Raw genomic sequence first — 121,051 nt, forward strand, 5'->3', positions numbered from 1 at the left:
CTGGGCTGGGCTGAGCTGCACTCCAGATGGGTGGTGGAAGGTGCTGGGAGTGGGAGCTTTGCCCTGCCACTGCTTGTCCAGCTGGGGTGGGAGGGGCGTGGGATGCGGGTGCAGCAATGCTGGGAGCGGGGGCTATGCCCTGCTGCTGCTTGCCCAGCCAGGTTGGCGGGGGGTGTGATGCAGGTGCCACTGGCTCCGGGCAGAAGTTGCTAGGAGTGGGGGCTATGTCCTCCCACCACTCGCCCATCCTCCCCACACCTCCCAGACAAGTCACAGCTTCACCCTGGCTGAGCAAACAGTGGCAGGGCATGGGGGCGGTGCGTGCACCCAGATCAGGGCAGGATGGCGGCAGGGGCTATGGGAAATTTTAGTGTGGCTGCAGCCCCTCCTCATTGCCCATGCTCCACTGTGCTTTGCAGGGTGGGTGGAGCCAGGAGTCCAGCCCAGCCCAGCCCACCCCATGCAGATCTGGGGGCATACACCCACTCCCATGCCCTCCTGGACTGGCAACAAGAGCCACTGGAGGAGCAACCGGAATAGCAGCTCCTGGACCGGTGGTGCATGGTGGCACACAGTGGCAGAAGCCCCTCTCCCCAAGTCCTGCAACCCCCCGCCCTGGCTAGGCAGCTTGTCGCAGCCCCAATACGTCCGTCGCTGTGGGGTCGTTGATCTGCCCCACCCCCCATGCCCCTTCCCTTCCCCCTCCACCCACCACAACAGACTTACCAGCTGGAGGCAGCCGTGTTCAGCATGGTCGAGGACTGCTGCCTATCTAGTCTATGGCCAAATCTTTGAATTCAGAGGCTTCCGATTTGATTCAGACTTTTTAATGGGTCTCCCGATTTGATTCAGATTTAGAGATTCAGCTGCTGAATCGAGCCAAATCTCCTCCGAATCGGATTGGCTATGAAAGCTTTGCACAGACCTAGTATTTACTCTCCTCACAAGACATAGCAATGGAATAGAGGTTACAGGATCTATCCTGCTGCCCCAGGGCAATATGGCTCATGTCAGTCTCAATACCCCATATGCGACACTGCTGCTTCTTAAAGGAGAATCATGTGCCCTTCCCCAGCACTGGCTGTTGACAGCAAAGTGTGTGTGTGTGTGTGTGTGTGTGTGTGTGTGTGTGTGTGTGGACATGCAAGCTATCTATCTCCTTTAGTTAGAATGTCTCATGTGTCTTGAGTGCAAATCTACCCTGCCTTCTACTTGACTTCGTTCTAACATGGCTAACTATGTCTCTCTGTTGACATCACCCACGTAAGAGGGCTGGTCAACTGGTTGCACTAGCTGACTAAACCTTGAGGCAACAGGTAATTCTGAGGTATATTAGTCAAGCCCTCTCTTGTGCAGGAGCTCCTTGCACTCATATCTTGACCTGTTTCTGTACCTTCTCCCCCTTTGGATCATCTGTGCAGAACAGGCCAGGATTTTCTGCTGTATTTCAGTGAAAGCTTAACTGCTCATTTGCAAAGATACAGAATGGATGAACTTCCTATCCAAGTGGCAAAATCCAATCTATATGCAACCAGCAGGGCCATTGTTAGAATGCTAAGAAGAAAGACGCAAAGAGATAAGGCACAATTGGAAAAACATCCCTCTGTTCTGTGCACACGAGGTGACCAGCTTCAAAGAAAATCTGCAGAACAATAGGTATGAAGCAGTGAGGAAAGGGGAGCCCAGGGTTAGAGAGAGGAACATTCTGTCTCTGACTCAGAGACAGACAGCAAAGGAGCCTACATTTTCTTCAGTAGCTGGAAACAGAGGATTTAACTTGTCTCTGTAGCTTCTTCAGGTTTTATGTCTTTAGGGGGTATGAGATGAATCAAATGTAATAAAATTTCCATCAGCAATTCTTATTTTCTCTCTCCTCAGCTATCTTTCATCTCTCTATATGTGAAGTCAGATCTGCAACTTCCTTGACTAGAAGAGCTCTGTGGAGCAGGGATTGTCATTTACTATATATTAGTACAGCCTCTAGCACAACGGGGCCATGACTATATACCACAAGGCAATATAAATGTATAGTAGGGACATCTTGCCACATTTTACTCCCGTTACATCCTTTAGAGCTGATACAGCTCTAGGACAGTGATCTTGAATCTGATCTAGTTCTTGAATCAACACAGCTGTTGATCACAACAAGTTCCACTGTAGAATCTTCATTATTTGGAATTGAGTTCTGGAAAAGTACCCAGCTCAATTGACAGATTCACCAGGGGGGTGAGAAGGGGGATTTGCAGGATGGGCAGTTAGAAGTGCCATCTTTTTACTTGGAAAGTAAGCAAATTTGATTCAAAGTCACTGAAACTAAGTGCCATTTTTACAGTCATTTTTCAGAGTAGTAATGCACATTAAATCACAATAACAAAGTCTCCTAACAAGTCCCTGGACTAGTAATAATTGTTAATAATAATCTATAAACATTACACAGAAATCAATTGTTTGGAACTTCTAGTATGCAAAGTGCACAGCCAAAATATATTTCTTCCTATTCCCTTCAGGAATGACTTAGATACCAGGGTGCCAGGGGCATTACAAAAGCCAAAAATAGATAGCTGTACATAAAAATTTACAAAAAGTGCCATATTATCTATAGACCAACTCAGCAAAAGCCCAGGGCAATAATAAACAAAGAGCAATAGTCAAAAGGAAGAAAAATAATTTCAATGTTATTGGTTTATGTTTTCTGTCAAATTTGATCAGATCTGCGTTTTGTTGTGTACGTCCTGCTGGAAGGACTTTTGGTCTATTGGACTGAGTCACTGTATTTATACACGTGCTCCAGGAGTGTGGGGAAGGGGGTGCTTTAATTAGAGCGGTTCCAAGAGCCACTCTGATTAAAATGCCTGGAGCATCTCATGTATCAGTGTCCCCACATTTCAAAATGGCAATGGGGGTGTTTTAACTAAAGCTCATTTGACAAGTTTTAAATAAAGTGCCCCTGCTGCCATTTTGAAGTGTAGGGACCCTGAAACATGAGATGCTGTAGGATGCTGGAGTGCGGTAATTACTGTGCTTCCGCAGACTCAATTAACTGTTTGATCTGACACGCTGTAATTACAGCACATCGGAGGAGCTCCCTGCTCATGTATAGGTGCCCTGTGAATTAGGGAATAATGCATAGGGAGAAAGTCAGTGTTCTGCAATGAAGTGATTTGCAGCTGGTAATACATTCAATACAGGCTAGGACAACAGAAAGTGTCAATTCATTTATGTTTGTGAACCTGAAGGAACATGTTAATAGTAGTTAATAGTTATATCACATAGTTATTGTTATTTAAACTTCATAGAAAATAGAACTCATTTAGAAGCATGCCAAACTCAGTTTAAAAAAAAGAGGAAAAATTTTAAAACATTTTTCAGTAAAAACATAAAATGGCAGACTACCTTGGCATTTGACACAAGAAGCTCAGGAGACCCAAAAGCCACCAATGCCTTAGGCCACCATGCTGTGGCAGGAAGTTGAATGTATAGGAACTGGCCACATGAGGCCAGCAGATGTTCCTTACACAGTACTCTCTCCAGGGAAAGGCAACAAAACTTCATGGTCTCTGCCTGTCTTCCTTGGGGATAATTCCTTCCTGTCCCTAAGCAACAGGCCCACAACAAGTCAAGCAAATGTGTTTTGGGGTGTGGTGCTTGTAGTGTGTATGTGTGTTGGGCTGGGCTGGGCCACATCTGTGCTGTCCCCATCCCATTACAAGAAATGCCACCTAGAGCCTTGCCCAACCTGGAGACTCTGCACTTCCTCACAAACAAATACAAAAGGGGATGTCTGGGGTCTCTGCTCTGTCACATCTTAGGATATTTTAAGATATTTCAGAAGGGAGATTTCATATAAAATAGTCATCACAGCTGTAATTTGCCAGCAACAAGTTTGTTCTGTTAAGCAACAGCCAGCAGCTAGGCCGCAGCACCACCAGGCTCCAAACTCCCTCTTCCTCCTCAGACACCTGCACATGCAAACCTGACCCGTGTGCTCATTCCCTCCTGCAGCCAGGTCCCTTTAGCCCTGGCTTCCTGCACACACATTCCTGACCCCCAAGTTAAGCACTGGGCAGATGCTCATGGTATCACTCTGTGGCAGCTCCAGGGAGAGCAGTAGAGCTTTGTTGCCCAGCCCACTTGAGCCTGTCTCTGGGCATCCCACAAGACAGGTTTTATACTTGGCAACACCCCACATTCTTCCTCACCATGCCTCCCAGGTTGCCTGTCAGTCAGTCCATTTCCCACCATCTCTGTCTCTTTCCCTCCGCTGTTCAGGCTTCCATGCAATTAACAAAACTTTTCCCTTCTTCCATTAAATTACTTTCTTCCCCATTCTACCCATCCATCATCCTCCCTCCTGGATCCCAAGTAATCTCAGTACTCTGATGACCTCTCTGTCACTCAACTATACTGATGGTTTTCTTCATTTCCCATCTTAACCATTCACCCTCTGTCCCCTTCTGGCTCTCTAATTCCCAGACATGCAAATCAAACTGCTTCCAGTCTGCAACCCTTCCTCCACATAGAGGCATATCACCAAAAAACATTCACCTCACGACGTAAATGGTAGAAGAGAAGAGACTAACTCATTCTATCTATATGAGCTGTTATAGTTCCCTTGACTAAATAGAACAGCAGTGCCTCATCTGCACAAGCTGTCATGTCTTCTTTTCTTTACACAGTAAATTAAGGTATTACATAGGCCCACTGGAATCCAAATTCCGTGCATGCTAACTATACAAGCCCTAGCTACATATACACACTGCGGCTCTGACAGATTTTTCAGCACCAAACACAGTATAAGCACCACTAGCAAGTAACTATTTAAAGGAATACCTACCAATTCCTATACACATTACACAAATGAAAATGTCTGTGCCCATCTTACGTGCAATGCAGCTGCCTCTTATGGTTTTTTTGGCATATCACAGCATTGCAGATAGGATTGGATCCAGTCTGGCCATGACAGAAGAGACTCTAGGCTCTTCATAAAAGTCAGCTCTGCCTGGAATCACACCTTCTCTGATAGCCTCTCTGCCCCATTTACTGCCTGCAGTACACTGCAAGAGGCTGGCAGAGCTCTCAACACACATTCACACAGGAGCAGAGAAGGGAAGCAGAAAGCACATCAGCTCCACTCCTTTCTTTTCCCTTCCCAGCATGGTTCTTTTACTTTTCCTCCCTACCTGCAACATTAGTCATGGAAAGGGAATGAAGAACACCTGGAGCTGCAAAAGGAGCAGATACGAACAATGAAGGTGGACATAGTTTTGATGGGGTCCAGAGCTGGCAAGAGATTTGGAAGTTGAGCAGAACTGATACAGAAACTGAGAACTGAAATAACAGGACAGTCTGTCCAGTTAAGGGAGGAACAGTCAGCCCTGTTAAGAAAGTACAGTTGTGGGGCATTTGGGTAAGCAAGGAGTGTCCCACTGGGAGCTTTAAAAGGTCTCAGAAGAGAAAATAAGCAAGCATAGCCTGGGTGCACCAGGATAAGTAAGGATAAGTTCTTGAATGGAAGGGAAATGTTGGCTAGGCAGGAGTACTGTAAGAGGGATTTGTGAGTACTGGCCAGTTTCCTCTTTTCCCTTTAGAGTCAGGTCAGGACAAGGGATGACTTAACTATGTGCAAATTTATTATATACAAGATTTAAATAAAAGCAATACCAATAAATATATTTCCAATATACAATAGTGATAGACAGACAGATAGATAGATAGATAGATAGATAGATAGATAGATAGATAGATAGATATTAAATAAAGGCTAGAAGATTATGCACCCTCAGAGGCTTCACACCTGGTACTGGTAAGTGGATAAATTGAAATAGGTAAACAACAGGTTAAAACAAGCAAACAACAGGTAAGTACAGATGAACTACTGGTGAGATTATCGACAAGGATTTCTATAGGGCATTTATGTATATGAATCAAATAACCAACCAATCACAGTGGGGTTAACAAAATGTAAGGTGCTGGTTTACAAAATTTGAGGCACACAGCAACAGTTGTAAAACTGAACTTCTTAAGGGTCCCCAAAGTCCTGCCAGGCTCCAGGGAATAGTGTGGAAAAACCAAATACCCCTTTTGGCCTCTCACACCTTCAGACAGCCTCTAAGCATCAGGGGGATGCTCTCCTATGGCTCCTGCCCCTGCTAAATATGGAGTTTGCCCCTCCCTCTTTTCCCCAGCAACTCACAACTCCGGGGCCTTGATGGTCCTTGTCTTTCAGCTGCGGGTGCCACCACATGCAAGGTCCCGGGACCCCTGAATCCTCCTTGGATCACTGGCTACTGGAGGCCTTGTGCACCATCCCCATGCACTGTGGGCTCAGCCTTCTGCTAGGGGGTTGGAGGCCCAGGCCGCCTCGTATGGCACCAGGGCTCAGCCCAATCCCAGGCCCTCCATGCAGCATTGCCTGCACCATGTCTGGGCCCTTGTGGCCCTGTGTACTGCCACGTGCACCGGGGTTTCCCAGCCTCGTGCTGGGGTTGCAAACCGTAGCTGTCTTGAGCAACTCCTAGGGTGTTGGCCCACGTGCCATGCTGTGCACCAACTGGAGCCGAACCCAGAGCCAAGTGTTGCTCTGGTCGGATCGAGAGGCGTCTTCAGGGTTTCTTCAGGGCATCTGCTCCACCCTGCTGGGCAGCTCTCCCAGCTGTTCTTAGCCTCACTCTTCTTTCCATCCCCTGATGCATCTGCCACATATTGGGCACACTGCTCCTTTTATTCACTCTGGAAGCTCCACCCCCAGAGTGCTGTTGGACCTGAAAGGTGCAGGCTTCAATCAGGTCCAGACCCCCCAACCCCTACCACAGGGGGCAGAGTAAGCCCCTCCCAGCAGTCATCTGATTGGTGGATATGCTCCAACAATCACCTGATTGGTGGATATGCTCCACCAACCACAACAAAGATTATCCAAGACCAGGTGGGCCAGGCTGCATTGGTAAGTCCACCACACTAGCAATAAAGGAAACTGTTTCCTGCAGGTTGGTGTGCTGGGGCAAAAGCAAAAAAGATCTCCCCTTGCTGTACAAGAGAGGACAGGGATTTTGTTTTGTTTGCTTTCTTAAAGACTGAACTTTGCTTTGAAGACCTGGCTGAGGAGCCCAAAAGGGAGCAAGTTCCCCTGCAAAAGCCAGCAGGCTAAGGGGCCTGCTTATACCTGTATAGTACCTACATGGGGGTAAGGTTGATGAGGGCAAGGAAGCAAAATGTTGTGAGGGTGAGACCTTCTGCAAATCACTTTGCTCAGTACCTCTGGGAGAGTTGGCACCATTAGTTCACATGCACACCCTGGGGAATTCAAAAATCAAAAGGCAAAACAGAATCAAAACAATATAATTTTTTTTCAAAGCTCATAATTTTGGAGCTTAACTCATGATTTGGGCTTGACAAGACTGTACTTACAGCAGACACCCTTAAGAATTTATATGTGGTCACACTTCCTCATACCCTGGAATTCTTCTGCTTGCACCCTGTCCCATCCATGTTGCATCTCATACACCCCAGATGATCTGTTTTCTAGGGGTCTGCCAAGACCAGGGAACAGCAGAGTTGGTACTGTATCTAGTTGGGAAAACATGTTCTATTGCAGCTGCTTTTTAGCTCCCTTCCAGTGCTAGAGTCATGTAAAAGAGTCATAATACAGCAAAGACTTCAGCCCTAACTGACCAGTAGTGACCAAACTGCTTTTATATTAACACCCTCAAGCCCAAGGAATCAATAATGCTCAAAGCCCCTGCTCACAGCTAGATTCTGCATTATGTCAGTCCTTGGCAATGGCAACCTCAAAATGGCAGTTTCCTACCTTATCAGTCTTGCTTGGGAATGTTAATGCAGTAATCCTATTTTTAAAAATATACATTTGTTCACAATTGGATATTGTCTTTCAAACTGGAGGGATGGTCTAAATCCTCAGATCTTTTTATTATGTAAAACACTTTTCTATCTAAATGGAAATTCTCACAAGAAAAAAAAATATTGGCTGGCCTTTCTTTCAAAATCCCAGAATGTGTCAACCATATTTTTTTGTCAGTTTTTAACAACCAACCAAAACCTAAAAGATTTTGGGCTTGGGAGTTGGGAGGACAGGGACTAATGAAAAAAATCCACAAAAAATTGATAAACATATTTTCATTTGCTTTGAAATGTTTTCACTGCAGATAAAGCCCTGAGCAGCTCCATATCATGCCTTCTATTTTTCATTTAACTTTTCTTGTAAAGATTGACAGGAGCCATGTGCCTGTTCTCCACTGTACTCACCACACAGGTGAGCCTGAGGCCTATTAGATGCAAAGGGTAAGTAGCTGTGTGCCCCAGCCAGGGTGTTTCCAAACACACGATTCACTTGTTCCTACTTGCATGCTCTAAACCTGGAAGTACACTGCTGAGGCCACTCCAGGGTGCCCTTCTGCAGCCACAGTCAAGACCTCTGTCTCTGGCGTGCCTGACTGCCTGCTGGGGCCAAACCCCAGGGTTGACTCATTGGTGTATTTCTAGGTCTGGACAGGAATGGGTGGGCAGGGTAGACTCAGGAACATCCTGGCCAGGGCACACTGCCACTATGGTGGAGGCATGTTGAGTGTGACAAACATGTCAATGTAAAGTGTTGGCTTACCTGAAAAGGTAACAGATAAAAGCAACAAGTGGGAGACTTGTCTTTTAGCCCAGCTACATGAAATCTGTGTTTTGGAAACATAAGGGCATAAATTCTATCTGCAAAAATACAAACTTCCCATCTGCAGCAGCATGGCAGAAAAGTGAGCATAAACCTCCTAGCTCATTCCTGGAGAAGTGTTAGAGACTGCAGAGCTCAGTGTTCAAATGGTTCCAGGCAGGCTTTGACATAAACCAGGAGCCAAGAAATGATTAAACCCAGAGGGCTTTTCACAACAGAAAACATCAGGAACTTTCTAAATGGAAACCCAGGCTGTGCAGAGAACAGTAAGACTCCTGGATAGGCTCTAAATCTCCTGAATCATCTTCTCTTCTGCCCCAAGACCCGAGCCTTCTTCGGAATTCAGGATGATGTGGGTAGTTGCTTGAATGCCCAGCCAAATGCCAGGTAATGCATATGTTGCTCAACCATTCTACCCAGTAAATAAAAGACCTCTAGTTCATTCTCCCAGTCTATCCATCTTTACTGCAGAGATGGGCTCTCATAAATGTCTCTGCTCTAGCCATGAAAGTCCCAATAAATCTTTCTTGCTACACATCCCAGCCAAGTGGGTACCTATAAATTTCCTATAACTGGCTGAGAAAAGTAGAATGGAGAAAGGCATAGGATACTTACACATATAATTACTTCTGGTTGTGTGAGAAAAACTGAACCCCATCTACAGTGCTATAACAGAACAGCCAGAACATCTCCCTGACCTCAGAATACACTGGTTAAGAGTGTACGGTTCTGGAGTGGCAACTGGCCCTTGCTGTGCAACACACTGGTCTTCAGTCTCTGAGCAGTTTCTGCCCTAGTAACATTGCTGACTTTCCTGTTTCCTGGCCTCTGCCTTTGGCTTGCTCCTAGATTTTGGCCTCTAGATCCGTGCCTCCCAAACTTTTCTTCAGCATGACCCCATTTATGGCCCCATTTCCTCAGCACAACTCCATTTCCTCGGCATGGCCCCTCACTCCCAACCCACAGCCCCCCATCCCCACGACCCCATCTGCTGATGTTGTAACCTCATTTGGGGTCGTGATCCACAGTTTGGGAACTGCTGCTCTAGATTCTCCTGGCAGATCTGTTTTCTGGCTCCTGACCTGGGTTGGCTTATTCTTTGACCTTGCCCTTGCCCTTTGGATTTTCTTTCAGACCTGGTAACTCGGTTTCTGATTTCTGGTTCCTGACTCGAGGCCCTTAAGAAGACCCTTACCCCTGCAACTCCCAGCTCTAGCCCAGTCCTACCAACTAGGCTGGCTGGCCTGGTGGATTATGACAAAGATAAATCAGTTTAGCTGACAAACCTGGAGACAGGAGTAGAAATTTTATTATTAAAAACACAGCAAGAGGGCTGAAGTTGGTGGTGATGGACAAATGAGTATAGGCTTCAGTCCATATGGGTGTAGATACACTGCTTCTCAGCAGAGCTAATGAGTTCAGGCAGAGTCTTATGTTAATATAATTATACTCCTTACTCCTTTCTAGGACCTGAGCTGACTTTTTAGAGCTACCTTAGGTATCTCTGTATGGTACTGCATTGTGCCCTGGAAACAGACTCTAAACTTTTGGCTGATGTGACCTGGACAGGTATTCCTTCAAAAGACACCATTGTTCTTGCCTTTCTCAACTGCAGAGACCATCATTAATATGCAGTTAGTAGCTGAGGGCACTGTTTCTATGGCACTTCCCATACAATTGCTATTTCCCCACTTTGGAGCAGAGATGTTGGTTATATATATGTATGATGTATGTGTGTGTTTGTGTGTGTGTGCGTGCATGTGCACGTGCGTGTGTGCATGCGTGCGTGTGTACAAAGAGAGTAAAACAACAATACAACTCTTCCTTCCAGATTCTTCACCCACCTTTTGTCTTGTCTCTTTCAGTGATAAGCCTCTACAAGCCTACAACTGCCCCTCTCTATGTCTATGCAATGCTTGGCACAGTGGGGTCCTGATCTCAGTTGGGGTCTGCAGGCATTACTGTCACACAGTTCGATAACTATATAGTTAAATAAATCTGATCATATTAAAATCTCAAGCTTTCTGTTCCAGCTGAGGTATAAGAAAGACAGTCTTAGAGAGAGTCAAGCTTAAAGCTAATCAGTTCCAAGCAATGAGTTCAAAGTTATTTCAGGTCTCATGCTGGGTTTGGAGTCCCCCTGCCAACAGTCATAGTTTCCAATCACAAGCTCCTACTTGTCAATGCTGCTTTCTCCCCATCTCATTGCAAAAGGCTGGCATGAATAACAGGTGAAAGAGACTGATTATACACAGGAAAAAATGAAATGGATGATGCACAAAGGCTGGTGTTTCAACAGGGCCTAAGTGAATGAGGCACTGAACATCCAGTGACTTTCACTGGGATTTGGAAAACTCACTTCCCTAGGCTACTTTGAAAGTTTCAGGCAAATGTGAAATGCGGAAAGTGAACAAACTAGGGACAAATGGAGGCAAACCATTTTTGAAACCCTGTCAGCAATGGTGATCTTAAGTGTGACCTGAAACAGCCAAGGTACAGTGCTGGCTGAAATGAGAGTGTTTTTTTAGCTTGATGATGTCCCCATTTTTAAAATATATGAACACCATAAACTAACCCACGCCCTCTTTTCAGTTCCCTTGGGAAAGTGCCCATGCTATAGCTGACACTCCCTAGCAGCCTTGAGGGTTCTCTGCTTAGGAGACAGGCCAAGGATGGTGGAGGCTTGAACAGACACTCACTAGGTACCTCAGCTATGGAAGGGCATTTCCCAGTTCCACTGTTCTGGCCTCCCTGACCACAAACATCAAACCTGAAGCAGAGGAATGAGTGGGCACGTTCCTTCAGGAGAAGTTTGAGACAGAGTCCTGACATATTCAGAATCTCTATTTCTTCATATGGATACAGCTGAATTTGGGTGTTGTTTTGTACAGCATGTTTGTAGCAGGGCAGCAGGGTGCACCTGCTCTTTTAAGGGAGCAAGCAGAGTGAGAGGCTACCTGCAGGTGGAGCGGGGGACTAATGAGAGACTCACCTGACCGAAAGAGAGCTAGGGCCCAGTAAGGGGTTGATGAGTCTAGGCAAAGCCTGAGACCTGGACCAAAGGGACCATGTGCCCAGGGGAGGGCTGAGCCAGGCCAGAGAGTCCACAAGTCCAGAGGAGGGGCTGCATGTGGGACCAGAGGGTCTGAGAGTTTCAATAGACAACATCAATAGGAAAGAATTCCTGTGAGGCTTGTAGTGTGGTGTAGGGGAGGAACAGAGCCACACAATGAGCCTTTAAGGCTTCAGGTACCCAGCAGAGGTACAGGCAGGCAGAAAGGGCCTACTAGCCTGGGGGTGCAGGACTGTGACTGAGGGGACCCAGGAGGGGTCCAGTGATGATTGACACAGCCTCAGGCTCACTCAGAGCCCATAGGCAGCCTCCCTTCCACAACCTTCAATAAGACAAGGCATGGTGGGCGAGTGGTTGAAGCTGGGCTACAGCCAAACCTGAGCCAGGCAGGGTCCACAAGGCCACCCCCCTCCCTCCACTGTTGCATTGCTCCTGACATGAAAGAGACTGGGATTTGCAATATGCTGCTGGAGCATGCTCTCTTTGGATCAGGGTTGAAGCGTATTGGGAGGCTCAGTATTCAGGACCTAATCCTGCCAGGCACTTTACAGGTGCTTAACTTTCAAACCTGTGCTTATCTATAACAACAAGAACAATAATAATGGTCATGATAATGATACCATTCATTCATTTTCCTGTGGCACGTAGGAGCCCAAGTCATTGACCATGACTCCACTGTGCTCTACAACAGCAGAACCAAACAATAATCCCTGTCTCAAAGCTTTCACCCTAAATATGAGATAACAACATACAAGTGAATGTAGACAGAGGAGGGAAATAAAAAGAAACAAGTTAAGGTTGGCCAGCATGTGGATGACTGGCAGTGGGCTCAGCACATCAGCAGTTGAACCATGATAATGTTTTTTGTTGGCATTGGGGTGTCACAGGGAGAAGCAAGGAGGGGACACCATAAAACAAAAGAAGGAAATAAACGGAAAACACTTACCTGCAGCGGGATCAGCAGCAGAGCGGGAGCAAGACGGGGAACCCGCGCGGCTCGTCAGCCGCATCTTTATTCAATTAAGACCAGCTGATGATGTCAGCAACAAATGCCGGCCAGTGAAGATAAAGATGGCGACCAACAGCGAGGAGGAGAGGGGAGAGAGAGAGAGAAGCGTGTGGGAAGTAAACAATCCTGCAGAGAAGCCCAGGGAGCATGGGGCTTCAAAGAGGGAGCCAGAAGAGGCCCCTGAAGAGGAGTGTGCCGACAACAGGGAAGCAGGGACAGAAGAAAATTAGAACAGCCTCTGGAGATGGCAGAGGCATTATAAACAAGGGAAAAAGGAGCAAGCCCGCAGCGACACACAGGATACCAGGTGGGAGCTGGGGAGGAACGACAGGGAGGAGGAAGAGCCGGCCCTGTGGAGAAGACTTCGAGGGGAACAACAGGGAAAATCTGGGTAGAAGGGGGAAGGGGCCCTGAAGTTAGAAGAGGAATAAAAAGCGGTGGGGAATACCCGAGGCAATCAGCTTAGGACAACCCAGAGAGAGGAGATGGCAGGGAACGACGGTAGAGTCGTGTTTAAAGGAAGGAGCCTCAAGGGCATGAGAGTCCCAGAAATATAGATAGGGGACTACTAGGGATCCCCAAGTGGGCCTACAAGATAATTATCTTTTTCTTTGATAGTTTAGTTTTGATTTTCCCCGAATGAAGGGATGGAGAGTGGGAGAAGAAGTATAAGGAAGGGAGGAGCTTGAGGCCTCAGGATAGTAGTGTGGTGGTGGTGGTTTCATTATTTTTCCCCAAAGGAAGGGGTTGGGGAAGTTAAGGAGAGGGCATTAATCACTCAGGATATTCGGGCAGGTGTAAAGAATAGATCCTGACCAGGGATTGTATTGGTATCTTCGACATCACCAAGGAGGAGCAGCATGGTCCATCCAGCCAGAAGGGAGGAGTAGGGACGGGGTGTAGGGGTGGCAGAGCCCCATAAGTGTCCATCAAGTAGACCGCACCGGACCGAGTGACCCCGAGGAGGCAGCCCCCACTGGGAATATTCAAAGTCGTGGCAGGCGAGATACGGGCAGTCCGCCTCGGGAGAGAACAGCTACTCGAGCAGCAACCAGAGCAGGCAAGGAGAACATCACCCACCATACAGGGTAAAGCCACTTGAGACCGGGTGTTCGAGTCCCAATGGTCACATGGGGCAAGACAGTTTTAAGCAGGGACTGAAGGAGGACAAGGAAGTGGCTTTACAGATGCATGTGGGGAACATCTCAGAAGCATTAGAGGTGGCAGTAGAGAAAGCACAAAGAGGGCCTGCTTGAAACTCTAACACAGCGGTTCCCAGTCTGTGGAATGGGTACCACCGGCGGTATGCAGACAACCTATCTGTGGTACACATTAACAGGTTTATTATGTTTACTTTATATGACAAAAAATTGCTGGTGGTACTTAGGTTGAACTGAAAAATTTGCTGGTGGTACTTATGATTGTATCGTTTTAAATTGGTGGTGCATAATCTGTCAGAGTTTGGGAACCACTGCTCTAACACATCATTGATTGAGTGTAATCTCTCATGCCGCTCACTAGTGAACCGCTCACAGAACCGCTCAGTAATGCATCTTACTCTTATGGGTTTTTTGGACGCTGCCATCCCCTTAGTGGTTGACAGCCTGCTGTTAGGTTAGATGTCTTGGATTGCCACGTCTTGTTGGACTGAGCTTGTTATTGGGAGGATGGTTGTACATCCTGCCTTTTCTGGTTTCCTCCTTTAATATTCCCGTCCAGTTTCCCATTTCGGGGCTACACTTCCCCTATACCCTGCCTTATGCCAACCATAGATGTTAATTTCTGACTGCCATTAGGGCTGGTCATGGTACAGACTTTGTTTTGCCCTTTAAAGTTAGAAAAGTCTAGTTCAGACTGTGTGTCATCTGGATGTAGCCCATATTGTAACTGGCCTGCAATTTTTTTGCCAGCCCCGGGTTACCTTGCTTCCCAGCATGCTCTTCTCTCTCTCTGGCTTGCATCCATCATACTCCATGGATCTTTCTCTCTTTCTCTCCTCAGGTTCACTGTTGTCCCAGTCCTGTCCAGCTATGTCTGGGATCCACAGCTCAGTTTCAGGTAAGTAACTAGGCCCTCCTGGGCTTAGCTTATTTTTTGTCTCCCCACTCCTGGGGCTGCCACCACCTTCCCTCGGTGGGGCAGTGATCAGCTCTGGGCCGCTCTGGGCCCACTGGTGGACTCACTTCCAGTCCCCGCTGTTCTTGGTCCGCCGGGGTTTTTATGCCCCCTTCAGGGGGCCGGCTGGCAAATAGGCACCAGCACACTGCCATAAAGTGGGTTCGTGCCAGTGCTGGAGCTGGCCCCAGCTCTCCCTGGACCCGTTGTAACTTTTTTTCTTCTATCTTTGGCGCAAAGATTTTTTTCGCCGTGGCCCCATTCTCTCCCCATTTCCAGTCTCCAGCAGCATCCTGTTAGCTCCGCTCCTCTCCATCTTCAGGTAAGTCTCTCTTTGTGGCATTGTCCCTGCCACATTGAGGTTGGAACAATGACTGGAAATGACAGTTGACATCTCACTATGGAACAAGGGCTGGGTAGAGGCAGAGGATGGAGAAAGTATCTTGAAAAAGAAGATAAGCCATTTATGTCTGATGTGATACAGTAGGTTGAGCTAGTCAAAGGATGTTTATAGAGGTACAACATAGTCAGAGCTAGGAAAGCTATGTTTGTACTGCTATTCAGGGTCAAGGTTAATGCTGTCTTGAATATTGTATCTGCTGACCTTCTGCCCTGTATTCTCCTAACTTCAATCCTTGGTGGCTGTCCCAGCCAGCCCTGGGAGCTCTGCTGAACTCTCAGGTGGGAAGCCAACCCACCCCTGCTCCCCTCCTTGCCTACCCCATCTTTAAAAGTGTTTCTAACTCACTGGAGTCAGCGCAGAAAATCTGCCAGTAGCAATACCACTGTTTCCTGTTCCTGACTTCCTCTTTACTGCCTGTGAGAACAGAGAGTAAGGTTGCAGCAGGAGAAATAAGTACCACAGACCAATTCTTGGAGGACTTTACTTGAGAAACAAGCAGCACAGTGTAGGCAGCTTTGGTTCAGGCCACATAAACAGGAAAGAGCAGCACACACATTTCAGTGCTGCTATGGGTGACCTTCAAAATAGATCCTATGCAGCAACACAGATTTATGTAAGCAGATGTTTGCAGTGACAGTCAGCTTACATTTCCATAAATGGAAATGGGGAGTGGGGGTAACAATGCATTTGTCAAGGACAGTGACATGGGTGTTGCACCAGTCAAGACATAAGATGGCCATTAGCTTGGGCTAGAACATTACCTGTGAAGATGGACAGGAAAGGCGGTTTCTTATTAGGGCCTTCTTGCATGGTAATTTTGGGTGGCTCCCAGATAGGGTGATCGTATGTGCCAGTTTGGCCAGGACAATCCTGGATTTCATAGGCCATCCCAGTGTCCTGGCTCATTAGTGTGAACTGAAGAAAAAGTCCTGGATTAGGACCACCCTAACCATAGGTGCCTGGCCTGGCTCCTGCTGAGCAAGCTAGAGGTGGGAGGTGAGCTGGGCTGAACCTGGCTCCTCTTGCCTGCAGCAAGGATCGACTGGAGTGGGGCAGGCCAGGGGAGGGGGCCATGGCTGGGACTTGGGCACTTGTACAGCATGAGATGTGATGGCGGGGCAGGACAGGACAGCATGGAGGCCCGTAGCCAGGCTCCATCCCCCACGTGCAGAGACTGGACCCAGCTGGGAGTGGCTCTGTGCTGTCTCACCTGGCTCCACTCCACCATCAGGGCTCCTGGGAGTGACAGGGTCAGGGCTGTGTGTGTGTACATCTGTGTGGAGAGGGGTGTGCAGAGACACTGTGTGTGCATGTGCATATGCACTCCCCATCCCAGATTTCCTTACCCTGTCCTGGATTTCCCTAAAATGTTTATCCCCTGCTCCACTGGGCTTTAAATTAAGCCCACCAGGGGATGGGGGGACTCCTGCCCCTGCTGGCCTGCTGAGCAACCTTTGCAAAGCCAGCAGGCCTAGGCACTTAAGGGAGCCCACCCCTGCCACAACACTGGAATGATCTGTAGACAAGGCAAGGGCCCTGAAAGGGACACTTGCCTGCCTGTACACAAATGCCAGGAGCTTGGGGAATAAACAGGAGGAACTTGTCCTCCTGCTTAACACAAATAATTATGATGTCATAGGAATAACAGAGACCTGGTGGAACTCCACCCATGACTGGGCCACAGGTATAGACGGCTATACCCTGTACAGGAGAGATCGAGTGGACAAAATGGAGGAGGGTGGTATATCTCTCTATGTCAAGGAAAGCTATGCGTCCCTGCAAGCTGACATTGGTGCCCAGAGTGGATGACTGGAGACCCTCTGGGTGAAAATCCGTGGGGAACATGGCACAGGGGACACAATGGTGGGAGTCTACTACAGACCTCCTACCCAGGATCAAGAGCTTGACCAGGAGTTTGCCAGGGAATTGGCTGAAGCTGCACACTCCTGGTGCATGGTTGTCATGGGAGACTTCAGCCACCCAGACATCTCATGAGAAAAGCACTCAGCCAAATCCAAATGGTTGCAGAGCTTTCTCACATGCGTGGATGAGCTGTTATCTGACACAAGAAGTCTATGGGCTAACAAGAGGTAAAGCGCTGCTCGACCTGGTACTGGCAACAGGGGACAACCTAATCAGTGGCCTAATGATTGAAGGAAAGCTGGGTGACAGTGACCACGAGATGATCACCTTCACCATCTGCCATAAAGCTGGCAAGTCAGCCAGCAATACAGAAGGCCTCAACTTCAGGAAAGCTGACTTTGACAAGCTCAAGACATCTTCAAACAAACCTTTAATGTAGGTCGCTACTTCACCCCATCCCTTTAGCTGGGGCAAGTCTACATCTTTAACCCAGGATTTTGGAAGACTTAGGTTAAGGGTGACACTTTCTAATTGGGTTTTTGGCCACATTAAGGTGGTTTCCTGGTCATGGACATATAGGGTAGCTGATGCCCCTTGGAAATGTTGAGCTTCTGCACAACAGCTGGTGCAGGAGGTCCAAAATTTGCTGTTAGGATGACATAAGTGGCCAGGACCTTCCCAGCAAACTCGTTGGGCTAGGGTAATATAAGGAGTTGCTGGTAGGGGTGTTACAAAAACCATGTTGTGGGGACTATTAGGCCACCCTCTCCATAAAGTTCCCAAGCCTATTAGAATGCCATTTACAGTGTAGACCAGGGATTGGGCCAAATACTTGGGACCTTCGGGGGTTACAATTTCCCAAATGGGATAATGTAAGTTCCAGTCCCACATGCACCCACCTCCTAGTCCTGTTGTTAAGAGATGGGCAGTGGACCATGTGCCATTTGCTACCCTGCGTACAACGAAAAAGCATTTTGTCTTGCTACACCCCTCCCAGCATGTGCTCCACGTGTCTTGGTAAACTAACCGTTGAGCTACCGTTGAGGGTAGTACATGGTACTGTAAGCCAGCAGGCCATTCTTTGTGTCTGAGATTACTCATTACCTGGGAAAAATGAAGGTTAAGTGAAATCTGCACTTGGGCACAAGCAGTGCTCCAGGTTTGATTAGCATCGGCTTGGAAGGCTGCATGCATCAAAAAGTGACTTATTTGTGCTGTTTTTCGGCCAATGGTTGCCACTAACTCATCAGTGTATTCTAAGGCCATGTTATTAATCATACCTCCCTTAGTGAGAAAACCTATGGCTTGCCGTATATCCACGATTCCTTGGGTGTTTTTCTGGGATTTATCTATGTTCCAAACTCCCATGGCTGAATTGAGCCCATTCCATACATGGTCTAGGGTATCCCTCTTTTTCTGGGCAATTGGAGGCTGGGCTGCGGGTTGGAAAACAGTTGGCCAGGCCCAGCGCAGCATATTTTCTGCCAACTGAGCGCCAGCAGAGCAGTTAGGAAATGCTGTTCTGATAAACCATTGTTTGGGGTTAAATGTGATACAGGCATTGAACAAGGAGGCATTAAGGAGGACTGGAGCCCTGGTTTGGGACCTCCACCAGGGAGTGATGTTAGATAAGCGAGGTAGCGGATACACCTGTGGTGGCTCCTTTTGGATTAACAAGGTACATCCCTGCTTAATTAAAAAAACAGCTAGGGGTTCTCCTGTTCAGGTGTTCAACCATCTTTCTTCTACCCTTTGGGATTGGTAAATCTCCCAATCAGGTTGGTTGAAGGAGTGCATTCGCTTGGATGTGTCCCCATCTGTATACTTAAATGCACAATGCCCAGGTACGACTATGGCTTTGGTATCTTGCAGAAAAGATTCTGTCATGGTGCTCCCCATGGGCTTGGCCAGGTGTTCTGGGTTGACCAGGGCTGTGCCCTGGAGATTTTCCCAGACTGATTGGCAATATGCAGCTATTGTGTATTCAATTCCCTGAGCGAGCCCCACTTCATCCATATGGTGAAACCACAAAATACCCAGAACTTGGGACGTGTTGGCCTCCCATTCCGTGGACCACCTCTTGATAGCATAAGAGCCATTTTTAAACCACCACAGTGCCTTGCTGTACCTGGAGGACCGGTGTATTTGGTGAGCTGTACACCATTGTGCTGAAGTGTTATCTGGCAGGGGAGCCGCTGGAGCTATCGTCTCCCATGGAGGTGGGGTTGGAGGTTTTGGTCACCTCCTTGGGCTCCGGGTGGTTGTAGAATTTTGAGCTGCAGGTGGGCTTGCAGCAGTGGTCACGTCGGGACCCAGGGTGGGCAGCACACCTGCAGGCAGAATATAACAGCACCAGGGCCATTGGAAGAAACCACAACAATCTCCCCCTGTTCCACACTCGTTTTTCCTGATCCTGGCATATGGGAGGAAACTGAGCAACCACCCTGTCCCACAGTGACATTGACAGATTCCTCCTTGCCAGTTCACAATCCACCGTCGGTGACTGAAAGGCCAGTTTTGCACTTCTTCGATTGTGGCTGGGCATTCCCAGCATCCCAGTATGTCTGAGGTTTTGGCAGTGGGTGCGATCTGGGGCACAGGAGCATGTGAATGCCCCACAGTAATCAAACAGTAGCAAACGACCAGCAGTCCCGTCATAATGGCATTCCACCCCTTCGTTGTTAGGTGAGGGTGGTGGCGTCCCTCTGGAATAGGGTGATGATTCCAGGCCACCTCAGGGCCGCTTTGGCTATGCCCGCAGATGGACCCAATCTGCAGGAACAAGAAAAAATGGAGTCTGTCTCTCGTTAGATGAATCCAACCTTGACACCCACCATGAGTTATGTATGTCCCTTGCCATTAGCACCCCTTCCCATTTGTCCCCCTGTGGATGCTTAACTACTACCTGGTCCCCCGCCTGGAGTTTCCCCCAACCACCCCTTGGCTGTTCCACTGCCGGCTCTTGGGGTTCTCCCTGACCGAAGGCTTGCTGCATGGGGCTTCCTCCGGGGAGGGGCCGATTGTTGGCCCAGTTGACTGAGCGACTCAGGTGCAAGTCCCAGTCCTTGAGGGCCAGGCCAGTGGCCATTGGCAGGTTGCACTTTAGGATACCATTCTACTAGCCCATTAGATTGCGGGTGATAGGGAATGTGATAGGTCCACAGCACATGATGCCTTGCGGCCCATTCATAGACAAGATGATTACGAAAAAGCAAACCATTGTCACTTTGCAGCTCTACGGGAGGTGGGTAGATGGCTAGCAGTTCTCCTAGTGCTGCACAGGTGTCCTGCACAGTGGCCTTGGAGGAGGCCTGGGTGAATATCATTCCAGTGACCATTTCTACGGCTACAAACACATACTGTCACTTTCTGGGAGTGCAGGGAAGCGGGCCTATAAAGTCACATTGCCAAGCTTGCCATATTACCTTTCCATCATGCAGCAACAAAGGGGTGGTTGAGGCAGGGGTTAGTCGAGCTTTGACCTCCTGGCAGGTGATGCAGGAGTTGACTTCCCTTCTAATTCCTGTGCTTCCCTTTTAGTTAGGTGAATGCCCCAGGTGGTCGCTAGGTGGGCAGTACCATTGCGACCAGGGTGCCCATGCTGCTGATGCAGTCATTCTGTGGCTAGCACTCCAGGGGTCTGCCAGAGGGAGGGGCTGGGCAGCTTCTCTGGGGGTGACTGAGCCTCTGCTTCAGCAACAAGGGCTTCTGTGTTGCCTCTGGCTAGCTCATCCACTTGCCTGTTCCACTTTGCCTCAGGCCCCTCAGCCTTTCTGCTCCCATGCACTGCACTGACATGACGTATGTATAAGGGAAGGCCTCCCTGTGCTATTTCCCACAAAGTTTCCCACTTTTCATGGCTCCAGATGTCTCTTCCCCGCCTTTTGAAGTTTTCCCTCTTCCACAGGGGTAGCCACTTGGTGCAACCCTCCACTACCATTCATGAATTGCAGTAAATATAAATGGGCCTTGTAGGGTGGCCTGGTCCCTCTACCAGTTCATATTCAGCCACATTGACTACAGCAGCTAGCGCAGCATATTGTGCACTCTGACCATCTCCCCCCAGGGTGAGTTGCTTACCATCTCGGATTCGTATGGCGGCCCCCCTCCAGGTACGACCTTTGGCTGAGCTGTCGGTAAACCAGACCTCTATGTCCTCTGACGTTTCCATGTCGAGTGAAAAGGGCGGTGCTTCCTTGATGGGAGACAGCTCGTCCGGGCTGGCTGTGTCTGGGTATACGTTAATTGTACTCTCTGTGACCTTTTCTACTAATGCTGGATGTCCCTTTGGGGTCACCTGCTGAGCTTGACTTAAGATATTCATAGATTCATAGATGTTAGGGTCAGAAGGGACCTCAATAGATCATCGAGTCCGACCCCCTGCATAAGCAGGAAAGAGTGCTGGGTCTAGATGACCCCAGCTAGATACTCATCTAACCTCCTCTTGAAGACCCCCAGGGTAGGGGAGAGCACCACCTCCCTTGGGAGTCCGTTCCAGACCTTGGCCACTTGAACTGTGAAGAAGTTCTTCCTAATGACCAGTCTAAATCTGCTCTCTGCTAGCTTGTGGCCATTGTTTCTTGTAACCCCCGGGGGCGCCTTGGTGAATAAATCCTCACCAATTCCCTTCTGTGCCCCCGTGATGAACTTATAGGCAGCCACAAGGTCGCCTCTCAACCTTCTCTTGCGGAGGCTGAAAAGGTCCAGTTTCTCTAGTCTCTCCTCGTAGGGCTTGGTCTGCAGGCCCTTGACCATACGAGTTGCCCTTCTCTGGACCCTCTCCAGGTTATCCGCATCCTTCTTGAAGTGAGGCGCCCAGAATTGCACGCAGTACTCCAACTGCGGTCTGACCAACGCCCTATAGAGGGGAAGTATCACCTCCCTGGACCTATTTGTCATGCATCTGCTGATGCACGATAAAGTGCCATTGGCTTTTCTGATGGCTTCGTCACACTGCCGGCTCATGTTCATCTTGGAGTCCACTAGGACTCCAAGATCCCTTTCCACTTCTGTGCCACCCAGCAGGTCATCCCCTAGGCTGTAGGTGTGCTGGACATTTTTCCTCCCTAGGTGCAGCACTTTGCATTTCTCCTTGTTGAACTGCATCCTGTTGTTTTCTGCCCACTTGTCCAACCTATCCAGGTCTGCCTCCAGCTGTTCCCTGCCCTCCGGCGTGTCCACTTCTCCCCATAGCTTTGTGTCATCTGCAAACTTGGACAGAGTACATTTCACTCCCACGTCCAAGTCGCTGATGAAGACATTAAAGAGTATTGGTCCAAGGACCGAACCCTGCGGGACCCCACTGCCCACACCCTTCCAGGTCAAGACCGACCCATCTACCACGACTCTTTGGGTGCGACCCTCTAGCCAATTCGCCACCCACCGGACTGTGTAGTCATCCACATCACAGCCTCTTAACTTGTTCACCAGTATGGGGTGGGATACCGTATCGAAGGCCTTCCTGAAGTCTAAGTATACGACATCCACCCCTCCTCCTGTGTCCAGGCGTTTCGTAACCTGGTCATAGAAAGAGACTAGGTTGGTCAGGCACGATCTACCCGCCACAAACCCGTGCTGGTTTCCCCTCAGCATAATTTGTCCTGCCGGGCTCTCACAAATGTGAGCCTTGATAATTTTTTCAAAGACTTTTCCAAGGATGGAGGTGAGACTGACCGGCCTATAGTTGCCCGGGTCCTCCTTCCTCCCCTTTTTGAAAATGGGGACCACGTTAGCCCTTTTCCAGTCTTCTGGGACTTGGCCCGTGCGCCATGAGCGTTCGAATATTCCCACCAGTGGCTCTGCAATGATGTTGGCCAGTGCCTTCAGCACCCTCGGATGGAGCCCATCCGGGCCTGCCGACTTAAAGGCATCCAGTTCTTCCAAGTGACTCTGCACCACCTCAGGATCTACGCATGGCAGTCTTGCTGCTGCCTCTCTACAACCCCAGTGAGAGACTTGTCATGCCCCTCACTTAGGAACACTGAGGCAAAGAACTCGTTGAGGAGTTCAGCCTTGTCCCCCCTATCTGTCACCAATTGTTTCTGCCCATTTAGCAGCGGTCCTATTCCTCCCTGGGCCTTCCTTTTACTCCCAATATATCTAAAAAACAATTTCTTGTTGTCTTTTACTTGGGTTGCCATCCTCAGCTCCATGGTAGCTTTGGCCCGCCTAACTGCCTCCCTACAAGCATGAGCAGAGGAGGTATATTCATCTTTAGTGATCTCACCCTGTTTCCACTTTTTATGTGCTCCCCTTTTGGCCCTTAGGCTGCCCTGGATTTCTCTGGTCAGCCATGGAAGCCTCCTGGCCCCTTTCCCTCTTTTGCCTCGCTCGGGGATCGTCTCCCTTTGTGCCCGAAGGATCGTTCCCTTTAGGCACAGCCACCCTTCTTGGGCTCCCATCCCTTCAAAACTCCTACTCTGCAGTGCTTCCTTGACTAATCGCCTGAGTGCATTGAGATCAGCTTTCCTAAAGTCTAGCACTTTCACCCTACTAGTTACCTTACCCACTCGCCGTTTTATGTTGAATTCTATTATAAGGTGATCACTGTCTCCCAAATGGCTACCGATCTGGAGGTCCCCTATCATGTCATCTCCCATTGCCAATACCAGATCCAGTATGGCATTCCCCCTAGTGGGACCATGCACCTCCTGTGTCAGGTGGAGGTCCTGTACACAGGTTAGAAACCTGCGTGAACGATGGGACCTTGCTGTCTGCATCTCCCAGCAGATGTCCGGGTAGTTTAGGTCCCCCATGACTACCGCCTCTTTAGCTTTTATGGTCTCGGAGAGTTGCCTCAGGAGCCCCGCATCTATTTCTTCCCCTTGGTGTGGGGGTCTGTAGCAGACCCCTACCACCAAATCCCTTTCTCCTTGCCCCCCATGTAGCCTAACCCACAATCCTTCTACTTCCTCAACCTCGTATTCTGTCTTGATGAGGGTTGATGTATATGGCTCACTGACATAAAGTGCAACCCCCCCCCCCTCCTTTCTTCCCCGACCTGTCCTTTCTATACAATCTATAGCCCTCAATATGTACCACCCAGTCATGGGATGAATCCCACCAGGTCTCTGTTAGCCCCACTAAGTCATAGGTGTTTAGTGCAAGCAGGAGCGCGAATTCATCCTGCTTGTTCCCCATGCTCCTAGCATTAGTATATAGGCACTTGAGCCCTGCGACTGGTGCCTTTGCTGCCCCCCCCGCTCCGAGTCCCATGGGGCCCATTGTTACTTACCTTCTCGTTTCTTACCTGTTCTGTAGTGCTGGTCTCCCCATGGCTTGCAGGTTCCCAATGTTCTCCTTCTTCAGGCTGGGCTGTCCTTGTGGGTGCCACATGGTTTGGTGGTCCACAGCTTCCCCTGCCCTCGTACTCCCCTCCCCCCGACGAGCCTAGTTTAAAGCCCGCCGGAGGAGATCCGCCAACCTAGTAGAAAACACACGCTTACCTTTGGGGGACAGGTGAAGCCCATCCCAGCTGAGCATGTCCCTCATCGTGATGTGCGGGTCATTGTCCAGGAAGCCGAAGCCTGCCTCGAGACACCACTGCTGAAGCCGCCAGTTGGTCTCTCTGATGCAGTTCTCCTGCCGTCTTCCTCGTCCGGTCACTGGTAGGATGGAAGAGAAAACCACCTGGGCACCGAACTCCTTCAGCACGCCACCCAGAGCACAGTAGTCCGCCATCAGGTGATCGGGGGTTCTCCTGGCCGCATCATTAGTACCCACATGGACTAGGACCATGGGGTAATAATCGGTGGGCTTGATCCTGGGCTGGATTACCTCTGTCACATCCCGAATCTTTGCTCCAGGGAGGCAGCATACCTCTCGTGCCGAGGGGTCCTGGCGACAGATGGGTCCTTCCGTACCTCTCAGGATGGAGTCTCCTATGACGAGCGCTCGTCGCCTCCTCCTCTGGGTCATCGTGGATCTCTTGATCTGTTTGGAGTGTGAAGAACGTGGTGTTTCTTCTTGCTCAAGGGTTTCCTCCTCCCCTTCCATCTCCTGCAGGGTCGCCAGGGCCTTGTACCTGTTCACCAGTCAGACTGGAGAAGCTGGTACCGGTTTGCTGCGTGCTGCTCCGGTCCTGGCTGTGACTGTCTGCCACTCTGCTGTGGAGGGTATTCCCGGGGGTGCTTCTTCCTTCGGTGCCTGGGCCTGCAGGGAAAGGAAATAACTATCAATTTCATCCTCCGCCTCCCTGATCCCCCTCAGCCTGCTAACCTCCTCCCGGAGCTCCCTCACCTGCGCCTCCAGAGCCCTAAGACGGGCACCTGCTGGACAGGTGTGGGGGCCCCCAATCTCTGCCCCCCCCGGCCCTGCTGGGGATACCCCACAGGCCAGGAGGTAGGGGGACACCAGCTCCCCCATGGGCTCAGTCTGGGTGGAGGCCTCAGACCTGCCCCGGGTAGCCTTGTCCCCCTGGGCAGAGGCCCTAGCAGCACTCCTCGTAGACACCATTCTACAAGCTACTGTTTGTAGACCTGTGCGGTGTCTACGCCCTACCCCTACAGGAGTCCCACTCCTGGCCCTCCTGGCCCGCCCTCCGGCACGAACACCCGCGCAAACGCCGGCGTGCTCCCACAGAGCGCGCCTGTTTGCGCGCTCTGTTCGCGCCGCGCGGCTCAGGAGCGCGGCTCCCTACCAGCTTAGCTATATGGGACCTGGGGGGCTTCCCCTCCGGATCCGGCTCAGCTGTGCCGGGTCCCTCCGCCCCACTTACCTTTGGGGGATCAGCTGCTGCTGCCCCCGCTGCCGATTCCTCTGTTGCTGCTGCCGCCGCCGCCTCCGGTCAGTTGGTTGGTAAAAAGGGCACACGTGCGTGCGGGACACACGTGTGCTGCCTCCTCTCCTTCCCGCTGCTGGTTCCCGAGTGCTGGGAACTACGTCACTCCGTGGCTTTAAAGCCCGCGGTTTGAATTACCCGCCCCGCTCCAACAGCCAATCAGGCGCCCCGGTCTACCCGGAAGTGCCTGCCGGCAGTTCTGCCCCTACACTCCCCTGCTGGGGGGATCCGCTGCCACAGGAGCCTGCTCCCCCAAGGGTTAGCCCCGGGGGTGCCCCCTGGCCTGGGGCGACAGTCCCCTTCCTAGCCCTCCCTGTTTGCGCGCTCTGTTCACACCGCGCGGCTCGGGAGCGCAGCTCCCTACCGGCTCAGCTATATGGGACCCGGGGGGCTTTCCCTCCGGATCCGGCTCAGCTGTGCCGGGTCCCTCCACCCCACTTACCTTCGGGGGATCAGCTGCTGCTGCCCCCGCTGCCGATTCCTCTGTTGCTGCTGCCACCGCCGCCTCTGGTCAGTTGGTTGGTAAAAAGGGCACACGTGCGTTTTCTGCCCACTTGTCCAACCTATCCAGGTCTGCCTGCAGCTGTTCCCTGCCCTCCGGCGTGTCCACTTCTCCCCATAGCTTTGTGTCATCTGCAAACTTGGACAGAGAACATTTGACTCCCTCGTCCAAGTCACTGATGAAGACATTAAAGAGTATCGGTCCAAGGACCGAGCCCTGCGGGACCCCACTGCCCACACCCTTCCAGGTCGAGACCGACCCATCCACCATGACTCTTTGGGTGCGACCCTCTAGCCAATTCGCCACCCACCGGACTGTGTAGTCATCCACATCACAGCCTCTTAACTTATATAATAGACCCATTTTTGCACTGTGGTTTCTTGGGCTCGCCCCCCTGGCAGGAGGTGTCTATCGGACAATGCCATTCCTAGGATGGGCACCAGAGTGGTTATGACAGTGGGAAGGTCCCCTCTCAGGGCCTCTGTGGCTGCTAAAGCTCCAGCTGCTGCACACAGCATTTGTTCTAGCAGTGTGTATCAGGCTTCAGCCCCTTTTCAGCCTTGACTCCAGAACCCAAGGGGTTTTCCCTCTGCCTCAGGTGTATCCCTTTGCCACAAGTTCCAATGGGGTCCCCCTTTGGACACGTTTACATGGAGCCAGAGCTCCCCTTCTGGGCGCCATGCTGCTAGGTAGGCGTGGGTGATCACTGCCTCCTTGAGGGCCCGCATAGCGTGTTGGTGCTCGGGACCCCATTCCCACTGTGTTTTTTTCTTGCATAGATTATACAGAGGCCGGGCCAACACACTAAACTCAGGGACATGCAGGCACCAGAAGTTAAGCACACCCAGCTGGGCTTGCAGCTCTTTTACATTGTTGGGGGCAGGGGTATCTACCAGGCTCTGCAGCTCTTTGACCGGTATGGTGGGTCCACCTTGCTGCCATTGGATTCCCAGGAATTCACACTGGGGCCCGACTTCTTGGATCTTTTTGCTGGACAGCATGAACCCAAATGCTTGCACCTTCTCCTTTAGGGACTCAAAAGCAGAAATGGTTAATTCCCGGCCTTGGCCTCCCACCATGACATCATTGACGTATTGCCAGACATGTACCTCTGGATGACTCAACTGGACTTTATGGATTACTGCAGCTAACACTCCATGGGCCAGGGTGGGTCTGTGCACCCAGCCCTGGGGTAGGACTGTGTAGGTGTACTGCTGTCCCAGCCATGTGAAGGCAAACAAAGGCCAGTGATTTTCATGGATGGGGCTAGCAAAGAACATGTCTTTAATGTCTACAGATCCCATCCACTGGGGGCCATAGCACCTAATGCTTTCTGTCAGTGCAGGCATGGATGGGACCATGGCCGTCAGATGGTCCGTGTTGGCATTCAAAGCCCTAAAATCAACAGTCAGTCGCAAATCCCCACTTGGTTTATATAACGGCCACACCGGGTTGTAGTACGGGGAATGAGTTCGAATGATGGTTCCATCCTCCAGCTGCCGGTTGATAATATCTTGAATGGGTTGTGTTGCTTCGGGAGGTGTGCGGTATTGAGGTCGGAGTACCCCTTCATGGCCAGCAGGTTGAGTGGGGTCATGGAATATCGGGCTACTGCTGTCATCACGTCCTTCTGCTCACCTTCCTTAACCGTGGCACATCCAAACTGCCAGGTTTCCTGCTTAGGGATAAACGGCTGCCCCTGCAACATGTTTAGTCCCAGTAGGTTTGGCCCTCCCCAGAGCATGACAGTGGCTGCTGTTACTATGGAGCCGTTAGGCAAAGGTGAAAGTGGGCTGAACCAAATGTGCTGGTCGTCTGGTACCTCCAACTCCTACTACCTGGTAGGGAGTTCCCCGTGCCCCTTTCCATTCTGCACAGTCCAAAACATATAGTTGGGTACCAGTGTCTAGTAGCACATTAATTTACTTTTTCCTTCCATTTAGACAAATCTTTATAAGTACTTGAATTAAAGGGCCAATATTATTCTGTGTTACTGGTCCCCAATCCTCTACTGCCCCCACGATGGCCCCTTGCTCGGGGGGTTGGGTCAGCTGGGTCTCCTACTGCTGAAGGTCAGGGGGTCCTGAGGGCTCTATCTTCTTCCCTTTCCCATCCTCACAGTGTTTGGCCCATAACCCTAGCAGGACTGGGGTGGGCAGCCTGTCAATTTGCTCTTTATTGAACCCTGCTGCCAGTAACTTCCTCCACATCTGTGCCCACAGGAGTTTAGATTTTCCATTCCCCACTTTCCCGGAGTTGCGGGGCCCTGCTGGGTCATCTTTCTCGGGGGCCACTGCCATGGCCTTGGCAGTTTTTATTAGTTTGGGAAGCCCCAGCTTCTGCAAGATGGGCAGAAGCTGTACCAACCGCCAGATCGCATTTGTTACCAGGTGAGTTACTAACTCTTGTTGTAATGCCAGCAGAGCTGAAGTACATTCCGTCGGTGCTCGCCGGCAGAACTTCTTCCACATGGCTTCTGTTGCTAGTTCTTCATCTAGCGTGTGCCTCCAGTTCCCTGCTCGAGTGATTTCAATTAACACTAGTTGATACAGTGGATAGATTCCTCTAAGTTAGCCCATGCCCGTGGGGTAGGATTAAGCTCTTCTTCCATGTTACCGTAACCCACGGCAACCGCCTGCATTGCAGCAGAAGAGTAATGTTTTGGTCCTGCCCGACCCACTGACCCACCTGGATTTTGGGGCGGAGAACCAATTGTGCTGCCTCAGTGCAACTCATAGATACTGCCAAGGCCCCTTCACCATACATTCAAACTAACCAGTCTATTATTGGCTCCCCCTGTTTGGCCTTATGTTGTTTTTGTAATTCTTGGATTCCTGTGTGAGTAAAGGAACATGTCTCTGTCTGGAGATTGCCCCCTTGTGGCCCTGCACGGGTCACTGCTACTGGGAAGGTTTGGGCTAACTTTCCTCCTAAATTTTCTTGGGCCAGTGGGGCATCAGGGGGTGGGATCTCGCAGGCTTCTTCTGTAAGCCTCACATACTTATAATCTCCTGGCTTAGTTACTGCAATTTCACCATACAGATCCTTGGTTTCTGGGTCACCCCACAGCCCAGTTTTTGGAATTCTGCCATAAAGACACTGCCGGACCTTTTCAGGGGAAGGTTCGACTGATCGTGCCACTTGCACCTTCCGCTCAAGGGAGGTGATAGCCCATGTGACTAGTATCTTTCCCTCCCTACGCTCTAGTATCTCTAGTCAGTCTTGAGCTGCTCTGGCTGCTGCACATGCCACGCTACTAGAATCCTTTTCTTCCCTTAACTCCCCCTCAAGCTAGGTCACTTGGTCTTTTAAGGATTGGTTCTCTTGACGGAGCTGAGTGCCTTCCTCTGCTCCCAGTCTTAGGCAGGTTGCCCCTCTGACAGGGAACGCAGCCCACTGACAGGGTACTGTGGTGGGATTGCTCCAGGCAGATCTTACCGTCTCTTTATCCCACCCCGGATTCTTAATACCCATAACCTCCTCTATTAAAGCAATCAGAGGGGTCCACCCCTCTGCCCCCTCTGCACCATTCTTCCCCTCTGAACTCTCCATATTCGATCCTGTTCATGATGCCAATTTTGTCACAGGCCAGCTGGGCTGTTTGATTCAGTTTCAATCGAGGAGGCAAAGTTAGGAGTAAAGTAAAGGCAAATTTATTATAGCTTACACACGCACAACAGTTAACAGAAAGATAAATGCACTAAGCAGATAATGCAGTATTAAAGAGCTAATAGTAAATAATAATAACAGGTAATAACAACAGATAGATCAATTCTGTCGCAGGCCAACTGGGCACTGCGAAGGTATTAGCCACTGAGCTGTTCAAAACAACAGATAGATAGACATGGGTTGGCAACTTATCGATAGCCCCTCGATGACAGGTACGCGTCAAGTGATTCCAGTGAAGTCAGGTGTCCCCGATCGATGCTATCAGAGGGGTTACCGGAGAAAATCCCTTGATCAGGATCCGATCCTCACTCACACCAGAAGTCCGGGGTCCGGGTGTGGAACAGCAGTGACCGTTCTGTTCCCTCCTTCCTGCTGATCTTGGAGCAGCAGGAGTGATGCACGCACTTTTTATACCTAGTTTTATGCTAATATGTTGGCTTTAGAGCCACTCACAATGTTACCCTATAGCTGTTACCCTATGGGATTGAAAGGTGTTAAAAATTATCATAAAAGGTTACTACCCAAACTCGGGTTTATCCAATAAGCAAATTATAATGCAGCACCTTTAGGTTTGAAATTGACATTGCTTCGCCTAAGCTCCAACCCATTTTAGGTTTCATTTGAATATGCTTTCTTGGGACATGCTTTCCTGGAATGTGTTGGGTGTGCCAGGCAGCTAGATCCAGTTTTATCATCAAGGCTGAACCCTGAGCAAAAAAAGTTAGGTCTCCTAATCTTACAGCTACAGCTTTGCCTATGGGGCCCAGTCAGTTCCATGAACAGTTAATTTATCATTTTGGTTAAACTTATGACAGACAAGTTACATTTGCAGTTTACAAATTTACAAGCTTATATTAACTAATATTACCTGTTTAGGCAAAATACCAAATGCCTCCAAGAAGCACATATTTATTGCTTATTAATCCCTCTCCCTCTGGTTCTGGATGTTACACCAAAAGCATACAGAAAAGTCTCCTAGCTAAAAAGGAGGTGTACACCCAATGGAAGGGAGGGGCTATCACCAGGGAGGACTATACATTGGTTGTTCGGGGCTGCAGGGGTGCGGTCAGGAAGGCCAAGGTGGAGATGGAACTGGGACTAGTTACCCGGATCAAGGACAAGAAGAAGCCCTTCTTTAAATACATAGGGGGTAAAAAGAAGGTACCAGGTAACGTGGGGCCTCTGCAAGGCACACTAGGAAATCTGGTCATCGTTCCAGATGACGAAGCTAACCTATTTAACAATTTCTTTGCCTCCATTTTTCTGAGCAGGGACAGAGTCACCTCGCCAACCGGGACCACCGTAGGCCCCAGGGGAGGCGCACCCAGGCCTAGGGTCAATGAGGATCTAGTCAGGGAACTTCTGGAGAGATTGGATGTATTTAAATCAGCTGGTCCTGACGATCTCCACCCCAGAGTGCTGAGGGAATTAGCAGAGGTCATTGAGGGACCCCTGGCACGGCTTTACGAGCACTCATGATGCTCTGGTGTGGTGCCAGAGGACTGGAAAAGGGCCAATGTGGTTCCCATTTTCAAAAAAGGGAGGAAGGAGGACCCAGGAAACTATAGGCCAATTAGTCTTACCTCGACCCTGGGTAAGCTTTTTGAGAAAATTATCCTGACACATGTCCGCGAGGGGCCAGCAGGGGAGGTTATGCTTAGGGGCAACCAACATGGGTTCATTAGAGGCAGGTCCTGTCAGACCAACCTGGTGGCTTTCTATGACCAGGTCACAAAATCCTTAGATGCAGGTATAGCAGTGGACATAGTCTTTCTGGACTTCAGGAAGGCCTTCGACACTGTCTCTCGCCCCATTATCATTAAAAAACTAGAGGACTGTGGCGTTGACACCTACACAGTCAATTGGGTCACTAACTGGCTGGAGGATCGCACCCAGAGAGTAGTGGTGGATGGGTCTTATTCGAACTGGAGGGATGTGGGCAGTGGGATTCCACAGGGCTCGGTCTTCAGGCCTGCACTGTTCAACATCTTCATCAGCGACTTGGACGAGGGGATGAAAAGCACCCTGTTCAAATTCGCAGATGACACTAAGATGTAGGGGGAAGTGGGCATGCTACAAGGGAGGAATAGGCTGCAATTGGACCTAGACAGGTTACAGGGGTGAGTGGAAGAGAACAGGATGGGTTTCAACACTGACAAGTGCAAGGTACTGCACCTGGGGAGGAAGAACCAGCAGCATACCTATAGGCTGGGGAACTCCCTTCTCGTCAGTGCAGAGGCAGAAAAGGATCTTTATTGATCATTACTGATGCCAAAATGAACATGGGTTGACAGTGTGGAGACGCGGTCAGGAAGGCCAACCACACCTTGTCATGTATCCAAAGATGCATCTCAAGCAGGTCCAAGGAGGTGATCCTCCCCCTCTATGTGACACTGGTCAGGCCACAGTTCGAGTACTGCATCCAGTTCTGGGCGCTGCACTTCAGGAGGGATTCGGACAATATGGAGAGGGTCCAGAGGAGGGCCACCCGCATGATTGGGGCAGCAGGGCATGCCCTATGAGGAGAGGCTAAGAGATCGGAACCTGTTCAGCCTCCACAAGAGAAGGCTGAGGAGGGATCTAGTGGCCGTTTACAAACTAGTCAGAGGGGACCAGCAGGCATTGGGGAGTCCCTGTTTCCCCAAGCACTGCCAGGAGTGACTAGAAATAACGGTCACAAGCTGGCAGAGGGTAGATTCAGACTAGACATCAGGAGGCGCTACTTCACTGTCAGGGCGACTAGGGTCTGGAACCAACTTCCAAATGAAGTGGTGCTGGTTCCTACCCCGGGGGTCTTTAAGTGGAGGTTAGATGAACACCTTGCTGGAGTCGTTTGACCCCAGTACTCTTTCCTGCCATGGCAGGGGGTTGGACTTGATGATCTACTCAGGTCCCTTCTGACCCTAGAAACTATGAAACTATGAAACTATCAAACATCTCAGAGGAAAGGCAGCAAAATGGCACAGCAGCCTCCTTGGCTCTGCAGGGAACTAGTGGACCTCCTGCATCTAAAAGGAAAGACCTACAAAGGATGGAGGACCGGATCTACCTCCAAGGAGGAATATTCTGCACTGGTCCGGACCTACAGGGAACAAACCAGGAAAGCCAAGGCTGTGACTGAACTCCAACTAGCTATAAGTATCAAGGAAAATAAGAAGTCCTTTTTTAGATACGTGGGGAGCCGGAGGAAAAGCAAGGGTAACATTGGACCCCTGCTAAACCAGATGGGACAACTGACAACTGACACTCAAGAAAAAGCCAACTTGCTAAATGGGTACTTTGCTTCAGTTTTTCACCAGTCCCAAGGGACGCCCCTGCCCATTACAGGACGGGAAGGCCTGGGTGAGGGAGATTCCTTACCCTCCATCAATGCTGACCTTGTGAAGGAACACCTTGAGAGGCTGGATACCTTCAAGTCATCTGGCCCTGACAGTTTACACCCCAGAGTATTCAAGGAGCTGGCTAGCATCATAGCTCAGCCCCTGGCACAGATCTTTGAGAACTCCTGGTGCTCTGGTGAAGTGCCTGAAGACTGGAAGAAGGCCAATGTGGTGCCTATCTTCAAGAAAAAGAGGAAAGTGACTGACTATGCTTATTAATTGCTTATTAATCCCTCTCCCTTTGGTTCTGGATGTTACACCAAAAGCATACAGAAACGTCTCCTAGCTAAAAAGGAGGTGTACACCCAATGGAAGGGAGGGGCTATCACCAGGGAGGACTACACCTCGGTAGCTCAGGGCTGCAGGGGGGCGGTCAAGAAGGCCAAGGTGGAGATGGAACTGGGACTAGCTACCCGGATCAAGGACAAGAAGTCCTTGGGCAAACTACAGGCCCATCAGCCTGACCTCTATCCCGGGGGAGGTATTAGAAAAGACTATCAAAGAGACCATTCTTGACAGGCTGGCCGATGGCAACATCCTGGGGGATAGCCAGCACGGGTTTGTTGCAAGTAGGTCTTGCTTCACCAATCTTATTTCCTTTTATGACCAGGTGATCTATCACCTGGACAAGGGAGAGGATATTGATGTTGTATATCTTGACTTCAAAAAAGACTTCAATCTGGTATCCTATGATCACCTCTAGGAAAAACTGGCCAACTGCAGCCTCGTGACCACCACAATCTGCTGGCTGGGGAATTGGCTCTGTGGTTGGACCCAGAGGGTGGTGGTTGATGGAAGTCAATCGTTGTGGCGCCTTGTGACCAGTGGGGGCCCTCAAGACTCTTTCCTTGGACTTATATTGTTCAACATCTTCATTAATGATGTGGACATTGGAGTCAGAAGCAGACTGGCCAACTTTGCCGATGATACCAAACTTTGGGGTAAAGCATCCACACCTGAGGACAGGAGGGCAATCCAGGCTGACCTTGACAGGCTCAGGAAATGGGCGGATGAGAACCTGACGGTGTTTAACACCGAAAAAGGCAAGGTTCTCCACCTTGGGAGGAAAAACCTGCAGCATGCTTATAGGCTCGGCAGTGCTACACTGCTTAGTACTACGGATGAAAGGGACTTAGGGGTCATGACTAACCACAAGATGCACATGAGCCTTCAATGTGATACTGCAGCTTGTACAGCGAGCAAAAGGCTGGCTTGCATCCATAGATGCTTCTCAAGCAAATCCTAGGATGTCATTCTCCCATTGTACCCGGCCTTGGTGAGGAGTACTCAGCTGGAGTACTGCATCCAGTTTTGGGCCCCAGAATTCACGAAGGATGTGGAGAAGCTTGAGAGAGTCCAGAGAAGAGCCATGTGCATGATCAGAGGTCAGGAAGACAGACCTTAAGATGACAGGCTGAGAGCTATAGGACTGTTTAGCTTGGAAAAGCACAGGCTCAGGGGAGATCTGATGGCCACTTATAAGGTTTTAAGGGGTGTTCACCAGTATCTGAGGGAATGTTTGTTCACCAGAGTGCCCCAAGGGATGACAAGGTCGAATGGTTATAAACTCCTGCAAGACCATTTCAGGCTGGACATAAGGAAGAATTTCTTTAGTGTCTGAGCCCCCAAGGTCTGGAATAGCCTGCCATCAGAGGGGGTTCAAGCACCTACTTTGAATGCCTTCAAGAGAAATGTTGGGTGTTTATCTTGCTGGGATCCTATGACCCCAGCTGACTTCCTGCCCCTGGGGCAGGGGACTGGACTCGATGATCTTCTGAGGTCCCTTCCAGCCCTAATGGCTATGAAATCTATGAAATTTTCTGGGGATGACTTGAACTTATCAAAGGGTGGCTTGAATCTAAAAAGGTTGAGAACCACTACTCTACAGTAATCTTGGAGTGGACAGGACCTAGTTAGTTTTAGGGTTGCTAAGACAGAGAACTGACAGCAGCTGAAATGGAATACAATAAGAATAGACTACCCACCCCATGTGTGGCAATTTTCTGATTGCCAAATAAATTTGATGCATGTTGCTTAGACCAGAGGTACTTAGACCCTGGACCACAGGCCAGATCCAGCCCTTTGCACCATGTCATTTGGCCTGCTGGGCTTCTCATGGGTCTGAAAATTTGGTGGCAGGGGAGTGGTGCTACTGTCCCCCTGCTGCCAAATTTCTGGACCTATGAGGAGCCCTGCGCTCTGGGCACTAGGTCTGCAGACCAATGAGGGGCTTAATCCCTGATTGTGGGGGCAAGTGAGGTCCCCAGGGCCTGATCCCAGTGCATGGGGCCCGATCCTGGCACGTGGGGTTGGGCTGGGGTGGTGGAGGCTTGATCTTGGCATGTGGTTCAGATGGGTGGGACTGTGGCACCAGGTCCCAGGACCTGATCCTGGTGTGTGGATGCAGTGTATGGCCTGATCCCAGAGTGCAGGGGCAGCCAAGGCTGTGCAAGGCCAAACGAAAGCAGCATGAGGCCTGATCATTTGGCTTACGGGGCAAAAGCTTGAGCACCACTGGCTTTGACTATAATAGCATGTTTACCTCTAGCAATCGGCTACTCCAAGATGGAAGCAGACAGAAACCACCTACACTGGTGTCATCTACAGTGAAGGAGTTTTACCCGTAATTCCACACTACATAAGGCAAAGAAGCCTCGATTCATGGGTTTCTTTTGTCTGTCCACTACTTTTTTACACTAGTGTAAATGCGGTATTTGTCAGGGTCCTGGGAAGCTCCTGGACTGTGAGAGCCAGACTGCACAACTCTTGTTCATGTTGGCAAATACTGAGAACCAGCAAAAAAGGCAGGATATTGTGCGTTGAGCACTTGTCAGTCTGCCCCTTACTTATACGGGATTATAGGAAAGTAGGGCTGCTCAGAGCAGGATCATCCCTTACTAAACCACGTCTGTCCAGCCTGTTCTTGAAAATGTCCAGTGTGGAGATTCTACAACTTCTCTAGGTATCCTGTTCCAAAGCTTGGCCATCCTCATAGTCAAAAATTTCCTCTTAATCTCCAACCTAAATTTCCTCTACTGCGGTTTGAGTCCATTACTCCTAGTCCTGTCCCATATAGCCACAGAGAAAAGCCCATCTCCATCTTCTCCGTAATTGCCCTTCAGGTATTTGAAGACTATTGTCAAATCCCCCCTCATTTTTCTCTTCTCCAGACTAAATAACAGTATCACTTTCAGCCTTCCTCATATGGCATGCTTTCCAGGACTCTAATCATTTTGTCTCTGTGCACTGGATTTCCCAATCTGTCCACATCCTTCCTGAAGTGTGGGGCTTGAAATTGGACACAGTACTCAGGTAAGTACATGGTCTTCCTGACTTTGCTGAGATCACTTGTGAAGGGAAACCTCACTACTAGAAGCAGGAATAACACAATCTGTCTCTGCAGGCACAAGAGACTAGTGAGGTGTGCACAGCTGTGGTGGACACTTACTTGCTGCAGCTGATGTTAGTGTTGTTTTCAACTGTTCCACTAATGTGGCAGAAGCTGTAGTCAGCAGAGACTTGTTTACTGGGGGACTCAATGCTGCTGAAGCTTGCGTCGTTGCTGCTGGTGTTGATCCCCGTGAAGATGCTGTGGAATAAATGTAGGGTTATTTTTATTAGCTCCTGCCCTTTCACTGATGTTCTTAGGCCTTTTGAGAATTATGGATAACTTGCTAGACAGAGCATTTAGTTAAACAGCCAAGAAAACCATTTGTGGTCCTGCTAGAGGGAACAGAGGCCTACGGATCTACCTTAGCAGTCACTTCTAGGGAAGGCCAGCAATATTATGTGCTGAAGGTAGCATAGTGCTAAGCTGGCTGGCAAGAGTTCAGTGTATTAGTTCAACATGCTCGTTCTTACTTTCTCTCTCAATTTCTTTCTTGGCTAGTGATTCATTGGGGTGCACTGGTCCCTAACAGTATTTAGAAACCCTGCAGGCACTTGCCTGGAGGGTCTTGCTCATACACTCAGGTTGAGTCAGATTGGCACAGACTGTAGGGTAGGGCTTGGTCCCGCCCCCCCCCACCCCCCCTCTGCCCCCCCTTTCTTATGTTGCATGGGAAGTGTCCACTTCTATATTAATCTGGGTCTCTTTTACATGACAAATCCCCTGCCCTTGCAGGAGGGGGCCAGGGCAGTGTTGGCAGTCTTGTCTATCCTGAGCCCATCCATCAATGCTGACCTTGTGAAGGAACACCTTGAGAGGCTGGACACCTTCAAGTCATCCGGACCTGACAGTTTACACCCCAGGGTATTCAAGGAGCTGGCTAGCATCATAGCTCAGCCCCTGGCACAGATCTTTGAGAACTCCTGGCGCTCTGGTGAAGTGCCTGAAGACTGGAAGAAGGCCAATGTGGTGCCTATCTTCAAGAAAGGGAGGAAAGTGGATCTGGCAAACTACAGGCCCATCAGCCTGACCTCTATCCTGGGGGAGGTATTAGAAAAGACTATCAAAGAGACCATTCTTGACAGGCTGGCCGATGGCAACATCCTGGGGGATAGCCAGCATGGGTTTGTTGCGGGTACGTCTTGCTTCACCAATCTTATTTCCTTTTATGACCAGGTGACCTATCACCTGGACAAGGGGGAAGAGATTGATGTCATATATCTTGACTTTAAAAAAGCGTTCCATCTGGTATCCCACGTTCACCTCTTAGCAAAATTGGCCAACTGTGGCCTTGGCTTCACCATGATCCACTGGCTGGGGAACTGGCTGTATGGTAGAACCCAGAGGGTGGTGGTTGATGGAAGTCAATCGTCATGGTGTGCTGTGACCAGTGGGGTTCCTCATGGCTCTGTCTTTGGGCTTATAGTATTCAACATCTTCATTAATGATATGGACATTGGTGTTAAAAGTGGACTGGCCAAGTTCGCCGACAATACCAAACTCTGGGGTAAAGCGTCCACACCTGAGGACAGGAGGGTGATCCAGGCTGACCTTGACAGGCTCAGGAAATAAGCAGAGGAGAAACTAATGGTGTTTAACACCGAAAAATGCAAGGTTCTCCACCTTGGGAAGAAAAACCTGCAGCATGCTTATAGGCTCGGCAGTGCTATGCTGGCTAGCACTATGGACGAAAGGGACTTGGGGGTCATGATTGACCACAATATGAACATGAGCCTTCAATGTGATGCTGCAGCTAGTAAAGCAAGCAAAATGCTGGCTTGCATCCATAGATGCTTCTCAAGCAAATCCCAAGATATCATTCTCCCCCCGTACTTGGCCTTGGTGAGGCTGCAGCTTGAGTACTGCGTCCAGTTTTGGCTCCACAATTCAAAAAGGATGTCAAGAAGCTTGACAGAGTCCAGAGGAGAGCCACGCACATGATCAGAGGTCAGGAAAACAGACCTTATGATGAGAAGCTGAGAGCTATAGGACTCTTCAGCCTGGAAAAGCGCAGGCTCTGGGGTGATCTGGTGGCTGCCTATAAGTTTATCAGGGGTGTTCACCAGGATCTGGGGGAACGTCTGTTCACCAGAGCGCCCCAAGGGATTACAAGGTTGAACGGTCACAAACTCCTCCATGACCGTTTCAGGCTGGACATAAGGAAGAACTTCTTTACTGTCCAAGCCCCCAGGGTCTGGAACAGCCTGCCATCAGAGGTGGTTCAAGCACCTACATTAAACACCTTCAAGAAAAAATTGGATGCTTATCTTGCTGGGATCCTACGACCCCTGCTGACTTCCTGCCCTGGGGCAGAGGGCTGAACCCAAAGATCTTCCAAGGTCCCTTCCAGCCCTAATGTCTATGAAATCTATGAAAATATGGTCACCCTGCTCCTGGAGCTCTTAATCCCTGGACTGTTGGCATATTAACATCTGAAACTGGTTTTAAGCACTCATTATGTGGCTCAAAATTATGCCACTCCAGACCAGGATTATCTCTGATCTTTGCTGCCCAGCTCATGTTATACTAACGTGTAGCCACTCTAGGCTATACCTTAGTGTAAACACCCTGCCCTCCTTCCCTGCTGCCCTGGATCTGGCCCACTCCCAGAGGCAGATTGAGGTGTACTGGGGCCCTGAGAAAACATAAAATTGGAGGCCCCCTCCCCACATGGGAGCTAGGCTGTGCTTTCTGCACAAGTACACAGACACAAACACACTCTCCCAGCCATGAACACAGCCACACACAGACGCATACACATGCGTGTGCACACACACACAGATACAGAGATGGACAGAGAGACAGAAATTTCCTCTCAGAGGACTTCCCCCTTCCCCCACTCTCAATCACAGAGGCAGCACCCCACCCCAGCACCAAGCCGCTTGCAGCTCAGTCAGCTCCCTGTCCAGCCCCTATTACTCTTACCTCCAGGGAACTGCTGCCTGGCTCTGCGCCCTGCAGCTGCACAGATGCACAAGGCAGGGCTGGGAGTGCTGCACCACACAGTGTCTCTGCAGGTGGCAGTGGCCCGCACCCTCCTGCCCCCCCTGGCCCAGGTCTCCAGGCCTGGCCTGGCCCCAGCCCTGCCCCACTGCCATTGGTGGAGGGGCCCCACTTCCAGCTCCTGGGGAAGACATGCCAAAGCCATGGCTTTAAACTTGGTTCCATTTTTATCTCCCTGCTGGGAAACAGAAATGCATCAAGTTTAAGACTGCAGCCTGGGCTCAGGCCCAGCTGACTTATCTATTAATCCACCTATGTCCATTGCCCCCCAGCACCCCAGATCCCTGCTCACTGCTTCCCCCCCACTTCCTTGTGGCTTCCTGTGCTGTCCGTTCTGGGACTGCTGGCAGGGAAGGGTTTACCTCCCTGGCCGCCTGCTGCCCCTGTTGCTTTCTGGGCTGGCTCAGCCCTGAGAAGGGCAGCAGTCCAGCAACAGCAGCAGGGCAGGCAGGTTAACCCTTCCCTGCCTGCTCCCCTGGAACAGACAGCATGGGCAGCTACAAGTGTGGGGAGGCAGATGGGGGGGAGCCCCAAGGGAAAATGGGGGAGACAAGGGAGAAGCTGAAATGGGAAGAGGGGGATTCTTACCTTTCAGTCCACTGCTGGCCTGAAGTGTGACTGCTCCAAACTTGAGCTAGCACTAACACCAATCAACATTTGTGCGGCTCACAGTGTAAAGTGTAACAAGGCCCTTTGAGATATTATCCAGAAAGAATTTGCAAGACTTTGGATATATGAAACCAATGAGAGATATCAGAATCAAAGCTGATGCTGAAGTTACAAGCATGAGCAACCCATAGGATGGTGGAGGTGTCCATAGTGATAGTAAAAAAAACGGGTAAAAGGATGGCAAGACAAGGGCTCTTTTTTAGCAGGATTCACTTTAAGCAGATGGCCAGACATCAATAAGCATTTGTTAGAGAGACTGAGATTCTGGTTTGGCAAAAAAAGACAGGTTTAGAAGTCTGATGTGCTTAAATGTTTCCTGGTTACTGGGACTAGGGTTGGAAAGTTCAGAGCCTTGCAGGACTTAATGTACATAGAATCATAGAAAAGTGAGGCTGGAAGGGACCTCAAGAGATCATCTAGTCCAGTGGTTTTCAACTTGTGGTCTGAAGACCCCTGGAGGTCTGAAAGAAGGCTATGTCCAATCAAAAGTATGTGAATACCCACAATTAAATTCAAAGGGGTCTGCACCTCTGTTTGAAAATTTTTAGGAGTCTGCACATTAAAAAAGGTTGGAAACCACTAATTTAGTTCAAGTGGAGCTCAAACCTGCAATGCTGGTTTTATTAGCACCATGCTCTAACCAATTGAGCTGAATGTCACTACATCTGCCAACAGCACTCAGCAATCCAGAAACAGTGAGAATACATCACTGGAATGTCAACATTTTAACTTACTATTGCTGAGTGTGTCAAGGGCTCTATGCAGCATGATACAAACGATCCTCCAGGGCAGTAGCAGTTCAGGTAACAGTGTCACTTTTCAAAGGAATTCCTGAGCAGGGAATGAAAAACTTAAAGCACTTGTAAATTTTAGGAACAGGGGCTGACGGATCTAGTAAACTGCAGGGTCACTTTTGTCTCTTTGTTGCTATAGAACTCCTGCCAATAAAAAGTGCACTGTGATGAGATTTTCTGCACAAAACAGTCTGCAGGAAAAGCAAGTAATATTGCACCCACCTTACTGCTGGACTGGGCAAGCGGCAGCATGGCATAGCCCCCGCTCCCAGCGCCTTCCACCGCACCTGCATCCCACTCCCACCCCTCCCCTGTCCCAGCTGGGCAAGTGGCGGCAGGGCAGAGCCCCCGCTTCCAGCGCTGATGAGGGCGCAGTAGCGCTGGGAGTGGGGGCTATGCCCTGCTGCCGCTTGCCCAGCCAGGGCGGGGTGGGGATGAGATGCAGGCAACTTTGCCAAAGAAAGGATGTTTTGATTGAAATGTCACTGCTGCTACTAGAGGTAAGAAAAGGAAAAGAAGCAGCAGCATCTCCATGCTGCTATTTTGAGTAGAAAAATCAGCTTTCTTGCTTAAGATACCCAAATTTTGGAATGCTAATTTTGGAGAAAGGGTGCACATGCTATGTATATAATATGGTATTTGTTATCCAAGCCACATTTTTTGGTCTTTTTGTCCCTTCAGTAAGATATTGTCTGGTCAGAGACTCATTCTCCATATATTTTAGAGATTTGGCCAATTTATAGTCAACACAATATATTTATTTTATAAAATGACCTATTTTTGCAGGGACAAATCCTCTCTATAACCTCCCTTCAGGTATATGAAGGCTGTAATCAGACCTCCCTTAGCCTTCTCTTCTCAACACTAAATAATCCCCACTCTTCCAACTGTAAACCATGCCAGCACACTAAGGCTGAGTGATGCACTGGATTTTGGGTCGTCAGAGTGGTAGTAGCCAGACTACTAACTACTGACTACTGCCAGACTACTGACTGAGGTGTCTTGTGGAGAGGTGTCTCTCACCCTCATTGCCCTGGAATTTGCTCTGAACCTGATGAACGCATTATTCTTTATTATATATAACCAATTTATATACAGAAAAAATAAAAACCAAAAATAATATAATAACAATAATTAATAATAAAACTAAGAGTTTAGATAAAATTTACAACTACAACATTAGGTGGATAATTCCAGCATACTGGGTGGTCTCACTTGTGTTAAACAATCACAATAATTCAATTCACCTTGTTATAACCCTTTAAAACAGTTTTCTCCCCATAACCCAATTGATTTCTTTCTGGTCACAATCCACTTCCCATTACAATAAATGGCAACACAACTATAACTATGATCCACCACTAGGTGACAGAGGCGAGGCTTCTGCTGCTCCTGTGAAAATGGACTCCTTTAATCCTTCCTGGTAACACAGCAAAACAGGCTCTGAATGGCTGCTGCAGGCAATAGGCTCTATTTGTTTCCTTCTGGAAATATACTTCCTGAAAACACTAGTGATGGTGTCCCCACACACACCCGTGCTGGTTTGTTTTCTCTCAGCCCATTCCCTCTCAGAGCTGTCTTCCCCCTCCTAGGACATCCACCCACAGACAGGGGTTTCCCTCTGCAGGTCTCTGACCCTGCAGCTCAAGCCTTCCCAGGTTGGACAGGGGTTTCCATCTGCACATTTCTGACCCTGCTGCTTCTCTCAGCTCTGGCAAGCCTACCAGTTTTGCTTACCAACCTTTTGCCACTCTTTCTCTGTCACCACCCCCACCCCCCACCAACAGTACCGCCACCACCTGTGGGAATTCACCGTGCCCCCACAGCTTCCAGGGGCACGCAGCGTTCATGACACAGGCTCTCCCCCATCCTGATGCCTGCTCTCTAGGCAAGTTTCAGATCGGTCTCCCCTGGCTAGGGCTGGATTTGGCTCCTCCCAGCTTTCCTTCTTTGCTTCCCTCCCTCAGATTTTATGGCTCAGTAGTAGCCAATCAGAGCCCCTGGGTTACAATGAGGGCTCTGGTCACAATTTAAACATTCCAATAAGAAGTGTGCAATGATCACTGCATCACCTCTTGTCTGGTAAAGCTATGCACCCTCTGCAAAGTTTTACCACCCTTTTCTTGCAGAGATCTTAAGTGCAGCTCACCCACTCAGCTTATAGCCAGGCAAGCTTTACAGCTGTTATACAACCTTTTCTCATAAGTCATGTTTTGTACACTTCTAATCATTTTTCTTCCCCCCTGCTGGACTTTTTCCAATTTGTCTGTGTCTTTTTTTGTTTTTTTGTTTGGTACCCAAACCTGGACACAGTACTTTGGATAAGGCCTCACCAGTGCTGAACAGAACAAAAGAATCATTTCCCTGGAGCTCATATTAATACAGCCTATATGTTGTTGGCCTCTGCTCAGTCTACATGTTACTATAACCCCCAGCTCCTTTTCTGAACTACTAGCCTGTGGAGCTTGCGACCCCCTCGCTGCCCAGTCTATCAGGGTGTTGCCCCTCCCCTCAACTTGCCTGCCACGACTTGGATGTTAAACGCACTTTAAGAGGGGTCTACAGTGGAGATCTTAGCTCGGATGGGCCTCCCGATGGACGGTGGTACTCACAGTCGTCCGACGCGATGTCCCACGGGGCTCCGCCTCCCCTACACCCCGTCCACGCGCCAGCCGCTGGGTGATGCTTTACAGATGTCTCCTGGCCTCGTATGACAGCCTCAGACCGGTTCTCCAGGTTCCAGTCGCTCTCCCTTCCTTCTTCGGCAGATTTCTTTTTTTTCTATAGAAAATATTCCTCTGAGTCAGGAGGAGCTGCAGGATTATCCCCCTTATTCCAGCTCCCTCTCAGATCCTCAGCTGTTTCCTCTCCCCTACCACAAGCAGGGAGCTCCCTTGCCTCCTGAGTGTAAGCCGCTTCAGGTGGCTGAGAGAGTGCCCCTGCTTGCACTCCTTGTCTGCCTCCTGCTCTGCCTCCCGCAGAAGGCTTAAAGCCCTTCCCTGGGCTGCCTGCTGGAGCCTCGCAGGCTGGGTCCTCTCCTTCCCATGCCAGAGCTCGCCTCACAAGCTGCCAGCCCGTGCTCTCTCTCTCCGGCTCTCTCTCTCTCCCCACTCCGCCAGCGTTTTTGAATCTTCCCGCAGCGGCCGACGCGGCCACTGGGATTGGCTCAGCTGTTCCCCTTGCTGGGAACAGCTGATGCCACAGCTGGCATAATGCCGGTTCACGCGGCTGTGGCCGCAAACGCGGCTCCTGCTCCCGCTGCTCTCCGGGAGGTACGTACGCCCCTCTGGGGGCTTGCTCTCGGGGTCTGGGGTCCACGGGCTCTCTTCTCTCTCCCTCAAGAGCCTGTGGGGGCACCTCGCCGCCACAGACCTCCCCGCTTAAGTTGCCTCGTGGCATCTGGTTTTCTCGTGTGACGGCATGTACCACCTGCTGCTCCTCCCCATGGATGTGACCCGAACCTTCCTCTGCGTTGTCCGCGCCTCCCCATCTGGACAAAAAGTCAGCCACAAAGTTATCTTTGCCCGGACTGTGTACCACCATGAACTTGAATGGCTGCAATGCCAAAGCCCAGCGGGTGATCCTGGCGTTCATGCTCTGTTTCTGTGTCAACCACTGTAGTGGGGCGTGGTCTGTCACCACCACAAATTCCCTCCCCATTAGGTAGTACTTAAAATATTCTATTGCCCAGCGTATTGCCAGACACTCCCTCTCGATGGTGGCATACCTGGTTTCCACACAGCTGAGTTTTCTGCTGGCAAACGTGATTGGGCATTCTTCTTGCCCGTGTTTTTGGAGTAATACTGGTCCCTGAGCCCGTCCTGATGCATCCATCTGTAAAACGAAAGGGGCATTAAAGTTAGGTGTATGCACAATAACGTCATGGTGCATTGCCTCTTTCAAGTCTTGGAAGCTCTTCCGCATCTCTGTTGTCCATTTCAATGGAGCTACAGACCCCACAGCTAATGTGTCTGTAAGTGGTGTGGAGAGAGTTGCAAAGCAGGGTATAAATCGCTGATAATAGTTAATGAGTCCCAAGAAGGAACGCAGTTGTTTGCAGGTTTGTGGTTCCTGGAATTGCCTTATAGCTTCAATCTTGTCTGTGAGGGGCCGAATTGTCCCTCGGCCTACTCGAAATCCCAGGTATGCTGTTTCTTTTCCCGCTAGCTTACATTTCTTTGGGTTGGTGGTCAGCCCCGCCGCTCGGAGTTCTCCCAGGACAGCTCTGAGGGCTTTAAGGTGTTGTTGCCAGCTGGTGGAAAATATAATGACATCATCAATGTACACCGCCGTGTATGCTGCATGTGGTGCCAATAAGTTGTCCATCAACCTTTGGAAGGTTGCGGCCGCGCTGTTGAGGCCAAAGGGCATCTGCGTGAACTCGAATAAGCCCCACGGGGTCCCGAAGGCTGTTTTGGCACAATCCGTGGAGCGCATTGGGATTTGCCAATACCCCTTTGCCAAATCAAGCGTAGTTATATACTGTGCTTCGCCGATTTTCTCAACGAGGTGATTGACATGGGGCATTGGATAGGCATCAAACGTAGTCAGGGCATTAAGCTTTCTATAGTGTATACATATGCGCAGTGACCCATCCGGCTTGACCACAGGAACTATGGGACTCCGCCAAGGACTGCGGGATGGTCGTATAATCCCCTGTTCTTGCATTTTCATGATCTCCTGTTTTATTTCCTGTTGCCACCGTTGAGGTATCGGCCTCCATCTCTCCCTAACCAGGGCCCCCTGAGGTGTCCTGATCTCATGTTCTACTCCCGTTACCCATCCCAGGACCTCTTGGAACACCGCCCTAAACTCTTCTATTAAGGCTAATAATTCTTGCTGTTGTTGGTTGTCCAGCTCCTTGCCCATTTGTACTGACCCCTCCTCCAGGGATCCCCCTAACCCGGGGCAAGGTGGTCCCAGGTCTTCCCTTGTATCATCTTCTAGTGCCATCTAGCCCTGAGGAGTCTTCCACTCCTTGAGCAGATTCACCTGGTAAATCTGACGTTCCCGGCGGTGACCCGGTTTAAGTAATTCATAATCCACCGGCCCTATTTGTCTCACAACGGTAAATGGGCCCTGCCACATTGCCAGCTGTTTGCTTGAGGAGGTTGGCAGCGATACCAGAACTCTGTCTCCCGGCTGGAACGTCCGTGTTCTTGTCTTTTCATTGTAGCGCCTCTTCTGTATCCCTTGGGCGCTCCTCAGGTTTCGACTGGCGATCCGTTGGGCCCTGGAGATTCGGTCTTGCAACTCTTTTCGGTACCTTTCCACCGATACCCCGAATCCCATTGGCCTCTCCCATTCTTCCTTTATGATTTGTAGCAGTCCCCGGGGACTATGGCTATACACCAACTGAAATGGAGGGTACTGGGTTGACTCTTGAGGTGTGTCCCTCAGGGCGAACAACAAGGGGGTCAAGATGGTATCCCACTTCCGGGGGTCTTCCTGGGAGCACCGTCTTAGCAGCCGCTTGATGGTCCCATTTAATCTTTCCACAAAACCATTAGTTTGGGGATGATAGACCGAGGTCTTTAGCTGGGTGATGCCAAGGTTTTTACATAAGGCTTTCATCACCCCAGACATAAAGTTCGTCCCCTGGTCTGTGAGTATTTCCCGCAGTATGCCCACCCGTGCTATCTATTTGAGTAGCTCTTCCACCACCCGAGTGGCTGTTATAGATCTCAGAGGCATGGCTTCCGGGAACCGGGTGGCATAATCTACCATCACCAGGATATATTGATATCCGTTATGGGACCTTGGGAGGGGTCCTACTATATCCAGGGCGACCCGTAAGAATGGTGTCTCTATTATTGGCATGGGATTCAGTGGTGCCCTTGGGGGTTTCCATTCTTGTGCCCTCTGACACTCCAGGCACGCGGCCCCCCACCTTTCCACGTCCTCTTGGAGACGAGGACAAAAGAATTCTTGGGCCAGCCTAGCTCGGGTCTTGTTACGTCCCAAATGGCCGCCCATGGGCGAGTCACGGGCCAATCTCCACACCGCCTGGTGAAGTGAGGACAGGACCACTAACTGCCTCCCTTGCATGGTACCCTCCTCACTCCATTGTACCCGATATAATAACCCCCCTATTACCTCAAAGCCAGGACGACTCCGTGAGGATCCTTCCCCGGGGTCTGTGTCCCACAGCCGCTGGAGTTCTGGGTCTTCATTTCAAGCTCTACGGAATTGGGCTGCGCTCACGAGCAGTTCTAGATCGATGCTGCCTGACGTTATTTTATCCTGACGGGCCCGGCCCTCGCCGGCCCATCCCTCTCCCCTCCTGATCCAGTTCCTTTCTTCTTCCATTGCCCTCACTCACTCGAGGACTGTGTAGAATGGCCCCCATTCTCAGCCTAGGATCATCTCACAAGCCAGGGTTGGAGCTATTCCAACTCGTAACTCTCCGCTAAACTCCATCACCCGGAACGGCACATAACAAGTCTGGAACCACATCTCTCCCCCTAATATACAGGTCATCGTCAGGGGTCCCGCACTCTTCCATCCTGTCTGCAGAGCGAGGTCTGCCCGAAGTAGGGACTGGGAACACCCCGTGTCCAATGTGGCCTTGACCTCCCTGTCTCTGATCCATGCGGTTACTACTGGTTGGTTCCATCCTCCGTCTTGGGTTGCGGACCCAAAACTTCAATCCATAAGCTCCCCTCTCTCCACCTTTTTGCCTCTATCCTGGGAGGGAGGATATCCTGTTGGTGCGCGACTCAACTCGCTCAGGCCCATCCCACATTTGCGGGAGATGTGTCCTGTCTGCCCACAGCGATAGCACACCACCCCTTTTGGTGGTCCTCGTCTCGGGCCCGTCCGCCTCGCCCCTTCACTTGGCTGTCCCTCTTTTGGGCCTTGGGAGCCTCACCCATATCCTCTCTCCCTTTTCGAATTTGTAAAGGCCTCAGCCAAGCGGAGCACCTCTTCACTAGTTTGTGGCTGGTGTCTCCGTACCCATCTCTGGGTGTCTTCCTCCAAATCCCATATGAACCGTTCTAGTAGGATCTGGTCCATCACGCCCTCCTGGTTGAACTTGCCGGCTGGCAACCATTTATTAAGTGAATCCCTTAAAGCTTGCAACAAAACCCTGGGTCGCTTAGCCTCCTTGATCTTTTGGGCTCTGAAGGCCTGCCGGTGACTTTCTGGTGAAATCTCAAGCCTGTAGAGGATCGCTGCCTTGACTGTCTCGTAATCTCGGCTTCCTCCCTTGACAGAGCTCGGTAGGCGGCTTGAGCCTGATCTATCACCAGCACCCCTAGCTGATGGCCCCACTGACCACGGTCAAACCCTGTCTGGATACCTATCCTCTCAAATGCTTCAATATAAGCTTCGGGATCATCCTCCTTAGTCATCCGGGGCATTTTAAATAGAGCAGCATTTTGCTGCATCCACTCTTGCTGGTGTGCGCCCTGTAGTTGCTGCACTTCCAACGCTTGCCCTGTGGCCTGGATCACCTGCGTAGGCATCTTTGCGTGCACTAGTACTGGCTGCTGCATCCCTGTTTAATCCCGGGTCGGGAACACTGTACCGTTAATGCTGTATAAGAATATTCCCAGCCAATGCACCACTGTGGAGCTTGTGCCCCTCTCGCCACCCAGTCTATCAGGGTGTTGCCCCTCCCCTCAACTTGCCTGCCACGACTTAGATGTTAAACGTACTTTAAGAGGGGTCTACAGTGGAGATCTTAGCTCAGATGGGCCTCCCGATAGACGGTGGTACTCACGGTCGTCCGACGCGGTGTTCCACGGGGCTCCACCTCCCCTACACCCCGTCCACGCGCCAGCCACTGGGTGATGCGTTACAAATGTCTCCTGGCCTCATATGACGGCCTCAGACCGGTTCTCCGGGTTCCGGTTGCTCTCCTTCCCTTCTTGGGGAGATTTCTTTTTTTTTTTTATAGAAAATATTCCTCCGAGGCAGGAGGAGCTGCAGGGTTATCCCCCTTATTCCAGCTCCCTCTCGGATCCTCAGCTGTTTCCTCTCCCCTACCACAAGCAGGGAGCTCCCTTGCCTCCTGAGTGTAAGCCGCTTCAGGTGGCTGAGAGAGTGCCCCTGCTTGCACTCCTTGTCTGCCTCCTGCTCTGCCTCCTGCAGAAGGCTTAAAGCCCTTCCCTGGGCTGCCTGCTGGAGCCTCGCAGGCTGGGTCCTCTCTTTCCCGTACCAGAGCTCGCCTCACGAGCTGCCAGCCCATGCTCTCTCTCTCCGGCTCTCCCTCTCTCCCCGCTCTGCCAGCATTTTTAAATCTTCCCGCAGCGGCCAATACGGCTGCTGGGATTGGCTCAGCTGTTCCCCTCGCTGGGAACAGCTGATGCCACAGCCAGCGTAATGCTGGTTCGCGTGGCTGCGGCCGCAAACGCGGTTCCTGCTTCTGCTGCTCTCCGGGAGGTATGTATGCCCCTCTGGGGGCTTGCTCTCGGGGTCTGGGGTCTGCGGGCTCTCTTCTCTCTCCCTCGAGAGCCCAGGGTACTTCACCCTACTGGCTCAGGCACCAACCCTACATTCTGACGGTGGAAGGACATCTGCAGCTATGTTTGGGACTTGGGAAGTGTCCCTCTAGTGGTGCCCTTTGTGATGGCATGCAATGGGGCTCCTGCCCCATTACTGAAGGAAAGAGAGAGCCAAGGATCAGTTAACCAGCTCCAGCCTCCTGGACAAACTGATAGTGGCAAAGGGTCCTTGAATAAAATGGCTGCCTGCCCCAGATGCGGCCAGTAATTTACAGGCCTGGGATGGAAGTAGTGAGTCAGGTGACCCAGCAAGAGATTCATAGATTCATAGATGTTAGGGTCGGAAGGGACCTCAATAGATAATCGAGTCCGACCTCCTGCATAGGCAGGAAAGAGTGCTGGGTTTAGATGACCCCAGCTAGATGCCTATCTAACCTCCTCTTGAAGACCCCCAGGGTAGGGGAGAACACCACCCCCTTTGGGAGCCCATTCCAGACTTTGGCCACTCTAACTGGGAAGAAGTTCTTCCTAATGTCTAGTCTAAATCTGCTCTCTGCTAGCTTATGGCCATTATTTCTTGTAACCCCCAGGGGCGCCTTGGTGAGTAAAACCTCACCAATTCCCTTCTGTGCCCCCCGTGATGAACTGATAGGCAGCCACAAGGTCGCCTCTCAACCTTCTCTTGCGGAGGCTGAAGAGGTCCAGGTGCCCTAGTCTCTCCTCATAGGGCTTGGCCTGCAAGCCCTTAACCATACGAGTGGCCCTTCTCTGGACCCTCTCCAGGTTATCCACATCCCTCTTGAAGTGCGGCGCCCAAAATTGCACACAGTATTCCAACTATGGTCTGACCAGCACCCGATAGAGGGGAAGTATCACCTCCTTGGTTCTGTTCATCATGCATCTGCTGATGCACGATAAAGTGCCATTAGCTTTTCTGATGGCTTTGTCACACTGCCGACTCATGTTCATCTTGGAGTCCACTAGAACTCCAAGATCCCTTTCCGCTTCCGTGCCACCAAGCAGGTCATTTCCTAGGCAGTAGGTATGCTGGACATTTTTCCTCCCTAGTGCAGCACTTTGCATTTCTCCTTGTTGAATTGCATTCTGTTGTTTTCTGCCCATATGTCCAACCTGTCCAGGTCTGCTTGTAGTTGTTCCCTACCCCCCAGCGTGTCCACTTCTCCCCACAGTTTTGTGTCATCCACAAACTTGGATAGAGTACACTTCACTCCTTCGTCCAAGTTGCTGATGAAGACATTGAAGAGTATCAGTCCAAGGACCAAATGGGCCAAGGCCAAGGGGCCTCAGCCCAAACAAGGGCCTAACACCACAAGCCTCCCTGCCCTCTAGGGGAAGGCTCCTTGTCCACTCATAACATCAAGGCATGGCAGAAAAAAAACAGGGTGGGACCCTCAGAGAGTAGAGGGGGCAAGCAAGGTGGGGTCCAGGTGGACACCAAGGGGGTGGAGTGGGAGACTTTGCCACCCCAACACCAGACCCACTACACAGCAGCATGCATACATTGCAGGACCCTTAGTATGGTTAACCCCAGAGCTTAAAACTTAAAATGAGTTCCAAAATCAGGAGATCTCTTAAGACTATCACACCGTCCAGGCATTTGTATGTGGCACACATCTCACATTGTCTGCTCTCCCAAGCTTCCAGTCAGGTGACTGAGATTCCACTTGCAAGAGCCCCCAGCATCTTGTTATACAACTATGCATTCCCTCCTAGTCTCACCTGTTTTTCACCCTCTCCTGTATCTCTCAGGCCTAGTGAAGGTTGCAGCAAGGTTCTCCCCTCCCAGGGCTGGTGTTACAGCCAAATAGAGGACAAAGACTGTGAGGTAAAGCCTGATCCATTGTTCACAGGAGGGGTGGGAGAGACAGAGCCACAGCATGTTCCTGCTCCCCTTCCCCATTTGTCCAGTGAAAATGGTAATAGCCCCTTCTGCATAGTCCTCTGACTTGGTAATTCTGACTCCTTACCAGCTCCCAGGCCTGGATGCCCATTAGGGCTGTGAGAAATGTCACCGCTAGTTTTGTTTCAACCCATTTCAAGGTTAAAACAGCAAAATCAAAACAGAACAGATATAGTTGAAACAGCCTTGAAACAAAATGAGGTAAATCGAAAATATTTCCTGTTTCAATGCTGTTTTGATGTTTTGCCTATAAGCTATAATGGGGAAGGACAAAACAGCCTATAACTTTGTCATTTCTGGCCTGATTTGGATGAAACTTGCAGGAATTGTAGCCCCTTCTGAGGGCAGGAAACCTGCCACAGTTCAAGGAGCTAAGTGCACGGGGGTTGGGGAAACTGCACCCCAAATTTTTGAAAGCAAAGCTTGTGTCACGTGTACGTGCTAAGCCACAGTGGAGTCAAAACTGCAGGCATGCTAGCCCCTGCTGAGGCCACAAAGCCTGCCAAGTTTCAAGGAGATAGGTGTAGGGGTTTGGGGAAAACTGCACCTCAAGCTGCAGACAAGCAAAACTCATGACATGGGTGACACCGTGTGTGTTAGGGTGCAGCAGGGTGAAAGCTGCAGGCCTGATAGGCCCTGCTGAGGCCATGAAGCCTGACAGCTGTTAAGGAGATAGGTGCAGGGGCTTCTGGGTTCTGGGACCCTGCACCTCTAGCTGCTGACAGGCAAAACTCGTGTCATGGGTGCTTGTGCAACTGTGTTTGTCTTGGGACACTGTGGGGCAGGAGAGGAAGCTCCTGCAGGCCTGGCTGCTAGGCCCTGCTGTGGCCACAAAGCCTGCCAGCTGTTAAGGAGATAGGTATAGGGGGGTTCTGGGGCCCTGAATCCCTAGCTGCTAACACGCAAAACTTGTAACATGGGTACTTGTGCAACTGACTATCTCTGTCTTAGGGCAGAAGTAGTTCTTGGCTCTGTATTTATTCTTTCCTCTCCTTAGTCTGTGGTTTTGTAAATGTTAATCCTTGCTTATTAACTACTGTGTATTGAGCTGGTCCCTGAGTGAATCATGATTGATTGTGTAACACAGTAGCCAGCTAGAATAATGAGTTAATGAGCAAGGATTAACACCTACTAAGGAGAGGAAAAAATCAAGACAGAGCTGGAAACTGTTTCTGCCTCAAAACAGAAACAGTCAGTTGCACAAACACCCATGTCACGAGTTTTGTATGTCATCAGCTAGGGGTGCAGGGCCCCAGAACCCCACTGCACCTATCTCCTTAACAGCTGGCAGGCTTTGTGGCCACAGCAGGGCCTAGCAGCCAGGCCTGCAGTAGTTTCCCCCCTCTCCCTCCCATGCCCCAAGACAGACACAGTTGCATAAGCATGCATGACACAAGTTTTGTCTGTCATCAGCTAGAGGTGCAGGGCCCCAGAAGCCCCTGCACCTATCTCCTTGAAAGCTGGCAGGCTTTGTGGCCTCTGCAGGGGCTAGCATGCCTGCATTTTTGACCCTGCTGTGACTTAACACATATACGTGACGTGAGTTTTGCTTTCAAGAATTTGGGATGCAGTTTCCCCCAAACCCCTGCACCTATCTCCTTGAACCTTGGCAGGCTTTGTGGCAGGGGCAGGCAATTATTTTGGACGGAGGGCCACTTACCCAATTTTGGCAAGCTGTTGAGGGCCGCATGGGTAGCCCTGCCCCTTGACAGGTACCAGCCTCCTGGTCACCATCTTGGGACCAATGTCCTAATGTCTTGGGACAAATGTCTCAGGGACAGCGCCGGTGGGGCCCAGAGTGGGGCACAAGCTGGCAGGGGTCTGTGGAGCTGGGTTGGGCTGCACCAGCAGGGAGAGGGGGGAGCTGGCCCGGCTCTATAGAGCTCCTGCCACACAGGACCCTTGAACTCCTGCCGCCTTGCTCTGGGCCCCACCAGCACTGGCCCTGGGACATGGGTGTGGGCCTCATGCACCCACTCACTCCCAGTGGCCCTCCAGTCCCGCTGTACAGGTGGTAGGCAGCGTGCAGCCCTGACCCCCTGATCCTTGCAGGGAATGAGCTGGTGCTGAGTGTGGGGAAAAGTGGCCCCTCCCCCTCCCCATGGCCCGTGCTGCCTGCTGCAGCTGCTCACAGCCTGCCTGCCTCCTGACCAGGCACAGGCAGCCCCGCATGGGCTACAAGCGGCTGCAGTGCAGGGTGGGCGGGCAAGGGGCCACTTTTCCTGCGCTCAGCCCCAGTTTATAACCTGCCCCCACTGCCAGCCTGGGCCCTGCACTGGCTCCAGGCTCTGGTTGAAAACACTGGTTGAAATGGAATGCTTCCGTTTCACATAGCCCTACTGCCCATGTCCTGGTGCCTGACAGGTAGGCCAGTGGAGCACACAACTAACTAGAGAGGAACTTCCCCTGGGTATGACTGCAATTCACAAGATTGCTGGAGCATGATGAGGAGACCCACTCCAGCAGGAAAAGAATTGTGCAACTGGGCCTTGCACATTGTGTGTAATTAATAAACTGTGCCCCTCTTAGGCTGATGTGTTTCCTTCACAGTATGTTTGCTTTGCAAAGAACTGAAGACACAGCCCCAGCCTTCTACCTCCTCTTTGCTGACCAGACTGTGCAGAGCAATGATGGGTGGGGAAGCTTGCTTGGTATGTCAGTGGTGGAGAAGGGCAGAATTTGGCGGAAGTCTGGCATTTGTTGAGTCATGGTTAAGGCTGTGGTGCATCCTCTGTCCTGCTTGGTGGCTGCTGCAGGCAGTGAGGGACATGGCCCGGAAGGTGTGTACTGATGCAAGACTTGTCCTTTTCTTTCCTTGCTTCATAGTTCATTTTGTTGGGAACAATGGGTGAAACACGGGTCCCTCTGAGGTGGTAGAAGTATTGTCACTGACCAAATGGGGCTAGGATTTTACCATAAGGCATTCCTAACTGACATTTCATATAGGGCTGTGTGAAATTTTGCCGGCTGTTTTGTTTTGACACTGTTTCAACCAACTTTGAGGTTGAAACAGCAAAATCAAAACAAAACAAAAGCCCTCGAAATAGCCTCAAAACAAAATGAGGCTGGTCGAAACGTTTCAAAAGTCGCAATGTTTCGACCATAAGCTGGGAATGGGAAGTCAGTCCAGCTGGGCTGACTTCCCATCCCCAGCGCAAGATGTGGTAGGAGGTGGCCACGCAGCCCAGCTGGGCTGCTTTCCCAACTCCCACGCTACATTGAGCTGGGGGGGGGAGGCAACCCAGCTGGACTGCTTCCCAATCCCCCATGCTAGATCACACCAGGGGCAGGAGGCAGCCCATCTGGTCTGACTTCCCATCCCCAGCGAAACTCGAAACAGCCTTGAAACAGCCTTTCTGTTTTGACAAAACAGAATGGAACAGCTGTTTCGACTCGAAATGAAATTTGAGACTGTGCCCACCTGGCTTTGAATATTTGATCACGTGCAGCCTTGGTCCAGACCTACTGTCTCCTGTAAGCCAGTTGGTAGATGGCTATCACCTGGGTGGCCTCCCCCAATCTCGCCTGCCACAACTTTGAATGTTATTCCAGTGGGGGGGCCAACCACCCAGGGCTCCTCTGGGGCGGGGAGTCCGCCAGGCGGTCATCCGTGGGGCTCCACCTTCCCTACACCCCAACCTCACGCCAACCTTTTTCGGGTCACTAGATCTTCTTGGTCGTACCTCTGATGATGTTGCACTTCTTGAGCTCGGCGGTCTTCATAGCCCTATCACGTCCTAGGGCCTACCTCCCAGGATAACTCACTCAGCTAGCTGTAGGGCTTCAGAAATAACCCCCTCCTGCCCCAAGGCAGTCTCTGCCTGGGACTCTAAATTTAACCAGTACTTCAAAACAACAAAGAAGGGGACAACGAAAATACGGTGCAGAGCTGTCTTGCCTGTGTCACCTCACTCTCAGCCCCTCCAAAAGGGGGAAAAGAAAAGAAACCAACACAAACTATAAGTTGGGAAAGACATATCTGGTTTCTTCCCCTGCCCTACTGCTAGGGTAACAGAGCGACTTGCCCCTATGACCCCACTGGGGCTTGACCCATCATCTGGCCTGGGTAGACCGTAGCCCCTTGCCCCGGGTCATTTCTCCTCTCACTCCGCCAAGTGTGGTATGTGGTGCTGCTCTCCTTATCCACTGTCAGAAGCGTTCCACTTCTGGTGTCCTGCGGTATCTTCACAAATGGCTGGCCGCTTCTTATCCTATGTGTCAGTACCCAGCCTTCTACCATCCTACTCTGCAACTCCTCTTGCTGCTCACAGCTGTTTCTGCTCGGCGGAGGGAGCCTCCTCTGACACCCGTGTCTCCCCAACACTCCCACCTCTGTTGGTGTAGAAAGCCTCTTCTGGTTCTCCCATCCCTCTGATGCTTCTGCCTTTGTTGGTGCAGAGAGCCTTCTCTGTCTCCTCTGCTTCCTCGGCACGCTGTTCGCTGCTGGCGCAGAGAGCCCCTGCCGGCTCTTTCTCCCCCGGAGTATCCCGGATGGCGTCCGGCTTAAGAGTCTTCCCCAACTCTTCTCTCCTCCCTCCTCTGTCTTCCCTGGTGGTCCTTCTTATCCCCACTGGCCAGTGATTGCCTCTGACATCACCAGCCAGCTTCAGCTGAATAAAAGCGTGGCTTACAACCCGTGCGGATTTCCCTCCTCGCTCCAGCTGCACCACGGGTCCTGCTGCCGGTAAGTATTTTTCTTGGGTTATTCTTGTGTCTTTTCCTTCTTTTATACATGATCCCCACCCTAGGGGATCCCCATTTATCATTTGGGGTGCTTTCCACTGCTCTCCCCCAGGACAGAGACAAAACACTGTTCTGTCAAACTGTCGAAACTCAAGGCAAAATGGAACAGTGCCATTTCGCACAGCCCTAATTACATAGTCCTTGTGTGGGAATTCTCTGTCACCTAATGAAAGCACCACCCTCTCACAGAGCAGGATCTTAAAAGTGGACACATTTGACACTGCACCAAATTCTTCTCTTGGATGCACCTACCCATTTCCCAGAGAAACTCATGGAGTTATGTATGGTATCGGAGGAGAACCAGGCTCCTACCACCTGCCCTGAGAGAACTGAAGCCTTGGCCCATTAAATATAAGTATAAAATCTTGCACATTGGGATTTCCCATCTTGAGGGTTTCCTGAGTAATAAACAGCTTGGCTGAATTGACTTGCTCAGCTGCTCCACATTAGTGCTACATGAGAGGCCTGCCAGTGGCAGGCAGAGATCTTCACCTTGGGTAGCAACAGCAGCTGAGGCAGTGGCCACAGCCAGGCTGGCAGCATTGGTGGCTGCCATTCTGTACTCGCTCTGAGTGGGTATCTGGAGTCCTTCTTGTCCACTCCTTGTTACACTAGTGATGGGTGATTTGCAGACTTGTTTCCAAGCCACTGGCACTGTGGGCGTGCTATTCCAATCTACAAAAGCTTGAGTTTGCCCTTTGAAGAGGAGTTTGGTATGGTCCAGTAATACCATTAAGAGAGTGAAACTGAGTAAAAAGAAGTTGTGGATGAAAAGCTAGTACAAGTTTCTATGAGAGTACCTCCAAAGGGAACAGTCTGGTCATTGCAAAGTAGGCTGGCTAAGGCACTGGTGATGAAGCCAATCTGCTCCCATGCTTCTGTGATCCAATTTGTAAGCATCTGGCAATTATATATAAGTTGAATGCTCAACTGTATGCAACTAGGGATGCTAATTTGTTGTCAGAGATGACTAACAGTTTTGAATGATCCATAAATAAGAGATCTTTACATTTTGTCTTTGCCTCCCCCCGACCCCCCATTTCTTTGTCCTGTGTGGTCATTCTCCTACCCCTAAGTGATCTTCCCAAAACCCTCCAGGGAGAGGACAGATACCAGGACTTGACATGTCTAGCAAGAGGCAGAGCAAAGACTTTTGAGACCACTGTGTCAGGGGGAAGAGCCATGAACAAATTCACAGCAAGCAGAGGATCACATTCACTGCTGTCTCCCCTGTCTGTTTGCATGGACATTTTGGGAAAGGACCATGACAGTGGGTTCTTGGGAGACAGTATGTAGAAAATAGGCCTAATTCTGTGCCAAGTTTCTCAGGTCCTTTAGGTCCCCTTCCATGCCACCCAGACTGAAGGCTGTACAAGGCCTCTACTCAAAGTATTCTCAGGCTCAAATAACTTCAGAGTCTTACAGAAACTAGTTGAAGAATGCTGATCTACTACTGCTCATTTTTAACTTTGGAAAACTGAGGAAGTTCCAGAGGATTGGAGGGATTGGCAATGTAATTCCAGTATTTAAGGAGAAGGATGGCCCTGGCAACTAGTCACCAGTCCACCCAATGTTGATCCAGTGTAAAATAATGAAACAATTAATTAGGGACACTTCTAAAAAAAAATAGAAAATAGGCATACAATAGATGCCAGTCTGCATGGTTTCAGAGGGAGGTACAGCTTGTTCAACAAACCTGTTGCCTTTTAGTAAAAGCAACTGTGTTGATGTAGCATATTTGGTTATTCCAAGACTTTTGACTTCCTAGCACATGGCATTTTGATTAGTCTCAGATACTGGGAAACAAGTGATCATCCCGTACTCACATGGGTAAAACTTACAAGAACAGAGCCCAGTGCTGGCATCCACATTTCAAGCAGGGTGAGTTCTGTTGAGTCATTTGTAAGTTTCAAGAGTCAGGCTGCATTTAGATGAAGCAGGTGAGTTGTTTGTCTTGCAGCTACTATGAAGAGTACCACCAAAATAGGAGATCTATTCATCTGCAGATGGAATCGTTTAAAAATATGTTCTATATTTTTAGCCTAAGTGCAATGCTAAAAGGGGTGGAGGAGGTCTGGCAAGTCAGCATAAAAAGGCACCCAAGCAGATAGGAATACATACAAGCATATGCCTGAAGGCGTGCAAGGGGTCTCATGCAACCATTGGAAGGCTAAGTACAGACAGTCAAAAAGCCTGAGGCTGAATCAATTCAGTCTTTTCAGGTTAGTTTAAACTGAAGAGATTAAACTGAGAAACAACTAGATAGACATTCACTTTTCATTCAGAAAAAACAGTCACATACCTGCAGTAGCTTAGGCCAGAAGCCCGGGGTTGCTAGATCATGGCTCTCTGAAACAAAGCCAGCATGGGCTGTGTGTTTGTTTTGTCTTCCTGCTGCCCTTGAGATCTCTGGGATTTGCAGTCCAGACTCACAGTAGCAGGACTTTGCAGGGTTGCTCATCACTTCCTCTTCCTGCTTCCAGGTGTCTCTGGGTTTTGTAGCCCACAGTTGCAGCCAGTAGTTTGCAAGGCAGGGCAGCTCTGTACTCAGGAGAAGCGCTCTGTACTTATTTAACCCCCCTCTTTGGCCCAAGACCCCAGCTGGGGTTTACCAGTCCCTGCCTTTCCTCCCGCACTCCCCCAAACCCTTCTCTGCTGGAGCAGACAGCACAGCATAGCACAGCCCAGGTCCGGTAAGCATGCTGTGGAACTGTGATTTAACTTGAACCAGGAAGGGGTCTGGGACAGAAGTTTCACAAATCACTTTGACCCAAATTAATTGTCAGGCTAGTGCATGGAGCAGGATCTTTGGAGCCGTTTGGGCGGCTCAGGTCCCCAACCTCCACATGAAACTGGGAGCTCAGTGCAGGAGGCGCTGCACGGAGGGTGAGAAACCCTGGGAGCCACTTGAGGTGGCTCAGGTCTACAGCTGCTGGTACAGGGCAGCAGGTCAGTGCAGATGATGCTGCACAGAGGGTCCGGGAGCAGACCAAGCCCCGGTGCTGCACAAGGCTGTCCGGGCCTCTAACCCCTAGCACAAGGCGAAGCGCCCACTACACACAGCAGTGTGTGTCACCGTAAGCCGGGCCAGTGGCAGCAGAGTCAGGTGGCAGGAAAGCCCAGCAAGGAACAGAGCTCAACCTGGAGAACAGGAGGCAGCCCTGGGGCTGTGGAGTAGTAAGTTACCCTGGAGAGAGGGTCCCCACAGGGGAGGGAACCCCCGACCCAGAGTTGCAAAGGCGTACCACATGGGCTACTCCTGGGTGATAGCGGGGTGGGGGCTTAGGAGTCTTTGGGGTCTCCCTCTCCTTTTCTTTCCCCCCACCTCCTTTCCTGTAGTGGTAATTTGGGAATGGGGCCCCTGCCCTGGAGGGCACCCAAGTAGTCTAAGGATTGCTGGTTATATTTGTAGACTGTGCCTTATAGTTTATAAAATATATAAAATATTACATTTAAAATATATTTCTATTCTGGCGTAACTAGGAACAATGCCCACAAAGTGACGGAGAGCAGATTTAGGTTGGGCATTAGAAAGAACTTCTTCAAAGTAAGGATTGCCAGAATCTGGAATGGGCTTCCAGGAGAGGTGGTGCTCTCCCCTACCTTAGGGGTCTTTAAGAGGAGACTGGACAAGCACTTAGGTGGGGTCATCTGACCCCAGCGCTCTTTCCTGCCCAGGGCAGGGGGTTGGACTCGATGACCTACTGAGGTCCCTTCCAAACCTAACATCTATGAATCTATTCTTGCCGCTCTGAAATCTGTGCCACACACAGTACCCACTCCAGCTGGTCTGGGACCCATGCTGCATGTGTTGCCTGGAGGAGCTGTATGCACTGCACATTCCAGAGCTGCTGAAATGGACCTTGAGTGCAGTGGATCTGGCATGCAGAGGGGAAAGGGGACCATGGGCCTGATCCAGCCCCTGAACCAGCCCTGTGTCACTCATCTGGCTCAAAGAGCCAGATGAATTCTACTTCCCCGGTCCGTAGAGAGGATCCAACTTCATGATCAGATCAGTATCATGGGACTGTGCCTTGCATCTGCCAACAGGTGGAGCCAGAAACCCATCTTCTGTTGCTTTCATTTGCTGTCTTGTAACAAATCTGGTGATAGGAAATCAGGTGATATGTAGTAGGTTTCAGATAGCCAGGGTGATGTGCATTTCCCTGACAAGGCTGAAAAGTCATTAGTGCCATTAGGACAAGTAGCAGCAACATCTGGAGCCTGGTGCTTAAAGGTAGGTTCCTATATTCACTATTTGGGTTGCTGTTCCTCTCCCTTGCAATGTTTGGAGTCCGTTTTCCTTTGGGAAGCTCATTAGGAAGTGGATAGCATTCTGCATGCCAAAAAGAGGTGTCCCTAAGAGCTTGCTAGCTGTATGCCTGATGTCTGCTGGAATTCACATTTGCAAAGTCTCCTTCCATGGAGAGGCAGATTTGAAAATGTATCATGGTTATGAAGGATTTTGTGTTCCTATTAATCTCACTCTGGATTATCCTAAACTCTTGCTTGTGGAAACTGGAGATTTCATGACAAGATGCCTGAGCTTTGGTGGCTTTCCCATATCTTCTCATACTGAAGAACCAGCTTTTACTTCAGTGTAAACAATAAGTGAAAAGACCCTGGTAGCACACAGCTTACATCCAGTGTAGCATTACCCCAGGGAAAATCTGGTAAAAAATTTACTGTCCACTTCCTTAAGGAGCTGCTACCTGTTTCCGGCTAACCACTGGCAAGGCACTATGATAGTACCTAGTGTGAGCAGTTAGCCTGGGACTGCTGCTCATTTGCCTGTCTGTATCCTAATCTAATTTACATGAGTGTGCAAAATGGATGCAGATCATTCCAATGTACATGTATAGTTTACCCAGGCCCTACGTGTTTCTTGCCCTTAATTATAAGTCAGATCAGTGAAAGCCAGCACTATGCCTTGGAAGTCCTCTTCACACACAGTCTTTCACTGCATTTCATTCTCTTTTGTATTTCATTTCTTTTTGCAAGCTTTAGCACACAGCGGCTTCCAACACAATTGCTGGTCTCAAGACAGAACCTGACTTGAAGGGCGCTGCCAGACCAGCAGACTCTTGCTCTGACTCATGGTGCTTTTATATTAGCTTGTTGGGTCAGGGAAGGGGATCAAGCTTGGCTGCAGGAGCCTGCCTGCAGGCCAGTCTCCCTTTCTCCCTCGCCCCCCAGCTCCCTGGCTGTCTGCAGGAAAGGAGGGCAGTGAGCTGCCAGCCCAGCCAGAGCTGAAGAGGGTGTGCTGGGGTGACCACAAGTTGGGGGTGCTCCAATTCCTCCCCTCCCCACCGCAGATCAAGCTCCCAGCCAGCAGCTCGCTCCTCCTCCCTCATCCCCTCCCTTCCTGTATAGGGGAGGAGGGTGGGACTGGGACCCATCAGCCCAGCTCAGTTCACCTGACAGATTAAGCCTAGCGAACACAAGTTCCCTGAGGTGAAACGTGGTCATGCTTGAAGATAGGCTACAGATACAGGCGGACCGAGACAGGCTAGCAAGTCGGGCGGATTGGAACCAGATGAAGTTCAACATCGAGAAATGTAAAATGCTCCACCTGGGGATGAGCAATCTAGGCAGCGCCAAACTGACCAGCACCACAAATGAAAGGGACCTGGGGGTAAGAATTGACCACAGTATATGAGCTGGCAGTGCGACGCTGTAGCCAGCAGGCAAATAATACTCTGGCATGCATCAATCGATGCATCTCCAGCAAAACCAAGGAAGTGATTCTTCCGCTCTACTCGGCATTGGTGAGACCGCAGCTGGAGTACTATGTCCAGTTCTGGGCACTGCACTCTAACAAGGACGTGGTAAAGCTTGAGAGAGTCCAGAGAAGGGCCACACGAATGATCAGAGACTTGCATGGCAAGCCATATGAGGAAAGGCTGAGGGACCTGGGACTCTTTAGCCTGAAAAAGAGAAAGCTGAGAGGGGACTTGGTAGCAGCTTACCACTACATCAGGGGAGTACATCAAGGGCTCAGTGAATAACTGTTCACCAGGGCACCATTGGGGAAAACCAGGAGTAATGGCCACAAACTCCTGGAAGACCATTTCAGGCTCAACATTAGGAAAAACTTCTTCACAGTCATGGTGTCCAGACTGTAAAATAGGCTCCCTCCAGAGGAGGTGCAATCATCTACCCTAGAAATTTTCAAGAGGAGACTAGACAGTTACATTTCTGGGGTCACCTGACCCCAATTGTCTTTCCTGCCTGGTGCAGGAGGCTGGACCTGATGATCTTCCGAGGTCTCTTCTGGCCTTACAACCTATGAATCTATGCAAGCTGTTCCAAAGTGGAGTGCCTTCATCTGATCCTTCATTTGATGAGGGTTAATTTGTCATGCAATTGGCCACTTTAAAAGTGCTCAGCAGCTCTGTACTTGTGTCAGGGCATGGCTGTAGAGCACTTTCAGGGGGCTAGTTGTGGGACAAACGTAACTTCTGTCTGCACCCTATTTGTTAGTGTGCTCTCTGGGTGTGTCTTCACTGCCAAATACCATATGCTCCCTGCACAGTCTTTACACTTGAGGAAGGCAAATTACCTTTTTCCTGTCTGCATATATTTATTTAACCTGTGTGAAGCCCTAATTACCTGCACTGACATGGTGCTTACTGGTACTTGTACAGGGTGCTAGGTCTGTGGGGGCCACTCTGCATTCCATAGCACTGTCCAGAGCAGCAGCCTTCTAGGAACTGCTGTGGTGCACCTGAGAACAGCTTGTCTTTCTTTGATGATCCAAAGAGTGGAAGTCTTTGTTTGTTTCCTCTCACAATTGCATGTGGCTCTGTCAGCCAGGACTCCACTACGTTTTGTGCATTATTTGGCATGGTCAAAGGCAAGGCTGTGCTGAAGGCACCTTCAGCCTAAATGTCTGTGAGGAAATAATAAAAAGTACCTTAAAGAGATTGTGTTGGGAAGGCTGTTACAGACCTCCCAGGCTTAGACTTGGAAATAAACACGTACTCTCTAAGATCTCTTTAAGGTCTTGGAACCACTCTTAGGTCTTGGAAAAGATATAGCACAGCTTTACAAACACTTGTGGTGCTCTGCTGAGGTGCCTGACAACTGGAAAAGGGGCAATGTGGTTCCCCATTTTCAAAAAAGGGAAGAAGGAGGACCCAGGAAACTATAGGTCCATTAGTCTTACTTCGGTCCTGGGAAAGCTCTTTGAGAAAATTATCCAGGAGCATATCTGCAAGGGGCCAGCAGGGGAGTTTATGCTTAGGGGCAAACAACACGGGTTCATTAGAGGCAGGTCCTGTCAGACCAACCTGGTGGCCTTCTATGACCAGGTCACAAAAGCCTTGGACGCAGGTGTCGCGGTGGACGTAGTCTTCCTGGACTTTAGGAAGGCCTTTGACACTGTCTCTCACCCCATCCTCATTAAAAAATTAGGCATTTGTGGTGTTGATGCTTACACAGTCAGATAGGTTGCAAATTGGCGAGAGGGCCGCACCCAGAGAGTGGTGCTGGATGAGTCATTTTCTGCCTGGAGGGATGTGGGCAGCAGGGTGCCCCAGGGCTCAGTCCTCGGGCCTGCACTGTTCAATATCTTCATCAGCGATTTAGATGAGGGGGTGAAAAGCACCTTGTTCAAGTTTGCAGATGACTCTAAGATGTAGGGAGAAGTGAGCATGCTAGAAGAGAGGGACAGGCTACAACTAGATCTGGACAGGTTACAGAGGTGGGCGGATGAGAACAGGATGGGTTTCAACACTGACAAGTGCAGGGTACTGCACCTAGGGAGAAAGACCCAGCATCATACCTACAGGCTGGGAAACTCCCTTCTCATCAGCACAGAGGCAGAAAAGGATCTTGGTGTCATTATTGATTCCAAGATGAACATGGGCCGCCAATGTGGGGATGCGGTCAGGAAGGCTAACCGCACTTTGTCATGCATCCATAGATGCATTACAAGCAGGTTCAAGGAGGTGATCCTCCCCCTCCATGTGACACTGGTCAGGCCACAGTTGGAGTACTGCATCCAGTTCTGGGTGTCACACTTCAGGAGGGATGTGGACAGTATCGAGAGGGTCCAGAGGAGGGCCACCCACATGATCAGGGGGCAGCAGGGCAGGCCCTATGAGGAGAGGCTACAGGACCTGAACCTGTTCAGCCTTCACAAGAGAAGGCTAAGAGGGGATCTGGTGGCCTCCTATAAACTTGCCAAGGGGGATCAGCAGGCAATGGGAGAGTCCCTGTTCCCCCGAGCACTACTGCAGGTAACAAGGAACAACGGCCATAAGTTGACTGACAGTAGGTTCAGGCTAGACATCAGGAGGCACTTCTTCACAGTCAGGGCAGCTAGGAGCTGGAACCAACTTCCAAGGGAAGCGGTGCTTGCCCCTACCCTGGGGGTCTTCAGAAAGAGGCTAGACAGCCACCTAGCTGGTGTCGTTTGACCCCAGCATCCTTTCCTGCTCATGGCAGGGGGTCAGACTAGATGATCTGCTTAGGTCCCTTCCGACCCTACCAACTATGTAACTATGAAACTATTGTGTAACTATGGGAGACTTCCATTTTCCTTGGACTGGATAAAAAACCCTATAGATAAAAAGGAGGGGGAAGATATTTTTGGATAAGTTAGCTTTTTTCCTCTTATCAAATGGTCACTAGGAACAAGAAGTAAACCTGCCCTAGATATAATTTTGGTAAATAGTGAGGACCTCATAGAAGTAGTTGTGGAGAAGAATCTGGGATTAAGCCTTCATGAATAGATCAGGTTTAATTCAAATTGCTGGATGGACAAGAATAGTCTTATAAAAATGGTCTGGGTCTTCAGAACGATTAACTTTGAGGAACTAAAGCAGCTAGTTAAAGCAACTGACTGGATTTGAGGGCTGTGGAATTTAGATGTAGAAATGGTGTGGAACTATTTTATGGAGAAAGTGTAAATGTGTTCAGGAGCTCCTCTTTCAAAGAAGAAGGAAAAACTTGGGTTATCAGCCTGCAAGGATGAACAAGCAACTTGGAGCCTCTGATTATTCTTAATGCCCTGTAAGTAATGGGACTGATTAGTGAGAAGGAATAGCATTCTGTGGTCAAAGAATGCAGGAGTGAAGTGATAATGGCCAAAGATCTAGCAAAAGTTTCCCTAGTTGTGTAATTAAAAACACAGGAGGGAAGAAGGGGCACTGCTACATGCTGAAGATGACATAGAGATGAAGGACAAGCTGGGTATGACCTAAGAACTGAGTAAATGCTTTGTCTCAGTATTCAGTAAGGATGAAGATACCATGGCTGGGTACCACACAACAATGAGGATATAGTTATGGAAGATTCCGTATCAGAAGTGAAAGCAAAACTTACAGCATTCCAGAACTTACTGTCCCAAAAATCAGAAGGCCTGAATAATCTGCAATCCAGAATATTAAATAACATCTCTTTAGCATCTCTTCATTAATCTGTCGATTTAGAGATACTGCCATATGACTGGATGATAGCAAATGTAGTGCATATATGTGCATCTATAATATATATAACTAAAAAGAGCAAGAATGATCCAAGCAACTACTAGGCCTTCTAATTTGACTTCAAACAGTATGCTAGATATTGAAGGAAAGAATAATAAAAAATGCAGGAAATGGGACTGTAACAGGTCAATCTTTCCCTTTAAGAGGGAGCAGTCAGCCATGTTGAGAGAGTCCAGCTGCAGGACATTTGGATAATGAAGGAGCTTCCCACCGGAAGCTTAAAAACTCAGGGGAGAGAGCAGAACGGGGAGCAAGCTATGGGCTGAACTATTTGCTGCATGGAGGGACCAGGCTGCTAGGTTGGGGTCAAAGCCAAAAGGAGGTTCCCTTCCCAGTCCCCAGGACAGGACAGTAGGATTTTGGTTTGTTTGTTTTGTTTAAAAGGCTGTGCTTTATTTGCAAGGACTGGCTGAGGAGTGCCTCAGAGTGAAACCCACCTGCAAAAACCAGCAGGCTAATCAGCCTGCTTACAGGGAGAAAACACATGATGGGTTTATCTAGGTGCATCTACATGTGCATTTACACTGCATTAAATTTGCTGTGCAATAATTTACTGTGCAGAAAGCAGGAATAGGGCTGGTGTCTACACAAGCAGATGACCTGGGACTATGCTTAGTTTCAAATCAGAGCAGCTGGCCATGTGCCCCTGTGGCCACTTGGGGGGAGCTCCAGCCTCCAGTCACATGGCTGCCAGCACTTGGCAGCTATGTTGAGGCCACAGGCAGCTGCCAGCACTTGGTGGCCATCTTAAAAGCACACCCCTGCCCTCTGATCCCTGCCCAGGAGCTTCATGCTCAGCACAGGGGCAGCATGTGGCAGCTCCCTCCCTGCCTCCCCGCGACATGGCTGCTCCAGCCCCTGCCCCTTCCTCTACCAGCAGCATCCAGCACTCCGCTGCTCCAACCTGGCCCCTGCCAGCAATGACCAGCACCCTGTGTTGCTGGTGGCCTTGGTGCTAGCCCTGATGGCCTCACCAGGGCCTCCCTGTCCAGGCCCCAGGACAGCCACTCACCTGCCAGCTGGGCCCAGGGCACCAGCTGCGGGAGGCTCTGGCCGAACCCCTCCTTCTGCACTCCCCACTCCAGCCTGCCTGCCTTGCCATCCACACCCCCTGACCACCCTAGTACCACTCCAGGGCGCACACACAGGAAAAACAGTACAAATGTAATTAATAGAACAACCCCCCTCAGTCCCTCCTCCCTTCCCCTCAACAAACACATCCCCCTCCCCCACACACACAGAGTGCCCCTCTACCACCCTCCCCACCCACCACCAATAAAAACCCCGTTCCCCAAACTTCACAGACACTTCATGTGTTTGACCCTGCCTCTGAGTCCATCTGTGGGTCCAGGGGCCATGGCGAAGGCCAGGGATGCCTGTAGCCAGCAGGCACTGCAGGACCTGCTCCAGGGTGCTGCTGGAAACCTGCTGTGGAGCAGCAGGCAGAAACCAGGGGCCCTGCAGGGCCAGGGGCCAGGGATGGCAGGGCATGGCACAGCTTCCTTTGAGCTGCTTTGGGTGGCTAGCTGCTGTTCCAGCAGCTCCATGCACTGCCACTTCGGAGCCGCCAGTTCGGCCCAGTGACCATGGCATGCCCACAGCTGTGCCTCTTCTCAGACTGTCTCCTGGGTGAGGTCCTTTTCCTGCCATGCCTGCTGGTCTGCCACCCATCCCTCTTTTGCAACTGCCAGCCACCAGAGCAGGTGTGTCCCATCCTGGCTGTGCAGCCGGTGCCTCCAGGTGGTGGGTGGCAGCAATCCTGTGGCAGCAGTTCTGTGGGCCCATGGCCTCTCCCCAGCATCCAGATGTTGGCCCTGCACAGGCAACAGACAGAAGGCTTTTGTGAGAGTTTGCAACATTTGAGAGACAAGATACTCTGCTCCAGGGGCCCTGTGCTGCCTGGCCTCAGATTGGAGGGTGGTCACGTGCGGGTGCCTAGGGACCATGGTAAGCTGGCCAGGCATGCCTGGGCCCAGGTGGGTGCCACCCAAGCCCTGTGTCCCCACTTGCTCCTTAGGGGCTGGCTGCAGGCTGCCTGCCTACCCTGCCCACTGCTCAGGGCAGGCCTGGACAGGCTGCTGGCAGCATCTGCTACTGCAGCTCCAGCCCCTGCTGCCCTCCCATCCCCCCGTAGGCCCACCACTTATGTGCTGCTGCCCAGTGCCTGGGGTGTGTGGGGGGCTCCCAGACAACTGGGGTGAGGGGCTGGCTGTGCATCCGCCCTCCCCACTGGGGGCCTCTCTGGCGAGGCGCCCCGAGGCCAGTCCCATGCCATGCCACTGCTGTGGCTCAGCACGGGACTCCCCATGCCAAGTGGTATCTGGCTCCACCCAGTGTCCATGGCCTCCAGTGGGCTGGGGGAGGAGCTGGTGTTGCTGGTGGCCAGTAGTGGTGTGACCAGCTGCTCCTCCTGGGTGGCTGCAGGGTGGGGCTGAGGCAGCAGCTGGTCAGGGCTCCCTGGGCTGCCAGTGGGTGCAGGATCCAAAGAAGAGTGCAGGGTAGGGAGCTGAAGACCCAAGGTCCCCTTCTCTGGTGACATGTCACTGGAGGTGTCAGGGTGGGGGCATGGGCAAGGGCGAGGGCTCCCAGCGTGTCAGAATGTGGGTCAGCTCTAGATTCATAGATTCATAGATGTTAGGGTCGGAAGGGACCTCAATAGATCATCGAGTCCGACCCCCTGCATAAGCAGGAAAGAGTGCTGGGTCTAGATGACCCCAGCTAGATACTCATCTAACCTCCTCTTGAAGACCCCCAGGGTAGGGGAGAGCACCACCTCCCTTGGGAGCCCGTTCCAGACCTTGGCCACTCGAACTGTGAAGAAGTTCTTCCTAATGTCCAATCTAAATCTGCTCTCTGCTAGCTTGTGGCCATTATTTCTTGTAACCCCCGGGGGCACCTTGGTGAATAAAACCTCACCAATTCCCTTCTGTGCCCCCGTGATGAACTTATAGGCAGCCACAAGGTCGCCTCTCAACCTTCTCTTGCGGAGGCTGAAAAGATCCAGTTTCTCTAGTCTCTCCTCGTAGGGCTTGGTCTGCAGGCCCTTGACCATACGAGTTGCCCTTCTCTGGACCCTCTCCAGGTTATCCACATCCTTCTTGAAGTGTGGCGCCCAGAATTGCACGCAGTACTCCAACTGCGGTCTGACCAGCGCACGATAGAGGGGAAGTATCACCTCCTTGGACCTATTCGTCATGCATCTGCTGATGCACGATAAAGTGCCATTGGCTTTTCTGATGGCTTCGTCACACTACCGGCACCTAGTGGACTCCAAGATCCCTTTCCACCTCTGTGCCACCCAGCAGGTCATTCCCTAGGCTGTAGGTGTGCTGGACATTTTTCCTCCCTAGGTGCAGCACTTTGCATTTCTCCTTGTTGAACTGCATCCTGTTGTTTTCTGCCCACTTGTCCAACCTATCCAGGTCTGCCTCCAGCTGTTCCCTGCCCTCCGGCGTGTCCACTTCTCCCCATAGCTTTGTGTCATCTGCAAACTTGGACAGAGTACATTTGACTCCCTCGTCCAAGTCGCTGATGAAGACATTAAAGAGTATCGGTCCAAGGATCGAGCCCTGCGGGACCCCACTGCCCACACCCTTCCAGGTTGAGACCGACCCATCCACCACGACTCTTTGGGTGCGACCCTCTAGCCAATTCGCCACCCACCGGACTGTGTAGTCATCCACATCACAGCCTCTTAGCTTGTTCACCAGTATGGGGTGGGATACCGTATCGAAGGCCTTCCTGAAGTCTAAGTATACGACATCCACCCCTCCTCCTGTGTCCAGGCGTTTCGTAACCTGGTCATAGAAAGAGACTAGATTGGTCAGGCACGATCTGCCCACCACAAACCCGTGCTGGTTTCCCCTCAGCATAATTTGCCCTGCCGGACTCTCACAAATGTGAGCCTTGATAATTTTTTCAAAGACTTTACCAAGGATGGAGGTGAGACTGATCGGCCTATAGTTGCCCGGGTCCTCCTTCCTCCCCTTTTTGAAAATGGGGACCACGTTAGCCCTTTTCCAGTCCTCCGGGACTTGGCCCGTGCGCCACGAGCGTTCGAATATTCCCGCCAGTGGCTCTGCAATGATGTCGGCCAGTGCCTTCAGCAACCTCGGATGGAGCCCATCCGGGCCTGCCAATTTAAAGGCATCCAGTTCTTCCAAGTGACTTTGCACCACCTCAGGATCTACGTATGGAAGTCTGGCGCCTTGCTGCTGCCTCTCTACAACCCCAGTGAGAGACTTGTTGTGCCCCTCACTTAGGAACACTGAGGCAAAGAACTCGTTGAGGAGTTCAGCCTTGTCCCCCCTGTCTGTCACCAATTGTTTCTGCCCATTCAGCAGTGGTCCTATTCCTCCCTGGACCTTCCTTTTACTCCCAATATATCTAAAAAACAATTTCTTGTTGTCTTTTATTTGGGTTGCCATCCTCAGCTCCATGGTAGCTTTGGCCCGCCTAACTGCCTCCCTACAAGCACGAGCAGAGGAGTTATATTCATCTTTAGTGATCTCACCTTGTTTCCACTTTTTATGTGCTCCCCTTTTGGCCCTTAGGCTGCCCTGGATTTCTCTGGTCAGCCATGGAAGCCTCCTGGCCCCTTTCCCTCTTTTGCCTCGCTCGGGAATCGTCTTGCTTTGTGCCCGAAGGATCGTTTCCTTTAGGCACAGCCACCCTTCTTGGGCTCCCATCCCTTCAAAACTCCTACTCTGCAGTGCTTCTTTGACTAATCGCCTGAGTGCATTGGGATCAGCTTTCCTAAAGTCTAGCACGTTCACCCTACTAGTTACCTTACCCACTCGACGTCTTATGTTGAATTCTATTATAAGGTGATCACTGTCTCCCAAATGGCTACCGATCTGGAGGTCCCCTATCATGTCATCTCCTGTTGCCAATACCAGATCCAGTATGGCATTCCCCCTAGTGGGACCGTGTACCTCCTGTGTCAGGTGGAGGTCCTGTATACAGGTTAGAAACCTGCGTGAGCGATGGGACCTTGCTGTCTGCGTCTCCCAGCAGATGTCCGGGTAGTTTAGGTCCCCCATGACTACCGCCTCTTTAGCTTTTATGGTCTCTGAGAGTTGCCTCAGGAGCCCCGCATCTATTTCTTCCCCTTGGTGTGGGGGTCTGTAGCAGACCCCTACCACCAAATCCCTTTCTCCTTGTCCCCCATGTAGCCTAACCCACAATCCTTCTACTTCCTCAACTTTGGATTCTGTCTTGATGAGGGTTGATGTATATTGCTCACTGACATAAAGTGCATGAAGGTTATGGTCCTGGGGGCCCCACCAGACCAATGACTGAGGCCGGTCTCAGCCACCCATTAGGCCTGCAGGCCCTGGATCTTCACGCTGCTGCGCTGACCAAGAGTGGCCCCGCACACACATCCCAGCTGCCTGGACCTCATAAATGTGGGCATTTGAGCGCCTGCCCTGAGCAAACTGCCTCAAGAAGTCCTCCATGCCCCACCTCGCCACAAGGGCGCACACCTCCTAGGGGGCTGGGTAGGGGGTGCAGCAAGTGGCAGCCTTTGCAGCACTCACCTGTGGCCAGGCAGCAGCTCTGGAGGGGACACACCAGGCAAACAGCCTGCAGGCTGTCCAGGGGGGCACGGGGCATGCTGGGCTGCTGCAGCCACAAGCAGCTCCTGCCGGATTCCTGGAGGGTGTGCTCCAAGGCACAAAATGGCTGCAGGCTTTTATACTCTGCAGCTTGGGGCCGCCAGAGACCAGTTCAGCCCAGCAGCAGGAGAGGGGGCCAGGCAAGGGGCCTGGGGCTGCGCTCTGGCTGGCTCCCTTGTGGCTCAGTAGACCCAGCCAGGAAGCTCCCGCATTACAGCACAGTAATGTGTCTACACATGTGTTACTGCGTAGTAACTAAGCGAGCATAAATTTGATATCTGCATGATGCAGGTAAATTTACGCCCAAATCAGCATAAGTCACCATAGTTACCATGCAGTATGGGCATGCATGTTTAGACACGTGCCCATCCTTCACTGGAATTTTTGGTTACTGTGCAATAATTTAGGTTACTGTACAGTAAATGTGCACGTGTAGAAGCATCCTCTGAGGATGATAGTGTCAGATTAATTTAGCAAGACAACCAGTATCAAGGATAAGGGCAATGAAGTTAACTTACATTATGAAGACTTAGGCACAGCTTTTACTTCTGTACCTCATGCAAAACTATTGGCCAGACTGGAGAAGATATGGATCAGTGCTACAAGTGTGAGGTGAATAAGGAGTTGGCTAAAAACCATACTACTGCAGGTTAGACTGAAAGGTGAGAGAGAGGCCAGCAGTGGTGTCCCTCCAGGATCCACCTTAGGACTGATCCCATTCAACATTTTTTCTTAGTGACCTTGTTACTGGAACTTAACATATCCTCTTGAAATAGGCAGATGATACTGATGATACTGCCAATCTGGAAAAGGACTGCATTATTATGCATGAAGAAGTGGATATACTCCTTTTAAATGACTGAGAAGTCATAATGTTTAACTTCATGAAGTACAAAATCATATGGGACTGATAAGAAAAGCTTTGGCTATAAGATGTGGGCATGCAAACTGGAGACATCTTAGGCAGAGAGGAACCTAGGTGCATTGGTCAATCATTAGACGATTAAGCTGCCAGTCTGATGTGGCTGTGAAAAAGGCTAGTACCATCTGAAGGTGCATTAGGCAGCCTATGCAGTAAAGATGAGGCATTGCTAAGACTCATTGAGAATCCTGGGGACAGTTCTGGTCAGCAGTGTTCAAAATAAGACTAAGTTAGTGACCCTTCTTTGTACCTGTTCTAGTCTAAGATGATTATGGGAATGGAGAGCTTTTCTTATGAAAGAAAATTAAAGGAACTTGGTTTGATTAGCTTAATAAAATGGAGATTGAGAGGGAAGGTGATTACTTTTTTACAAGTACATTTGTGAAGTGAATATACAGAAAGGAAAAGACTCTCCTTTTTAGGTTGAAAACTACCTTGGCACAAAAACAAATGGCTACCAGGCAGATACGAGCAGATGAGGCAGGAAATTAAAAATGTCTGACTATCACAGGAGTGATATTTTGGAATTGTTTTTCCAGGTGGGGGGGGGGGGGGGCTGGGACAGCGGAGGGGCAGGTTGGTGTAGAGCCCCCCATGCAGCATGGGGCAGTGGGGATCAACCCTCTGCCTGGCAGCACCTGGTGAGTGTGGGCTTTTTTTTAAAGGACTGGGAGCTGGGCTGGGCTGGGCTGGGCTGGGCTGGGCTGGGCTGGGCTGGGCTGGGCAGCCATGGGGTGGGGGAGGGGCCTGGGAGGGGTCCCGAGGCCAGGGGAACCCTCCAACCTCACCTCCCCTGGCCCCTACTTACCAGCTCCAGCTACCTGCTACAGTGGGTGGGGTTGCCCGAGTCATCGAAGCTCTCTGAATCTTTTCTGAATCCATTCGGAGAGCTTCAAATCAATTTGAACCTCTTTATTGGTCCCCTGATTCGATTCGGATTTCAAGATTCAGCCACTGAATCATGCCGAATCTCCTCCAAATCGAATCAGCACCTGAAGCTTTGCACAGCCCTAGCAGACATATTGGAGAGACTCCAGCAGAGAGTGAAAAAAATGTTGAGGGTGCTGGGTATATGACTTCTGAGGAGAGGCTGAGGGAACTGGGGTTATTTAGTCTAGAGAAGAGAAGACTGAGGGAGGATTTAATAGCAGCCTTCAACTACCTGAAGGGGGGTTCAAAAGAGGACGGAGCTTGGCTGTTCTCACTGGTGGCAGATGACAGAACAAGGAGCAATGGTCTCAAGTTGCAGCAAGGGAAGTTTAGGTTAGATATTAGGGAGAATTTTCTCACTAGGAGGGTAATGAAACACCAGAACAGGTTACCTAGAGAGGTGGTGGAGGTTTTTAAGACCTGAGTAGACAAAGATTTGGTTGGGATGATCTAGTTGGGGATGGTCCTGCTTTGAGCAGGGGGTTGGACTAGAAGACCTCCTGAGGTCCCTTCCAACCCTAACTTTCTATGGTTCTAACCCAGCTCAGATATTATCCCAGGTGCCCTGTTGCCAGGAGCTCCTCTCTCTCTGGCTCCCTGCCCACCCCCCCGGGCCTAGACTGCCTGACTCACTTAAGCCCAGCCCCCTTCTGGTCAGGTGTCTCCTTAATCGGCTCCTGCCACACCTGCAGGATGCTTCTTTCTCAGCCTCTCTCCTCTTAACATAACAGGCACACCAAGCACCCTGTCACATTTGGCTTGAAAAACTTGTCCTTGCTGAACTTCACAGGATTTCTTTTGGCCCAACCCTCCAATTTGTCTAGGTCGCTATGAATCCTAGCCCTACCTTCCACTGTAACTACTACTCCTCCCAGTGTGGTGTCATCTGCAAACTTGTTGAGGGTGCACTCTGTGCCATCTTCCAGGTTGTTGATGAAGACATTGAACAAAACTGGCCCCATGACCAACCCCTGGGGCACTCCACTTGATATCAGCTACCAACTAGACATCGAGCAATTGATTATTACCCTTTGAGCCCAATGTTCCAGCCAGTTTTCTATTTACCTTACAGTCCATTCATCCAGCCCATGCTTCCTTAGCTTGCCTGTGAGAATGCTATAGGAGATGGTATCAAAACTTTGCTAAAATCAAGGTACAACACATCTATTGGTTTCCCCACATCCACAGAGCCAGTCATCTCATCACCACAGAATGAAATCAGTTTGGTCAGGCATAGTTTGCCCTTGGTGAATCCATGCTGACTGTTCCTAATCACCTTCTCCAAGTGCTTTGTGATGGATTCCTTGAGGATCTGCTCCATGATTTTTCCAGGGACTGAGATGAGGCTGACCAGTCTTTAGCTCCCTGGATCCTCCTTTTTCCCTTTTTTAAATATGGGCACTATGTTTGCCCTTTTCCAATCATCTGGGGCTTCTCCTGATCTCCATGATCTCAAAGATGATGGCCAGCAGCTCTGCAATCACATCAGCCAACTCCCTTGCCACCTGTGGGTGCATCCCATCCAACCCCATGGACTTGTATATGTCTAGCTTTTCTAAATAGTTCCTAACCTGTTCTTTTGCCACTGAGGGCTGCTCCCCTCCACCCCAAACTGTGATGCTTGGTGCAGTAGTTTTGGAGCTGACCTTCCCTGTGAAGACTGAGGCAAAATAGGCATTGAGTACATCAGCCTTTTCTGCATCCTCTGTCACAAGGTTGCCTCCCATATTCAGTAAGGGACCTACACTTCCATGATCCTCTTCTTGCTTCCAACATACTTGTAGAAACCCTTTTTGTTACTCTTCACATCCTTTGCTAGCTGCAAGTCCAATTACACTTTGGCCTTCCTGGCTTCATCCCTGCATGCCTGAGCAATACTCTTATACTCCTCCCTAGTTTTTGTCCAAGTTTCCATTTCTTATAAGCTTCCTTTTTGTGATTTAGTTTAATGAAGAGTTCCTTGCTAAGCCAACCTGGTTTTCTGCCATACTTGCTAGGCTTCCTGCACATCAGGAAGGTTTCTTCCTGCACGCTGAGTAAGGCTTCTTTAAAGTAAGGCCAACTCTCCTGGACTCCTCTCCCCCTCAGCCTAGCTTCCCAGGGGATCCTGGCCACGAGTTCCCTAAGTGAGTTAAAGTCTGTTTTTATGAAGTCGAGGGTCCTTACTCTGCTGCTTTCCATCCTTCCTTTCCTCAGGATCCTGTGGTTAAGCTCTGGTGGTTTGTGAAAGGGACTAAGGGGAGGTATGAAGGTCCATGCCCAGAGACAGAGAAGAATAGAGGGCCTGGGACCCAGAGGGAGAAAGCTTGAGGGCCTGGGAGGCTGGTGCCTAGGAGGGACTGAGCAGGTAAGGCCAGGAGGCCTGAGATTGGAGTCCAGGAGGGTCAGGCAGGCTACTAATTTCAGCAGGGCCAGGGAGCATAGAAGTCAGTAGCTCGGGGTGGAGGGGTGGGTGTTGCAAGCAGGGCCTGGGAGCCCAAAGGTCTCACTGGCTCAGGAGCAGGGTCAGGGCCCAGGGTTAGGCCAAAGGCCATAGCTGGACACTGGCAGGGCCAGAGGAACCCAGGAGTCTCACCTGGCCTAGGAGCAGGGTCAGGGGAGACTGAAGGTCACAGACCACTGCCAGAGATCAAGGAACCCATAGTCCAAGAGGGGTAAGGACTTGGTTGGGAGCCTATAGGCTAGGAGGGGCTTGTCAACAGAAAGGAGTATCACCTGTGAGACATGGGAGTGGGTACTTGTTATCTGTACTTGTAATTGGCCCTTAATGCAATGACCTCTGTGGTCATGAGAGTAAGACCAGGCTTGGGAAGTCCTGGGGCAGCCTCCCATTTCTTCAAAGACAATAACATCAAGGTGTGTAGGGAAAGTGAAGGGCAGACTATCCAAGGAGAGTCATAAGTTGGCAAGGGCTGAACTGCTACCAGGGGGTATCAAGACCACCCCTGGGTTGGGCACTTGCTACACCAAAGTAGTGGGGGCAAAAATTCTGAATTATTATAAAATGGAACTGGGCATGTTTATAGAAGGAATGGTATGATAGGATAGGAAGCTGGGCATGTTTATGGAAAAAATGGTATGATAGAACAGGGAGTTCTTGTGTTAGCAATCAATATATGTGAAATCATGTATATGCATTCTGTGCTGTGATATAGAGGAAACTAGTATGTATCTGGTAATGCCTTGCTTGAGGGCTTTTGCTGGTTGCCTGTAGGGTCTGGAAAGGATTTTTTTTTTGTCTTCACCTGAAGCACTGGAGCAATGGCCACATCTGAAGCTGGGCTATTTTGCTCTAGTTGGTACTTAAAACTCAGAGGTTTCTGGCCTGAGAGTCTTGCTCTTCTGCTCAGGGCCATGCTGTTGACCACATTTGGGATCAGATTTTTCCCCCCTATGTTGTAATAGCATGAACTGTGACGGATTTTATCTTCCTGTGTAGTAGGAGGCATGGTCCTTTCCCGAAGATCCTCTGAACGTATATTAACCAATTATAGTTTCATAGTTTCATAGTTTGTAGGGTCAGAAGGGACCTGAGCAGATCAACAAGTCTGACCCCCTGCCATGGCAGGGAAGAGTACTGGGGTCAAATGACCCCGGCAAGGTGTTCATCCAGCCTCCTTTTAAAGACCCCCCGGGTAGGAGCCAGCACCACTTCTCTTGGAAGTTGGTTCAGATCCTAGCTGCCCTGACAGTGAAGAAGTGCCTCCTGATGTCTAGCCTGAATCTACCCTCTGCCGTTATTTCTTGTCACTCCTGGTAGTGCTTAGGGGAACAGGGACTCCCCCAATGCCTGCTGGTCCCCCCTGACTAGTTTGTAAACGGCCACTAGGTACCCTCTCAGCCTTCTCTTGTGGAGGCTGAACAGGTTCAGGTCCCGTAGCCTCTCCTCGTAGCGCCTACCCTGCTGACCCCTGATCATGCGGGTGGCCCTCCTCTGGACCCTCTCCATGTTGTCCACATCTCTTCTGAAGTGCAGCAACCAGAACAGGATGCAGTACTCCAACTGTGGCCTGAACAGTGTTGCAATTACTTTCCTGTCGTTGTAGTAGCAGGGCATTAGCAGCACCCTCATCTTCCTTGCTTTTACCAATCATAGGCTGTAAGCTGTTCTTAGTGTTTCTGATATATAGTGCTTTGTAGTTGTGGTTGTGAGGGCATGAAATGGTGGTTTTGGAAAATGCTTGGGTAAGCCTGGGATTGTGTGCAAAGGCGGAAGACTGGACTCAGACTCAGGAAGCCTCTTCCAGTCCTGTGTTGAAGAGGGGAGCAATGAGAGACTCTGGAAGGCCTTGGAGAGTTACAGAAACATGCAAGGTGATGGATGCAGAGGGCGGGGAGACAGCACGTGGGATAGATCTGGATGTCCTGATGCTGTAACTTCTGCCTATGCCCACGTGCACATCAGCATTCCTGGAGCAGGAGAGCTAGCACAGTGTGGTGGTAGTCTGTCATTTTGCAACAATGGCTGCAGAGCTTCTTCACGAGGAAGCAGACTCTTCGTTCACAGATCTGGGTAAGGAGCTAAACCCAACCCCCTGGCACCACAATGCAGAGATAAGGGAGTCTACTTGGCACAGAAATGGGTTGCTATTGCTGTCTGGAAACTGGCTTCCTTACACGGCTACTGCTCAATGGCAAACCAGTTTGGTGCTAGCCTTCTGTCATTGGTCATGCAGCGATGGAGGCCTGCATTGCTACTGTGAAGTTGTCTGCCTGTGGGTTGTTGGCATTAGGAATGTGCCTGAAATAACTGGCTTTCCAAGAACAGGGTTCTCGGGCTGCTGATGGAGGCAGAAGGAGCAGGGACTTGCAGAGTTCATGGTGATTGTTTCACAACTTACTGAGGGACTTGTGTTGCAAGAGGCACCTGTACTTGTGGCTGTGCCTGAAACTGTACATTGCTGCTCCTCTGTGGCTTTTGCTGTATCACACACCTGCCTAGGGTTGTCAGGACTCCTGACACAGGAGTCGGGGAGCAGGCAGTTGAGACCTATGGATGTGAGAGATAGCACAGAATACAGACAAACCATCCTTCTGGCACTGAGTACCCAGTGGAAGAGGCTCTTCTGGCTAATGCCCATTCTGTGCAAGCTGCTCTAGCTGACTTCACTGGGGACTTTCCTGCACAAAGCTACTGCAAGACTGAGTCAGAAAAGAACTGAAGCCTTTGCCAGCGTGTGAAGTGTAACTTCTTCCTATAAGAGAAGCCTGGGATCCTTTTATTCTTTGTCTGAATCACTTGCTTTTTTCTTCTTTAGTCTGTGGAAGTTAAAATACTTCCCTCATGCTGATCTTGCTTAATGAGCGGTATTGGAGCCTTGGGGCAAACCCTGTCTAAAAGCAGAAGTGAAATCAGTGACATTAGCTTATGGATCATACAATGCTTTGAAGACAGAACTGAAAGCAGTGACTGTAACAAGACCAGCATCTGGATGCATGATGCTAAGGGGTCCTAACAAACCCAATGAGAGGCAGTGTAGGTATGTAATGGTCTGGCCTTCCCCTTTAAATGCCAGGGTTTCTGGAGCCAGTCAATCCCATACAACTTCGGCTGTGGACAGAAGTAGCTTTTGAAATGTTTCCCAATGGAATGGGCTTGAAAATGCTTTAAAAATTCAGCCAGGGGACATGCATATAGCCCCTGTGGCTCCCCTTGCCTGGACCATTTCAAAATTTCTGTGGCAGTATGCAGCTTTGACTTTCTAGTCAGGGAGCACTATACGCAGTGTTTGTTGAGGGCATGAGGAATTAGGGACACACACACACACACACTCCAGCTCTCCTCTGCTCTCAGAATTCCTATTCTCCAACCCCAGTTCCCTCTACCTCACTGCTCACCCATCACCAGAGCAGAGGAAGAAGGGATTAGGGCTGCAGATCCTGGCACAGGCACTGGCCAAGGCCCCAAGTGCAGGAGTGTCCAGAACTCAGGAATAGAACCCACAGCCACCAGTGGCTTGGCAGCCTGCAGACGGCCACTCAGCTTGCAGACTGTATACTCTGCTCTCCTTCTTTCCCCTGCAGAGGGGTGTGGGGAGCAGAGCACCATGGAGTTGTGGAGGAGATATGGGTCCCCTGTCCTGTGTACAGGAACTGAAACCTGATGGGACCCTACCTATGACTGGGTGGTGGGCATTCGGGGGTACACCCTATAAAGAAGAGACAGGACAGAGAGGAAAGGTGGGGGGGTTGCGCTCTTATGTCAAAGAGCACCTCACATCATCAAGGATTAGCTTCGGGTTAGAGGAGGGTCGGACAGAGACACTATGGGTCAAACTACAAGGGGGACGTGGCAAAAGGGACCTTACGGTGGGTGTCTACTACAGACCACCCAACCAGGGGGAAGAGCTAGACCAGGACTTCTCCAGTCAGCTTATGGAGGCGGTTAGGTCAAGGGATGTTATTGTCATGGGTGACCTAAACTACCCAGACATTTGCTGGGAGGAGCAGACAGCCAGGTCTGACTGCTCGTGTAGGTTCCTGGCTGTATTACAGGACCTTCACCTTATCCAGGAAGTGCACAGCCCCACTAGGGGTAACGCCTTGCTGGACCTGGTCCTGGCCACAGGGGATGACCTGGTGAGGGGACTGCAGGTCCTTGACCACCTGGGCAATAGCGATCATCACCTGCTGGATTTTACTATCCAATGCAGGGCGTCTAGGGCTCACACCAAGGCTAAAGCCCTTGACTTCAGAAGGGCCAACTTCAATGAACTTAGGAGACTAGTGGGGGAGGCACTAAGGGCCCAGAAGGTAGAGGAGATGGGAGCCCACAAGGGATGGTCATACCTTAAGGAGGCGATCCTCCAGTCCCAAAGGATAACAGTCCCTGAGAGAAGCAAGGGTGGTAAGAGTGCTCAGAAACCCCCTTGGCTCAGCAAGGGCATTCAGCAATGCCTGAGGACTAAAAGTACAACCAGTGGAAGGGAGGAGCTATCACCAAGGAGGAGTACTCCTCCTCAGCCTGGGCTAATAGGAGGTCTAATAGGAAGGCCAAGGCAGAGATGGAACTCAGGCTAGCGTCCAGGATTAAGGACAACAAAAAGTCCTTTTTCAAGTACATTGGGAGCAAGAAGAGGGCACCAGGCAATGTAGGGCCCCTGCAAGACACAAACGGTAATCTGGTGGCCATGCCAGACAAGAAAGCTGATATTTTTAACAGTTTCTTTGCCTCTGTTTTCCTGAACAGGGACCAGGATATTCCACCCACCAGAGGTAGGGACAATCTTGGGGATAGCTCTATCAAGCCTTTAGTCAGTGCAGATGTAGTTAGGGATCTTCTGGAAGGGCTAGACATTTTTAAATCTGCAGGTCCAGATGCCCTGCACCCAAGGGTGTTGAGGGAGCTGGCAGGGGTCATCGCGGAGCCCTTGGCCCAGCTGTATGAGCATTTGTGGTCATCTGGCCAGGTGCCAGGGGATTGGAAACTGGCTAATGTGGTCCCTATTTTTAAGAAGGGGAGGAAGGAGGACCCAAGTAATTATAGGCCTGTAAGCCTCACCTCGGTGCTCGGGAAGCTCTTAGAGAGGATCATCAAGGAGCATATCTGTGGGGGGCCTGCAGGGGAGATAATGCTCAGGGGCAATCGGCATGGGTTCACTAAAGGCAGGTCCTGCCAGACCAACCTGATTGCCTTTTACGACCGAGTAACTAAATCCCTGGATGATGGTGTCACTGTGGACATAGTCTTTCTAGACTTTAAGAAGACCTTTGGCACTGTCTCTCACCCCATCCTCATCAATAAATTAAGTGACTGCAGCATTGATGCCTGCACAGTTGGATGGGTAAAAAATTGGCTGATGGGGCGCACCCAGAGAGTAGTGGTGGACGGGTTGTACTCAACCTGGCGAGATGTCAGCAGTGGGGTACCCCAGGGCTCAGTCTTCGGGCCCGCACTGTTTAACATATTCATCAGCGACTTGGACAAGGGGGTGGAAAGCATGCTGTCCAAGTCTGCTGATGACACTAAGATGTGAGGTGAGGTGGACACACTTGAAGGGAGAGAGAGGCTGCAACTAGATTTAGACAGACTACAAAAGTGGGCAGACGAGAATAGGATGGGGTTCAACGTAGACAAATGCAGGGTGCTGCACCTTGGGAGAAGGAATCCACAGCATACATACAGGCTGGGGAGTTCCCTTCTTGAAAGCACAGAGGCAGAAAGGGATCTTGCAGTCATTATTGACTCCAAGATGAACATGAGCCGCCAATGCCAGACCACAGCCAGCAAGGCCAGGCATACTTTGTCATGCATCCAAAGATGCATCTCAAGCCAGTCCAGAGAGATGATACTCCCCCTCTGTGCGACTTTGGTCAGGCTGCAGTTGGAGTACTGTGTCCAGTACTGGGTGCTGCACTTCAAAAGGCAATATTTTACAGTTAGGGTAGCCTAAATCTGAAACCAACTTCCTAGGGAAGTGGTCCTTGCCCCTACCTTGGGCAAATTCAGAAAGAGGTTAGATGATCACCTGTCTGGGGTCTTGTGAACCCAGCATTCATTCCTGCCTGTGGCAGGGGGTGATCTGTTCAGGTCCCTCCTGACCCTAGCTACTATGAAACTATGAAACTATAGAATCTTAGAAATTAAGGGCTGGAAGGGACCTCAAAAGATCATCAAGTCCAACCCTCCTGCTCTGGGCAGGAATACTGCTGAGATAAAATGATTCCAGCAAGGTGTCTGTCCAGTCTCCTCCTGAACACTTCCAAAGTTGGGGACTGCAGTACCTCCTTGGGAAGTTTATTCCAGATTCTGGTTACCCTTACTGTAAAGAAGTTCTTCCTTACATCCAACCTGAAACCATCCTCTAACAGTTTATGGCCATTGTTCGTTGTCCTCCCCTGGGGTGCCCTAGTTAACAGTTTTTCTCCCAGCTCCTAATATTCACCCCTTACATACTAATAAATGGCCATGTTACATATGTGTAACTTTTTAAAGCCCTACCACCTGAAGTCATATGAATATTCAAGACTCTCATCTTTCATTATTAAAAACAACAAAAAATGGGTTTTGGTCTTTTCTATATAACAATAAGTATCAAAATATGACTTGTGCATATCATAAAGGGTCAGGGACCCAGATCAAGAGAATGCAAAACGTATTAGTTTTTAAAACTTCACAATTTCTTTCTTAGCCAGTTGCATGACTGTGGGAGTAGGGGCTTGACTTACAATTTCTAAACCCTTTAGATTGGAAACACTGATAATTTTATCCACTCTAGTCTGTATTTTCACTTTGGCAGACAAGGTTCTTTGGGTAGATGTGATATCTTTTATTAGACCAACTAAGTAGTTGGAAAAATTGTTCTTTGCAAGCTTTTGGGCACAAATACCTTTCTTTAGACATAAGGAGAGTCTGCTGCTGTTTTTTGTTTTCCTGGATAGAATAGAAGCCAATATACAAATGCATGTCTGTGAAAATGCAAACGTGTAGCAGGCAGGATCAGAGGGATGGGAAACAATAGATGTGAGACAGGTGGGTGCAGGGGAGTAAGGGAGGGAATGTTGACCTGGAGATAGAATGTAGCTGGTAAAATGTAGACAGGTTACTGGGGGTTATCAGATGTCAGCAGGTTACAATGTGCCATAAATCCAATGTCTGTATTTAGTCCATGATTTTTTTGTATCCAGTAGATTTATGAAGTGAAGTTTGTAGGCTCATCTATGAAAGGTGTTTTGTAAATCCCCTTTGAGGGTTAGAACTGAGAGAAGGGAGAAAGAGTGATTATCTTGTGAGAAGTGTGCACCGATGGGTAATTGGGTATTTTTGTCTTTGATAGATATTTGGTGTGCGTTCATTCTGGTATACAGTTGTTTGTTTTTTCCTACATATTTTCCATCAAGGCATTTGGTGTGCTGGATGAGATACATTACATTTCTGGAGGTGAAGGTCTAAAATTCAGAAATGGTGATGGCTCTGTTGTGGTGTGTAGTTATTGTGGGGGTGGTAGAGATGTGTTGGCAGGTTTTACATTTCTTGTCCAAGCATGGTCTGGATCCATTTGGTGTGCTTTGGACCATAGGAAGTTTGCTTCTGGTGATGAGATTGGTGAGGTTTGGTGCTTGTTTAAAGACTAGGATGGGTGGTTCTGGGAAGATCTCTTTAAGAATTTGGCCTTTTAGTATGGGTTGCAATTGTTTGAGGATTTTTCACATAGGTTCCAGGGAAGGATGGTATGTCATAATGAATGCTGTGTGATTTGTGGTGATTTTCTTTTTGTACTGCAGCAGTTCTTCACACAGTATCTGAGTGGCTCTTCCAAAGCAGAGGGGCTGGAGCTGATGATCTCACAAGATCCCTTCCAGCTCTAAACTTCTGTGAATCTGTCTCTCTGGAGGAGTGTCTTTGTTGGATGAAAGCTCTCTTGAGATTTGTGAGGTGATGATCACAGGTGTTCTCCTCTGTGGATAACTGGTGATATCAGAGGGTCTGGCTGTATATTATAGTTTTTTTGGTGTGTTTAGGGCAGGAGTGGGCAATTATTTTGACCGGAGGGCCACTTAACAAATTTTGGTTTGTTGTTGAGGGCCACACGGGTAGCGCCACCGCTTGACAGTTGCCCCACCCTCTGGTCACCATCTTGGGACCAGAAGTCCTGCCCTCACACCGTCCTCACCATGCCAGCACCCACTGCCAGCAGCAGCAGCCAACAGGGGTGCTCAGGGTGCTCGTGACTCATGCTGACACCTGGCGGCGCATGGCTTCAGCCAGCACTGGCAGAGCCCAGTCAAGCCACCTCTATCACAAGGATTCCCTGTGCACACGTGCAGCTGTACACTCGTGTGCTACCAGGGAAAGCCCCTCACTGGAGCTGGCTGACTTTCCCACCCCCTTTCACACACATCCTGGGACTCTGCCAGAAGTGGAGGGGAGCCCTAGCCCCTGCTTCCCCATGGAGTCCCAGGACCTGTGTAGCCAGCTCCTGTGTGGGGTTTTCCCTGTTAGCAAGTGAGTGCAGAGCTGCACCGCTGGGCACCAGTGCCTGCGCTGGGCACAAGCACTCCGAGCTCTCCTGCCTGCTGCTATTGCTGCTGGCAGTGGGAGCTGCACACCATGGGGGACAGTGTGTGGGGGGTCCCCACACCTCCTGCTCTCCCTCACACACACATCCTGCCTACCCGAGCTCCATGCTCCCACCACCCCCTTGGGTGTGGGCTCCACACTGCTGCTAGCCCCATCCACATCCCCCCTGCCCTCCCCCTCCCCCGCCACTTTCCTACCTGCTGCCCAGAGTGAGCGGGACACCAAGGATGCTGAGCAGGTCCCCCAGCAGCTACAGCAGTGGCTGCAGCAGCAGCAGTCCTGCCCAGAAGCTGTGTGTTGGCAGGACTGGGCCCTTCTTCATACCAGGGTGGGAGTGAGGCAGAATAGGGTGTGTTGCGGGGTGTGTTTGTATGTGGGCACCTCACTCCCACCCTTGTGGGTGGAAGGGCTGGAGGGGTGCAGTTAATTGGTGGGCACCTGTGGGCCAGATGAAAGTGCCTAGTAGACTGGATCTGGCCTGCGGCCTGTATTTTGCCTGCCCTGGTTTAGGGTGATTGCTGGTTCTGTGCAGATTTGTATGTTCGTCTGTGGGTTTCTTGTATATGGTGGTTTGTATTTTACTATTCTGAATATTGATCATAGTGTCTAAAAAGGACATGTTAGTGCTGGAGTGTTCAAGAGATATTCTGATGGAGGGGTGATGATTATTGAACTTGTGATGGAAATCAATCAAAAATTGCAGGTTTTGGGTCCAAATTATGATGATGTCATCTATATATCTTAGGTATAGCATGGGAAATTCTTCTTCTAAGTGGCCCATGAAAAGGTCAGCATATTTTGGGGCCATTTGGGGGGCCAGAGCTGTGTCCATGGTCTGGACGAAGTGTTGGTTATTGAAAGTGCAGTTGTTGTGTGTGAGGATGAAGTGTATAAGTTCAGTAATATCTTGAGGTCTGTACTCTAAATTGTAATCTTGTTCTTGTAGGTTTGTAAGGCAGGCTTGGATGCCATCCTGCCATGGGATGTTGATATATAAGCTGGTAATATCCAGGGTGGCTAGGAGGGTAATGTTGGGAAGGTAGTGTGTTTCTAACTTTTCGTAGAAAATCTGTTGTGTCTTAGACAAAACTTGCTCTTTGGGTGACAAGAGGTTTTAGGATGGATTTGATGAAACGTGTTATTTCCTCAGTTAGGGTGGAGGCCCCACATTATAGGTCTGTCAGGGTTCTCTTGTTTGTGGTGTTTAGAAAACATGTCAAAAGTCTCCTTGTTGGACAGCGAGGTGAATCAACTTCTGTTGGTTTTCTTGTAGTTCAGCTGGAAATAACATGATGGTGGTTTTGAGTTTTATTTTCACCTTTATAATTCAGCAATTGTCAGGCTTAGCTTTACTGAAGGGAGTACTTCCAGCATGAAGCTTAATATGCATGAATTGGCAGGAGTGGGGCCTCAGGTGCTTAAGTATGGATTTAGGAACCTAATTCTTGGCATAAAAAGTGAAAACTTTTCATATTTTTAATTCCATTTAGGCTTAATAGGCATGATCCAATACCCTGTGAAGATGCCTGGACTTCACTAAACTTTAAATCAAGCTCAGCTTTGGGAAGTAATTGTTTGTGCCTTTCATATGGGGGTTTTCCAAGGGGCATAGGGAAGTTAAATACCCAACTTCCATTGGAATTTTCATATATTATTCATTTCATCATGTAACCCAGGCAGTACTCCAAAAGGTACCCCCTCTCCAATTGAAGGGATCAAAGCAGGTGCACAAGTGCTGTGGGAGGTGTAGGGACTCTCCTCCCCCTATAGAGCAGAGCCAGACCACCACTGGGGACTTAACCATATACCTTTTAATGAGGGAACAATACTGGGAACATAAACAGGCATAAATCAGGGGGTATAGTGGACACTACAATGCCCCAAGGGGCAGGATTCAAAGGTTAGACACTTTGAATCATTGACAAAAGACAGGGTTAACAAAATATAAAACACAAACAGCAGAGCAAACAATACTGGTTGGGGAAATATAAAAAGGCACAAAATACAAAATGTCAGAGGACAAAGAAATATAGGGCCTAGGTACCTGGAAAGGAGGAAAACACAATGGCCCCTTTCCACTGCAAGAACAATTTCTCCTTGTTAGCTCACTCACCCCAAGTCACCAAAGCTGAGACTTGAACTTGGATCTCCCATGTGATAAGCAGGAACACTGCCATGCAGCCACCAGTGCTGGTATTGCTTTAAGTTGCTAGGGGTCTTGACCTTCCTGGAGCCCCGGCTTCACATCAAGCTGCCTGGTCTCTGACTGGAGGAGCTGGAAGCTGAGCTGGGAACCCCTCAGGTCACTGCTCAGATCCTTGCTGAAGCGGGAAGCCTCTCCTGCTGGCCACAGCCTCTCATAGGGGATCCTGGAGCCCAGTAAGAAGCCTCTCCTGCCAGCCACACACTGTGCTGCTGAGAGCCCAACTGCTGCCTGCAGGTCCTGCTCCTTCGTGCTCTTCTGGGGCAACTGCTTCCACCCCGCTGGCTCAGCTCTTTGAAGCTCCTGCCTCATGATCCCTCACTGGTCTCCCCCTGAGTCAGCTGTGCTGCCCCTTTTATCCCCCTCCAGGTGACCCAAGGGGCCAATCGGGGGACATGAGGGGTGAATCTTTGGGGCCTGATTGGTGAGGAAAGGGAATCCCAAGTCCTCCAATCATCTTTTGCCCTTTCAAAACCCCTGGGCTAGGTCACTGCCAGCTAGCCCCTCACAAGCATCTTTAGTGTTTGTATGTTTTGGAAGTCCCTGGCTCTTCCCCTTTTAATCTGCTGGTTTGTGGCTATAGCCACTCTTGGCTGTGTCTAGACACCCAAGCTATTGAAATAATTCTCTTTAAATAACCATCAGTTTTTGGGGGGTTTTGTTTGCTTTTTTGGTTGTTGGGTTTTTTGGGGGTTGTTTTGGTTTGTTTGTTTGTTTGTTTGTTTGGGGGGGTCCTTTCTGATGTTCAACTCTAAAACTCTGATGATTTTCACAGTTGGCAGCACATTCTGCTTCCTTCCGTTTTCCAGGGAACATCCTCATACTCGGGGAGGTGGCTGAGATGAAGGCACTCTTAGGAATGGCAGTGCCTCTGCTATAACTTCTGTGCTACAGGCATCTCAAGCTCCCCCTCTGCTCTGCAGCTTGCACAAAATCTCAGGCTGCATGCTTCCTGCAGCACCCCCAAGCGTGAGATTCTCTAGCATGGGGCTAGCTGTTGCAGATACTGTCAACTTGTTTCACTTTCGCTGTGTGGTTGTGGTGTTGCTGCAGGAATTACAATAAACACCACCCTGGGTGATAGTCTTGAGCAGAAATTTGATGTGTCTTGAGGCATCGAGTGAGGCTGCAGTTGTCTGGGCTCATTTTCCAGAGTGGCTGTGATTCAAGTAGCTCCTGTAACTACGGGCAGCAAATTGTACAGGTGAGTGCACGGGGCAGGGTAGGACATGTCCACTGGGCACATCACTAAAGTGGGCTAGGAGGTAGAGTAGAATAAATGCTGGTGGAGGGGCTCAGACTCAAGTGCCCGTTGTCTGTGTTTGAGGGTGGAGGCAGCTGTGTTCTGGGTTCTCGACCCATGGACTAGAAGAAACCACGAAGGGTATTGGACCCCCTTTCCTTATTAGCTCTGAGCAAGTGGAGATAGGGTTTGCGGGTGGCTTGTGCATACACTCTCTATGCAGGAAGTGACTGTGTGAATCCCTGAGCTTTAGCAGCTCTGCTGATAAAAGTATGGCAACTCCAGCAGCAGTTTACCAATCCCTCTGCCCCCAGCACCACAGCTGCCATGGCTGCTGGACTTCTGCCTGAATGGAGCTGAGCCATGAGAGGAAGAGATTTCACACAGAAACCTCTCAAAGCCAGAGACGATTATGTGGCAGCAGAGATCAAGCTTTTTTATTTGAGGCAGTTCAGCTGGAGAGTGAGCGTCCACGGGAAGCTCTCACCTGCAGCCTGGCCAACAATGTGGGACCTTCCTCAGTGACATGGCTCCCCTGCGCTAACCGGCTGGCAGTCACAGTCATAGGTTGCTGTGTGCAGCCACCAGTAGCATATCTGGGGAACAGGGAGTGAGCAGGGCACCAACCAGCTGCTCCATGAAGTCTGCTCAAGGCCTTGCCATTGCTAATCTAATGAGGCCAGCCCTGGGGTACTGTTGTGATGGGCACCAGCACAGAACTCTCAGATAGATGTAGTACAGCTGTTCAGGGCCAGAGCTGCAAGGTGTGTGCTATTCTATCTTAAAGGAGGGAAAAAAGGGGGTGCGGGGGGTTAAGTTGCTGGCTGCAGACACAGGAGCCCTTGATTCAAGTCCCTGTTCTGCCACTGACTCCGTATATGAACCTGGGCAAGTCACTTAGCCTTTCTCTACCTCCAGTTCTCATCTGAACAATTACAAAAGCCTTGCCCTCTGTGCAGGGGTGCTAGGGCAGTGAATGCACTAAAAATTGAAAGGGGCTCTGACACCGCCTCCCCCTATCTGATGGAAGCAAAGCCTTAGAAAAAGTCTTATTTTTTTTCTTAATTTTCTGAATAAAAACCTCCATGGGCTGCTCTGTGTGGATCAGAAGCATGGTCTGTATTTTATTCCCTCTGTACATAGGCAACTGGTAGTGGGGACACGGGGGGTGAGGGCATGTGCCCCCCCGATAGGGCTGTCCCCACTGCTGGTGCCGCTGGCAGCTTCTGCAAGTGCTCACCAGCCCCGTCCCCGCCACCGATGCCAGCTTCTGCAGCTGCCTTCCCAGACTCAGGAGGCACCAGCTGCCCACGCCTCTGTAGCTGGTGTTGAGATTACACATGGGGTCTGTCTTAGAATGAACTACTGGGTTTAGAAGATTCTTTGCACTTGAACAAAGGACGTACTTACGATTGTTCTCACTCTTGTAAAGCTTTATTTAAGGATACTCGGAGAGGCAGGTAATAAGACAGAGCAGAGAGGATGATCACTTTACATTGGCTCTAGGCAGTAGCTGCTACTCCGCGTAGTTTTTTTGGTTTGGGAGTGTTTTGATCTCGGGGATGCGATAGCCTGTGCTGGGTTCTGCGCAACTCAGGATTCTCGCCAGAGTTTGAGGAACTCCTGTAATTTAAGAATATACAGCTTATATAGTCTGGAGTAAATAATGTTATCTCGAACTAGGGATTTGGTTATCGCAAGCTAAGAATTTGGGGATGAGTCGTGATCTAACACACTTGGTGTTTACCACATTCTGCTGTATTATAACATTTTACTATCTAGGTTCATGGTTTGGTCACTCTTACAAAGCAAAAAGCTACATGCTATAATACCGGCCTACTATGGAGTCAGCATACAAAACTCTTGCTATGAGCATTAAGCAAAGCCCTTACTATTACAGGGCTTTTCCAGGAACTCCTCAATCAGGTTGGGCCAGACTGCTGCCTCCCTGTGGAGCTCTGAGGGTAGGTTTGTGCAGATCAGGCACAAACCCAGTGTTTGGAGCACTTGGGGACTATGATGTCATTCATTCCTCATTGATTTGTTCCCCAGTAAAGTTCCTCTTCTGTAAGAGAGGAACTTACAGAGGAACTTTCTCTGGTATAGAGAAAATACAAGCAACTTTAGGCCAACTCCCCACCTTGCCCTTGGTGCACACTTAGGGGAAATGACTGTGGCTGGCATGGGCCTGTGTCTTGGGAATCCCCAGTTACCAGGCCAGTTCCTTAGGGCTCTTGGCAGCCAACATAATTTAGATCAGCCTTAGGGCTGCTCTGAGTTGTGACTTGGGTCTGGACTAGTGCTTAGCCCCAGAATCAGGGTGCTGCAAAGCTACCTTTGCTAGGTACCTTTTGATTTCCACTACTGCACAAAGAACTCTGTACTGTCCTTCACTCATTGCAGTAATAGAAGGTTACTTGACTTGTAAAGAGCTCCTCTAGGAGGGGCTTTACTCTCTGGTTAAAGCTTCACAGCCAGATTCTTAAAGGCTGCACTTTGCATTTCAAGGGCCAAATTCTTCTCCCTTGTGAGGAAAATGGATACCACCTCATAGAATCTACTTAGGGCAAAAATCCTGGTCTTGGGGAGAAGCCTGAATAAGACCACTTTGTCCAGGGGACCTGTGAATGGTCTGAGTACAATACATCTGGGAGGTGCAGTCTGTCCATTCAGTCCAGGGCATAATAAAAGCCGCCTGCTTTCATACCCAACCCTATGCAGGGACTGGAGCCATGGAGGTGCTCTTTGTAAAGTCTGATTGAAAGTGCCTCTGTTGCTTCCTCCTGTCCACTTGCATGAACTCTGTCCGCTGGAAAGAGCCATTGCAGAGCCATGACTTGGCACCCAGGCAAAACCACACCATAGGTGGCTGCTGTATCCCAGCACTGTAGGAAGATCTGTAGTTTGTAAAATGCCCTGGGTCCTTCAGTGAACACTGGATGTGCAAGGCTGCCTTGTGCCTATCACTTTGCCTGTCCACCACATACTTTAGCAATTGCTATAAAACAAGGCTGTGACTCATAGAGCATGTGTACACGTGCAGTTAATGCTATTTGGGTTTATGGTGCAGTAATTTACTACTACAAAGTAAACCAGCCCTGGGCAGGCATATACACATGCCTGATCAGAGGCCCAAGGAGCACAGGGAAGACAACAAACTATACAGAATCAGTCCTGAACAGGTGAGGGATGTCCTGCAGCACTTGGATGTCATCAAGTCTGCGAGGCCTGACAACCTGCACCCGAGTCCTGAAAGAACTGACTGAGCTAATAGCAGCACCACTGGCCAAGTTGTTTGAAGAGTTGTGGAACTTGGGAGTGGTCCCAGATGACTGGAAGAGGGCCAATGTGGTGCCCATTTTCAAGAAAGGAAAGAGAGATGACCCTGCAAACTACAGGCTGGTCAGTCTGACCTTGGTCGTAGGTAAAATTTTTGAAAAACTTATTTAGGAGGCCATCATTTGCAAGCTGGAAACAAACGGGGTGTTAAGAACCAATCAGCACAGCTTTGTTGAGGGTAGATTGTGCTTGACAAAGATTGTGTCCTTCTATGACCATGTAACTAGCCATCTGGACGAGGGACACATGGTGGATGTGATCTACTTGGACTTCAGTAAAGCCTTTGATTCGGTTTCCCATGGGATTCTCTCAAACAAACTCAAGGGTGCTAGACTTAACTAGTCCTCAGAGAGGTGGGTGGACTGTTGGCTTAGAGGCTGCTCCCAGTGGGTAGTAGTTGATGGGCTGGCCTCATACTGGAAGGCCATCTCCAGTGGTGTCTCCCAGGGATCTGTGCTTGGACCCATGCCCTTTAATATATTCATCAATGATCTGGATGAGGGGGTGGAAAGGTCAATTATTAAGTTTGCAGATGACACCAAACTGTGGGGAAACACGGGAACACTGGAGAAAGGGGCCAGGATCCAGGAAGACCTCAACAGGTTGGACTCTTGGGCGAAGCAGAATCAGAAGAGATTTAACACGGATAAATACAAAGCCCTTCACTTGGGTAGGAAGAAACCTCACCATAACTACATGATGGGTGGTGGCCCACTGGCTGGCACAGAATCTGAGCGAGACCTGGGAGTTACAATCGACCAGAAGATAAGCCAGCAGTGCAATGAAGTCTCTAGGAAAGCAAATAGAGCTCTGGCGTGCATTAACCGATGTGTGTCCAGTAGATCCAGGAAAGTGCTCCTTCCTCTGTATTTGGCACTGGTGAGGTCTCAGTTGGAGTACTGTGTGTACTGGGCACTGCACTTCAAGAGGGAAATGAATAAGATCGAGAGAGTAGAAAGAAGGGCCATCCATATGGTCAAAGGCCTGGAGGATAAGCCCTACAAGAAGAGACAGGGAATTGGACCTGTTCAGCCTGAGTAAGAGAAGTCTGAGAGGTGACCTGATGGCTGCCTACAAGTCCATCAAGGGAGAACACAAAGATCTGGGCAAGCAACTCTTCAGGAGGACACCTCAAGGGAGGACATGGACAAACAGACATAAGCTTATAGAGGGCAAACTCAGGCTAGGCATAAGGAAGAACTTTTTTCTCCATAAGGGTCGCTAGAACCTGGAACATACTCCCACCAGAGGTGGTGCAGTCACCATCATTGGAGGTGTTCAAGAGACTGGACAGGCACCTTGCTGAGCTTGTCTAAGCCCAATAACTTCCTGCCCACAGCAGGGGACCGGGCTTGATGATCCTACGAGTCCCTTCCGGTTCTACAATTGTATGATTCTATGCAGCCAGCAGTTAGGAGCAGATTCGCTGCTCCTGCTCTGCCCCCCTGCAGCAGCAAGAGGGAGCTGGAGGCTCCGGCCACAGCTGCCTGCAGCCAGGGGCCCTTTTTAAAAGGCAACCCCATGCGGTGCTCCCTGGTCACCTGTGTTTCTGGCTCAGAGTGGTCTGTAGCACCTTGGCACAGTCCTCTCCAATGCTGCCTGCAGAGCCTGTGCCCAGCATGCAATGGCTGCTCCACCCCCAGGCCCTGGCAGTGATGACCTGCGCCCTGGGCTTCTCTTTGCTGCCCTGCTTGCTGTGCTTCACTGCCGTGGCAACCACCGCGTGGCCCTGGTCAGCCTCAGCTCTGCCTGCCCCCCTGTGCTGCACAGCCAGGTGGCCAGACTCACCATGGCATTTGAGGCTCCCTGCCACCATGCTGCTGCCACCCAGTCCCTGGGCTGCCACCTGGACCCTGGCAGGTACCTCGATGATGCCCATGTGGATACCACCATGGGTGCCAAACTGGGGCTCCAGCTCTGCTGCCTGTGGGCCCACCTGGCCCACCAGGACTGGTGGCTGCACATCATCCAGACCACCTGGGATGACTAGCACTGACTGGACTCAGTCCAAATGACGCAGGGCACCTTCCAGGAGCTCCTTGAGCAGCTCCACCCACACCTGGAGTGGCAGGTCACCACCATGCAGCTGCCCCTCCCCATAGAGACCCTACTGTCTATCACCCTGCTCAAGCTGGCCACATTCGGCAGCCTGCACTACACTGGTCACTTCTTTGTCATGGGCAAAGTCACCACTGGGGATGTTATCCTGGAGGTCTGTGGCACCCTCCAGGTAATGCTGGGGCACATTGTGCTCCATGTGCATGACCCCCTGGCAGTGTTGGTGGGGTTCTACACCCTGGGCTTCCCCCCATGCATCGGGGCCCTGGATGGGACCCACATCCCCATCATCTGCCCACTCTGCAGCGACCACCCCTACTACAGCTGGTGGGGCTTTCACTTCGTCATGCTGCAGGCCATTGTCACCAATGTGAGCGCCGGCTGGGTGCATCTTCTGTAACTCCACCCTGCGAGCCCTGGTGGAGAGCGGGCATTTCACACCAGGTGTGCCAGACCTCCAGCTGGATGAGGTGACGGTCCTGCCTCTCCTCATCAAAACCTACCTACCTCCTCCTCCCATGGCTCATGCAGCCCTGCGCTGGCCAGCTAGACCCCTGCTAGACTCTTCAACGGGTGCCTGGGCCAGACCTGTGCACTGGTGAAGTGTGCCTTTGGGCGCCTGAAGGGATGCTGGTACACCCTCACTGCTCGTCGCAAGGTCATGGAGGCCAACATCCCTTGGGTTATTGTTGCAGCCTGCGTGCTGCATAACATCTGCGAGGCTCAGAGTGAGCTCTTCTGTGAGGCCTGGGCAGAGGAGACAGTGGGCAGAGGATGCCTGGCAGCAGGAGCACCAGCTGTGGCAGCAGTGATGGCACTCCCCCCACCCCCCCACCCCCTGCTCCCCTGAAGCCCCAGGTCTACCTGGGAAGGGGGCCAGAGCACCATATGCAAGAGGCACTGGCAGACCACCTGCTTCCGCAACCCTTCTGTAGGCCATCTGGCCACTGCGCACCCCCAGCATCATACTCACTGTGGACAGGTTTCTACAAAGCACTTTATTTTCTTCTACAAACAGTTCCCTCCCACCCTCCCTCCTGAACTACATAGCGCCTCCCACCCTCCCAAACACCAGACCCCACTACCAACCACCAATAAAGCACCCTCTTCCCCATGCAAACTATGTACACTGTGTTCTGTGTGTGCTCCCAGGATAGGGGGGCAGTGGGTGAAGGCACTTATAGGCTGGATCCTGGGGACAGGCACCCAGCACCCTGGGCTCTGGCTGCACTACCACTGGTACACATGCCTCGGTGAGGCTGGCAGGCAGGGGGCAAGCATGCCCCTGGTGAGAGTGCTCCGAGTGTGCTGTGACGAGCTGTTTGCATGCACCAAAGGGTGCCTGACCCACTACTCCCTGCTGATGATGATCACCATGCTGCCCCAGGCACACCTGAGAACCTGGCATGGGACCCTGATGGTCAATGGTGTGGCAAGCAAGCCCTTGCTTCCCTGCAACACACGCTGTTATCTGGAGGGATATTTGTGCCTACACTACATGTCCCTGCCCCCCACAGCCAAGGACATCACCGCCGGCATTGATGTTTTTCTCTGCATCTGAGAGGCCCATGGCTAGCTTGCTGAGGGAGCACTGGCTGCTCAGTAAAGTTTTGCACTGCCTCCCGGCTCCCTGTGTGTTGTGGGGGGGAAGGGCTCTCCTCCCACTGCAGAGCTTCCTGGAAGGGCATGGCAGGCATCCCCAGTAGCCCAAGTGTGTCCCCCTGGCAGTGACAATGTGAAGCTCCCACTAGCATCCTGGGGTGCAGGGGTGTGGTGCCTGCCCGGCTGGGCAGTGGTCCCTTCTGGGGAGGAGCTGGAGCTTGTCAGACTGAGTGGTGCTATCCTCAGGCTGTCCTCCTAGGTGGGGCAGTGCACCTAGAGCTGGCATGGAGAGTGCGGGCCCAGGCTGCCAAAGCTGCTGGACAAGGTGGGGGGAGTCATGGGGGGAACACACTGGGATGTGTCCCTGATGCCACAAGGGGTCCTCCCCAACAGAAGATTCGTCACCGCTGTCAGGCCATGGCGGAGACTCTGACAGGCCTCCTGTCTGTGCTGGAGAATACAGTGCAGCTGTGCCCAAGGTCCTGGGGTGTAAGGATGTGGTCCAGCTGCTGCATAAAGGGCCTGGTCCTGTGGGCAGCCCATGACCAGTGGTTGTAGTTGGTGACATGGACCCACTGCGCCCACAGGGCCTTGAACTTTATGCGGCACTGTCGCACCAACTGGTCATGCCCATGCTTTTGCATGTGGTCTGCCAGGGCCTCGTAGGTGTGGGTGTTGGAATGCCTGCTCCAGACAAACAGGCTGTGGACCTTGGCATCGCCCCACAGTGCCACAAGATCTGCGGTCTTGTCCTGGGACCAGTTGGGCCCCTGGGATGTGGTGTGTGTCATCAGGAATGATGCCAATGTGGCTCCCTTGATGGGCCTCAGGGGCTGCGGCTGAGAGTCCAGGTGCTTCCAGGCCTTGGCAGGTGTCTGCAGCACAAGGGCACAGCAGACACGTGTGGGGCTGGCCCAGGGGCCAGCACCAGGGTCTGTGTAAGCTGCTGCAGCCAGCACGGTGCCAGTGCCACAGGACCCAGTGGCCAGAGGCAGGCAGCAGGCCCTGGGGTCACTGCAGAGTTTTAAAGGCCAGGTTGGGGCAAGCAAAAAGCCGCCTTAGCCCCGAGGCTGGAGAAGCACTGAGCCCCATGGCCCTGGGGCTAGCCTTAGGGTGGGCCCCTGATGGTGAGGCTGACTGGGAGCAAATTTGCTGCCAATTAACATTTACACATGTGCTACTGCACAGTAATTATTGTACAGATAATTTGCTACCTGCATTTTTAGGTAGTAAGCTAACTGCACAGTAGACTAATTTACTTCACAGTAAGTGCCTGCAAGCGTAGATGATGACACTTTACTGTACAGTAAATTAGTCTACTGTACAGTAAAGCATCTTGTGTAGATGCGCCCATAGAGTCATAGAGAAGTAGGACTGGAAGGTGCCTTCAAAGGTCATCTTGTACAACTTCTTGCCTAAGGCAGGATCATCCCTATCCAAACCATCCCCTACAATCATAATCTAAACTCTACCTAAGACTACCATCAACCCTGACACAACATAGACCTAGTGGAGAATAGATTCAGGTTAGACATTAGGAAGAAATTTTTCACAGTAAGAGTGGCCAGAATCTGGAATGGGCTGCCAAGAGAGGTGGTACTATCATCTAACTTGGAGGTCTTCAAGAGGAGGCTAGATAGGCACCTGGCTGGGATCGTCTGACCTTGGTCCCTTTCCTGCCTGGGGCAGGGAGTCAGACACGATGATCCTTCTGAGTCCCTTCTGACTACAATCTATAAATCTATGAATCTATAAACACCCTGACCTGTTACAGGTAAAGCAAGGAAACCACAGCAGCCCAAGTCCTGCTTCTACATAATTTTGTCACTATATGTGGAAGAAGTCCTGTGTAGAGGGCCACACTCCTGCTACAGAGGATGTCAAAAACCCCTACAGTTCATACCAATCTGATCATGGGATAAAATTCCTTCCTGACCCCAAATATGGCAGTTGGTCTGACCCTGAGTTGAGGGGCAAGACCTTCTAGCCAGGAACCTCAAGCTTTACTCCTACCAGGAGAATTAGCACACCCCAGTTGAAGTCCCCAGCCTTAGCTGGAGCCAACACACAATGCCACTGAGGAAGCTTAAAAACACCCTGACACATATTGCATAAAAAGAGGGAGCAGGAGCAACCAGCAAAGCTCAAAAGCATGGCAAATAACCATAGTAGAACATAGACATAGCTACGCCTAGATCATTCCTGACCAATGGCTGTCCAGCCTCTTCTTCTTGAACATCTTCAGTGATGGAGTGTCCACAACTTCCCTACACAATCTATTCCACCGACTCACTATTCTCACAGTGAAAAAGTTTTTTTCTGGATATCCAAACTACTTTGCCGCAACTGCAAGCCAATGGTCCATGTCCTCCTCTCTGCAGCAAGAGAAATGGTGCTTTCCTTCTTTATGGCAGCCTTTCAGGTATTTGAAGATTGCTATTATGTCCCCTTTTAAGTGTCTTTTCCATAAGTTAACCATGCCTAGCTCCTTCAGCCTCTCCTCATATGACTTGCCTTCCAAGCCCTTGATCATCTTTGTCGCCCACCTCTGGACCTTTTCTAACTTCTCCCCTTCCTTTTTAAGATACAGAGCCCACAGTTGCACACAGTACTCCAGATGAGGCCTAACAAGTGCTGAGTAGGAAGGCACTATCATCTCCTGTGTTTGGCACCTAAAGCTTCTATTGATGCATCCCAAAACTTCATTTGCCTTTTGTGCAGTTGCATCACACTGCAGGTTCATAATGAGTCTGTGGTCTACCAAGGCACCAAAGTCCTTTTCCATAGAGCTGCCATACAGCCAAGTGTTACCCATTTTGTATTTGTGTTTTTGATTATTCCTCCTAAGGTGTAGCACCTTGCATTTGTCTACATTGAACTTCATCCTGTCAGCTCTAGCCCAGTTTTTACGATCTGTTGAGATCCTTCTGAACTCCGCTTGCATCCTTCAACATTTTTGCAATTGTTTCCAATTTCACGTCATCCACAGACTTGCTCAGGAAGCTTTCTATGCCAGCATTCAAATTATTAATAAATGTTGAACAGTACTGAGCTCAGGACAGACCCCTGTGGGACTTCACTCAAAACCTTCTGCCATTTTGACATGGACTTGTTAATAATTACCCTTTGCTTGGGGCTATTGAGCCAGTTATCTATCCACATTGTACTAGTTGTCTCCAACCTCCATTTCTCCAATTTGTTTATAAGAAGGTTTTGTGGGACCTTGTCACAAGCCTTGCTGAAATCCAGATACACGATATTCACAGCATTCCCTTCATCAACCCAAGTAGCTACTCTGTCAGAGAAGGAAATTAGGTTTGTTTGACATCATTTGTTTTTCAAAAATCCATACTGGCTGCTTGGAATCACCCTTTCTTCCTCCAGATGCTTGCAAATGGCCTTCCTTAGGATATGCTCCAGTAACTTCCCAGGTACTGAGGTAAAGCTAACCAATCTGTAGTTCCCCGGGTCCTCCTCCTTGCCTTTTTTTAAAGAGGGGCATACCCTCCAGTCCTGTGGTACCTGGTCCATCTCCCATAACTTCATGGAGATCATTGCCAAGGGCTACAATTCTTTCAGGACCCTGGAATGAAGCTCATCCAGCCCTACTGACCTGAATTCATTTAGACCCAACAAAAACTCTCTGACCATCTCTTTTGTATCTCCTTCCTCAGCTTGCCCTCTTCCTTATCCAGATAATCCCTATTAGGTGCCTGGCAGTTTTAAATTTTTTGTGAAGACAGGCAAAGTGGCTGTTGAGTAGCTCCGCTTTCTTTGATATTTCTTGGGCTGCTTCTGTTAACGCCTCAGCAAGTTGTGGAATCTTTTTCACTGATGGCTCTCAAGAAAAGGATGGGTCAGATCTTCAACCCGTCTTGTCCAGTATCCTGTCACAGTGACAGTGAGTGGATGCTGAAAGGGAGAGTGAACTGGGTCTGACTACTGTTCTCTCTCACCTGCAGCCTCCAGTATATTTGCATTCATGCAGGGGGCTGGACTAGAAGTCCCCTGAGGTCCTTCCAGCTCTATGATTCTAAGATGTTTTTTTCTTTGCTACAGATGCCTCATGATGTGGACAGGCCCAATGGCCCAGCTCACCCCCTCATCTCAAAACCCCGGGGGAAATGGGCTCAGTACACAAACTACATTTGCATTGTTCTCTGTATGTTGATGCTGTATCTCAAGGAGGAGAGCCTTTATCAAGTTGCACAGTGCTTCACCTTCCACTTCATGGCCCTGCAGATTGGAGCACTGCTCAAAGGGGTCTGCTACTTCTCAGAAGAAATCCACCACGTCAGATCCAGGTGAGTGAGTTTACAGCCCTTCTCTCTTGAGAGACACTTGGGGCAATACTTCTAAATGATCCCTGAAATAAGTGAGCAAGTCCCAGCCATGCAGGCACATGCCCGGTTCATGGATTCATAGATTCATAGATTGTAAGAGGCTGGAAGGGACCTTGCAAGATCATCGGGTCCAGCACCCTGCACTAGGCAGGAAAGACACCTGGGGTCAGATTCTGCTCACTGACCAGGAGCCATCTGTCTGGAATGTGAGGAGACACGGGCTTTGTCAACAGCACTTCCCTGAAGTCACCACTGACTACACTTGGCCAGGCTGGGAGGCCTCTGCTTTGTACTTATTTTTCTTGAGCTGCTGCCTCCTAGCACTCAGGCACCTGAATTCCTCCCAGCCTAGTGAAGCTCAGTGCTGTCCTCTCTCTGTGTGATCTGACTCCTCTTCTCTCATCTCTTGGTGATTTGCCATTTCCCCTCCTCCCTACCTGTAAGCGTTTCTGACATCTCTCTACTCAGCCTCCTCCTTCTCTCTCTCCATCCTTCTCTTCTTTCCTCCCTTTCCTGGAGGGAGTAGCTGTGTGGCTCTTCCCCCAATACTCATGCAGGAAAGTGCATGAAAACTTAAGTCACAAGTCAAAGCTGTATCATCCATTCCTATAGTGACATCAGGGCACTGAAAGCTCCTTTGAGAGACTTGTCTTTCATTGTCCTGGCTGTAGTCAGCTCCCCGCCAATACATGTTCACCCCCAGGACCATCAGCTCTCAGAGAGTAATCCTTTACCCTGTTACTGCAAAAGAGCCATGCTCACCAGGTCAGCCTTGGCTGTGGTACCTCTCAGATCTCCCTTAAAGGGACACCCACCAATGCAAAGTACTGCACAGCAAAGGCTGTATTGCATGTGGCCATTAGCATTAGCTAATAGACCCTCAGTACTGGCAGAAATTACATCCCTGCCTGCTACACCACTTGGGATTACTCCACCAGATGTTGCCCACTCTTTAAGGGCCCAGGGCACCTCATTCTTTGGGCAGGGCAGCTCCATGCATTGGGCTGCCTCTGCCCACAGGCCTGCGGAACAGGACTTAATAGCATTGTTCTTTTCCCTACAGGTACTGTGGCAGTTACTGGAGGGCACTGAACGCTTGCCTGAATGTGGAGCGGCATGTGCCCCTGATGCTGATCTGTGGGTGCGCCTACCTGACCCTGCTCAGCCAGAATGGGCTCCAGCTTTGTCTCAGCCTGATGCTTGTATGCCTCTGCCAGCTCCTCAACACTGCTTTCAGGCTTCACGTAAGGGCAGGACAACCTAGTAACTCCTCCCCCACTCACCCCGGCAGCCCTTCTACTCCCTGCAGGAAGCCCAGCTGACACAGGCCTTGTCTGTGTATCCCACACTACCCTTGTGGGAAGATTAGTCCCTCTGTAGTTACTTACGGTGTAAATCTGCAGTAGCAGTTGTTATACCCTTTCTGCTAAGGAGCCTTGGTGCTTTGTCTTAGGCAGGAGAGGTCTGTGCTGTACTGGCCTGAAGTCCCAGGTTCAATGAAAACATATGATGCTGACCCATCCAGGGCCATCTTGTGCTATCTGTGCACAGCAAATGCACTGATTTTTATCTTGTCATTCTGGTCAATCAGTACATGTCACTGTGAGAGCTATTAACCCCAATTCAGCTTCAACTGTCCTTTTATAAGTAGAACTAGGAGCAGTAGGATGGAACAGAGCAAAATAAAATTTAAGCATGAACCCAGCATGGAGCACTGCGGGGATGGAGGGGGACCTGTGTTTGATTACAGCTTGTGCTACACATGCTTGTAGGGGATGTAAGAAATAACAAGCAATAATATCCTGAGTATCAATTACGGAAGGTGAGACTTCCATGGAAGAGCTATCCCTTAGTCCTTAACATCTGGAAAGGGTGAGGTGCTGCTTTGCACGGAGTAGTGCTGTATATAGGGACTGAGCTAGCTGTCCTGCTAAGTCACCCTCCTCCCTCATCCCTAGGCCAGGTCCTTGCTATATGGCTAATATTTGCCCTGTCTGCTCAGGCCACCATATTTCCAGATGAACTGCTTCAGGACTAACAACGCAGTAAAACACCTCTCGATAGTTCAGCTCATTAATATTTTATCTCATTGTCCCAATACTGCCATTCATCCCAGTGTGGGAACCAGCTACCTAATTTGTTCCAACCAGCTTTTAATGAGCACAATACCCCTTGGTTCCAGTACTGTCCTCAGGAACATTCAGAGCTCCCAGTGACATTAGAAGACTGGTGTTTTTAAACCTGCAAGTCAAGAAAATGCTTCTTCAGAGGTGTATATGTTTCTGCAGTCTCCAAAGGGTTAATTAATGGGAGTGCTGCAGGCTTACAGAAACACTGGTGTATACCCAGAGTATTTCTAATGGTTTTGGTGTGAAACCTTTGGATTTACATCACTGGAATGGAGAGAAGAGTATGGTCCAATATAAGAAATATAGATCCTAAAAAGGATGCATTGGTGAAAGAAAGATCTGAGCTGACTAAGGGATTTGAACACCCAATACACATTAAAAATGAATATGCCCTTAGAACACCTAATTCATATGCAGATGAATGGGCCCCTAGGTGTGTTTGAACATCTCAGCTTTAGCATCTAAAGCACAGCATTTGAAGTCAAGTTCTGCTTCCAGCTGTGCTGTTTAAGCTGTAGGCCTGAGCAGGGTATAAATTGGGGGTTATCACCAGCCATGGAAGTGTCACTAGTATATGTGATCAGAATTGGTCCAGCTGTGGGCCTAGGGGTAAACCACATCACTAGGTTGGTTCTCAGGTTCCTCATCTGTTAATGAGGCAGATGGTGCTGATTGAACTGCCTTGCCAATAGCTGAGTGCTAAGCAAAGTACTTTAAGACCTTCTGTCACAGGGTGTTGTAGAATGGCACTATAAGTAGGTTGTCCATAAGGAAATCTGGGACAACCAGGACACTGACCCCATTACCACCATGCTCTCATGAGTCAGTGCCCCTGAAAGGCACTCCACCACTCCAACTCCTGGTCAGACTGCACCCTACACCTGCATTTCTGGGGTGCCTATTATAATTCTTAACAGCCAGCTGGGGCTGCCTCTGAAATCCAGGACTGTCCCTCCTAAACCAGGACATGTGGTCACCCTGGAGGGGAAAGCACAGTTGCTTTGTTTGCAACTATATTTAGAGAGACAGGGCTATCTGGAAGCTGGTGGAGTGGGATGAAACCGTCCTTGACTTGTGAAGCTGTTTACTTAATGACATTTCTCCCTCCAATCCACAGAGACCCAGTACAGTGGAAATTTCTGAAATCTGTGAAAAGTACAACCACAATGTAGCCTATGGACTAGCCTGGTCCTATTATGTTGGCTATTTAAAAATAGTGCTGCCACGTAAGTAGTTTTTTCTGTTACCATCTAATCCAGGAATAAAATTGCTTTATAAAATAACTTTCTTTTTTATATAATAACAAGGAGCTGAGTAGCCAATCAGACAGCTTCTATCATCATTTCAGTCCCCTATTCTCAATGTCCTTCTTCCTCCAAGGCCTTAAAGATTCAATAGAAGAGTTCAACAGAACCAATAACAATTTGCTAAAATGGAAGGAGACCTGGAAATTGCACATCCTGATCCCACTCAGCTGTGAGATATATGATGACCTGCAAAAAGCTGATAGCAACATCCATTTCTGGAGGGATCTCCCAGAGCTGAGGCTGGACCAAGCTGGCACTAAGGGAAGAGTGTACAAGCAAAATGTCTATGAAGTTATAGATGAAGACAGAAAGGTACGTCTACCATAGGATGTTTCAAGTTGAAGATTCATAGGAGAAAGGGCACAAGCCAAAAGAGGCCTGAGACAGGAGGCTTAGTTAGGGGTCTAAACTCCTCCAAAGACTGGGAAAATTGCATCCAGGACTCTGATTTGGGCCCCCTCCAAAATTAAGAATTAAGCAAAGTATGGTAGCCATATTCCCAAGGGATGTGGGAGCAGCCTTTGAAGCTTTGGTTCAGAACAAAATCTTGTGGGTTGGGGGGGAAAGGGCCATGTGTGTCATCCTATAAAAATGCCATCTGGCCCTAAAGGTACTGAATCCAGCTGCACATGCTCTTGTACTGGTGGAAGTGGTTATTTCAGGCAAAAGCCCCCAGACATGCAGTGCAGCTGGGCCTACCTGTTTCAGAGCCCATCAGTGGCAGACTATTGATAGCCATCTCAAGTGCTTCAGCCTTGTCCCATGCATCTCGGGAGCTCTTGGGCCATGGTAGATCTCCCTTTTGCCTGCTTGTCCTTCCCTACTGCTCCCATGGAGAAGAGCATCGGTTTCCCACTTAGTCTGCCAACATAGGGTAGGCCCCTCCCTTCCATAAGAAAGAAGAGAGCAGTTGTGGAAGGCTTCTTGGAGGCACAAATGTGGCAGAGCCGGGGTGAAATGGGGAGTGAGTTGTGGTGTGATGCCCAAGGGGTGGGCATTCTTGGGAATGGCTGCCTGGTGAGCAGATCTCTAATAAGAGGCCCCATAGCCATTGCTTCAGGACTGAGGAACAGTCTTTGCTCTTCCCTCTTTCCCAACCCTCTAGCTGAATTACTGCATTGTGGAGTATGCCACCCCGCTAAAGACCCTCTTCACAATGTCTCATGACGAAAGTGCTGCTTTCAGCCGGGAAGATCGCCTGGAGCAAGCCAAGCTCTTCTACAGGACCCTGGAGGAGATCTTGCAGAACTCCAAGGAGTGTGCAGGCTCCTATCGGCTCATTGTGTATGAAGGTGAGCAGGAACTTAGTGCAGCTCCAGGAGCACACAGCAGGACTGAGTTACTGTCTCACTGATGCTCTCTAATTTTCTCTCCTCTGTAGTAGAGGAGCTAAAAAATGCTCATTGGTCTCTATGGCATGAAGCCTGTTTATATACCCTGCCCTGGCACGTACATGTGGATTTTAACATGAATGGTCTCCTGTGCTCTGGGTGTCCTTCCTCCACCATAAGCCCCTAGCAGGCATGGCCAGATCACTTAGGGGCAGATGATCTATATCTGCACATACTTCTTCAGGGGCAGGGGCTTGGGGGAGGTTCACCTGTCTTTGCACCACAAAGAGCTATAGGGCTGGGTATACTCTGAGGACACAGCTTGCCAGCTTCTAAAGTGCCTCTTATGTGCAGCAAGGTCCCTAATATTCCAGAGGGACTATTATAGGAGAGGTCCCAAGGGACCTCTATGAGACACACATCCCAATGGCATGGGGACTGAAACACAATTTTTTCCTTGGTGATGATCCCGGGGCTGAGGTTTGGCCTACTCCTATCTAGCCATTTTGGCTCTTAGACCTGTTTCTCCAGCATTTTTATTTTACTGGTGCCAGCCAAAAAGTGGCAATACTTTTCATTTCTCGCTGAATTTCCAGAAAAGATTGAGAGCTTTTTTTAAGTAAGGAAAAGTGCATAATTTATCATATTTGTCTACTTTTTCAAGACTGGGACAGGAAGGGGTAGTTATTTTTTTAAAAATTAGAATGGGTTTTTTCCCTACTTTCTTTAATGTCCTTCCTGTTTCCTGTCTTTCCAATGGAAGGAGGAGTTTAAAAAGTGGTTATTTTTACCATTAAAAAAGCCAGTTTTATTCTGATTTTTTTATTCCAACCTCATTTTAATAAATGAAAAACTTCCATTCACATAAGGTGTTTTTTTTGCCGAAATGATCTTGATTTGAAAAATACCAGTCAGAGGTACGTTGTTCCCTTCTTCCAGCAGAAAGGCAGGCAGGCCCTTGTGGGGAACTTTGGATATTATGCAGTGCTCCTGGATGGGTGACCAACATCAGGGATAAACCTGTATCCTCTGGGTCTTGATACATGAACCTTTCCTGGCAAAGAGGATAATATCCATGTATCATCCAGTACAGACTACTGTATCTCTAGCTGATGGGGGCAAGTAACACATTGGGTGTGACATACATGGGTAGCAAAAGTACCTCTCTGTGGAAAAATGCTGGAGAGTTTGGAGCAGAGATGGCTGAAAACATTTCTGCAGAATGTTAATAATGGAAAAATACTGTGTTGAAACTGAAACATAGTGGAATATGTTTCAGTTCTGGAGAAAATCCTCACCAGGAAATGGTATTCAAAATTTAACATTTCTTTTCAGAAAATACATTTAAAAATTAGTAATGAATTTTTTCAGAAGCAAAAATTGATTTGAAATTTTATTTTTTATTTTATATTTACATTTATATGTATATATTTGCTAGTAAAACACAAAATATTATTTTTTTATTTTTGTTTTATGAGTTAATATATGATAATTCTTGGTATATCAGTAGCTGTTGATCCATCGTTGTTCATCCTGTATTATAATATGATACATTAAAATTGTTGAACAACCCTGCTTTTATTTTATGCTGAAATAACTGAGCGACTAGTATTGATTGACACACCTAATTTTTTCTAGATCAAAATGTGTGTGGTGTAATGCAACAGTTTTGGTGCTTAGACCAAAGTGTCTCCTGTTTGTGGAATAATGAGTCTTTAACAATAAAGTCTTTAACAATAAAATAAAAGTTCAATCAGTCTTTAACAATAAAATAAAAGTTGATGATTTCAGCTATTTTATATCATAAATCATTAGCAGCAGTACAACAATTAACATGTAATAAAATAGTCAAAGCAATGTAAAATCAAGATTCCAAATGAATTCCCAACCTACATTTTTCCTTTTTCTTTTAGGAATTTCTGCTTTGTGAGAAATTTCAAAAGTTATTTGTCCTGAATAAAAAAGTATTGAAATATCAAATTTCCCACAAAGCAAATTCTGTGTTTCAACCAGTGAGAGCCACTGCTTCCTCACATCTCATGGGCTTCCGGCCCAACAAAGCTGATGGGGTTTGTTTTCCATTTTATTTTCCAGAGTCAGGAGCCAGTGAGGGCCATTTCCTGTCAAAGGAGATCCTAAGACACATTAGGCAACAGCACTGCGAAGAATACGCCATGTGCAACGGGAATCACCACAACCCACAGCCCACAGATGTCTTCTCTACGGAGCCTGACCTCCTGATCAGCGATTCTGAGCTGCCTAGGCCTCTCCGTAGTGATGCTTTCTGAAACGTGTACACGTGGAAGCCAGGTTTCTGTATTCTCTTTGGGATCTTGAAGTGAACAAGAGTACAGCACTGCGGCCTTCTTCCTTTTGCTATGTGCACTGTTTCCCATCATCACACACTTTCTGAAATCAGAGTTCTCTCAGGGTTACATCTTTACCACTATTATGGGTCAACCCTAAGCCATATATAAGCTGCCCCTTCTATTCCGTATCATGCCTTGCTGTGGTGGTATGTCAAGCACAACAGGACAGACAAAATAGTAGGCAGGCTTATTCCTAAGAGAGCTCAGCTTGAGGGACAGAAAGCTTCCTGACCCTGTGATGAAACTCATCTAGGAATCAGTCTGCTTACTACTTGTCTCTCCTGCTGTGCTTGGCTTCAATTCTAGGCAGTAGAGATGAGAGGTGTGGTGGAGAAGCACTGGAAGTCAACTACCGAACTCTATGAGATGGGTGCTGATGGCCTTATGTGCCAGTTTCCTCGGTACTGTCTGGGTGAATTCTGGGTGAATTCTGTATGGGAGGGGTGGGTGAGCTAGAGGGAAGCTTGACTATGAAACCTGGCCCTCAACGGGGCTTTTGGGGGTTGGGTGGCTGCTACCAAGGATCAACTTTACAGTGGTTAATATAGATAGTCATCATATTTAAGCAAGAGAGCAAGCTATAGAGCAGTCCTGAGTAGAAATTTAGATTTAGCCTGTTCTTCTACAGAAAGCTGAGCACCCCTTTTGTCTGATTTTGGGGAGGTGGGAAAATCAAACATGACTCTTATAAGCTACTTGCATGCTTAACATCTTATTATACCCTAATACTTTACCTATTGTTATACTGCCATACATGTATGGATCTTAAGCATCAGCTTTTTGTAATAAACTAACTTAACATTCTTAGCAGTTACTGCATTTTCCTGTACTTTCAGGCCTTAGTGCTATATTAAGAAGACTGGTACATATTGTGTTTTCTCACATGCAACATACCCCTGAATATAATAAATACCTTGTTTTTAAGAAGGAAAATGAAGAATAGCATTTTTTTCCAGTTATGGCTGCATGGAGCAGGGACAGGGCCTTATCTTTAGGTGACTCATCCTCCCTTTCCTGCTTAACTGAAGCTCAAACCCTAGCTGCTGCTGAAGACTGATCTCCATGGATGGATTCTGATTCTGAGCCAAAGAGTCTCCAAGGCTGTGAAACAGGAAGAGAGAGACCAGAAGTAGCTAGCAGACAGCAAAATTGCCCTGGAAAAGCTTAGCTTGATCAGTGGAACACCAAGACCATTAAAAAGGATAAATTATTAATACCTCTGGAGGGAAGAACAATGAACCATAAAGTCAATTCCTCAGCTTCCTGAATAGTAATGCCATAGCTGGTGCACTATGGAACAAGAATCAAAGCAGGATGGTTCTATCCCAGTTAGAAAATCAGCTTCCCTGCTTAAAACATGCACCCCAATTGTGGGGAAGCTCTTTTTTGGGGGAAAGCTGTTTGTTGTTTGTGAGAAAGTGGTATTTTGTATGTGATTTGATACTAGAATGGCGTCTCTTGTGATGACAGGAGATTGCCTTGCACTTGCTTCTCTTGGCAGTGTGGTATTTAAGGTGTGTTCTAGTATCTCTGTGTTTCTTGTTGGCCTGGGTTCCTTCTGTGTCACCTGCTGATCCAGTCAGAATTGCATGCTACATTGATAAGACAAAATGAGGGTAAAGAAATGCACAATGTATAGGTGTTTTTAGTGAAATGTATATTCATCCCATACTACAACATAAGAGCGAGGATTTACCTGTTCGTTGCATGTAGCTTACTTCCAAGTGTATGACTATTCTTGTGTCAGGGTATTTAAGCTGCAGTTTTGGACCCTCCCCAAGTGGGGAGAGGCAGGCAGAAAAGACATTGCACAAACAGCTGCACTGGGGTATGTGGAGCCCCAGCCCAGCTCGATGCCAGCAGCAGGTGCACACGTGCAATGAGCTGTGCTGGGGCTCAATGGATCCTGGAGCAGCCATTTGCAGCTTCCCAGCTGCCTGCCACAGCCAGCCTCAGACCCCAGTGCAGCTACCTGCAAACTCCCCACCTCCTGTTGCAAGCATCCCCTCCCTGGTTCTCCTCTTCCATTGCCAGGTGGGGTCCTAGGGCAAGCCAGGCTGGGCCTGTGAGGCCAGGGGCCTCTATTCCCTGCCCCTGGATCTAGGCACAGCAGCCTCTGTCACTGTCAAGCCTCTCACACAGGGGGGAAGGGGGATGGGAGCCCCCCCCTCCACTGCCTCATGGGCCCACCCCAGCTCCCCCTGAACCCACAGCAGGGGTAGTTGGATGGTGATCTGTGCAGCATGGAGCCTCTGTTCCCTCCCCTCCCTTCAGCCACTGCTGCCAGCTGACTGGGAGGGGCATGGCTGGGGAAAGGGATGGTTGGGCAGCCTCCTGGGAGGCTGCTGGAGTGCCCTCCTCTGCTGGCCTGGGCCAGTGCAGACAGGCTTAGAGCCCCCCTGACAAGCTGACTTTAACTCACGGTGCTTTGTGTAAAGTGACATGAGTTAGAGTGCGCCCCCCAACAAGCTGCCTAAACTTCTGTGCGCAGATTTAGTTTCTGATTTTGCAGACCTGCAGGACCATGCCTTGTTACAGTAATTTTGGGTGGCTCCTGGAGCTCTTAATCCCTGGGTTGTTCAAACATTTATGCCTTAAAGTGTGTTTAAACACTCTTTATGCAGCTCAAAGTTACACCACTCCAGGAAAGAATTATCTCTGTGTTAACCAGTTCCTGTTCCATTAAAGTGTGGCCATTCCCTGCAGATGTGCCACCCAAGTTGAAGTCTTTCATTATCCCAGGATCTCTCACCACCACTATCCTACCTCCCATGTCCCCTACCTTTAGAGCAGGGATAGAAGCCAGTCCTGGCTCACCAGCCTTCTAGTGGCAACTCACAGCTACATCTCCTAGTCCTACCCCTGCTCACCAGTGGCAAGTCACAGCTCTGCAGGTGAGGGGCAGTCAGAGGTCTAGACTAAGGGTGTAACTGCTCCAAACACCAGGTTAGTACTAACACTGATCAGCATTTGTTCAGCTCACAGCGTAAAGTGTAACAAGGCCTTTGACTCACTTCTGACACCACATGCAGTGAGCAGGCATCAAGAGAGAACCAGGACAGGACCTCATTCCTCCCTACTTGCTATTAGGGGTGCGTGAAGCAGGCCCTATTCAATTTGGATTAGGATTTGGCCTGAATCAAGGACAGTGATTTGATTTATTGATTTGGATTACTGTCCCTGATTCAATTTAGCTGAATCTGAATCTGACGATTCGATGCTGATTCCGAGAATCAGCGATTCGGGCAAAGACACAGCTTTAAACATTTTTTCTACATACCTCGAGGTACCAGCATGGCTTGTGAACGCTGCGATGCTGGGGTGGATGGAGTGTCCCACATTAGCGTGGGGGGGCCCACGTGCTCAGCAACAAACCTGGAAGTGGACCAAAAGTACTTTCGGTCCATTTCTGGGTCCGCTGGGGAGCATGCGGGGGGCCCCCCACATCCTCCGACCAGCTCAGTGATCAGCCGCGGGGGTCTCCAGGTGCCCCCCCCAGACCCAGGAAACACCAGTCACTGAGCCGGAGGGGTGTGGGGGGGCCCCCGGCGTATTCTCTGGTGGACCCAGAAGTGAACCAGAAGCACTTGTGGTCCACTTCTGGGTCTGCTGCCAAACATGCTGGGGAGCTCCTCGCACTCCTGTGGGACGCCCCATGTGCCCCAGCATCGCAGCACTCACGAGCCACCTGATACTTTGAGGTAGGTAGAAAAAACATTTAAAGCTGCATCTATGTCCAAAACACCAAATTTTTCTGAATTGATTAGGAAGGTTCCAATTCAATTCAGAGAGATTAAAGGATCCTCTGATTCAATTCAGATTCAGAGATTCGGCCACCAAATCAGGCCAAATCTCCGCCAAATTGAATCAGGGACCGAAGCTTCGCACAGCCCTACTTGCCATTCCCTCATATCAAACACTTCTTGGAAGTCCCGTTGTCTACATACCCTTCTACTGCAGTGTTCTTTATTGGGAAGGCTTTATCATAACCCCTGCACTCCTGGCATAAAGCGGGTGTATCTGTGGCCATCCCTACTGGCTGCATCTGCTCCCTGTTTTTACCTTGGGAGAGGCAGCTCCAAGTTAGTGAAGGATTCTTCTGCAAAGCTCTGGGGCATTTAGGCAAATCAGTATTTCTGCATCTCACCTGGAAGTGCCACTGTAAAACCCACCCCACCCGCTCACTCCCACTCCATGCATCCCAGCTCCCATCACTGAGGCATTACATCAGAGCTACCTTAGAATGGCTCTGAGCATGTGCCCCACACTGCTCTTGGCACACAGTTGGGCTGTAGCAGAAAGCCTCCTTTTCTTCTTGCCTGCATTTGCTCTCCCCTCTTTGGATATGTTTCTCTTTTTCTACCTTTTCTTCCTTCCTCTCTCTTTCACTTTAAGATAAGGAATTGTGTTTTAAAATTTGTATGTCTGCATTTTGTATCTCCCCTTGTAGTTTGGTATTTTTATATATTTGTGTGCCATGGCATTTGTAGCTTATATTTTATACTCCTCACCTTTCAACTTTCAATTGAATGTATTTAGTTTCATAAGTAAGTTATACATTGTAACAATGTTAACAAGGGCAGGATCAAACTGCCCTTCCCTGTATCAGGCTGGCCCCTGAAAGAGCTTGAATGTGTAACACTGTAGCAGCAGGCAGCAATTAACACCTGGAAAGCTGCAGATCAGCCAAGGGAAGAACTCAATAGAAGACAATGTAACAACCGGGAAATCTCTAAAAGTCACTGATCAAGGGCTAGAAGGGACCAACTTTTGGGCTGAATATCTCCAGATCGACCACTCCCAGAGCCCTATTCAAAATTCATCAACAGACTCCCAAACCTGCACATTCACGCGGACGACCCCTGGGGCTGACAGATGCCGTCCAGTAGCCACCGAGGGGGGGAAGTCCCACAAGGGTCAATGACCCCTGGATTGGGCAAACCTGAAAACTGGGGAGTCACCAAAGTCTGCAAAGGACAGATAAAAGGCAGTGAAAAGTGACCCTCAGTGGCAACCTCTCGATCTCCAACTCGACCAGACCTGTCCAGCCAGAAGGACCAGCCGGCGACCCCCTTCTGGAAGATAACACCATGCTGAAAGAAGCCTCAACGACAGACTCCAGCTCTTATAGGATAGGTAAACCTGACTCTGTAGCCTGCTACTGTGTGTGTGTATGTGTGTGCATGTGTGTGTGTGTGGGGACCGGCCCCAAGGTTTATGATTACAGTTTTTCAATCCGCCTAATAAACTAGAATTTTAAGGATCCCGAGTTGGACATTTGTAGCCAACAGGGCATGTTTATTGGCCTGCACTCAGGGCTGTTCAGAGGCAACTGCCCTGCCACACTTCTTGGATTTCACATATGTGTAGTGTGAGTGAGCGGGCAGAGCGTGCTGTGTGGCAGTGCTCCCAGGCACAGCACAGAGGTAGGGTAGATGTGCCTGTAGACACAGAGGAAAGGGGATAAGAGCAAGGCAGTCTTAGAGCTAGTTCAGCTGGGTGGTTAAAAAGCAGTTGTGGTTTTGCCATTAAACTGCTTTCCTATGCTCAGGAACAAGTTTAGCCCTGCAAGTTAAGGGTGAATGTCTGAACTGGGTGTAATAGCTGCACTAGTGTCTGCTCAAGGTTGAGACAGCCTGATCCTATGACACTGAGCCTAAGCAATGCAGAGCACTCTTAGTGCCCTGGCTTCTCTCTGTCACTAGGAAATGGAGTTGCAGCTTGGTATTCCCAGACTGTTTTTCCTGCCCATTCATCCTTTTCCCCAGCTTATCCTGCAGTGTCCATCTCTGTCAGCAATGAGCAGTGTGCCTGACTTCCCCTCTGCCAATGACTAGATGACTGGGAATGTTAGAAAGTCTCATCTTATAAATAAAGTGAATCAGATTTTTTAGATGTTTTCTTTCTCTTCTTCACTACCCCCACCTGATCCCTGATTCATTTCTCTGCACACTAAGAGCTTGCTTAGGAGGATCTCCCTTATAAAAACAATAAAATGGAAGGTGATCACCTGAAATAAATGGAGTTGCTGACTCTCAGCTGTCTGTGGTGCTTCCTGTGTTTGTTTTCCTGGGCCAGATCCAGGCATCCTTAATCAGGTTTGATTTATTCAGTGCACAAGCCAGGGAGGCTGCACTTCCTTTGCAGCACAGGATGGAAATACCTGGCTAGACGCTATGACTGGTGTCTGTATTGCTGCTGTCCAAGCTGTATGCACTCTGTACCTGAGCAAGACTGCTCATGGACGGTCAATGCAACATCCTGCAGCCACCCTGGTTGTGACAGTGATGCAACCCATGTGCAAAAGGACTTTCCATTGACTGGAGCAGGGCACAGAGCCAGGACATAGTGGGATAAGTGGAAGGGGCCCAGCCACAAAGCAAAATAAGCAATGCAGGTGTTCAGGGTTTCTAGTAATAAAACAGTGCCTGCTCCTGAACCAGAAGCAGTGTTGATACACATGAACATGCCTATTCATCCACCAACAGCACCACTTCTTCTAATTCAGGAGGTAGTGTATGCAGAGCAGGCCCTGAGCACGGCACTTGCACTGAGCACTGGGTTACTAACTTTGCAGAGAAGGGAGCATCCTGCTGCAGCAGGTGTACTGTCATAGGCAGAGATACCTGAGAAGGGTGCCAGGCTGCTGCGGGTGAGTGTTGCCCCTCACACAGGATGCAAAAATCAAATGATGCAACTCCACCTGGGCACTGAGAAATAAATCTATCTCTGAGGACTGTGGCTGCAGGGTGTGCTCCAGCAGGCCTGGAATAGTGTTCGAGCCTGTCCCCATCTCTGGGGCTTTGGGTATGGATGGCTGAGAGTGGTATATTCTGGCTCCTTCTATTGCTACCTGACTCCAGGGGAAACAAACCTCTCTGGAAATGTAGATTCACCTTTTGGGACAATAGCCTTCACTTTGATATAAAAAACAGCTGGGAGGTCACGTTTACATATTCCTGGATCCCACAGTATTTCCCTCCAGGGTCTCGCCACTGCTTGGAGACATTCCAATAGTAGAAATTGGCTCTTCATGCTGCAACCAAGTTGTGAAAAATCCTTTGTCTGGCCAAGAATTAAGTAGGTCTGTAATTATTTGATGTTTACCTAGAACCATCCCCAGCCACCATTTGCTGGACCATGCTACACAGCCACTGCACACATACCCCCAACTCCTCCTTCCTGGTAATGCACCTGGTGTCCCTGCCCCAGCACTGCCACTACAACTCTTGTCCAATAACTCCAAAACCACAGGCTCAAGAGAGAGTTTACAGCCTTTGGCCCCTCTTGGTTACCAGGGAGGTTGCAAAGAAGGGAGTGAAGTGGCATGGATCTCTGGTTCCCAGAGCCACCTTTTGGGAGGCTTTTCTAGACAGAAGGGTTTGTGTGCCATAGAGCACTGGAGTTGCCTTGCTACTGCTGCCAGTAGAGCAGGTTCTGCCTCCCGAAACATTTTTTATGCAAGTCTCCCCTACTTTTTTTGTTGTGCCAAGGAGTGAGTGGTGTGTCAACCCGATCCCATCGACTGGAATGAGGATTAATCAGCACTAAAAGCTACTGACCCATCATTGGCTTCCTGTGCTGCTGCTTTGGACATAGGTCTTTGTGCCTGATCCTGCCCCACACTATATTACTCCCTTCCCCCCTCCCCCTCCAGGTATTCAGTGTGTCTGACTAGGACAGTTCATTCAATCCCACTGAAGACCCCACAAGCCCTGCATCCCCAAGTCCTTCAGCTACACTCAGCACTTCTCTCAGAGAGGCCACATCCCCATTTCCAGCACAGAGTGAATGTCTCTGTATTGAGAGCCGGCCCTGACTTTCCTGAAGAGCTGTCACTCCTTTCCTGTTTTTCTGCTCTCAGATCAGTTTGCTCATGGCTAGTCATTTCTGTGTCTGCCTGAGAAGCACAGTCCTTCAACCTGAATGTTTATAACTGGTTTCTAGGTGGACGTAGTTGTGGGAAAGCCATAAACTGTACTGTCAATTCAACCCCATACCAAGGGAGACAATGTTCCTGCTCAGGCATGGGAAGGGCTGGGTTGGTTAGGTGGCAGACTTCCTGCTATCTTATTACCACTGGAGTGAATGGGTTTGCAGCTGCAGACCAAAGTCCACTCTCAGTACTGAATGCAGCCAGTGTAGACGGGGCAATGCCAGCTTTCCTAGGCTGCTGTGCTTCCGCCGCTACTTGTGCGGGTCCCATGCCAGGGCAGGAAAGGGAGTCTTATGTCCTTGGCCCACAGAGTCCTTAGTCGTTCTGCTGAAACACCAACAAAGAGAAAGGGCCAAGCAGTAGGAAGCATTTTAATACCTTCCAAAAGTGAGCCGACCCAATCCCCTCCCCCGCAACCTCATGATAGGCAGAGCACCAAGCTAGTGAAAATGGTGGTTTAGCATCTGAACGAAGGGGAGAGATAGGAGCAGGGAAACTTAGAGACCTCTGGAGGCTGCTCTGCCCCTGAAAGACACGTGTGAGAAAACAACGAGCACACAGTGTACATGAAAAAATCCTTAATGTGGAAAGTAATTTCAGGCTGGACAATGCACCTTTCAGCTTCTGCCAAGGAGCTGTTCCAAGGCCTGCTAGTCCTGTTTTTCAGCCAGCACGGGTCAGAGGCTGCATCCCTGATGATCAGCCACTCCCAGACAGAGCAGCACACAGCTCCAAGGTAAACAGCGGACAGAAGGAGGAACTGACTGAAACCCCGAGGCAGCCTGGAGTTGGCCACAGAGCCTGGGCTGGGAACTCAGCTGTTACCTAGGACACCAACCATTAGTGCCACCAACTGTTTAAAAGCCACTACTTGTGCACAGTCTTGTGGGGTGGGGGCTATGAGGGCTGCATATTTACTGCATCAAGAGTGTGATGACGGCAGCACCAAGCAATGCCATTGCCCCGTTAGATCAGCAGATGGAAATGAGCACTAAGCAGCAGCTAGATGGACTGCACACATGGGCACAGGATCAAGTACCTTCAGACGCCTGCCCAGCTCCTCCTCCCCCAGCAAGCTCAGGTGTGTGAGAGGTGGGTTTGGGTCTTGGCCTAGTTCCCTTTGCAGAGCACATCTGAAAGAGCCCCTGGGTGTTCCCAACACAGGTGTTAGCAGCCACACAAATTATTTATTTTTTAGGTGCTGTTAATCTTCTGAGTATGTCCCATTTTAGGACTTTACTGAGTGAGTCTGCCTAAGAGAGGAACATTGACGACCAGAAGATGCTTAAGTCACAGTGTTCAAATACTGGGGGGGTTCCTGGCAGAGCCCAAATTCTGAACACTGTTCTTTTTCAACATCCCCGTCATGCCCCTGGACAGGCCCACTGCCAGCCATTCACAGGTACGTGATTTCTATGACGCTGGGCTCTGCATTCCCACAGGGAAGGTGATGCTTACAGGAACACTGAAAGCTCAGCCCAGCACCATCAGTTCTACCCAAGTCTCTCCAGCAGTCCTGAGTAGAGGGCACATTGCTCTTCCTCTGGGAACCCAGCTTCTTCCAGTTGGTTAAGTGGACACCACTCTCCAGGTGTTGTGGCATGGGCTCATGGTGCAGTGTGATCTGTGTGGTCCGGAGCTGGGGGCCATAGTGCACCACCAGAATAATAAAGATGGCCACAAGGACAAAAATGGCCACAATGATTGAAATCATGGGCAGGGAGTCAGAATTCTTTGACGTACCCCTGATGACAGAGACAGGGGTGAATGCCACGAAGTCCTGGGGTTCATGCTGTCTCAGCTGGGTGCTTGGACTGGAGATGTTCATTGTTAATCAACAGGGAGGGAGAATGCTCACCTGTGGGAAGTAAAGCATATTGGACACTTGTATCAGGCAGAAAATGAATATTCATACCCAGTGTCTAGCAGCCAGGTACAGACCCTCAACTGGCTGCAGTAGGGAGTTAGAAGGATCAGAGACTTGAAGTGAATTAGAAGTGGGCCCCATGTGCAGTCACTATTTAATCCAAGGCTAAATTAATAGTACAGAGTTAAATGCAACATAGTTGTGAACACTGGAGGAGTTCAGGAAAGAAGTCAAGGGGGAAAAGGGAAAGTGAGGGCTTTAAGTACGTGATCAGTCCCAGTGAGGTTCAGGGGAAGCGAAGGGAACTGCTCATGTGCTGGCAGTTAAGCCTGTACTTAGGCACCCTGCTGAACTGGGACCATGCTGAGGACATGTGAGCTAATCTAAAGAATGAGGTGTCTGATAAACTTGCTCAGAGCAAGCACACTGCCAGAAAATCAACAGATCCACAGTGAACACAGCCTGCATCGGCGTTTGCCTTCACTGTGTGCTGGGGAAGGAATTCTAGAGCTCTTCTGAGCTGCGTGGGTTTTCTCTCCCCCAGCATCCCAATTTCTCTGGCACCTGTCCTCAGCCAGAGCTCTATGTTCTTGTCAGGTGTTGTAGGTTACAGGTGATCTAATCATTTACTCAGCACCTGTAGAACGAACTCCAAAATTCTTGACTCTCTGTCATCAAACCCACCCCCTCATAAACAAATTCCCCACCCCTATGGACCGGTGGCTGCCCCAATCTTTTCACACTACAACAAGGAGGGAGGAAAGGTGAAGAGGAAAGGCAGAATATCCTCCCACTCCAACGAGTGACATATAATACCTGTTAGCTTCCCAGTCTCCATAGGGTCCAGATTATCTCCGGTATAGAAACTCTGAGCCTCAGGGTAGTTGGAACCCAGTGGTAATATCTCCCAGCAGGTCACATGAGGACTGAGAATGCTTTATTGCAATTGGACTCACCCAAGAAACTGCCACATCACTTAGCAAACACTCTCAGCCAGAGGGATTTCCTTTAGGCAGAAAAAGAGGAAATACCAAGTCATCAGCCACATTTACATCAGAGATGAGTACTGCCCTATTACACACACCAAACAACTGCTGCAGCTACCTTCATATCACCAGCTTTTACCATAAGGACACTACTAGATCCATTATCTACAGCCAAGCTCTACATTACAACCCAATCTGCTGTAATTCCACTGACCAGGATGTACATCTTAAGGATCTGGAGCAGGGATTCCTATAATTACAATACAATCCCAAAACTGTAACCGTTCAGGTCAGCAAAGCCAGACCACTGTAACGTCAACCCTGGATCAAGGACAACAGAATCCCTCTGGTTGTCACTTATAGCCCCCAGCTTGAACACCTTAGACCAAGGGTGGGCAACTATTTGGGTTTGGAGGCCATGTAGGGAGATTTGGGGAGTTGTTCATAAATTCATAAATTGTTAGGGGCTGGAAGGGACCTTGTAGATCATCAGGTCCAGTCTTCCTTTACCAGGCAGGAAAAGACAACTGGGGTCAAGTGACCTCAGCAAGGGGACTATCCAGTCTTCTTTTGAAGATTTCCAGGGTAGGCAACTGCATCACCACTGGAAGGAGTTTATTCCACAGTCTGGACACCTTGACTGTGAAGGAGTTTTTCCTGGAATTGAGCTTGAAGTGGCCTTCCAGGAGTTTGTATCCATTGCTCCTGGTCTTCCCAAGGGGTGCCCTGGTGAACAGCTGTTCACCAAGGTCTTGATGTACTCTCCTGATGGAGCAGTAAGCTACAAGCCAGGTCAGCACCCTGCCACCCTTGCCCATGCAACAGCTCACCAAACCTCCCTATGTGGGACAGGGCTGTGGGCAGGGAGCTGGCATAGGTTTGGGAGGGGGGCAGCTTCAGCAGGGGCAGCTCAGCCAGGGCCCCCGCCATCACCAGCACTGCCTTTCTACCCTGAGGAGGGGCTGTGTCTGCTGCCCAACCTTAGTGTCAGCAACCCCGATGCAGAGGCAGTGGCAGCCAGGCAGAAGTGGCAGGGAGGAGCTGCAAGGCAGCCCTAGCATGGGTTCCAGATGGCCACAGTGAGAAAGCCCCAGCAGTTGCAAGGGGGAGGTGGGCACATCTGCCACCAGGTCCCGATTTTTCCTGGCACTCGGCAGCAGCAGCTTCTGCCTAGCTGCAGCTGCTCATTGTGGCTGTGGTAGGCAAGTCTGGAGTGGGTTCTGCAGGCACCCCAATCTCCTGCATAGGGTGAAGTGGACTGAGGCCAGGGCTAGAGCTGCAGCTCAGCCTGGGGCTTGGGCCCTGCTCTCACAGGTCCTGGCTGGTCTCTAGGTAGCTGGAGCCAGTGGTGGCTGCAGCAGCAGCAGCACCCAGAAGAAGCCGTCGCCACTGGGGATGCTGAGAAATTGTGTCCAGCTGTGGAGCCACCCCAGCCAGGCTGTGTTCCCGGGAGTGGCAGGATGCGCCATGGGCCAGATGGCACCTGGGCCAGGTGGGACCGAGGAACCTGCTGCAGGTCAGACAAAATCCTTAACCTGTAGGCTGGATCCAGCCTACAGGTTGTATTTTGCCCAACCCTGACTTAGACACATCATTAATGATCTCCAACCCCTCCTGGAAAAGGACGACTGCCTCAAGGTACCTACTGGGAATAAACCTGTCCTGGCCTATAGGCAGCATCTTCCCTTCTCCTCCCAGCCCCCCCAGCCTCAAAAACATCTCTCAAGTAACAGACTAACTCCCATTCTCACTGAGGCAGCAGACCTTGCAATTGATCCAAATGCCTGCCATGCCCCCACATTAATACAGATTGTATTATCACTGAACCAAATAGCAAAGAGTACAGCAGCCAACGTTCATTCACCTGGAACTCTACCAATGTCATCACCTGCTTACAGTGCCCCTCTGCTGTCTACTTGAGATAAACAAGGTGATCTCTACATGTAAAAATGAATGAAGACTGATCTGACATGAACTTTAGAAAGGCACAAAAGCCTGTGGCAGAAGACCTCAGCCTCTCGGGGCACTTCATCACTGACCTCAGGATTGCTGTTCTTGGGCAGAAAAAAAAGAATAATTAAAAACCAGTTAGAATGGAACAATAAATCATCCACAAACTGGACTGTTAACTATGGTTTGAACAGGGACTATGGCTTCTAATCTCATTAGCTGTCATGACCCCTTTGTTCCCAGGGGTTCTTTACTTATATGCCTCTCACAGCACTTGCCATCCCTCCTGCTTCCCTACCTACTGAATTCTAATCACTCTCTAATTTATCCTCTGCTTTATGCTGTCCTTTCACAGCATCTGTGAAAGTGAACTTGGGTTCATGAAAGCTTGTGCTCTCTCTCTTATTTACTTAGTTAATAAAGTCACATATCTACCATGCCTCCTCTCACACACATAATATCTAGGAAAAATGCCACATCAGTTCTCTCTCTCACCCATACACGCACATAGAGCTCAGTCACCCAATTTCTGTTCTTCTCTAGAAAAAAATCATTCTTCTACCACATTCTGCTTCCCACATTTTCCTTCCTTCCTTTAAATGTTATTGAGTGTTAGACTAATAAAGGCCCAGCATTTCCCACTCCCACTGCACATACTAGGATCTTTGCAGTCTGCCTAGTCAAGCTCCTGTGACTCACCTAAGACCCAATACAAAGCCCCCACAGGGTGAGCTGAACATAAGCATAAGGGATGCATACCTGACCTCTTTCTCTGACAGAATACTACCTGGGGAAGCATCTTAGATAAGTTGCTGCTGGCTGATTCTGCACCCTGGGTGGAGGCAGTGTAGGGTACAAAAGCAGTAGCCAAAGGCTTACAGCTGCTGGAACAGATGTCACCTTTTTTGCTGCTGACATGCATTGCGATTGGCCAGCAAAACACTGCTTGGTAGCAAAAAATAAGAGAGCAACTCTATCTGCAGCAGTGAATCAATGATTGCATACTGCTGCTGCTTCTCTGCTCTCCCTGTTGCTCTAGCTGGATCAGCTGTGGAGAAGGTGAAAAGTAGGTATGTGAGGGAGAGGGAGGAGCCAGATGGGAGACTAAGGTGCCCCTCTAGCTCCATGTTGGTGGCCCCTCCTTAGGTAGCAGCTGAGGCCTGTACCCTATTAGCCCATCTGTAGTTATGCTACTGTGCTGCAAGAAGCCATTTAGCACGGAGCCAAGTGCATTACTGTAGTTACTGCTGATTCCAGCTGTGCCCACAATGTGCCTGCCTCCAGAGACAATATCACCCCTTCCAGAAAGAGCCTGTACTCCAGATCCATATTTTTTTCCTGCAGTACAGTGTTAAAATGAACCTCACCCCACAATCTGTTTGCACACAGAAGAGCAGCAGCTTCCATGATCTAGCCAGGCTGTTGCTAGGTCCCAGTATAATGTTGTGACAGATTTATTCCACACAGGGCTTTGTTTTTAAATCCACATGCAAGTTCTAGAGCAGTGTTTCCCAAGTGGTGTGTCACAGCACAATGGTGTGCCATCAGAAATGAACAGGTGTGCTGCAGAATTTGGCATGGCAATGAGCTCATAAATATGGGGATGGCCAATGCCTTAACAGGTGTGCTGTGGAAAAAAATTGTTAATGTAAGTGTGCCTTGGGATGGAAAAGGTTGGGAAACACTGTTTTAGAGCAGCATTTCTCAACCTATGGGTTGTGCTTATCCCTGCTCAAAACCAGGCTGTGCTCATCCCTCCATTCCCTTCACCTGTTTCTGCAGATGCTCACACACCTGACCTCTACCATTAGCTGCTGCTCTAGAGCAGTCACTGTGCTTGGTCTTGCTCACACTGAAACTGAGGGGAGTTTTGCCTTCATTAGGGGACAGTAAGTCCCACTATGAAGGGATGCTGTGATGTCAGAAGTAACCAGGGCAGTTGCTGTGTCACATATAGGTATTTAATAGC

The 121,051-nt window shown here is 49.8% G+C and overlaps 1 protein-coding gene and 1 long non-coding RNA gene across 6 annotated transcripts; one reads left to right on the plus strand and one right to left on the minus strand.

Moving 5' to 3' along the window:
• The first annotated feature begins 14,760 nt into the window (after positions 1-14,760).
• On the plus strand, positions 14,761-111,606 carry STING1 (stimulator of interferon response cGAMP interactor 1). Of its 4 annotated transcripts, none has more exons than XM_019487116.2 (7): positions 14,761-14,814; positions 98,924-99,168; positions 100,271-100,451; positions 102,454-102,562; positions 102,717-102,955; positions 103,749-103,935; positions 106,069-111,606. In XM_019487116.2, the coding sequence occupies exons 2-7, from the start codon at positions 98,924-98,926 to the stop codon at positions 106,260-106,262; spliced, it is 1,155 nt and encodes a 384-aa protein (XP_019342661.1). In that variant the 5' UTR covers positions 14,761-14,814; the 3' UTR covers positions 106,263-111,606. The 4 variants fall into 4 exon arrangements, with proteins under 4 accessions (XP_019342661.1, XP_059589418.1, XP_059589420.1 ...); XM_059733435.1 differs by lacking the exon at positions 14,761-14,814 and adding an exon at positions 60,562-60,672; XM_059733437.1 differs by lacking the exon at positions 14,761-14,814 and adding an exon at positions 77,785-77,912.
• Positions 111,607-111,706: 100 nt separating this feature from the next.
• On the minus strand, positions 111,707-120,243 carry LOC106739930 (uncharacterized). Of its 2 annotated transcripts, none has more exons than XR_002090107.2 (4): positions 119,842-120,243; positions 118,997-119,181; positions 116,963-117,152; positions 111,707-116,137 (listed from the first exon to the last, which is right to left on the minus strand). It is a non-coding gene; the product is annotated as an uncharacterized LOC106739930 (long non-coding RNA). The 2 variants fall into 2 exon arrangements; XR_002090106.2 differs by having other exon boundaries at positions 118,997-119,186; positions 119,842-120,242.
• Between the last annotated feature and the right edge of the window lie 808 nt (positions 120,244-121,051).

This window comes from Alligator mississippiensis, chromosome 9 (assembly GCF_030867095.1).
Source record: "Alligator mississippiensis isolate rAllMis1 chromosome 9, rAllMis1, whole genome shotgun sequence".
Classification (NCBI taxonomy): Eukaryota; Metazoa; Chordata; order Crocodylia; family Alligatoridae; genus Alligator; species Alligator mississippiensis.

Bases quoted from the DNA above. Each gene is read 5' to 3' on its own strand.
- STING1 (XM_019487116.2), top strand. From the start codon at position 98,924: ATGCCTCATGATGTGGACAGGCCCAATGGCCCAGCTCACCCCCTCATC. The intron at 99,169-100,270 runs GTGAGTGAGTTT...TTTTCCCTACAG, and splicing joins ATCCACCACGTCAGATCCAG to GTACTGTGGCAGTTACTGGA. The intron at 100,452-102,453 runs GTAAGGGCAGGA...TCCAATCCACAG, and splicing joins ACACTGCTTTCAGGCTTCAC to AGACCCAGTACAGTGGAAAT.